The following is a 144,179-nucleotide window of genomic DNA, read 5'->3' as shown; positions in this document are numbered from 1 at the left end:
CGATAGTATTGATAGTCGCCAGAAATCTCACTATCGATAGTAAAAAAAACTATCGATAGTACTATCGATAGTCGACTATTAAAAAATTATAAATAGTGCTATCGATAGTCGACTATAAAAAAACTACAGATAGTACTATCGATAGTCAACTATCGATAGTTCTGCGCCACTATCGATAGCTTTGGAAAAAAACTATCGATAGTATCTATAGTCAATTTATCGATAGTTTTGTATCACTCGCACGACGTCCTATCTCACCGGATCAAAACAGGCGCGGCTGGCGCCCTCCTTCGGCAAAATCAGGGGGCCCTCCTCCGCTCTCTCCGGCAATCAGTGCGCGCTCGGGACCTCGTAGAGAACGGAACACGGTGCTCCGTTCCAAGTCACATTGGGCTCGGATGCACCGGACGCTCCCGTGCACGAGCAAACCTACAAGCCGGAAGTAACTTCCGTTTCCGCGTTCGCGGTATCTGACAGGTGCCCCGTTCGGTCAGTTGGCTTCGCCCCCGTACCGCGACTTGAAACAGCAAGCTCTGTTATTCGGAAGCATATAAATTTCACTTTTTCGCTAGACGCGGCTCGTTGTGTGTATTAACGGGCGGGAGCTGTTTTTGAATAGATGCCGGTGTCTCTTCTTTCATTGAACGTTGATGATTAATAAATAAAAATCCTTTCTAATTGCTTTCTTTTTAAATTTACTACTGATAAAATGTAAGAATTAACCCTGAAGTCTGTGTTATTGAGACTGGAGAGAAACCGACATGCGCCGAATTGGGGCTGTGTTTGACTAAAACAAGCCAAGCTTACAGAAATAACTCTCTAACTGCAGCTTCTTATTGTGTTGACCCGAAACCTACCCTGAACTGTCTAAGCGCTAAACAGTTTTCGGCAACCACGCCCCTTATTTTGTTTCTTGCTTTCATCGGTACTGGGACGATTTTCTAAGTAAAGTAGGTAATCATAAGCCCCCACGAACGTCGATTTTGTTACCGACACCAAAAATTATCACCCAAAAACACCGAATGTATGTGGAAAATTAAACCCTGAGAAAACACGCCCCCGAATTGGAAGAAAAACAAACTCAGCGACCGTTTAACATTATTTATAAGACAACGTTGCATCTAAACGGGAATGAAAAGCAAAAAAAACAAAAAAGGAAGTAGCACCTGATATTGCCATCGAAAAACGGACGTCTTTCAGGCCTGATGCATTCATCCATACGAAGCAAGAACGTCGAAGTTGTCTGTGGTTGTTGAAATTATCACACTTGTAAACTAATGCATGTAGTCAAATTTTATTTCAGGTACTAAAATTACGTGAAATCAAACTCGCGAATCAACAACGTGTAGTTAACATAGCAAATACTTGAAAGTATAGAGGGCTATGCGGGCATTAGAGAAATGGTTAAGGGGGGATGGTACCCCGACATGTGACTTCGAGATGTTCTGCCATTATCTCAGCTCCTTCTAGATAAAAACGGCTTAAACTTTCCAGGCATATTTCGCTGTCCTTCTAGTTGTATCAAGCAAAATATTATTTGAAACTTTTGAGGTATATTGAACTTATAAAAATTTGAAATAATAGTTTTCTTAACTAAGTTAAGGAACATTTAAAATATAACTAATGCTAATAAAACGATGAAACTTCTTTCACACTTTCTATGCAATATTGGCACTTGACTGAACTAAAATAATAAATTTGAAATGCTTAGTTCGTTCAAAATAATTTTTTGAACTTTGGTACTTCAACTTAGGTGCTTTCTGCCTTGAGGAACTTGTAAATAAAAAAAAAAGTTTTCATGCAAATGTTATTTTTTTAGTTCAGTAAATGCACAAGTTATGCAGCAAGAAATGAGAAAAATATTACAAGAAAAGGATCATTTGTTGCAGAGAAAATGTTCCTTATACAAGCGAAAACAGTGTTTTTCACAAATCCCTTTTGAAAGTTTAGTTGTTCAATGCTCAGCCTAAAATGCACCTGGTGCGTAGTCTTCAGCGTCATTTTCCTCAGATCTCTTCGCGAAACCTTTCCTGGCACTTGCCTTGGCCTTCCTTCTTCGCTTGCTCTGAGCAGAGATCCGAAAGTCACTTTTGACTATTCTGGCATTGTCCATCCTGTTGAGGGCCACATTACAAAACACTCCAGGTGTGACGCCTAGAGCCTCAAGCACTTGCTTCCTTGCTTGGTTGCCAATGTTGTAGAAGCTAACTGCGTCATACACAGCAGCTTTTACTGTGCATGCGCCCACAAATGTTGTCTTTGGGCACCTGCACCAGATCAGGTTATTCAGGGACTCGTTAGCATTCTGGGTTCGCCCATGAAGGCACTTTCGTAGAAGCTCCGGTGCTGCAAGCGCTTGAAAAGCTGGCTTGATGCTGGTCATCACGGCTTCCGGGAGAGAGTTCTTGTGTTGGTAGGGTTCCGCAGAGCCCAGGGCGAGACTGCGGTTGTAGCCACACCACGATGTTTCCCCTGGTGGGCACAGGCCGTGATTGGGATCTTCATCAGTGGACAGCTTGTGGAAATAAATAGCCCACACCGCTTTTTTCATCGCTTCAAGACTATGGGTATTCTCTCGTATGGCTTTTCCATAGTAGTACTGGAGTGAATCTATGTCTTTCTCAGTCAGACGTCGCTTGCCACTAAGAGCCTTACCATCAGCCAGAGTCTCACCCTTCAGGCACTTCTTGATGTTGCGAAGCCTTGTCCCCATTCTTTTCTGCACATGACCGATACATTCATGTTTCTCTACCTCCCTGTCGTAGGGCTCCGCGTCCCTAACAGCCAAGAAAGCTTTACTGTCACCGTCTCCAATGTATGACGTGTACTTCAGCCCACGGGTCTCAAAAGAGCGAGTGAAAATCTTCACTGCGCCACTGGCTTCCATAGCTCCACTGGAACCAGTGTGCGTGATGTTGCAGAGGTGCCTGTTTTCATCAGTGTGCTGGCTCCTGGCACAAAGAAGACAAAACTTGCTCTCAGTTTCACAGTCCAAAACTTTCCCTGTGTCAGCAGAAATAGCTGTTACAACACCATAAAGTGACGAATGCCCTCTCTTCATCCAGGTACCGTCAACAGTCACAGCAATGCTCTCATCCCCCCCTAACGCCTTCGCTTCTGCTGCCGCGGCCTGCATGTTATTTTCTGCAGTCTTTTTCGTGGCCTCCAAAAGTTTCTTGTTGAAGTTCATCATCTTTGTTGATGGAGGAGGCATGTTCATCAAAGCACAAAGCAGTGCACCACTTTCTCTGCCTTTCCCAATAGAGCGCAGCGCATAAGAAAACCTTACATTCACTTCATGCGCACCTCCAACAAGGGCCGAGGTTCGCAGCACGCTCTCCTTGCCGCAAAAGTCACAGGTTGCAGTGATGACTGATGCAAGACCACTGCGCTTTCCCAAGTCCTCTACAAGTTGAAGGCTGCCCTTTTCACATTCCCTGCAGGCTGCAACTTGTGTGAGGAACTCTTCAAGAAGAGTAAGGTCTATCAAGTGGTAGCCGGTAGATTCAGCACCAGCAACGTCAAAGGAAATATCGTGCACAATGCCCCCTATTTTCACGGAGCTTGCACTTCCAATCGCGGGCTGACGACATTGCTGGTTCTTTTTCACATACCGATTTCCGCAAAACTTGCGCTTCTTTTTCGGATTTGTAGAAAAGCGGGGCATTGCTGTCCACTCAACGTAGTCGACGAGCACATAAACTAGTCTAAATTCTTCAAAATCAAAAGTTGACACAACTTGCAAACACAATGTCCAAAATGGCTGAACAGAGTTGATAGAAAAATTAATTTTTTTCCGTGTACCGCTAGCAGTGCCATTTGCGGGAATAATCCGAACTACTGAAAAAGAAAAACTAATTTTTCACAATGTCTTGTCAATATTGTCAATTAAAAGCAACTTTTCTTTCCAATTGCACCGTTTTTTTCAATGAGAGCTGCAATGTTAAAAAGTTTTCTAGAGCCACGCCCACGTTTAAACGCGGATAGTATATTGATGACACCATTTTTAAATTACTTCTGGTGCTGCTACGAGCGCGCCGTTTGGAGAATATGTTCTGTATGAACCGTAGTATTTTTGGGTTCTAATATTAAAAAAACTATTTTTGGGTTGTTTTTACCTACCATCCCCCCTTAAGGATTCTAACTTAATTTGTATGTGTTCTTGTTTGTTATAAATGTGATATAAAACTTTTTTTTTAGAATTTAGTTAAGTTTTTTTTTTCTATAGTGGGTGATGTAAATGTGTGATGGCCGAAGATTGCCGTACGGTCACTAACAAGAGTGTTACGCTTGAACTGCAAAACGAAGACACAACTGATAAATCTAATTCAAGCAACAAATTGATAAAACAATATAGAATGTAATTGTTGAATCGCTTCTTTTGAAATAAAAACAAATAAGAATTCTAGCTATGCCATGTCCTGAAAACTAAAAATAAAGCAAAGCTGGTTTTATCAACACAAACTCGGCAAAGTAAAAACAATTTAATCCCTTTCGGCAAAGGCTTGTTTTTAATTTTTGTATCCACATTGTTTTAATTTATGCAAAGTAAAAACGCAACTAATTGAGCGTATCAAAAAAGTAACGTGTAAGTAAAAAAATGAGTACAAATAGGCAAAAAAATGTGAGCAGGTTGTTTGCGCGTAACTGTCGATGGCACAGTGATTGACAAATGTATCTCCAAGGTTTCCAAAAAGTGGCGACGCCAAGTCTCGGGGCAGAGATTGGTATTCAAATGAAAATGGTACTGTACTGAAATATATAACATTTACACACAGAAGACTTGCATCGGTGGGCATTCACTCACATTTAGCGCAGCGCGGCTATGTTGCAATGTGCGAATTATTACAAAAAAGGAGTTATTGACGTGATAAAGAGATTTAAAAAATGAAAACTTATTTGCACCGTTTTGATGATCTCGACGCTCAGATTGTCGTTCTGGTTCGTCGCAGACTGTTAGCACGATACTTCAGTTTGCCAAGCTCAACTGAATCTGAATGCAAGGAGTTGCGTTCGACGAAGAAACTTGGCGGCTTTATGAAAGGTCTATTGAGATTAAATTTTGTATATGTTGGCTCTTTCGGTTTAAGTCATTTCAATGTGTTTCCTGGCTTGAACGACTGGAGCAGGGATGTCGAAGGAACACTTTGCTTTAGTACTTTTTTGAGTGACGATATGAATCAAAAACAAGTAGAAAGAAACCAGAATATGTAGAGTGTTTAATGTTTATGTTTGTATGTACAGATGAAGTGCGATTCCGAAATGAGATTGCGTTTTTGTTTTATCTACTTTTTCGTTTGCAGTTTTCAGAATTATGACATTTTTGTTCTTCTGGTTGTAGGCGAAATGGAATTTCGAAATTCGCAACTAAGTTCATGGCATTTTGGACGGATTCCAAATAGATGCGCATAATAACTAAACAAAAAATACTTTATAAAAATAGTTTATTGCAAAAGGCGCTGTGGGATTTGTGTTAGATTGACCTACTTTTTATAACAATCTGAACGTTGAGACAAAAAGGAATAAAATAACGGACAAAACGATTAATTTTTCTCTCGTCTTGTTCTTTATTTTACTTATTGTTTCAGGGTTTAGATTATTATCGCCTAGTTATTTGCATAAATGGAGTAATCGATTTCTTGACCTCACATCATGTAATCATATTCATGTTTCGAGTCGATTTCTGCGGATTTCTCTGACATTTAATGCTAATCAAATCATCCAAAGCTGTCCCATGACCCATATTCAACACTTTATAATACCCTCGGCATAGCAGATATTGATGTTTTTAATCCGACTTTTATGATGTTTGTAACTGACCCGTGATAATTCTGTTGTTCATCGTTATCAAGGCGTCAAGCTGCTCATGATCATAAAAAATAAACAAATGAGTGCTTGAAAGAAGGAATGATGTTTCCCAACAAGTTCATCTGCATATTTTAGCACATTGCAATTCTACTCATATGCGTTCTTTTTTTTTAAACAAAGTCGAGGACAGCTATTGTAGTCTCATGTGGTTTGGGTGTTAATTGGAATGGTGATTAGTTATAAGAGCGGGTATTGAGATACCGAGGTACGATAGTTTTGAATTGGATTTAAAGAGTGGACTGCCACCAAAGTTATTTTTATAAAAAAAAAAACGTTTAGTTGAGAGAACTTCGTTATTAACTACTCAAAATTATGCCAAGAATTTGCATTAGGTCGAGAATTCAGACGCCACATTAATTATTGCTTGCTGAAAAAGAAGTAAAGCAAGATAATATCAATATGCGAAAATACATATTTATTTAAAATTATGTATTTTCAGAAATTAGCTCGTATGTCCTGAAAGTTCCGGTTCGCTCCCGCCTTACACAAACGTTAATTATTCTATTATAAAATCACGTCAAAACCGACACTGTTCATTACAGAAATTTGTGATTGGGAAACAACTCATTAAAACAAATACAGACTTGTACGCTTCTCTGTAAGTCGAAATTAGTTGCTCCTGATTTCGTGAAGCTGCATCTCATAAAGTCGTGACCTGTGACATCATATGACGTCACAGGCTGCCCGCTCAATTTAGCTGGGAAATTGACGCCACGTGACCTCAACACAAAATCAGTTTCCCCTCAAAATGTAGAGGGGAAAATGGCGTCACATGACTTCGTGTAACGTCTCCTATGAACAAAGTTAGTTTCCCCGCTAGATTTAGCGAAAAATTTGACGTCACGTGACCTCAACATTATTTCAATTTCCTTGTTAAATTTAGCGGGAAAGATGTCACATGGCTTTGTGTCAGGTGACATATACAGAAAGTTGGTTTCTTCTGGAAATTTATCGGTAAAACTGACGCCACATCACCTCAACACCATTTCAATTCCCCGCTAAATTTAGTGATGAAACCGAATGTGCAGTGTTGCATTATGGGACATCCCAAATCTACACACCGATTTAGTGTCTTCCTTAAATTTAGCGGGGAATTGAATGGGCGTATAAGTTTTGGCGTCCAACAATACAACGCGCGCGGGTAAGCCGACGGCGACGCCGACGCCGCTATGCGCGAAAAAGGCGCCTAAAAGCTGCACTTTAAAAAAACTGCGCCAGGGGGTGTTCTCATAGTAATTAAGATATTATCAATATTATTTACTTATCGATTCGCTGGGCTCAATATTAAAATTCACATGGCGCGTGTATCGTAAACTATGATTCTAACCAATAAATCAATTTTGTGGACCACTGTGTTTAACTTTAGATGATAGATGGAGGGTAGCTTGATGGGGCTTATTTGCGTGCCTGCAAACAGCCAAGTGGCCTGAGCAGCAGTGCGCTGTCCTATACAAAGATACATAAAAGTATGGGATAAAAACAGAATCAGGCGAACATCTCTGTTTCAACAAAAAAGGCATCGTGGGTCTGTTATTGACGGGTCATTGGGCAAGTTGCCCGCATATAGGGATAAAACGGATCTCTGCATTTTGATGTCTTCCTTGATGACTTCCCGGAGCAACATCAGCAGCTGGGTACAATCAAGAGAACCATGCACAATTTGACGCAGGAAATGCATGTCTCTCGCAATTCGTCTATCGTGCAGAGGCACTAGACCAAGGTTAGTGTGCAGGGAATCGTAATTTAAGAAACGGCGGTGGCCAATATATCGATAGTATAAAATTCGGATAAACTTACGCTGAACGTTTTCAATAATATTACCATGTAACATCGTTACAGTGTTCCGAAGCACAGACGCGAACTCGAGACTTGATCTAACCAATGCACAGTACAGACATAAAGGACCCTTAGAGCGCCAAAATATTTTTGTCAGCTGCGAAATTACATCCAGTTTGTGAAGTCCTTGTCCAACAATGTGAGAGACGTGGAGGCGAAAATTCAATCTCGAGTCCACAAAGACACTAAGATCCCGTAGATAGACAACCCGCTGCACTTGCTCTTCAAATATAGTGTAGTCGAACAGTATGCTCCTCTTCTTCGTGGTAAGGGACATTACTACAGTCTTTTTAGATTCAGCATATTTTTTAACTACGAATTTTCAATGGAGCGGATATCCTTTTTTTTCTGAATACAGTCATTCACATTGTCAACCACTCGGAATTTCTTTTGTTTTCGTAGCTGTGAAAGCTCCTTCCTCAGTTATGTAATTCGTTTCGACACAGAATATTTGCCACTGGAATAGCAATAATCTCAGATTGATGCCTTCATGTTCATTTTTTAGTTAAAATTTTCAATTCCAAGGTGTTTACCGCGCGGTCGCGTATTGAAGCAATCGCGAAAACGCTCCTGGGATACCTTATTCGATTTGCGTCAGATTTAGAAAGAAAGAAGCGCGATGCGCAAAAATAAAAGAAGCCGTACGTGGCTGTTGATCCTGGCATCAGCGTAAATCCGAACGTTCTTCAAAAGCCTAAACACATTTGCATCGGCCAAAGAAAAAAAAACAACAAATTTACGGAAGAGCGGTTTGAAGAAAACAAAACCATTCTTCAAACAAAAAAACAAGAACAGCAACAACAAGGAAAAAACAATTTGATTTGATTTTTCTGAGTCGAATCCCAAATGCCGACAAGTAAAGCGACGGAAATAAAGAAAGCAGGATAGAGTAAACCGAGTATTTTTCTGGTTGAGATCGAAACACGAATCACGTGTAGTGTATAAACCACTTCGGTAAACGTGTATTTTCAGGGAGGCTTCAGCTCGGAAATTCGGTAGTCAAATGTTATGCGTGCGACGAACATCAGCTGTTGTTTTAGTGTTACTCCTATCATTTTTTCATGGCTTCATTTTTCTTTGATTTTTGTTTTGTCTAGTGTAAAAAACAAACAACAAAAACGATAGTATGGAAAAAAAACTGGGACTAGGTTTTTGCGACCAAACTGAAAGGAACGCGGGTGTCGTTGAGTCTTTCTAAATCCACTGACAGACAGGTTAAGAAATGGAGGGTCTACTTATGTTCACGCTGCTAGCCTCGCGATTTGTCTTTTCATGTTTTCTTATCGACTAATACCTCATTCTCATTGGCTGCGGGATGATAATGAGTTACTCAGGGCCCGCCACACCCTGCGGTTTTTAAATTTCGACAATAATCCGGAGCGCTACTTCGTCTGCTTCTTGCACAAGCGTTGCGATGATATCAGAAAGCGTATTTTTTATTTTATTTGCAATGAAACCTGCATCGCCTTTCGGCACTATAGCAGGGGGGAGTGCATGAAATACATTAAATTCTAACAAAAACATCGTTTAACTGTTAAAAAAAAACTAGCGAGTAGATCTTAGGTCATCTAGCATTGAGGTTTACCCACAATCCTTTCAATCAAAGCCAGTCAGATCTCGCCGTCGTTATGACATGCAACTCCCGCACAAGAACAGACGACTTGCTCTCGGCATTGGTTTAGTTGTTTTTTTTGCGAGCTATGGGCGTTATGTTAATTAACGTTAATACTGATATCATTATTCTCCGATAATGAGTCATTAAAGACGAGCCTGAAGGTGTTATATGTAAGCCTTACGACTTATCTTCGTCCGGTTTCGTTAATCTGGGTGTCGCATATCCTAGCAATGGTTCAAACGAGTTGTGATGACACTGTAAGAGATGTGTGGACAATATGAACACTTTGAGCACACAAAACAAAAATTAGATTAACGGAGCGTGTTACGCCAAAATGGCTAACTTTCCGCCAACAAATGTACGTCGGAACGCAAGACGACTCGCGCTAGTGTGAACGGTCGGACAAATTAACTTGTAGTTATAGCAATGCTGCTGAGTCATGGTGAATCAGTTTGGGTAAATGTGATGAACGAAAAGGTAAGCAACATATGTCAAATATACGTTAAATTAACTAGTGAACAAACGCAGAAACAAGGAGTGTAAAATACAAAATGACCTCCAACGTGTTTAGAGTACTTTGAGGGAGGTTCTACGTTAATTGTTTGTTTTGACAACCGAAGTCGGAATATTATAGCAGTATATATATATATATAGATATATAGATATATATATGCTTGGTTTGTTAGTGATAAATAGCTTGTGGTATTGGTCAATGTCTGATGGATTCAAGACAATTAAAAATGGTCACAAAAATAAGCCAATGATACATTTAGCAGAATTTAGTGTTAAAAATCAGGTTTCCTAAACTGTGCGAAAAACAAACTCTGTTAGGTATAGCTTTCTAAATTTAGCATGTTTGACTTTCGCGTTACCTTTTCTGTAGCACGTATTTTTGTATTATAGCCTTAAACAAATTTGTTTAAAAAATATTGGTGATCAAAACGAGCAGCAAGAAGACTCAATTCTTTCTTTGAAAATTAACACTTGAAAGCCCACTAAAGATAAATTAATACATGCGCGATTTTGTTTCGAAACGTTCAAGGAAAAAACGTGTGGTGATTAAAATATATATTTTAAGGTAACTGTATATGGTGGGTTAACTCTTGAAGAGAACAGAATTGAAGATTATTTCTCCGAAAATGTTTAATTATCAAGTTTCTTTATCCGAAGGGACCAAGACAAATTTTGAAATTTTAGCGTGCCTTAAAGGTAGCGCATTTGGGTGTTTCAGCAGTTTACAATACATTTTGCACTACAAGAAAAATTGTCATATTTGTTTAACTTTTAAAAAAAGCAAAGTGGCAATACAAATCTGTTTTTATTTCAGATATGATTTCTATTTGAAGTCAGAACCAAGCCTTTTTGACAATAGTTAACCGGTATTTGGATGATGATATCATTTGCAACGGTCAACGTAATGTCAGAATCTATGTAGCAATGCCAAATTTAAAGGTATACATATAAAACCAGCTCAAAGTTGTCATAATTACTTGAAGTTATTTTAGATGAAAATAGTTGACTGCAAGAGAAAACCTTTAAATGCTATGTCTAGAGGATGCCTTTTTAAGTTTTTGTGGTGGTTTGTGTATTTAAAGAATGTATTTCTGATTGAAATTGTACTAAACAAATTGGTCGGTAAGATGGCTGCAACGCCACACCTTCTTCTAGTTTTTACGTAATAAATTTATTGCGGGTACTCCCAAATGGTAATCAGAACCTGGAAAAAAAAAGTATGGAACACAACGTTATTAGGCAGACGAGTTGGTTGTTAATCTACACACTAAAACACGAGACGGAGTAAAAAAGAAACAACGAAAAAACACAATACCTCTATTCAGACTTTTTTTGTCTCGGGTTTTATTATGTCGATAAAAACAAATGCGTTAAAAATTGTTTTATAAACAGGTGCATATGCACCTAACGAGTAGAGCTGCATAAATCTAAATGCAAAGAAAAAATAGTAAAATTATTTCAGATCTCTGGCACCTTAAGCAAAAAATGGAACATCGCAGAAAAAACGTGGGCCTAAAGTAAACGACGTCTATAGCAAAAAAAAAGGAAAAAGAAAAAGAAACACTTGCTGGTGGTATTAAGCAAAATGACTGGCTAAATCCCCGGATTTCCACGGAAAAATAAAATTCTACCTAAAAAAAAAAAAGTCTGAACGAGAATCAGCCCGATCTATAACGAAGATAAGGATGAACGACTTGTCAAAACAAGAGACGCTGCGAAGCCTCATGAATATTTCAGTCAGGTTGGATGTCCCATTAAGTAGCTTTCGGTGTCTGCGGCCGTTTAGGGCATCACCGTTGGATGAAGGACGGAACACGTGGTTTACGGGAACGGAAAGTAAAAGAAGTGATGAAGTACGTGATCCAGAATTGAGTGCCGTCCAATTAGGGAAAAGCAATGAACCATTCGTCTTGTTGCGGAACTAAACCGCTTACTGCTTCCGTCAATAAAGGTTCCAACTGTGCTGCGTGTTCTCTGTTTTAGTTGAATTCGTACCTGTATTGATCATTGCAGGAGCTTCCACGATGAGCACATATAACAGTTTTCGTACTTGAAAGTATGATGCAGGAACGCCAGAGTTTTCGTTTAGCGTGTTGAATGATATAACGAATAAAAGTTTGTCAACAAAACAATTATATACTACTTTTTTACTTTTTTTTTTTGTTTAACTTCGAAGATTTGGTAATTGTTCACTCACAGCAGTTCTGAATTACAACAGATGAGTCAACCTATTTAAAATATTGTTTTTGCGTCAGCGCAGAAAGTAGTGATTAATCGTTCATATGAAACACTCCGTACCCTTATGTTTGCGTATATAGTGTACATGAAATGATGACCAAACCCTAAATACTAAGCTTAATTTTCATGGCTTTGTATCAAAAAGACAATGAAAAATATCGCGCTCTTTATCTTTGAGTCTGGACAAATTTACCAAACGGTTTGCGTTCTTTTGGAATAGTTTACGCACCAAGTTACTTTTACAGTTCGAACACTATTTGTGGTCGGAGCTATGTCCAAATAAAAATAAAACGTAACTCGTGAATTATTTCTAAAATTTAGCGTAGGGCTTGACATTTCTATATGTAGCATATGGTCGCTCCATATTTACCATTTTTAACGTACTAGGAGAACTCACAAAAAAAAACGTAAATATTTACGCCATTATCACACATACTGAAGCATCTGTCTATCGAGTTCGCTATGCCTGCTGTCAGATTAATAATGACCATTCTATTTTTTCCGCTTCCACCAGTAAACTCCCTAAACCTTATATTACAACATAAGCTGGATGCTTGCCAACTTATTTCATTCTAAAGACAGTGTCCCAAAAGGACAGGACAGTCACTTTTCATCCTCCTTCCAAAACGTTATTTTGTTATCTATAAACCAAGGACATTCTAAAGGAATGCATTAAACACTGCCACCATAAAATGCTATACACTGATACGGTGAAAAGTTCTAAGCCGTTGTTCGCGAAAATGACAAAGCGTATCTGCAAATTACTTTCTGATTACACACGGTAATGGATTCAGGCCATATAATAATGTAGATAGTTGCGATCAAAACAAAGAAATGGTGGGGTAACGTATTACTAAATAAAATAAAATAAAATAATCATAAATGGATAAAACCTTTTACCATTTCGGAACGCTCGAATGTCATTCGAAAAACGGTTTTCTCTAACAAAATATACTTTTTTTATTGAAAACAGTCATCTCTTTTGCGCGCGTTCTTTTTCGCTTCTTATTTGTGCCCGACTCATGTGTGGTCCTTGCATTCAATAAATAACAAACATTATTTGTTCTTATTTTAAATAACCGGGGCTTGAATTTGCTTACGCAGCCTTTGGAATTCGATTAATGATTCGCGGGAATGAAATCACAAAACACTAAGGAAAGCTTGAAGTTCAGTAACAGCCGAGACTCCTATTCTTTCCAAGAATGTTCAAGAACTTCACGTTTTTGTGTTGTTTCTTTTGCCACCAAGGTAATTAAAATCGTGCTCGCTTTATTGGGTTGTCACTTCATTTTCTTTGTTTAAAGAGGTATAGCTCTAGAGGTTCTTGATGGCAGCCGCAATTAACAGTTGCTCAGTTAAGGCTCTTTTTCCGTACGAATTTTTCCACCAATCAATAGTTAAAACAACGCTAACGACCACTCAAACTGTGCCGCTATTCACAGTGGCAGCGGTTGCGTTCTTGAAGGATGTGCTTCAGGAGGTTTGTCTAGTGTCGACGTGCTTTAGGAGGTTTGTCTAGTGCCGACGTGCTTTAGGATATGTAATTCGGAGCTTTGCTTTGGTTAAAAAATTGTAAGGGATGCGATTCCTTGGAAGTGCGAAAGGTGCTTACGCTGCCCTCCGTCTACTTTGCTCAGCGTCGCGCGCTTGCCGCTCCCGCTCCTCGGAGGCAGGGCGTCATCGACATGCTACGGTCGACGTGGTTGTACGGGGGGCGAAGATGATGGAGAGGTAGTGATAGTCCGGCGGCACTATCACTTTCCTTCCGCGGTGACAAGGTTTTTTTTTTTTTGCGTTCTAACAACATCGTAATTCCCCGGTATACAGATGTTAAATGACTGGCTACCGATGGTAATTGACTGGGTCCGAACATTGGATTTTACCACCTCCAATTTTCCCAGTCTCCCCCCGTATCCCCGTAAAGAATGCATTCCCTCATTTACACTCTTGATGTAAGGAAGCCAACTTAAGAGAACCTTCTGACGAGAAATCGCGCCATGGTGTCAACGGCATCGAATTCTTCCAGCTACCTTTACTTTTTTTCTTTCGTTGACTTCACATGAACACTCCAGCGCATTCTAGTGCGTTGCCATTAGTTCTAGTCTAAAATATTCACGAAGCTAGTGTGTGCAGGTGCGCACAAAAATAACTTTCGGTCTTGACGGAGGATTGTTTTGGGTTAGCGGGCGATCCGGTCAGTCAGTCATGGTTAAGGTCTGCCTTGTTCCGTGGAGAATGGGTGTTCCTCTAGTGAAGATCATTTTTTTATTTATTTTTATTTATTTTATTATTTTTTTATATATTTATTTAGGAATAATTCAGGCCAATTGCGGCCCAAGCAGGATTGGGGGTTACAAAAGTGGAGTCAAAAAAGCGCAACACCATAGCATAGAATGTAGATAATCACGTCGGTTTTAAGGGTGTTTAAAAAAGGGCTTTTGTAGAGGAGAAAGAGTTTTGGCAATCTGTCGAAAGGCTGCCGAAAGCACCTTTTCAAGCTATGCAGATCTACACACGAGCCTTTGCATTGGTGTGTGTTCGTACTTCACTACTGCGTCACGCATCTTAGAGACTGGCCAAATCTGTGACGTACGACGCGTAATGAGTTGGTATAAATTAAAGGCAAATTGACCTTACACTTCACTAACACGAACGACTAGTACCTTTCTCGTGCCATCTCCTCTCCGCTTTTAGATTTTTTCTCTCTTATATTGTTCTTATCCCAAGAGCATTACACGGCAGGAGAACACAAAATGAACCCAAGTTTTTTTTTGTAAGAGTTTTTTTTGTGTTCTTGTTGTTTGGGGGGGGGGGGGGGGGGGCACTCGGTGAGATGGTTTACCTTAGAAAGCCTGGGCGAGGTAGGCTCATCCGGCAATAATTTACCATTTCATATATGTTGTTGCAGGCGCTGCATCGAGTGAGTGGGCTTTCGTTTTTAATTTTGCCTGCCTCTCACGTGAAAACAAATCGAGTACTTGTTCACGTAATTACGTTTGAATTTAGAAACTAAAAGAAATACAGAAAGAAACAACCCTTCCAAAAAACCCACTACAAATTTAACTGGAAACCTATTTCTAGAAACCTGAAGTCCAGGTTACAGATAAAGCAATATAATTCCTTTTTAAATACCCGAAATTTAGATCTAATTTAGATAGATTTCCATTTACATATTCAAGTTATCGAAAATTTCTTCTGGGTTTTTCAGTAGCGTATGTTGTATTCACATAACATTTCTATTCCCCGGACAGTGTTTCGCCTCTGGAACTTTGGCGAGTGAAGGTGCCAGTATTAGGCAGTTCAAGTGGAACAATTACGAATTGAATTATCTGCCATGTTTTTTTTTTGCATTTTTTGGGGCCGACGGAGCAACAATACCCCCTCATAAAGACGTCAGAAGTTGCATGGATCATATTGTACTTCGTGGTGGGCACCCGACCTTCACCGCACGGTCCACAGGTGTAGGTGGCGCCGCGGAACGTCAAGCAACCGATTTCTTCCCGCGACTACTTCCGCTTTCTTCTTTCCCCGCGCTACTCCTTATTTCCGGTTGACGCCCTTTCAGCGAGCTGGAAGAGAACGCTACTTCCGATGTTTGCGAAACTGGTGGCTCGACTAGCGGTCGTATAAACGGCTCCACGTCCACAGCGCCGTTTACGTTCGGTGATCAAGGAAACAGGAGGAAGCACGTAGTATGTCGCACAGTATACACCGAACGTGAGATTGCATTATTCATTATGGCACTTATGCCGATCGGTGTCCCCACTATTCGTGTCATGGACTAAATTAGTCTTTTTGAAAATTATATCTGGCCACGGGCGTTTCTGAAAAAGGGGGCCAATTTCACGGCCACTAACAATAACACGCCTCAAATATACGGGTTAACTCTTGAGTCATGCTTGGGGGGGGGGGGGGGGGGAGGGGAGGATAGAAGAAACATTTAATATCACGGGCAATACTTTTCCCAGATTTAGTTTCTTGACGCAGAATTCGACATTCCCCCGAAACAAGGCATTTCTTGAGACAAAGTCGCTGGTGTATGCTTTTTTTTTTGTAGTAAAAAGCTTGGTCTCGGAGTGCTTAAAGGAAGGACACCCCCTTCTCGCTCTCATCCCCCTTTCGACCCGTACTTGATAATAATGCAACGTTTTTTTTTATATTTTAAGTTCAAATTCGAGTTAATATCAAAGTGCGTACTTTTCCCCGGCCTGAACCGTTCCTAGAAAGCTTTTCTTTTTGTGAGGGCGACCTTTTGCTACGTTGCCCAACGTTAGAAATTTCTGCCCTTTGAAGTGAATAATTACGGGGCTGTACATCCGTCACTTTTATTCTATTACTGAAATAAAAATGCGTACTCCAATATTTTAATAGTAGATAGCAGATTTAAAAATACGCTTTTTACCCGTTCTAACTGCGATGAGAGTAAGAGCGTTTTAACAATTAAAAATTCAAAGAAACCGTATGAAAGTAAAATAAAACACCTTGCAATACAATTTTGTATAGTGCTATTATGTTCGGTTAGAGCACAAGACATGTGTGAACAATAACTCGTAGTTAAAGCTTTTTCTTTAGAACAATTGGCGACAGAAAGTAAACTCAGAAACTGGATTATTATTTTAATGAAATAAGTAGAGCCTTTGTCGTGAGAGTAAATCTTCTACAACTTAGAAGAAAGAGGGTGGCTGGGATAGCTAATTAGATCGGGTGTAATCTTTCTATCTCAACATCGTTGATTCTTGGTTAGTTTAAAAGCGAGTCAACGCACTATTTTTTGCATATTGGCGTCGTAACTGTAGTTTTACCTTTTCTTCAATACCAACAAAAACATAACGTTATAATATCTAAAATTGAAGAAAAATACATTGTCCCGAAATATAGTTTAGATTAGAGGATCAAAATATATTACCCGCCACCCTCCATTTCAAAAAGTTCGCTTCAGTGGTTAAATTTAAGTTCTCTAGTTATTCGGTGCCGCAAGCTAATATTTGATCATGTGTCTGCGATTTGACGCTGCCTAGGCAATATTCTTTTTTTAATTGTCAGCCACTAACTTGGTAGATTATTTATGTCTTAAAACGCATTGCATCTGCTGAACAATGGTTCCCGACCTGCAGTGTATTAGTATATTTTGTATGAAATACATATTTGTCCTAATTGTTTTTTTTTAATAATAAACACCACCCTGAAGATATTACAACCGTGCAGTTATTAGAACGTTTTTTTAACGACTGAGTCTACATGCGTTTCACATACTATATATTTCTATTTTTTTGAAATGTAGAAAAACTCTGGCTAAATTTCCTAGAGTAGACTCCCACAAGTGGCGACATTCTTTGAAGCTCCGACTGCGTGACGGTGAAGGTTTTAGGGAAGCGAATGGCGGCGCGCACCAGACGACAGTGCACTGAACGACGCCATTGTGTTCCAGTGGTATGTGCTTTGTCATTCGTATTGGTCGTCGTTAGTCGTAAAAAGAAGTATGAAGGGACTTTTCCTCTACCGGCTCGAAAAGTGACGCTATACGTGCTCCATTTCATATTAAGTCCTACCGCACCCAACGCCATGATCTGACTGTCCCATTCGAGCAACACTAGACTTGCATTGTCATGGAGCTTGTGGTCCTCTTGCGTTGGCCGTCGCAGGCTACATCACTCACGCGTAGAGAAAAAAGCGCTCGATCACAGGGGTTGCGACGATGTCAGACGCCGAGTTCTTATTGGCTGGTTAAAAATATTGTGGGTAGACCTCGAGGCACCTAGCATTAAGGTCTACCTTCTATCCTTACAATCAAAGCCAATCAGAGCTTGACGTCACTATGACGTCACCGCCACTCCTGCCCAAGAAGCAGGCGACTTGCTCTCCTCATGGGTTTTGTAGATACTTTTGCAAACGGACAAATACGACGGGTGCCGTAACGACACATTTTTTGGAGCCGCTTAATTCGATCCTTCGGATTTTAGCATCGACTTTGTTCAGATTTGAAGTGAAACAGCGTACACTTTCCTCGACCCTGTCAAACTAATTAAATTATTATATAAGAAAAGCGTGGATACGTAAGTCCCCGGTTCAATAACAGCCAAACTCTTTTTTTTAACGTGGCACGTTTTGTTTAGGTGTGGCTCGGGATTTTGAAAAGCCGTGGCCCGAGACTTCCCGTGATGCAACGCGCGCAGTGTCGCATGATGGGACGTCAAAGACCCGCACACCAATTCACTTTCTTCGCTAAATTTAGTGGGGAATTTAAATTTGTGTCTAGACCACCTGACATCGGGTCACGTGACGTCAAAATCCCCGCTAAATTGAGCGGGATAATTAACGGGCCGTTACCTACGCACCAAGTTAGTTTTCCCGCTAAACTTGGCGCAATAGAAAGCAAAAATAAAAATCGCGAGCGACACTTTTCCCAGATTCAGTTTGTTGACACAGAATTCGACATTTCACTAAAATCTAGACATTTCTTGGAGCAAAGTCGCTGATGAATATCATTTTTTTTTTTTCATAAGAAAGTTTTGTTTTGGGGCGTTTAAGGGGAGGGGCGTCCTCTTCTCGCCCCCCTTCCCCTTGAAATCTGCACCTGCGAGAAATGGACAATTCTATTTTTACTTATTTGAGATCAAATTTGAGCTAATTTTAAAGTGCGTACTTATCCCCGGCAAGATTCCTTCCTAGAAAGTTTTTTTTGTTCCTGTGAGGGCAACATTTTGGTACTTTGAGCAACGTTATAAAACCTGTACCCTTTAAAGTGATTAATTGCACGACTTTACATCCATAAGTATTATTTTATTACTGAAATAGAAATATTCACTCTACTATTTTGATAGTAGATAGTACATTTATAACTACTTTTTTACGTGTTCCAACGGCGATGAGGGTAAGAGCGTTTTATCAATTAAAAATACAAAGAAAGCACATGGAAGTAAACTTAAAAATCTTGTTTTATCACATTTTTAATGTGTTATTATATTTTGTTGGAGCACATGAGATTTGTGGAAAATAACTCGTAGTTAAAACATTGTGATTTTTTTAAAGAAAAATAGAGGGGAAAAAAACTATTGTTATGTTAATGGATAAGTTGATCGTTCATCGAACGAGTAAATGTTCTACGACTAAGAACAACAATATAGCCAGGGATAGCTAATTAGATGGGGTATAATGTATATATTTCAACATCTTTGATTTTCTGTTTCTATAAAAGCGAGTTAACGTTCTATCCTTTGTTCATTTAGGCGTTGTAACTGTAGTTAAGAAAAATACATTTTCCGGAAAGATAGTTTAGATTAAAGGATCAAAAGGTATTACCTACCACCCTCTATTTTAAAAACAGTTTGCTTCAGTGATCACATTTAAGCTCCCGTGTTATTCGGTGCAGCTAGCATATATTTGATCAGGTGTATGCATTTTGACGCAACCTAGACACTACACTTTGTTTTTAATAGCTTATTTACTTGGTAGATCATTCATATCTCAAAAAGCATTTTATTTGCAGAAAAATCATTCCCTAACTACGGTATTTTTAGTATAGTTTGTATAGAATACATTTTTGTATTAAATCTTTTTTTAGTGAAAAACACCGCCCTAAAAAATTACAAACGTACAGGTGTTATATATATATATATATTTTTAATGAGTGCGTCATATGCGTGTGGCATACTCAATTTTCTTCACTTGTTTTTAAAAGTAGAAGTAATCTACCTAAGGTTCCCAGATTACAGACTCCCACAAGCCGCGACATACTTTGAAGCTCCGACTGCATGACGGTGCAGGTTTTAGGAAAGCGAATGGGGGCGCACCAGACAAGAGTGAACTGAACGACGCCATTTTGTTCCTGCTGAATGTACTTGGTTGTTTGTATTCGTCGTCGTTAGTCGTAAAAAAAGTATTAAGGGGCTTTACCCCTACCGGCTTGAAGATGACGCTATACGTGCTCCGTTTCACATGCAACCGTATTCACAAGTCGTGACTAACTACCGCTTTTTGAAAGGTAGTGTCGCGTCTTAGTAGTGTCGAACTAATAGAAAAAAAAAATCAGCGACTAAGGATCGAATACTTTGCGGTATTCACGAGCGCAAAGCGAGCGGGTGACTATCTAGTCAGAACTAGCAAGCGGAAGTGACTTAAAAAGATAGGTCACGCATTCGCCTACTTTATTGCCGCTGCGTAAATGGGTATTTATCGCATAAAAACTAAGATTTAAACGTTTATCAGGATAAAAAAAAGTTTCAATGAGAGTCTAATTGTCCGAGACAGAGTTTTATAAAGAAAGAGTTAAAAGCGAAACGCACAGGAAAAACACAAAGGCCGCATCGCCAGCGACATAAACAAATATGGAAGCGCCCGTAAGTGCGTATTTTTTTATCGTCGTCTAGCGCCCTGCTGAGCTCTCTTCAGCGGTATCTGTGACCATGGAACGTGGCTATTTACACAATATTTGCTGCTCCAATTCTTTTTACAGGTGTCCCCCAGCGTTCCGAGACAGTAAGTGTTTCGTTGGTGCTGGCGGTCAGTGGTGATACGATACGGCCATGGCGCTGAACCTCTAGTCACCCGGTAAACCCCGGCTAAACTAGCCCTACCCCATAACCAACATTTGTTAGACAAGGCGACTGGGCCCCAAACATGACTGGTGAATACCAAGCGCTCACTTAGCGGTGACTGTCGCTCGCCACGTGATCATTTTAGTTGATCACGTCGCTAACCAGTAGTTAAACAGGCGCTACTCCCGCTTAGAAAATGCGGGTGATTAAGTTCTACCGCACCAACGCCACAATCCGATGCTGCCTATAGAGCAGCGCTAAAAGTTCAGTGTCATGAAGCTTGTTCTCTTCTTGCGTTGGCCGTCACTAACTACACCGATCACGCGTAGAAAAAAAAAAAAAAGATCGCACGATTATTGCGTATTTCCAAGAGTGCAAGTTCGTCCGCTTCTGGCACAGAGGTTCTGACGATGTCAGAACGCCGAGCTCTCATTGGCTGCTTAAAAAAAAAATAGTGGGTAGACCTCGAGGCATCTAGCATTGAGGTCCACCCACTATCCTTTCAATCAAAGCCAATCATAGCTCGGCGTCGCTCTGACGTCATCGCCGCTCCTGCCCAAGAAGCAGACAAGTTGCTTACCTCATTGTTTTGTGGGTAATTTTGCAAACGTACAAATACTACGGGTGCCGTGACGATTCGCGTTTTTGGAACCGCCTGATTGCATCCGTCAGAGTGGAACATTGACTTCGGTTGGACTGAAAGCGAAACGGTGTACACTTTCCTCAGCCGTGGCAAACTAATTCAATGATTATAAAAGAAAGCGGTGTACGAAAGTCCCCGGTTTAATGGCAGCCAAACCTTTTTTTAGCGTAACATGTTCTTTGGCTAGTTGCTCGAGATTTCGCGAAGCCGTGGCCTGTAACTTCCCCTGATGCAACGCGCGCAGTGTTGCACCATGGGACGTCACAGACATACTCACCGATTCGGTTTCTCCGCTATATTTAGCGCGAAAGCTGAATTCATGTTTAGGTTTGTGTCGTCCCATCATGCAACGCGCTCAGCGTTGCAATATGGGACGTCACAGGCCAGGACACCGATTCGGTTCTTTCGCTAACATTAGCGGGGAAGTTAGATTGGTGTGGTATAGGTCACCTGTCATAGGGTCACTTGACGTCAATTTCCCAGCTAAATTGAGCGGGATAATGAATGTCCCGAGATCTGCGCAACAATTGAGTTTGCCCGCTGAATTTACATAGAAAATCGACGTCACGTTACCTGGTGTCACGTGACCTATGCGATAAGTGAATTTTTCCTCTAAATTTAACGGGAAAATTAGCGTCATGTGTCCTACACACCAACTCGGTTTCCTCATTAAATATATCGCAGAATTTGACGTCACGTGACCTGACATCACGTGCGGCTAGAACGTTGACGTATGCCACACAATTGCGAAGCAATTTTCCATACAATATTTTGTTTAGTTTTAAACAGACAAGGCGGAACACTAAAAAAATACCTTGAGTTTGCCATTTTCATCGCTTTTACCTCCCCATATTATTAATAAAAAAAATTCACGAATATTTTTTTTCTTCAGAAGATACCACAAGAGGCAGTTTTTAATGTCTAATATCGGGGCTTCACACGACACTGGAGTTTTTGATACAAGTCTACACAAAACAATGTAAATGCCCTCCAGCAGTAAAAGAGCCCCGTCTCGAGTAAGGTCCTTTTGTTTGGCCCTCACCACCTTACTTCGACCCTTGTTTCTTTGTTTGAAGAATGGCTTCTTACACTAGGAAAACTTCATAATATTTGACGACGGCACCTGTTTTATTATGATAAATCTTAACGTACAAATAGGAGCAAGTTTAGAGTTGATTTGCCAGAAGCTGCTTCGTAACTTTAAAGACGTCAGGGTAGTCAGGAGAACGCATCTTCATTCTTCATTGAGATATTTTTAAGGCAAACAAGGAATTACATTATCAAGCACATTCCTCTGCAGGGCTGTGGTCATCCCTTTTCCTGGCAAATCGGCCACTCTTATAGGCAGTCAGCATTTGAACCGTTTCATTCCTACTCAATGAGCGCAAGCGTCCGTGATTACTTCACTCGGCCTCACAAAGAAGCGGTGATAAACAGGTAAGAATCAGACAAGCCCCCTCGCGGTGATTAATATTCACGCTCCAAATTATATCGGTACAGCGTAGCTAAACAGCAAAAAGGTAGTGCAGGAAGAAACGTGCCTCGGGCAACGGTCAATTGTGCTCGCCTTCATAATTACTTCTTTATGGGCCCTAAATTTGGGCAAATCTTTTCATACGGGTATTCGAAGTATCTTTTATTACCTACTCCATACTTTGTTTCAGCATAAGGCCGGACGCGGCCGTCGCTACGAGTTAATTGGACCAATGGAGCAACGCCAAAAGTGCAAGTCACTGAGGCCTCTCTCATTGTGATTGGTTCAGCGATGATAGGACACGTACAAAAACATGACGAACACCATGGAGGTACGCTTTTTACGCCGCCTAATTGGTCCGATCAACTCGTAGCATCGGCTGTGTTTGGGCGTGAGGTGATACAAACTGTGGCAGAGTCACTGTTAACCTTAGAAACGTAGTGTTTGGCGATTCTCATGCAATTCACAATCCCTCCGCAGCCAATGAGACTGTTGCATTAGCCGAAGACAGCCGAAGAGCGAATCAAAGAGCAAAAGGCGTAAACGTACTGAGCCGTACTCTGCTCTTGTTAAGTTGTCACCGACTTTGTAAAGTCAGCGTTCGTGCATTCGAATCGTATCCGTGTAGATTTAGGCAAATTATCCCCTACTAATGCGAGTGCGATTTTAGGTGTCGCAGACCGCCAACGACGCGAACGAGACGAAGCGAGGGTTTCAAATGGTAAGTTAAAAAAACACTGCCGCTTATGAGACGATAGTGATAAAAACATTTTCTTCAATTACCACGTCGCTACAGGTCTGCGCAGCGCGTTCCCGACTTTGACGTCAGTTTGCGCCGTTGCATAGTTTATATTGTCTCATGTGCTTTCCGTGAGCCTTTCCACGTCGTATGGTTTTAGCGGTATCCGTAAAGAGGAAGCATTATTCACAGCCACAGAAAACTTAAGAATTCAGGGTATGGCATATTGCCGCGTGCGTGACAGAGAAGAAGCGCTTTTTCGTAAATCTAGAAGATTCGCGTTTCTTCTGACGCCGCCTGTAAAAGACAACCAGGCACGAATGACCATGTGTTGTCGGTCTCGCCATAGCTCACTTCAAAACATTTTAGGTCGCATTTTCGAGATACCTACTGTATTGGATAGGGAATCGAACGCGGTCTTGCCAATTCATTCTCCATCCCGCTAGCAAGTTGTCATGCCGACGCACCGTCGCTTGTTGCTGGTTTCTTGGCGTTTATTCTTTCTTTTGTTTCTGCCCTATTGAAAATTCCATCAAGGTACGTAATTTGGGACACTGACTGCCAGTCAGCAGCCCTGGTGGAACGTGCCCTGATGGTCCATCAGACGACGTCTGACTGCCACTGATGGAATGTCCCAAATTACGTATGTGGTGGTCTTTGATGGAACGTATTGTGGTGGTCTTTGATGGAACGTATTGTGCTGGTCTTTGATGGAACGTATTGTGGTGGTCTTTGATGGAATGTATTTGATGGAAGGTGTGATTGTGATCACTTCTGAGCTGATAGGATAGGCTAACCAGATTGCAGCGTTGCCAGACAAGCTATTACATACTTTCGACTGCCATAGGATCACTGCAAGTTAACTTCAAGGAGAACAGCCAATAAAATGACAAGTAAAATGCAAAATCAAACCTGTTGTAGCTTTATTAGGTCACAGAAAACGCCTGCCTTGAGCGATGCTCGATCTGAAAAGGTAAAACAAACAGCACAGTTAGAATAAATTAAGTTAAAGCAAGAGGTAACTGCAATGGTGGAACTGACAAATGGTGATTTGGAGCTCTTGTAGCAGGCAAAAACTGGTTTTGGGGCAGACATTCTCACTTTTGGAGCAAACATTTTACCAATGTTATTGCGTCCTTTCCAATGCAGAAGTTCAAAAATGCTATAACAACTTGGAACCTAATGCCGGTGCTGAGGGTTTCTCAGCAATGGTGACAGCTGCTCATATTGAATTCGAACAAGGGAATAAGTGTGTACCCGTCCTTATTTCTTGTTTTTTCTTTCACTTTTGAAATTTGCGTTTTTTAGGCAACAGGGACATCCTTCACAAACGGGCCCACGTGCACCCAAAGCATGTTTCAGAGAAACGCCCTCGATGTCTGAACCTTTCGGGACGACCGTATACTTTAATTCACAAAACGTATGCGACTCAGCTGAAGCTAGAGAGCAAGCATGCATGCTACGACAGGCAGCCCTGGCTTCCACGGATGAACACGAGCAGCAGACATATTTGAACTACGCTCGCGGATGCTTTTTGTCTGCGCTCTTCATGAAACAATAATAATGAGCTGCGATATAGCGGTAATGCCAATAGCCCATCTGTAAAAAAATTTGCCCTTTTTTATGGAGAAATTCTCTGGCACCTATGCTGCCGGAAAGGTCTTCCGTAATTCTAATAACGGAAAAATCCTCTTAAACACGTACACAATCCGTAAATAAAAGGACATTCCGCAAAACTGATTACGGGAAGTGCTCTACTATCCGTAACGCTATTCAAGAGCTGTCCGTAAAACAACGGACTGGAATACGCATTCCGTAATACCTATTACGGAAATCGCTCTAGTATCCGTAAAAGTGCTTAAAAGTTGTCGGTAAAAGGGCAAACACAGCAGGCTTTCCGTAACTTATATTACGGAAAGCACTCTTGAGTATCCGTAATCCTATGTGGAGCACAAGTTTGTCTGCTTCTTGCACAGGGGTTACGGTGATGTCAGAAGGCTAAGCTCTTATTGTCTGATTGAACAAAAAAAATAGGGGGTAGACCTCATGGTGTTTAGCATTGTGGTCTACCCACTATATCCTTCCAATCAAAGCCAATGAGAGCTCGTCACCGTTCTGACATCACCGTAATGTCTGTGCAAGAAGCAGACGACTTGCTTTCCGCATAGGGCGGTGTCGATAGAAAGGTGAGCTGTAAAATGAGCTAGAAGAATTAATGCCTTCATCTAGCAAGCTGAACTTATCAAAGGTTTTCTTTTTGTGACACAGATTCCCATGAAAACTTTTAAGGTGCAACTCCAGTCTGTGAAAAATAGAACTACATTATTTAAATTTGACAATGGGCACCAATGTATACAATCGAGAGCTGCCACAACCTGTTGTGGAAAGCAGGCAACACAGCTGAGCAATGCATCTGCAGCAAGTTTCCTCAATGTCAGTTGTTTTTTCTTCTGTCAGTTCTGGCATTCAGACCAATGTGCACAATTATAGAAGGTAGTGGGATTACAAAACATTATCTGCAGTCTGAACGACCACCGCAGTCATTGCATTTTTAAACAGCGATATAAAGCACCTTCTTGACAACACCAAACGTCACTCTCACTCATCTGCGTCGGCACTCATGCTTGAAAATAAAGAGAATGCTATTTTCACATTCCACAGAGACGGAGCTGTGCCTTTACATGTCACAATGGTGTTCACTGCTAAAATAGACCTTTGGTAAGAATATGAGCTCAATGCTTGTAGGTGCAGATTTCTCCAGTTCATTTAACAGGCAGTCGCTTAGTGATGCTGCCCTATACATAAAAGAATGTTCATTATGACGCGGATACAACCAGGTTTTCTATAAAAAAAAGTTACAGAATTTTGAAATGGAAAAGGATCTCTTTAAACGAATATTGAGTACTCTTTCCTATGCTGCTTGCAGCAATCATGCAATGTCACCTGAATAATTAATGAGAAAATAAGAAAAGTACCTTCGAACACTTTATTTGGGTCCTTGAAGAGCCAAAGTAGAGCCCCCTGTGGTGTTTGGCCTTTGTTTTCAGATGCTGCATGTAGCATGATGTGCTAAAGAGAAAACAGAGAAAAAATAATTAAATATCTATATCAGATGCAAATTGAGCTTGTGCATAAAACACAGCCCCCCTCAGTCCATTTAATTATTAGCCATGAATCTTATACAAAAGTCAAATGGACATTGCCTCTAATTGTTCATCCTGTGACCCGATATCTAAAACCAACGTTTGACTTGAGGGTCTTGTTCTCCTGTTCCTTAGTCAAAACCGATACACTTCAAGCCTAAATTCGTTCGAAACTTAGAAAAAAATGCAAGGCCGGAATTGCAATAGTGATTTGGTTTATAATGTGAAGCATTTCTTGAGAACTGATGAACCAACCGGAAAACTCGATTCAGTTTGAGTAAGGCTTTATTTCTAAGGTTCATGAGATGTTGCAAAAGAGTCTATGTAAAACTGGCTAAGCTCATATCCCAGACTTTCATAAGTTTGGGCAGCCACTCAAAATCTCCCATGAGAACGAAGGGCTAGTTGCACTTTCTCGTTGTCGAATCAGGTGGTCAGCCTCGAGTGCTTAGAGTGTGTGAACATAGAAACTTGATTTTCTCTTTACATATCCCTGAAGGTTTTCACAGAACTGAGCGGGTGAAAAAGTGCATGTGTACTAAAACTGCTATCAAAAACTGGGGACTAAGCAGTAGCTTAGTCCATAGTCCCCAATCTTACAATTTGGGAGCTCCATCCTACCCACGTTTGAGCACACCTGTGCACACGCTTTTGAGTTGAGCGAGTGGTAAAAATTTACAGAGTATTTATATATGGCATGCAAGTCTGTTTGCAAGTTCCACACTTAGTGCACCTGATTACCCCCAAAATGTTATCTAGCCATTCCCTTTACCCCAAGTGCCTACCACTCAAGGAGCTTGCTTGGCCACCTCGTCAGCGCATTCTGGCTGCGCATTTCTTTTATTGGCCGTTGAAAGGCAGACCCTTCTTCATAATTTTCTCTGAGAGACTGTTCCGATGTGTGCGAACGATGCATTTTGGTGTACCTGCATGCCATATACTCCAATTTACAAGTTGGATTTGGAGCTGACAAAAGCATAGGGTCAGACGCACGATTTTAAAAAGCTTTCTCTCTGCGTGAGCGCTCATACAAACCAAGCTGTCATCATGTGCCTCTGCCATTGCCTGTGCTAGAGTCAAATCGGTCACACAAACCATAAAACAGACCAACTGACTGGTGAAAAGTGACAAAAATGTTCGCCCATAAATGCTGTCGAATTTAAAGTGAAAATAGGGCAAGCCGAGACGAGCAACCCATTAAAAAAAGGTACCATGAAACTTTCATTACACCAGTTGTTTTATATCTACAAGAAATAAATATGTGAAGCCAACCGCATAAAATTAATTTATAGAGACCATATCGGATCTGCACAGATGAGGAAAAAGCCAATCTTGTGGAAGGCCTTCTTAATAACTGTGGCCTTTGATCTAGTGAAGCTGTACAAGTTAGGATAGAATAAATGCTAGACACAGATTTTTCTCCATACATTGTGGACAAATAGGCATCCGACTATGACTGTGGAGGGGAGGGGGACACAGGCAGCAGCTGCATCTTTCTTCTGCGTGCACCTCGACCAAGTCGTATTAATTTGGGTTGTGGGGACCTGTACCTGCATGTCTTGGCACAGAAGTCCACCGAGCACAGCGATTTCTGTGCCAAGACATGAAGGCCACAAGACATTTTTCAAAGAATTGGGCAGCTAGCAGGACTAGTGGGCAGAGAAACCACTGCCACCCACTGTGAGAAAAACCCTGGTTAGATGTGATCAATATTGTTTAAACAGTTTTCAGAAGGGTGCTGTCAGTCACATCAAGTTTGCTTTTCTCTCAGACCATGCTAGATTTTAAAAACTGAACTATTTACTTGCCAGCAAAAAACACGAGCAGCCAACTCCACAAAATGACTTTTTCAAAGTGACCAATCGTCAAAAACTGCTCCACGTTGTACAATTCCAAATGTAGTTCCTGAAAAAAAAAAGACAAACACGAATGACAATCTATACAAATGAGTTGCTTAAATCGTAGCTGGCTATAACTATCCAAGGTAATCCTGCAGTACAACGGCCACAGGAGACTGCCAGAAATCAGCTGACTTGTGCTCCAAGAAATTCCTACAAACAAGACTTAAGAACCATGCAGTTCCCTTTACTTAAAGGTTACCTTATAATGTGTTAGAATATACAAGAAAACAGATTTCAAATCTTAGAGCAAGACCTTGTAGGCATCGACATAAACTAAGCGAAAAAATTATGCGATTAGAGGACCCTTACAATATTTGTCGCCTTGGGCAAGATACTTTATATAAAAAGACTACCTAATTAAGCTAGTTAAGAAAAACGTAGCCTATATTGGTTACTCCTAAGAGGTAATTCCATTATCTTACTTTACTTCTTTTATTAAACAAATAAACAAGGAAAACTAGGAACCGGCTATGCTCAGGTTTTTTGCACAAAGTGCCTGTATCAGTGTTATTACATCTTATACTGAAGCAGCAGTTGCTTTTCTAAATTTTCATCCAAAAGTTTTACATTACTGAAGGCAAGCACATCCATTTCCATCGCTGAACAAGCTTTCAACTGGCACACTCGGTGGAATGGCTTGCATGCACAAGGATTTGTTCCTGGTTAAAACCTCAACAATATACAAAGCCATTGCCACTGAGGTTACCTTTCTCCACCACTGCTCCTCACTGTAAGCACAACTTTTGGAGGGAGTTGAGAAAAAATATTCTCCTTGTTTATCTGTTGTCAGTGTTTTCTCTGCATTGCCAGCTGCGCTTTGTCATTGGCACTTGTCATCCATAATTTGAAGTGCATAATCTTTTTGGTCATTGTCTATCCATGACAATCTAGAGATAAGGTATGCATCACATCATGCTCCTCAATGTAACTGTAATTAGAAAATTAACTCCAAAAGAACATTGCTACTTTTTTATTCAGTAAAAATAACGTGATACAGAACTTACTTCCCACAAACTTAGCGTGTGACAGTTAGTGTTACCAAGAAAACAATTGTTACATCAATATGTTGCTTGCAACGTGTCACTACTTAATACTACCTGCGATTCAAACGTGGCAAGTTCATCGGCTACAAAAAGCCAGCAGCAGGTGACCTAGAATGTTTGAATTTAGCTATAGTAACTAGATTCAAATGAATTTAGCATATTAGGTTTGAATCTAGCTATAGTGAATAGTAGCACCAGTTGGGGTCAAAACAATGTTACATGCGACGGACACTACTACAAAACTTGTCGGAAGTGACACCAGCTGGATCAGCGTTGTCTCCCTCTCAGAGTCGTGCTCGATCTGTAATAACTCACTTTTTACTTACCATGAAAATACACCAGCGAAGTTGACTCCGTAACTCGACTTGTTCAAATAGTTAAATCATAAAACGTTGCTCGACATTTCATATCTTCTGAAAAACAAGACATACACAAGACTGTCAGAATGCCAGTTAAAGCAAGTGAGAGTAGCTTAAACCGCAGTTGGCACTGGACATGCAAAGTAACCCTGCAGTCCAAGCATGGCTGCAGGAGGCTGCAAGAGATCAGCCAACTTGTGCCCTGAAAAACCTCTACAAAACAAGAATAAACCATGCAGTTCCATTTTGATGTTAACTCATAATCTGCTAAAATATGCATTAGAAAAAGGCTTGATACATGTTCAAACTGGGGCTTTAGGGGCAACATGTTAGATGTGGCTGATATTGCTACAACAGTTGTCGAAAAAGTGACATCAGCTACATCAGCGTTGCCTCCCCCTCAGGGACATGCTCATTCTGTAAGAACTCAGACTGGAGACTTACCATAAAAAAAATACAAAAGCGAAGTTGACTCCGTAATTCAACTGGTTCAAATGGTTAAATCGTCAAACATAGCTCGACGTCTTGAGGTGCACACTGTATTTTCTGAAAAACAAGACACAAGATTGTCAGACTGTCAATTTAATCAGGTTAGAGCAGCTTAAATAGCAGTTGGCACTGGACATGCTAAGTAATCATGCAGTGCAAGCATGGCTGCAGGTGGCTGGCAGACCGGCCGACTTGTGCTTTGAAAAACTTCTATAAAACAAAAAGAAAGAACCATGAGGCTTCACTTAGTTCAAAGCTTAAAAGTTACTATTTAAAGGGGGGTGCAACGATTTCCGGACTTCGGTCAAAAATTTGTGGAGGTTGCTCTCCGACACTTCTGAAGTAAAGAACAGGAAACCGATTTTGCCTGCGCGTCCTAGTTGTTGCGTAAAAAAAAAAGACAGCTATTGGCATTTCGGGCACCCCTCAACTCACTCCCAGTCTTCAGGGTCACACCTGGTCGCACTCCTAGTGACGTCATTCGGAGTGCCGTGTAGGTTCCCGTGTGCTATCTCTGAGGACGCTTCCTCTCCCTCTCTCTGCTGACATTAGCGGGCGTTATGCTGCAGCTTGGAGCCGAGCGAGGGCACGTAATCTTCTAGCCGTAGTTCCTTCGGCTGCCACTTGCGGCTGCAAGTGGGGGAAAAAGCTTGGCTTTTGTTTTGCGATTATGCAGCGGAATCGCAACATTCTTAATGAAGGAGATGTTTTCTGTATCCTCCGGGACGTGATAAACAACATAAAAATGACGAGATGCAAATTTTCTTAATCATAAAATCGTTGCATCCCCCTCTAATAATAATACATTTAAATATCAAATGAATAATTATTTTGTGCGAGAGCAAGGGGCAAAAAAGTTGCAATGAGATAATTTGTAAAGTGGCAGGATGCCGGTTGCTGTAATTAAACAGACGCAGACTCCTAATAACACGGGATATGAATACCATATCATGTCGCCCACATCTGCCTTTACACTGTAGCACTCGCACTGCGTGCATGCGTCACCGGTTCACAGCAGCATACCGCAGAAAATCATGTATTGGCTCTGGGGGCTCAAACATTTTACAGATCAACCATCTGTGATTACAATTACAGGATGCCTTCCCGTTTTAAATAAACGAGTTGAAATAAGTTTTATTTGCATACAGTTCCCAGACTTCTGTGTGGGCTTTTGTGAGTCGTTTCAGTTGCTTTTTTACGATGGTGTGTCCTGGAGCATTCTCAGATTGAAAATTCGTACAACTGCCGAACCGTCCTATCCGATGAAAGTATAAAAAAAATATGACATCATTCGCTTCAATATTTGAAAGTTCTGAATACTCACAAAGCCCTTTGTTACGCTTCTCAAAAGATTGGCATCAGTCACATTAGAGTTGTCTTCCTCTTAGGTACATGCTAGATGTCTAGGAATTCAAATTTGCACTTACCATAAAAAAACATACAGGTTCAAGGGATTTCTGTGAAGACTTCATTTGAAGCCCTTCAGCATCGCTAAAATCTTGAGCTGGGCCGTCGTTCGCTTCACTGCTCCCATTCTCTTCAAGCCCTTCTCCAGGTTGATTTGGAAGATAGGTCTAGGAGGATATATTGCATCATCTAACATTAATGCCATGCCTGCTTCAAGCATACTCAGCCTGGTGAAAGTGAAGCCATTTATTTTCTACTATCAAGTCAGACTATGGTAGTGTTGGAACATGTTAAACCTGAATGACTGCTGAAAAAGCACACATTCTATAGACCGACACCCTGTTTATAAGCAAGCCCGCGTTGGCCAGACCAGGTGTGAGCACTGTGCGTGCGCAAAAACCAAATTCGCGTAAAGTGAAGCGTCTGCGCTGTGCCGCCGACAGCGCCACCGCAGCTGTGCGACGTCAGTGCTGCGTGCTGGTCTATACAAGATAACCATGCTTCCCTGCCTTGAAAGTTACAGCCTAATGACAACCAGTGTTCCCACGTTATCAATTCATTATAAATATGCAGCAGCGTAATTCTTTGTAAAATTAGTACAGCTCAAATGTTTGTGAGAGTTGTGAAAAAGGGCGCTACGGCACAATAAATGATAGGGTAGTCTAGATTATGTCATTCTATGACACATCCTGTGGACTTGACGCATTTCAAGATTTTCTCACATTTGCATAAACTCGAGAGTGGCCAAGGCTTCCATTGAATAGGTAAATTCAACACGTAAAAAGCTCCAAACAAGACGCATACCGCCTTCAAGAACGGCATAGGCTCTTTAAAAATTGGCCGATGCTCAGTGACAAGGAAGCAATTGTCGTTGAAGACGCCTCCTGAAAAAAATATGAGCTTGCATCTCAGACAATTTGAAACTGCAGGAACGGTGGCTATGTTCCTTACAAACAGTCTGACTGAGGAGCCAAGATTAACGCATACAATTTTGCAGTCCGTGGAACAGTGGTATTACGTGCCTTCCTGAGTGGCGCCGTGCAAGTATTGAGCGGAGGTATATTGCTTTAATATACACATAGAATATTATGAGCATAAAAATTAATATCAATACGATGGTCTTAGACCATCTGGTTGGGGGGAATCAGCGTACGGTGACGCAAGTGCGTTCTGTGAAATGAGAAATTCATCGGCTGCATTATGACTGCTAACCGACCAGTGAACGGGAAATATGCAGTGGTGATACACCAATGGGAATCAGTTCATCTAACGACGTTTTCTCGACAGATCGTTTCATCGACAGCTCAAATTAACCATTTTTTTTTTTTTTTTTGGGGGGGGGGGGGGGGTAAGCTGCATGAGACTGTCGCCGCGAAGCGACCTGTACGGGTCGGTTAGGTGGGTTAACATTTTTGTAACGAGCAGCCGCAGACTGTCGCCGCGAAGTGGTGTGAACGCAGGCGGGGGTGTGGGTTTACGCGCACTTCAGTGATACACGAGTGGCGGAACGTCACTGCAGCATGAAATTCGCGTAACGAGTGTCGATGAAACGTTCGTGTCGACGAAACGTGTCCATAAAAAGTTGTCCACGAAACGTACTGCCGCGAAACGAATTTCGACGAAACGATATGGACCCCTCGGCGAAATGAGAAGGCTACAGGAAGCGCGAACAACGATGCGAAACTCGTAAAGCGCACTCACGCACTCAGACGATGGGTTGTCACGTGCTTTACTGCAACTCTTGCGAGCCAGCACGCGCGAATAGCCTCCCAATCGCTACAAACGACGAACCGCGCGTCCCAGCGAGCTCACGACATGACACAAGGTTCAAACGAGCACCCGACTTGAGCTTTCAACTCTGAGAAGAACGTCAAACACGAACTGAGATAGCAGCGACAGTCATTGAACCCGAAAGTTTCAAGCGACGCAAATCCGTGGTTTCGTTTCTTTCGAGGAAAGAAGTGTCAAAAATACGAACGTATATATGACAGTTCCCAATCAATGTTAATAAAAAGAGCAGAACAAACTCACCGTTTTGATAACAAGGAAAGCTCGCACAAAAACCACCAAGCACCTCTACCCCTCGACAAAACAAGCGCGGCAGTAACGGCCGTAACGGCAGCAAAACGACCGAGCGGAGATGGGTAGATGAAGAGATAGCGGCAGTGTGATTATACTAGACAAAAATCTCACCTCGTGCTTTTCAATTGAGCGGTAACTAGCGCCACCTCGTTTCGGAACGTTTATCATTAGTTGATTGACAGTGCAATAAATGATTCTTTAAAATGTGAGAACCGTTGTCTATTAGTCTAAACCAAATAAAACAACTTTCAGCTTGTCGCAAACAATTTTAGTTGTTTAAAGAATCGTAACTTTAGGTTTACGGACAAGTCAATCGTATTTCAGATTACGGATGCTTCTCCGTAGCTTTTAATGAGAAGCTCTACGTTTTTTTACGGAACGTTTTTACCGTGCACACTTGTTAGAAGGATATAAACTTTCTTTCCTAAACCTTTCGGACCGAGTCAAGAGCATTTCAGTATTGCAGCGAGAGGTTCCGACAATGAGTGCATCGCTCTAAAAAGTGCTCGGCTGCATATGCAGTTAAACCAAGCAATCGTACATCAATCGCCGTACTTCAGTTCTACTCACCTGCCATGCACAGTAGTTTCGCGTCGTAGAATCCTCCTTTCGTTGGAGCGTCTCCGGCCCAGTAGTACACCTTGTCGTCTTCAACTACACCGCTAAAGTGCCTTACATTGTCGGAACTCACAACAGGCTGGGTCTTGTCGAGTAGAAATTCTACTAAAACGTAAGACATTGCAGAGCCCGGGCAGGATCGACAGGTTGGAGCAAGCGGGCCAACAAAACGAGTCGAGAGCGATCGTTCATGGAAGCTCGGCGAAGCCCCCATGGGCGAAGCGAAGTGCGAAGTGTCGTGTTCGACGGTTCGACGCTTCGGCGGTTTCGGCGGGCTTCTGATCAAGGTTGCCGGTCGGTTGCGTGTCACATCTCTAACGTCAGCGGTTTTATGGGCTCACGTCCCGAAATCGTTTTCTCGTGCATAGATTACTTTTCGTATTCATAGATTTGACGAAATAGTGGTATCCGAACGAACTTTACGTCCTTTGACCGTACTTCTGTCTGCACGTCAAAGCTTTCTGACGTACAGTCAGAGACAATCGATGTACAGTCAGAATCACCACCAGGACATCCTGATGGCATTTCGCGGCGGCCGACTGCCACCAGGAAACCATCAGAAAGCCGACAAGCGGGGTCTGACTGGAGTTTGACTGTCGGTCAGAGTAACTTGTTGTCCAATCAGACATGCTTGACGTACAGTCAGGCACAGTCAGCGGCCCACTAGAAAACATTGACTGCCAAACAGCGTTACATTGATGGATTTTTCCTTCGGGTGGCAAAAGCTAGCCGATTAAACTTTTATTTTCAGTTAATTATTTATCGTCTATTCGCCTTCATCCGTGACATTTCTGCTTGGGGGGGAGGTCTCTTTCTAAATCCGTCCCTCGTACGCAGGCTTGAGAAGTAATCCGTTACAAGTTACGGATTATTTGTTATCCGTAACTTTTTTAAGTAAGTTTATAATCGCCACGTTACTTTTCTGAGGCAGTAATTTGTAATGTAATTTTGTTACGATTCTTGGTAACAAAATACTTCAATTACTCGTTATTTTTTTTTATATGAATATAATATAGAAAATGGAGCAGGCAGTTCAGGAACATAGGACCTAGCAACTAAAGAATAAACATCGTGAAGAGGAATACAACTCAATATAAAACACAACTTTTCGTGTGACCGGTCACTAGAGCCATTCGAAAAACGTGCTGGGCCTATACAAATACTCGAAAAACTAAGATTAAGAAGAAAACGCCGAGACGCTCTGCCCCTTTTTATCGACTTTCATCTTGTTTGTCTTCTCCTCAGAATGACAAATGGAAAGTAATATTGCAGAACATAAAAAAACCCATAAAGATTGCTCCCATTGTTTTCTTGATGAGTGTACGGGAAAAGTAACGTGAAAGTAATTTGTAACGTAACGAGTAAAATAATCTGTTACTTTTCAGCGAAAGTAATTTCTAACGGCATTCTATTATAATTGAGGCTCGGTAATTTGTAATTGTAATCCATTAAATTTTTCAAGTAACTGGCACAAGTCTGCTCGTACGCCCCCAAGGATTTTCCGGACCAGATCGATTTCAAGCCCAGGAGGGCTTCCTTCTGTGAAGCCAGACTAAGCTCGAGCAAGTCCTTGCTCCAAAGACCAACTCTTAGAATTTGGAGTTCTGCTGGACAAGCCCAAGGGGGACAAGACGATGACGCCACCTGCTTTAACCACCCCTTCTGCCCTCGTTATGCCCGTCGCACACAGGACGTTTGCTTCCTTCCACGTCGACGTCTATTAAACACGAGCCTCGCAATACCAGCGACTACCTAGCGTCGCTGTATCCACATGGTCAAGCTGCTACGTTGGCTCCAATTGATCAGACCATCGCGAGAACATCCGGGACGTCGTCCGAAAGCTGCTCCATGGTGGTGAGCACTCGGCCTTGCCTTCAGTACCCGAAATTGTACGCGACAAGATCCAGCGGGACTTGAAGCCGGAAGAGCCCGTCCACGTGACCGCCCTAGAAGAGCCGATGCTAATCTACGCCGGCACAACCCGACGACCACCACCGGCCGCTCGCAAGTATCCGGCACCTTCTGGACTCGACACTCTTCTACCCCAGTATGCTCGAGGCCAGGAGGACGACCTCCGTACATCCGTCAAGAACAGTCGGTGCCATGAAAGATTAACGCCTGGAGAACGGATGACTGACGCCCGCTACGCTACGACTGCAGGGAAGCTGATCGTGTTTATCGTAGATGCCCGTACAGGCAACTTAGGCTACGCGGGTTCCACCCGAGCGACCCGCGCCCACGGTACGGCAAGCACCCACGAAAGATCGACGAGTATCTTCGCCGTCCATCGTCTCCAGCATCCGCTTCGTTCTGAGGAGCTTTCTTTCCTTCATCGCGATGCTCTGCATCGTCTCTTCTTAGGTCCCGCCGGGAAAGCCTGTCTCCCCTGCATCGCCGGGAAAACTAAGCGCGGCGATAGCACGAGGTGGTATTGCCGAGGACAGCCACACTAGCGACGGACAGCCACACTAGCGACGAGACGCATCGAAACGACGCTTCTGCGACGATGTCGAATAACCTCTAGCGTTACCATCGAGGGCCACGACACGACGACACTCATCGACACCGGGGACGATTATTTCTTTTTCAGTGTGGAGCTCTCTTGCCGCCTTCGGAAAGTGATGATGCCGTGGGATGGCCCTACAAGGTTATTCGGCACCTTGGGGACCTGTACTACAATGTGCTCCTCGACGGAACCTGACCATCAGGCCGTCGCCAGATGCGACTCAAAGTTGTGCACGTCGTTTGCCCCAAGCCGTACTATGCTCAATACGATTGACTACTAGTTATGGCTTGGAGGACCCTGCAGTTTACTGATTGATGTTATTTGCTGTAGTTTTGTTTTTATTTATTTTAGGTGGCATCGGGACGATGCACCTTTAAAAACGTGGAGTAATGCAGCGTGCATGACCAAGAAAAAACACTTCTCCGTAAATCTAGAAGATTCGCGTCAATTCTTACCTTGCGTGTAAAATATACGTAGGGCAGAAAGGCCTTCCGTAGTCAGTCTCGCCGTAGCTCACTCCCGAACATTCTAGGTCGAATCTTTGAGATACGAAGTGTAGAGTAGATAAGGACTCGAGCGCGGTATTTTTAATTTATTCACTATCGCCCTTGCCAGCTCTCACGCTGGCTCGCCGTCGCTCGTTGCTGCCGCCGTCGACGCTCGCTGCTGCTTTCTCGACGCGTGTCCTTCCTTTTTGTTTCTGGCACAAATTCGCCGAATAAATCATTATATTTAGTTCAATGTTCATAGTCTCTTCGCCCTAATCCGTTATATGATGACCATGCTCTTTGAAACGTGAGTCGTTCGTCACCGTCTTTATCAGCCAACACCGCAATATGATTTAACCAATTTGTCGACAGTACAAACTTACGAAGAAAGCAAAGAGCCGACGAACTTTCACGTGAAATAGACACGGCTCCAATACGGGCAGATTGCTGCAGTTGGAATAGAGCTTTGACTGAAAGTGGCGCGAGCGAAGTTCTTTGACAGAGATGAACTGAAAATAAATGGAGAGGGGAACTCGAGTGAGAGGGGGCAAGGAGGGAGGGAGTAAATCATCGGAGCAGAGACACCACGGACGCCGCATCCAGCTACGAAACTTTCTGCCGGCTGTCGCCTCGAGCTTCGCGCATAATTAATGACGGCCAGTTTTTGTCGAGCACGCGCATCTTCTCGCGGATAATAGTTCCGAGCCGAAAGCTGGAAAAGCTGAGCGGAGTAAAAGGATTCATCCTTCCGGCCTGATAACATTCGGGAGAATAATTAACGGGAAATCACGCCCAGTGTTAAGAGCCAGAAGCCATTCGCGCAGACCGCAATCGTGGAGTCGCTCTGCGGATTCAAACGAGCAGACGGCGCATACCACGCGACGCCATGTTTTGGTGGTTTTTGTCGTCTGCCAAATGTTTCGGCGGTTGAAAATTCGTTCTCCCTGTATCCTAGTGAGTTGGGCGGGGGAGAATATCTTGACAAAACTTGAAGGTCTGTAAATTCCTTTGTTGGTGATTTTGGTCGAAAAGTTGAAGGTTTAGGTTGTTGGTTAGCCCTTTGTCTTTGGTTACATTACCGGTATGTATGCTGTTTGTCTTTATTGTATGATATGCTCTCTGACAGCTTTCAAAATCAAGGGGTGGCTGATGATGTTGCAGCTTCTTGCTTCGAAATCTATATATAGTGGTTTTAACGACTATTGTAAAAATTTAATTTGTTTCAGAGGGATGCTCAGGTGCTCAAGATTTTCTACTCTGTGTGTTTTTTTAAGTTTTCTTTGACAAAATTAGCATTCGCGCCTCGTCAGGTGTCAACGTTTCCTGCACACTGTTTGCCGCTCTATTTTTTATTTGGCAGGGTTTGTCCTGTGCTGACTTCTATGGTTAGGGTCACACCGCGTATAAGTTATAAACAAAAGTCTCTTAACATCAGTCACCGGAATATCCATGGTTCGAATGTCGCATGTCTTGTGCCATGTTTTTCGTAGAACTCGTTGCCATGTGGAATTCGAAGGAAGGATCTCGTTCTGACATGTGTTCCAATCTGAACATGATACAAAATCGCGTACGAAGAGACATGGACTAACGAGGAAGGAACACAGAACACAGACAGGCGGACAGACTGGACGGTGTCTGAATGACCCGCTGCGAGAGCACATTCTTTCTTTAACATCAACTGTAGGAGGTCACCTTTCGGTGCATTGTAAGACCTTTAGGGGGTATTCACACGAGGGAGAAATCCCGGAGATTTCTCCCCGGCACGCGCGCATCACGAGATGAAAACGCGAGGCTTTTGCACATGGCAAAGCCTGACGTTTTCGTCGTTGGATGCGCGTGCCGGGGAGAAATCTCCGGGATTTCTCCCTCGTGTGAATACCCCTGTGCGCACCATCTTTGGGAACAACCTCAGTCATTGGTCGCTTTAAAGAAAAACAAACGCGTTCATCAAGATGATGAACGCTCTAAGCGTTCACCATCTTGAGTTTGGCCGATTGCTGCGTTAGTCAGCCGTCGGTTGCTTTGAGCGAAAAAGAAGTTGTAGTTTTGCGAACATTTGACTATGATTGAACTGTTTACTCCCTAGTGCTGATGTCCCCTGTCATGAATCGTGCTTCAGTTTTCCTTTCTTCACTTAATATACCAGAGTTGTGAGTATGCGTCTGTTTGTGTTGTGCGTTCCTTCCTCGTTGGTCCTTGTATCTTTGTGCGCGACTTTTTACAATGTTTAACGTTTACCAACTCGGCCAGCTTACTACATTACTAAAGTGTTCCAATATATTTTCGGACTGTATTTTGTATAAAGTGTAAGCATTATGACCCATGACTAAGTTGTTTCCACATCTGCTTGTTTGTTTATTCTAGGTTAGGGGAAAAGGAACCGGCTTTCCTGGTAACACTTTATTTTCTTTCGTCAAGTTACCGTTCAATCCGAAATATCTATGGATATTGCAAAGGATATCCATGATATCCTTTGCAAGCGCCACCAGGTGGTTCTCTAGTGTTTGATTTCCCAACAAACTTCCGGTTCTTAAAAAAAATAAACAAAAACCACCTTAAAGCTGCTCCTTGAGGCGGCAATAAAATTTAACCACTAATTCTCAGGCGAACCCCCAAAGAACCAAGAAGCGCGATGACCTGTTCAAATTTATCGCATATTCTTGCAAACCAACTTGTCTCCTCCAAGACATTCAATCGTACGTACAGTTCGTCCTCGCTAAATGTCCAGCTTTGTTGTCTCTGTAGTATTTATGTTTTCTCGCATTCGTCGCATACATAAGGTAGGCGGGCTTGCAAAAACGGACTGACCGGAAGTCGCTTGGGACGCAAGCAGCGGTTCATGTTTGTCCACAGTAAAACGGTTTATAGGCCTGTGTATGCTCTCTCCCATGAGCGCCGCCATGTTTGTTTATTTATGCTGACACCAAGACACCGTAGGTGGGCTGTGCGTTTTACAACTCTGACTAAAAAAAAAAGCTTTTGTACATATTGTATTGCAAGAATTCGAGAAATGCATATTCCCGAAGCTCGCAAAACAACAGCGATATTAAGAGTGTCGTAAAAAGGAAACATGTTGTTTTATGCTCAGCCCCTCTCTTCACAAGTGTCCGCGTTCGTGATTATCATTTTCCATTTTTATACCTGGAGGGAAGGAGTTCAGACACTGGTCTATACCGCGTTTCGCCTTAGGTCCTGTCGCAGCCGCACTCTTAGAAAAAAGGGTCAGTATAGTCCTCCCTAAAGGGAGGAACGCTCTTGACACATATGTTCCTTCAGAAAGGGAGAAACTTTCGTCCCTTAAGCAGGGGAGGAAAAGTTCCTCCGTCGACTGCATCTCATTATGGCGGCCACGAATCGAGCAAATCGAGCTCGGTAAGGCTTAACGAGAACACTAAGTCTATTGCACGAAGCGAGAGGAGCAGGAAATAAAAACGTAACACGAGCTTTCCGCGAACTGTATTTATTTCCAAAGTTTCTTTACCCCTGCAGGTAAAGAAACTTACGTTTCGAAAGCATGCAGTCACTCAGTCTTCCCATCGTCAGCACTGTGATGTTCAACGGAGACAACCGGCACTCAGTTCGCGCACTTTATGTCCTACCTTTGCTATTCCTCGAGCCACAATTCCTTCGTCAACCGTAGCGTCAACCGCACATCACGGAGGAGTGAAAATCATTCGCCCGCAAAACCAAAAGCCGCTCTCAAAAAAAAGCAAATCCGAAGCAACCTCTTCGCTTATCTCAGCACGGTAACACGAAATTATGGCCTAGCGGCCTAGCCGCGTAGCGTAAAAGGATGTTAAATCGCTTGCCACCAGATGGCAGGGTCAAGCAGAGTAATCGCACGTAGCTAGGCTAGGTGGCGCTAGGTACCGCCCAATTCATGTTTTACAAAAAAATATTTTTATTTTTTTACGCCACAATTGCGTTTCCTTTTCTTCGGAACCTCTAACACATGTAGACACGTTGCGCACACTACAAACATCAGGTCAACATATTGAACGCATACACAGGCATCGCACATACAAACATCAATACAACAGCACACTACCCCGATCACTACTACCGAGCCCTGCGTTTCCGTCTTTTATAGTGGTCGTTTTGAACGTACGGAATTTTTCGGTGACTCCCTAAGCAAAAAAAAATATTCCGAACATGTTCATTTTTTCCCAGCAATGTCATACATGTGAGGCTATTTTTAATGGCTCAGGGGATGAATCTCTTATTAAAAAGAAGACGCTCGATCATGCCATAATTATTTGAAAGCCAATATATCGAGCCGCTCCAATGTGGTTCCAAGCCATGAGTTTGTTTTCCCGCATGGCCCTTCGTAGCCAGTATTTATATTGTAGAGTTCGTTTTTCTATTTGTGCTGTTCGCGCAAAACTGCAATTGCCGTCTTGAATTAATCTCTGTAGAGCGGATATCCACTCAGCTGGAAGTGATGCTTCACGGGCACAGAAATCGCTTTTCGATCAACTTGAATGCAGTCAAAGCCGCGACTTCCGACAACTGTTAAGTGTACGGAGCTGCGCCGTTGCGAGCTCGAAAACTTCTAGCGCTCATCCCAGCGCATCACTTAGAGGGCAGTTTCTACAGGAACCGTAATATATTTAAACAGTAAAATAAAGGATAGCGTTTTTTGTTTTTTTTTCGATTTTGCCTGTCTTTTCTTTTTTATGCTAAACTTCCATTATAAATATACGTACTTAACGTCATACTTTCGTAGGTCTTTTCCCCAGAGCGCAATCGCTCTCGGGGACCGACAGTCACATTGGCCACTGTACGATAGGAGCTTACCGTTCAGACCAGCGTTCCAACATGACTATCCACACGTCGATAGACTGCACCTAATCCCTCAAGTGGTTTTAAACTCTTTAATGTAAAGCGGAATGTCATCCTGCGACACCCCGGCCCCTCCGATAACGGCCCGACCAGCGGCATCAATGCCCGACAGTTTACGTCACCTCATCTTGTTGTTACACCACTGATACGCGAACACACGGTCACATCGGCGATAATTCCAGTCTTCTGTTCACAACCCACAACACTGCCATCACGATGTCGCTGACACGAAGAAATACAGAACCACGTTGACGATGTTGCTGACACGCAGAAGAATCACGTTGAACGCCGGTTGGCACTCGGCACGGGACAACGGAACCGAACTCAGCACGGAAGGCACCCAGGCAGCCGGCTGGAAAACCTGCCTTCCTTGGACGCAGTTCCCGCGATTTCCATAACGTCGAAAACGTCGACACAGTTCCTCGTGGTTTCGCTGCTGTAGTTCCGCGTGTGTCCCGCAAATTGGAGACGGCCGTCTTACCCAGTGTATGTAGCGCTGCTGGCATTGCTCCGGAACTTCGCTGTTTCTAGCGGCTTCGTTAGCTCCTTGATAAAATTAGTGGTAAAAACGTCAATGCAACCGAAATGTTCTGCACGTTTGGACTAGAAGACGGAATTACAGGCGGCCTTCGCTGCCGCTGAAGCTCAATCAACTCAACATTAATTTATTAAACAACGTGCGCGATGTGCTCGAAAAACGAAACCGAAAGAAGATGGGTCGGGAGGGCGAAAGCTGTCTCCGGTCTGCCTGGAGGAGGAAAACGTCTCGGAGAATAATAAGGACTTTAATTTTCCTTTCATCGGTCTGGGTTTGTTTATGTGTGTTTTGGTAAACAAAAAACAAAAAACAAAAAAAAAAAACTTTACAAAAAAAAAAAAAGCCCACTTTTCCGGGGATCGAACCGTTGACCACTTGGTCGGTAGCGCGATGTTCTACCCCTGCGCCAACTGAACAAGGAGGAACTCGCCCTCCTCCTTTCATCTGAACTGCCGTTCCTCCCTTCTCTGGACAACTTGTCCGCAACAAGGAGGAACAGTCGCTTTTGCTGCCTTTCTCCTCCCTTTTTTCTTAGAGTGCGGAGGCACGAGCATTTGGGACCAGTCATACACTGCCAAAAACGCACCATCATGGTATTCGTCATGTTTCTGTACATGTTCTATCATCACTGAACCAATCATAAACAGAAGAGGCCCAGTGACGTGTGCTTTTGAGGCTGCTTGGTTGGTCCCTTTACCTCGCAGCGTCTGCTGTTTTTAGACTTAAGCTAAAAGGAAGTATAGAAGAAAAAAATAATGCGAATATACATATGCGAAGCGGTTTGACAGCGTTGCAAGAGTTAGGTGACGAAAGCAGACGGTTAGATTATTAAAGCGAAAGCCTTATATGTCTCATCGTTCAGTCGACCTTTAACGTCCTTGAGCAAAAACACGTCGGCGACGCGAAAAGTACCAAAACGTTTAAGTGACCACTCAGGCGAATTAGAGGCAATGAAATTAAGAATAATGACAAAGCGAACTAAGAGGAACCAAAGTGAATTAAGAGGAACCAAAGACACGAGTAATGAATGTGAATTAAGAAGTATAAAGCAAATTAAGAGCAATAAAAATGAATTAGGAGGAATCAAAGTGATTTAAGGGGAATTATAGTGAATTAAGAGGAATTGAAGTACGAATAATCGAAGCTTATTAAGAAGAACGACAAAGCTAATTAAGAGGAATTGAAGTGAATAAGGGGGAATTAAAGTGAAATACGAGGACTTAAAGCGAATTAAGTGGATGACTAAGCGAAGAAAGTAGATGATTAAGCGAATTAAGATGATGACTCAGCACATTAAAAATGATGACTCAGCACATTGAGAAGAATGAATCAGCACATTAGGAATGATGACTCAGTACATTAAGAGGGATGAATCAGCGAACTAAGCTGGCTAATTCAATCGGCTATGTGGAAAAAAAAGAACGTGAAACAAAGTAAATCATGCGTCTGTCTTCAATGCATGGGCGCTTTGGATTTCGCCTTCAAGTCCTTTTAGGGATAATATTAGAGACCATGTGAATTTTTTTTTTAATGGAATGCTCATAAGCTACTTAGTATATATTGCAAGGGTGGGAAATGGGATAATATAAGAGGCAGCGAGGGAGTGACAGATATTGCGAACCGTTCGTAAGCACACACAGCGCGGACCCTCGAGCTGCTCAGACGTTCCCCCGTACCCAACCGTTCCTCGTCTTTATCTTCCTAACACTTCCCGCCGGTCGGGTAAAGGCGGGAACACATTTGCGAAAAAACGAACCGAAAATCGGAGAGAAATCGGAGGCTGCGAAAATCGTAGCTTGCGATTTTCGGAAGACGAGCCAGACGAGGTGGAATGCGCGGCGCGGAAATCGCAATGCACTGCGCGGTTTTCGTGCTCCGACTTCAGGAGGCTGTGCGGTAGTCTGGCGAACTGGCGTCCGATATTTCGCGCCTCTTAAAAACTTCAGCTATTAAAACCTCGTTGAATGCCACGCGAGCCTTTGTACCACCACCCTTTGATAAAGAAAGAAGGGGTTTTCTACGAAGTTTGAGACGAGAACGCAGGAATGGCATACGATGTTGCCTGCGCTGCTTCCGAAGCTGCGTGAGCCGCCACGTTGCGAGCCGATCGTATCGTTTCGTTCCGTCCTGTTCCGGGCTTTCGCTCACCGAGCTCCTCCGCCCCGAATTCGGAGGCGCCGTGCGAAAATATCTGGCGCTGCAGATCTTTCGAACCGCTCCCGATTTTCGGAAAAGGGGAGGAGCCTAGCTGCCGTGCGATTTTCGTGTTCGGTTTTCGCACAAAATTCGGCTTTTTTTCGCAAATGTGTTCCCGGCTTAAGAGCTGACATGGGTCAGATCAATGGGGGTAGTCCGGAATGCAGAATGGCTTCATCCTGGCAATGTGAACAATGTCTGTGGTCTTCGAGCGATGATCCTGTGGAGTTGACAGCGGTGACACTTCATAATTCGTGGGGGAAAGGCGACGAACAACACGATAGGGTCCAATGTACTTAGAGAGAAGTTTTTGAGATAGTCCCGGTTGACGCAGCGGTGTGGCTAGGAGAACTATGTCCCCAATCTCGTAAGTGACGGAAGAGTGACCCTCGGCGTGGCGAAGCTGCTGTTGCTGCTGCGACTTGAAGGTGTGGAGGCGGGCAAGGTGACGAGCATCTTGGGCTCGGCAGACGATGTCGGCGGCAAAGCCACTGACTGGGGGGTGGTTGATAAAGGGCAAAACTGTGTCAAGAGTTGTGAGAGGTTCGCGGGCGTATAAAAGGTAGTAAGGGGAGAAGCCCGTGGTGGCCTGGTGTGCTGTGTTGTATGCGTAAGTCACATACGGGATGACGGTGTCCCAATTGGTATGATGGTCGTCGACATACATAGATATCATTTGTGATAATGTCTTGTTAAGGCGTTCGGTCAGTCCGTTAGTCTGTGGGTGGTACGCGCTCGTCCACTTGTGAACTGTGTTGAAGAGGCGTAAAATCTCCTCAAGAAGCTGAGCGATGAACGGAGTGCCTCGATCACTGATGATGACTTGTGGTGCTCCATGACGCGGTAGGATCTTATGGAGAAAGAAATCCGCTACTTCTTGGGCAGTGGCCTTTGGTACAGATGTCTCAGCGTACCGCGTCAGGTAGTCGACGGCCACAATAACCCATCGGTTGTTGTTGGCAGAAAGCGGAAAAGGACCCAAAAAATCGATACCAATTTTTTTAAAGGGAGTGTCCGGTGGAGTAATAGATTGAAGAGGACCGGGTGTCCTGGTCGTACGGCTTTTCCTCGTTTGGCAAAGGCGACATGTTCGGATGTATCTGTTAATGGTGCGTACATGCCGTTCCAAAAATGGCCAGCACGGATGCGGAAGTATGTCTTGCTAAATCCAAGGTGACCACCAGTCGGGTCGTCATGATGCGCGTGTATGATATCTCTTTGGAGTATTCGGGGTACAACAAGCAGCCACGGACGCCCATGTGGTTCGTAGTTTTTTCTATAAAGAACACCCTCGTGAAGCGTGAAAAGGGTAGCCTGTCGTTGCAGTTGGCGCGTGGAACGTGTGGCGGTTCCCAATAGGTAATGTATGATAGGTTTTAAGTGTTGGTCCGATAGTTGAGCGTCGGATACATCAATTGTGTCCAAAGCTGCAGAGAGCAGAGGGGAGCCCTGGGGTTCCTGTCCAGAAGGCTCACTAGGCAGTGGACACCGAGACAAGCCGTCAGCATCGAGGTGTAGCTTTCCAGACTTGTAGACGATGCTGAAGTCGTAGTCCTGAATCTTGAGGGACCAACGTGCAAGGCGTCCAGATGGGTCTTTAAGATTCGTAAGCCAGCAAAAGGCGTGGTGATCTGTGACGACTCCAAAGTGGGTTCCATAAAGATATGGACGAAATTTGGTAATGGCCCATACGACAGCCAAGCACTCACGTTCGGTGATTGCATAGTTACGTTCGCATTTTGTAAGAGTTCGGCTTGCGTATGCAATCACTCGCTTTGTGTTACCAACGTTTTGCGCCAGGACAGCACCTAATCCGTGACTGCTCGCGTCGGTGCGTAATTCTGTGTCGGCGCCTTCTAAGAAATGTCCAAGAATCGGGTCAGAGATGAGGGCCCGTTTAAGAGAGTTGAAGGCGTGTTCTTGGGGTTGATCCCAGTGGAAGGTTCGGCCCATTCGAAGTAGCTCATTCAGCGTTTCGGCAATGTTGGAAAACGCCGGTATAAATTTTCGAAAATAGGTGCAGAGGCCAAGAAAACCGCGAACGTCTTTCAAGTTCTTAGGCACAGGAAATTCGGAGACGGCTTGAATCTTGTCTGGGTCAGGGCGAATGCCGTCGACACTGACCAGGTGGCCAAGTACTTTGATTTGCCGCGCTCCGAACCTGCACTTTTTGGAGTTTAGCTGTAGTTTAGCTGCACGGAAACAATCGAGAACTTGGCGCAGTCGGCGTATATGCTCGTCAAACGTCGCTGAAAAGACAACAACGTCGTCCAGATAGCATAAACAAATGTTCCACGGAAAGCCCCTAAGCAAATTGTCCATAATTCGTTCAAATGTCGCGGGGGCATTGCATAGTCCAAACGGCATTACGTTGAATTGGTAAAGGCCATCAGGAGTGATAAATGCTGTTTTTGGTTTGGCGTCATCGGAGAGAGGTATTTGCCAGTAGCCGCTGCGTAGGTCCATAGAAGAGAAAAAGGATGAGCCCTGAAGCGTGTCTAAGGTGTCGTCAATTTGGGGTAACGGGTAGGCGTCTTTTTTGGTGACTTCGTTTAAGCGGCGCTAGTCAACGCAAAATCGCCATGAACCATCCTTTTTTTTTCACGAGTACTACAGGCGACGACCAAGGGCTGGATGAAGGTTCGATTACGTTTTTCTTGAGCATGTCAGCGGCGTTTTTTTGTATCGTTCGGCGCTCCGCTGGTGAAACTCTGTAAGCTCGACTTTTCACTGGAGTTGCCGTACCGGTGTCAATGCTGTGGTTCACAGTCGTTATCTTCGTGAGGGCACGTCGGTCAAAATCAAATAAATCACTGTACGCGGCTAGCAGAGTGGAGAGAGCCTGATGCTCTGTGGTGGTCAGGGAAGGGTCGATCATCTGAACAGACACGCAGCTTGAAGGAGTGGCAGAAGGTGACCGCGGAGAGGTGTTGAGAGCTCCCGGAGATAAAGCGGCAAGTGTATGCTCGTCATACGTTTGAATGGTGGCGACACGAAATCCCCGAGGTAGCATTAACACTTCCGCTGAAGGGTTTGTAATGTACAACTGGACTCGTCTTGCTTTCTGTACGGCAATTGAGTAGGGTACAAGAGCGGCTTTTTTTTCAAAGCTGGTGCGAATGGGCTCGACAAGGCCGCTGGAACCGCTAAAGGGTGCCTCGGGCACGAGCTCGACAAACACTGCGGTCAAAGGAGGCAAGGATACGTCCTCTTCGACACGAAGGACAACCGGAGTCGAATCCAAAGAGGTGGCATCTTTGTTGTAAGTATTCAGGTGTAGCTCGCGACTTCCGCAGTCGATAAAAACATCGGTTGCTGTCAGAAAGTCACACCCAAGGATTACGTCAGCAACACAGTTCGCCAACACTGTGAAGATGACTGTGTCCCCAAGACACAGTCATCTTCACAGTTCGGCTACCCCCAAGAAGCACTGAAAGGGTTGAGTAGCCAAGGGGTCGGACCAGTTCCCCGTTACCCATCCGTAGCAACCGTCCGTCAGCAGGCGTGAGCACTTTTCGTAGACGACGACGAATATTTTCGGCAATACATGACTTGGCGGCGCCTGTATCCACTAGGGCTGTAAACGTCTTTCCGTCAATTTTAACTTGAACAGTCGTTGGGCTGTCAGAAGGAGATTTTTTGTCGAGATTGGAGAGTGCAGTCTGACCTCCGGTGTTCGCACAGACTGCTGGCTTTAGTTTGACGTCTCGGTGAATTCGGCAACGGCGTTAAGGGGCGACACAGAGCGTGGGCGGCGAGGGTAGGGTGATGGTGATCGGCCACGGCGATTGGTGATGGGCGAAGAAGTACGTGGGTCGTGTCGATCGTCAGAAGGGTGCGCCTCATTCCGGAAGGCGCGGGAAGTTCCTGTCGGTAAGGGTCGGTACATCGTAGTGTCCACTAGATGGCGGCAGTAGCGTGCGATATGGCCCGGTGTGTGGCAATGGTAACAGATGGGGCGGTTATCTTCGGTTCGCCAGATTTCAGTTCGACGACGGGGCCCATAAGGCCGGGAAGATTGGGGCGTCTGTTGAACCGCAGGATTACAATAGCGGGGGTATGAGTCTTGAAGCATTGAACAAATGAGTGGAGGCGCCGATGGCGCTGGCGGGCAAGCGGCAGTTGGTAGGGCAAGGTGACCTAATGCAGCGCGGATTTCTTGTTGGACAACTTGCTGCATAGATTTCGCCTGTGGTATTTCTTGGGCAAGAGCAGCGGCTGGTGTTAAATGAGCGAGGTAAGGACGTAGTTCATCGCGGATGATTGTCCTGATCAATGTAGCTATGTCGGTACTGGAGGCGGTGGCAAGACACACCTCGGGAAGACGCTCGAAAGGTGCCTTAGCGATTTGGGCACTCTGCAGCTCTTCATACTTTTTGCATTCGTCAGTGAGCTGCTGTACTGTTGGTGGAGATTTAGGCGCAACGATGGTGAACAGTTCCTGCGAAAGTCCTTTAAAAAGGTGGCGAATGCGGTCATCTTCTGGCATTTCAGGATCAACGCGGGAGCATAGCCGCAGTACATCCTCAATGTAAGAAGTGGATGACTCGGTGTTTGCCTGATAGCGGCTAGCCAACTTGACCTTTGCTTGCTGCTTACGCTGCTCTGGCTTGCCGAAGGTGTTTGCAAAAGTGGCCTTGAAGGCGTCCCACGAGTTAATTTCTTCTTCGTGATTCTCAAACCATTTCAGAGCGGTGTCTTTGAGGAAGAAAAAAACGTTGGCGAGCTTGAAAGAGTCATCCCAACGGTTGTGGAGACTTGCCCGTCCGTAGGTCTTCAGCCAGTCGTGGACATCGGAATCTGGTGTGCCCGCAAAAAGTGGCGGGTCCCGCTGCCGGTTCTTGACGGTTGGTGTTGTGGTGGCTGGAGCGGCAGGCGTGCGAGGATGGTGACGCCGGTTTGGGCTTCTTCAGCCATAGTGGTGATCTTGCGACCGCTACGGAGTTCCAGACCGATGTGGTGGGAGAGTTGGAGGGCAGCGAGAGGTTGGGGAGCTAGAGCACCTCCACCACTTGCAAGGGTGAGAAATGGGATAAATTAAGAGGCAGCGAGGGAGCGACAGATATTGCGAACCGTTCGTAAGCACACACAGCGCGGCCTCTCGAGCTGCTCACACGTTCCCCCGTACCCAACCGTTCCTCGTCTTTATCTTCCTAACAACATATACAAAGTTTCGGAAATATTAGTGCTTTTGTAATCGTAGTAATCAATTAACGGATGTTGCAAATTTTTGTCTGGCGACCAGGCCACACCGTTCAAGACGGTTGCACCATGGGGCCCGATAAACCACGTAAAAATCATATTTAGTATGATGCTCTCCCACTCTGGGCTCCCCGCATGCTCGGTCAAGCTCGCCTTGGTACAATGGCACACTCTTACGCTACTTGGCTGCTTCAAAGTGCAATCTTGCTCTCGTTTCCTTGTCTCCTGAGCTTCCAACCTGCATGCACGCGTAAGATCGTCGTGGACGACGGCGAGTTCGTCCTTGATGATCTTGTCGCCATCGGTGGAACTGGTCGCAAGCGGGTCAAAGTCAAAAGGACCAACTTTCAATGTCTTTTGATGACAACCATTCTCAACGTTTGCTGCGGTAAGCGTCGGAGACTCCGACAAAGCGAGCGACGCCTTGGACGTTATCCTCTCGAAACCACCTTCTGGAAACGCCGAACGTAAACCTGGAATATGAAGCGCGAGACGCCGGGAAAATCAAGTCTGTGAGTGCTTGCAAGGCGACGCCGTCAGTTGGGCAAATGATGTCACCGTGACAAACATGGCGGAATTTTTTTATAGGGTGGAGCATAGGTCCCGGATATAAATGGATCTATGCAAGAAACTGCCAAGCCATTTTCAGAACAAATTTAGCAGAAATAAAGAAACGTGCAAGGAGTCCTAGCAGTATAGCTACATTATATTTGATTTGCGGCGTGTGCAAACCCCTTTAAGTAGCGTAAAAATAAAGGGAAATAATTTCTCGTGAACTTTGCGTTTTAATGGTAATAAAGTTTTTTTAAGAAGGATTGTTGAGATCATTGCCTTCTTGAGATTACGACTAATTAAAGGTGCCACAGGAGCTTTCTTCTATTTATTACCCAAAATTGATCATCCTGGATTTTATGTGTCATGGTACAGTGAGACCCTAACTACTAAACCAAGCATACAACTGCGTGGTAACAATAAAAAAAAAAAAATATATTTCTATTTTGTTTTTCTATATATGTTTGTAAATGCACTTATACTCAGAAATAGAAGACATTTTATTTTGCTGTTCATTCATTTTCGGGCGCAAAAATTGAGAAATTTTCATGATGTGCCGTTGAACCCTTTATTTGAAGGCTGTTTAATAAATAATGGCAGGCAGACAATGGTATTACTGCAACAGCGAATAAGAACGCCGATTCAAAAATTAATATATAACAATGCCAACCTAACAAGCCAGGCACCGCAATTGTTCTTTAAACTCTTAATCAGTATAGTCGGGCCATCTCAAGAATTACAACTAGAAAATAAAAGTGTAACTTGCATTATATACAAAAGAAAAACAACTTCACGCACATTCTGTATGCCTAAGTTAGGAAATCAAAATGTTACAGGAACCACTACGCTGGTTGTCGACGATACTCGAAGCATCGTGTATGAAGACTCACAACGTCACCTACAAGAATAGGCCGGATTTTGTTTTCGATGCCAGATGGCCACATCGCAACTCACGAAGCAGCTCACCACGAATTCAACGACGCAACTTTTGAGTAACCATTTTATTGATCCCATGCTGTCGACGTTGTTGTAGTCTTCACGGTAGATTACCAGTTGCAAGACTAGCGGTCTATGCAAAGTGAAGCACGAGACGTGCTTGGAAATGTATGCGTAGACTCCCCTGGTAAGCACGTGGTTAATGACACTCTCATGCCGTATTTTATTGATTCTACGTCCTCATCGTCCGCCTTCCTTGCGCATCAGTGAGGCTCGGCGGCTTCACTACGCCGTTTCCTCTTGAGGAGATCCTCTTGTGTTGGTGGTGGTCGCTTGCGAGGTCTCTTTTCTTCTGTAACTACGAGTGCCTCAAGATCGGGTTTTATAAAAGGTTTACGAAGCAATCATTGGCTTAACCAGAACAGCCGCGAGCCTCTTTGAAAACTTTTCTTTTGTGATTGATTCATAGCCTTTATGCGATTCTGAAGGAGTGCGTATTGCCACTCTGTACACGCGCACTCTTAGAAAAAAGGGTACGGATAGTCCTCCCTTACGGGAGGAACGATCTTGTAACCTATGTTCCTTTAGAAAGGGAGAAACCTTCGTCCCTGAAGCAGGTGAGCAAAGTTCCTCCGTCGCTTGCATCTCAATATGGCGGCCCCGAATCGAGCAAATCGAGCCCAATAAGGCTGAACGAGGACGCTACGTCTCTTGTACGGGACGAGAGCAGCAGCAAATGAAAGCGTAACACGATCTTTCCGAAAACTGTGTTTATTTCCGAAGCCAGATTCCCCCCACAGGTACAGAAACCTGCGTTTCGAAAGCAGTTACTCAGTCTTCTCGTCGACAGCACTGCGATGTTAAACGGAGACAACCGATACCGAGTTACTTCGTGCACTTTGCGTCTTACCTTTGGTGTTCCTCGAGTCACAATTCCTTCGCCAACCGCACATCACGGAGAAGGGCAAACTCACTCCGCGAAACCAAAAGCCGTTCTCGAAAGAACAAACTCGAAGCCGCTGTTTATCGCGTAGCGTGAAAGAAGGTTAAATCGCTAGCCACCAGATGGCGGGGTCAAGCAGAGTAATTGCAAGTAGCTAGGCTAGGTGGCGCTAGATACCGCCCAATTCATGTTCTACAAAAAATAATTTGCTTCTCTCAGGCCACTACTGCGCTTGAGGATCCTCTGCTATACACACATGGCACCCATTACACTTATTACAAGCATCAGGTGAACATACATTAAGCACATGCACTGCACACACAAATATCAATACAACAGAACACCACACAAACCGGAACACTACACCCGTGTTCTACGTTTCCGTCTTTTATACTGGTCGTTTTGAACGTGCGGAACTTTTCGGTGACTCCCTAAGCAATAAAAAACATTCCCAGCATGTTGATTTTTTCCCAGCAATGTCATACCTCTGAGAGTATTTTGAATGGCTCAGGGGATGAATCTCTTATTAAAAAGTAAACGCTCGATCACGCCGTAATTATTTGAAAGCAATAAATCAAACCGCTCCAATGCGGTTCGAAGATATGAGTTTGTTTCCCCGCACGGCGCGTCGTAGCCTGTATTTCTATTGTAGTGTTTGTTTTTCTATTTCTGCTGTTCGCGCAAAGCTGCAATTGCCGTCTTGAATTAATCTCTGTAGAGCGGATATTCACTCAGCTGGAAGTGATGCTTCACGGGCTGAGAAATCGCTTTTCGATCAACTTGAATGCAGTCAAAGCCGCGACTTGTGGCAGGTGTTAAGTGTACGGAGCTACGCCGTGGAGAGCCCGAAAACTTCTAGCGCTCATCCTAGCGTGCCACTTGGAGGGCAGTTTCTCCAGGAACCGTAGTATATATTTAAACAGCAAAATAAATGGTAGCTTTTTTTTTTTCGATTTTACCTACTATTGTTTTTTAATGCTAAAATTCCACACTGTAAATATACGTACTTTCCGTCACAATTTCGTACTGTTGTCCTTGCCCCAGAGCGCAATCGCTCTCGGGGACAATACAACCAACAGTCACATTGGCCACTGTACGATAGGAGCTTATACTGCTCAGACCAGCGTTCCAACATGACTATCCGCACGTTGATCGATTGCACGTAATCCCTCAAGCGGTATTAAACTTTTTAATGTAAAGCAGAATGTCAAACTGCGACAACCCGCCCCCTCCGATCACGGCCCGACCAGCGGCATCAATGCCCGACCGTTTACGATCTCCTCTTGTTGTTACACCACTGATACGCGAACACACGGTCACATCGGCGATAATTCCAGTCTTCCGTTCACAACCCACAACACTGCCATCACGATGTTGCAGCTATGTTGCTGACACGCACAAACACAGAACCACGTTGAACGCCGGTTGCACTCGGCATCGGAAAACAGAACCGAACTCAGGGGGGAAGGCACCCAGGCAGCCGGCAGCAAAACCTGCCTTTCTTGGACACAGCGGACACAGTTCCTGCGGTTTCCATAACGTCGAAAACGTCGACACAGTTCCGCGTGCTTTCGCTACTGTAGTCTGTAGTGCTGCAGTGGCTGTAGCGGCTGTAGGCTGTAGTTCCGTGCCGCGCGAGTCAAACAATCCGGAGACGGCCATCCCCCAGTGTACGTGGCACTGCTGGCACTGTTCCGGAACTTCGCTGTTTCTAGCGGCTTCGTTTGCTCGTTTGATAAAATTAGTGATAAAAACGTCAATGCAACCGAAATGTTCTGCACGTTTAGACTAGAAGACGGAATTACAGGCGGCCTTCGCTGCTGCTGAAGCTCAATCAACTCAACAGGTATTTATTAAACAACGTGCGCGACCTGCTCGAAAAACGAAACCGAAAGACGATGAGTCGGGAGGGCGAAAGCTTTCACCCGTCTGCCTGGAGAAGGAGAAAAAAGTTTCGTTCCTCCCCTTTTCTCGTGTCCGCTTGGGGGCGCGTCGGTAGAAGGGAGGAAGGCGCGCCGTTGCTACTTTTTTCCTCCATTTTTTCTTAGAGTGCGTGGCGCGGGTTTAGCTCCTTTTGTTTACGAAGTCAGATGCATCGTGATAGAAGTAGCTAAAAAATATTTTCGCAATAAAAAAAAAAAAGAAAAGAAACTGTTCACAATAGCGCTTCGAGAATTCTTGAAATGCCCAGACATTCAACAACATGAAACCCAGAAATAAGACTGGGTGAAGCAAGATGGCTGCTGTGCATGTGGGGGTGAGGGCGAGGAAAGTCGCGCAAACAATCCGGTGGATGTCTTCTGTTTCTCGTTCTTGCGCGTGAACCAAACCTCATGAGATTACCCGTCGCAGAAAGGGTAATCTTTACGTGGCTGTCAGATTTTCCTTTCTTTCTCCGCGGAAAAGCGGAGAAGAATAAATCATGGCGAAACCTCCCGTCTTCTTTTCTCTCCACGAGACGCGTAATTTTTCTCTTCATTCACCGCGCACCGACGCGGTAATCACGTTAGAAGCCGCGGGACGAAAACACCACACTCTCCATGCATACCGCGCGGAAAAGACTAACGCGAAGATCTCGGTAAAATATAAATAAATAAATAAATAACTGCCAAATCATGCAGTGTCTCATCGAGGAAAATTGCAATACCGGGAAGTCTCGGCGAATAACGGAGAAAGTTATTCACGGAATTCCCCCGGGGGATGGCGCTAGGCGGCGGAATCCATCGCGCTGATTGGTGGGTCCGCCCGTCTCGGTTAGCAGACGACGGTGCATTTACAACTGGATGGATGGGATGCGGCGGAGCCATGGTTGACGGACGTACTGTAGCCAGTCGTGAATGGCTATAGATTACAGTTTCGGTCTTGTGCGATGAAGCCGCCTGGCGGCGCGTTTCGTTGTAAGTAACTGTCGCGGCGCTGTTCATTCAGATGCGTAAATACCTAACATCAAAACATAATTATTATTTTGATTTTATATGAACTTCAGTTGCTGGCAAGTTACACGTTATATGAACAAAACTTTATGCATTGATTGCTTGACCTTTGTTTTGTGGTATCGCCATTAAAGTTAAGGACGTTTACGTAACGTATCTGTAAGGCTTCCACATGCAAAAACTTTGGCGTGGAAAGTCAACATTGTTCTAAACCAACAGTGTATAAATTTATGTCTGTATACTAGAAGGCAATAAAAAGTTCTCCGCCTAAATATAAAAAAAAAAACACTTCCTGACGTCAATAGGTTTGAATTCTCGGTAAGGCCTTTGCAGAGAGCATACATGTTGAGTGCTAAATGAAAAAGGCTCATCCTAACCTTCGAAGAACGAGAGATATACAGGCGTCCGCTTACCGGTTTTTACTTGTCGGCCCCTTTTTGTGACATGGGCGTGTTTTTTATATATTAAGTAATTTAAAAAGTGTACTTAGCACAGAGAAGGAGGAGTGTTAGAAAAATGAAAGCATTAAAGGATTTTAACGCGAAAGTGACTGCACAGAATGTTATCCTGTATTGGCTTCGAATATTGCACCGTTGAACAAACAAGTGGATCTTCCAAATGCAAGATAATGCTTGATTTGACTGCATTAAAGCCCACTGGCATGCTAATTGGTTACGTATAATGCAAAAACAAAAAGACACAATGGTAAACCCAGGGTGTGAGTTTTGGTGTATGCTTGCGAACATAACCTGTCCAGAATGCCTCCGAGCCATTCGCTACTTGCCTCAGTGTTGTATGCTCAGCATTATGCTATTCGTTTGCTTTTCATCCATGAGCTGTCTACTGGAATTTGCCTTTTTGTTGACTGCTTAAAATCTCCGCTGTGACAAGTCTCAGGATTTATATATCCTGAGACTATATATATATACATATATATATATATATATATATATATATATATATATATATATATATATATATATATATATATTTAATTTAATTTTTCGAGCCGGCAAGGTCAAGTTTCGGCGGTTGAGAAAGTGTCGGCACAAAAATACAAAAATCATTGATCGAAAATATTTGTTTTGTTTAAATTGCGTATTTTAAAAAAATATGACTTTTCTGTTCGTTTTTTTTTTTTAATTTTGTTAGACATATTTCCCGATGAATTTATTACAACGTACATTAGTTTGTTTTAGAAGCTCTCACTATAAAATCACAACGAGGTAAAAAAACAAAAAAAACTTCAACCATCTTTAAAAAAAAGTTTGAAGTTCAATTTCTATACATCGATTAAACCCGCTATATGTACAATTGCGTTTTACGAGGAACGCAGTGGCAGCTCGCACTTTGTCTTCTGCTTCCTGGAATTCGAGCGCCGCGTCTTTTCAAAGTGCCACCTCGTCCTTCTTTCCTACCACTTTTGTTTTCTTGTTTTGGATTTTTCATTCGTGGGTTGGTCAACTTTGGCACGTTCGCCGTGATATGTCAAAAACCCAGGCAAGTACGTGGCTTCCAAGACCTCCAGTGCTATCCAGCAAAATTAATTCGAGCACTCATCGAGACTATTGTGAGCACGAGTGAATTTCAGCGGCTGCTAAATGTTTTTTGGTACTCCCCACTTGGTCGGCAAACCTATGCCGAGTCAACACTAATTTCAGCACTGTATTGAGATCACACTTGTGGCATTTCAATACAAAAGGCGAGACTTTGACAAATAGTACTGGTCGGTGAAATAAAATAAAAACCACGTATCGTCTTTTTTCCCGAGATCTTAATATGAAACGTCCGAAAACTAATAATTGTACTTGCGTACCTGGAGGCTTCAGCCTCGCTTGACGTCGCCTTTCGTTCCGAAAATATTCTAAGATTGGCATTAAAATCAGCTTTAACTCAAATAGAGGGGTCAAGCGGGGAGTGATAACAAAATGTTTAAGAGCCACTAAAGACTCGGTAATAGTTTAGCGTTATTCTGATAAATAATGCCGTAAACCTTCTAAGCCATGCGCTTGCTTTTTTTTATCGTACGCGACAATACCTTTTACTAGAGCCTGCATTCTACTGTGCACAATTTTTGAATCTTCCCTTCGTTTTCTACCAAGTTTACTTTTCGTATTTTTTTTTTACCCCGATTGTTCTTAGCAGCTGGCTAACTGTGCTACCTTCCACTGTGCCACGCGACGCGAGCCTAATACGGTAGCGAAATTTCAGTTAGCTTCCCCTAGAATGAAATTCTGCATGAAATAGCTCATGCACTATTTTTCTAATTCCAGCAGAGGATGGGAGTCGCAGTCACCGGCATAGGTTTGCGAAGTGAATAGCCCATACTGTACTCTGTAAAGCGTTAGAATTAGGAAAATTTCCGTCGCCGACTTGATTAGTAATAAAGAAGCCTGCATAATCGTTGACATATTGATTGTTATCAAGCTCAACCCGACTGGTGAGGCAATGCTTTCTTCCAATCAGTAAGTCGCATTCTGCCGTGAAACGAATGGTATCCTTAGTGATGCTTTCTTAATATTTTTCATTATAGTAAAAATGAGCATTATCCTAACATTCTAGTTTTGTAGTGCACAACACGCGATATTTATTGATTTTAAGATAAGCAGTTTTATTTATTTATTTTATTTATTTGACTATACGTATACACCAAATCATGTTTACAAACAAACCGGAGCGCCCGGAGCGCCCCTAGCGGACGCCACCGGCGCCGCGCATGCGCGATGGGGGTGTGGGCAAGAAGCTCACCGTCGCCCGTAAACAAACCATTGAAATGCGATGTTGTCGGCGTCGGTGTGAGTCCCCGCGCTCTTTTTGGCGTTGGAATTGTTGATTCTACGTCCTCCTAGCGATGTCTGACTACTTGAGCGGCGTCAGCGAAATTACTGAGGCTGGTTACACCTCAAAACTTGGAGTGAATCATCTGACATGCGGCGATTCATTCCGCGTGGACGCCGCAGAATGTACGCTAAAGCCTGATTCACACGATGAGATTTCGCTCGCAATTTTCAGTAGCGACGTCGCTCGGACTGCAAAAGCGTGAACCGTAGCTGAGATGTCGACGTCGATACTGAAAATCCCAAGCAGAATCTAACCAACTGAATCAGGCATAAAAAGTCGGTGACGGCCACTGGTAACAATGATCAACATCTCCTTGTACCTACTGTTTACGTCCAGCCTGCTTACCAACATTCAATCTTAAGTCTTTTGAGCCCTGCACTTACTTCTTATCGCAAGTACCGGGCCCACGTTTGGTCTACGGGCCGGTGTCCTCTAAAAGAGCAGACGACAAGCAGAAACGTTTGAAACAGCAGACGACAGCTCGAACGATTAGGCGGCCGTTTGAACTTGAAGACGCACTAAACGTAGTCCACAGGTGGTCCGTAGAACTTGACGGTTTTCCGGCGTTCATTTTGGAACAAAACAAATAAATTTGATGACCAGAAGTATCCGTGAATTCAACCAAAAATGCTTCCCGCCCAAGCAATCGTGGTCCGACGGCGTCAAGTTTTCCCTTTTCACGGCACATATCCACGTTCTCGGACGAACCGAGCGCATGAAAACTGACCTTCATATCTTTCTCGACACTTTTGGTACAGCCCCAGTACAGCAGCATTTTGACGAGAAGGCAGGTTTTCGTCTGTCTCCTTTCAAAACAACGCAGGAATACACGTCTCCCATGGGCACTTCTGCCCACGGCCCCGAACCGGAAGTGCGTCCGACGGGCCACCACCGCGGCGTGACGTAACAGAGGTGAGTTCGTGTATAGTGAATTTTGAACTTCATACAATTTCTTGGTTGATCTGGTGTAGAGTAGCGAACGATACAGACTGGTTCCAAATCGCTGAACCACACAGCGTGGAGATGATAGAACTTATATTTGGTACTTTCCTCCAGTAATAGCAGATATTACTTCACACCAGACTGCCGACGCAAGAGTGTAATTCAAAAATCGAATGAAAATTGATTGAAAAATAGCTCCATAGGTACTGAGGCATCATTCGAAGTAACAAATAAAAGAAACAAAGCTATATGACACCTGTCATTAAATTATTAAAAAAAGAACTGCACTTAAACACTAAAATACGTTACTGCAGATGAAGGATAAAAAAAAAACAAGAAAATGCGGTTGTATAGGTTTGACTTTAGGTTTTATGTTAAGAATATAAAATAGACGAAAAACCAAAAATATGACAGACGACGCGGAAGAAAAAGTAAGAGGGACGGACGATGTGACAGGCGACTCGTCCATCAAGGCGCAACCCACTGAACAACTTTTCAGCAAAAATAAAGCGGATCATCAAATTTAGATTTTTTATATACAAATCAACCAGATGTCTGTGTCAGATGACGTCTAAGGCCATTTTTATTGTTGTACTTTTGTTGGTATTTTACAACGAGGTAGAGGGCCTTAGAGTGATAAACTAGTATACCGTTCATCAGGCAAAAGTGACCCCCGATTGGCCGCCGCCATGTTGTACAATTTTGACCACTAGACACGTGACCAGGCCAAATCTATGACGTAACCAGACAAAATCTCTGGCGTCAACGATAAGATGGCAGCGCCCAGTGCGTGTCGGAAGCGTTGTGGGCGTTGATCGGAGTGTGTGGATTTCGTGAGCGGAATTCGGTTTTTGAGGGTTTTGTGTGCTCTCCCGCGTAGGAATAACGTGAAGTACGAGGGAATGAGGCTTTTCTTTTTTATTTAATTCAGAGTAAGCCAGATTCGGTCCCGTGCTTCTCGTACGGGCTCGGATCACTACCTCGGACATCGCTCGGTCGTTCGAGTTTAATTAAAATATCCGCAATCGTTAACCACGGGAGCTCCTCCATAATCGCTGAGTCGAAGGATACGTCGAACCCATCCGGAACGCGGAGTCTAAAGGTATGTAGGACGTAACCAGAACGCGGAGTTCTAACGGTACGGCGGACGTGCCCGGGCAATTTTCTTAGCTCGACCGTCAAGATTCGCATTTGAAGCAGCGAGTGAAGTGTTGAAATCTCCGAACTGCTCGGTGCTGAGCTAACTACGGACCACTTCACTATGTGATCCGTAGCGACGTGAAAAAGACCGACGGCGGTCACTCCGGGCGGACGGCGGCTCCCGGCCGCCTGCCGGGTGCCTTCTGTGAAGGGGCGACAGTCGTGTGCAGTACTGTACCAGCTTCTCTTATAGTTATGTTGTTCTCGAGCAGCTTCCCGATCACTAAACCCCGCAAACGCGTGCCGAAATTTCAAAAGGTGTCTGCCAACCTGGAAAGCCTTGAACTCCCAGGGAATTTCGGATCATCTGGGAAAGTCAGGGAATCATTCAAAAAGTGGGCTAAATAAGGGAAGACGACTAGTGAAAGCGGCATGGCGGTTGCTCGTCGGCACGGCCATGCTGAATGACATTGCCGAAATGTCATCCTTCGACTCAAAAACTCAAGGAATTTGATCAAAATAGTCAGGGAAAAACTTGAAAAAGTCGGGGAATTTGAAATTAGTAGTTTGTTAGACACAATGTTTGATTTTCTTGGCACTCCGCGCGTTTTTACACACGACAGGCACACGCCCGTGTATCACACGGCAGCCAGGCCAAGCGGCTGCCAGCCACTTATGCAAGGTCGATAAGACGCAAGCGTGGGACGCTTTCGGACTGCTGTAAATACACCAGCGGGAGCGTCCGGCCGCAGTCCGACTGCCCACGCTAGGACACCCGACACAGACTCCGCGTCCTGGGTACGTCTGACGTATCTTTAGATTTTGCATCCTAGGTACGTCAGACCTATCTTTAGACGCAGTGCCTGATAATAGTAGTGAATAGGGTCACGTTCAGTGCGCAAGTCACTTTATTACACTCGGAGAGTGGAATTCCATTCCCGTTGTGCAGGTAGTTCCCGAGCTAGGCATGCACTTGAAGACTATGTTTCACTCTTTCATAAAGCAAGCCTTGCGGGACCCCTCCGCCCTTGTGCACCCATTCGCAGGTCGTGTCGCCTTTCCTCACGTAACTCCCGCAGGTTCAGTGAGTTGCCAAGCCACTGCAGCCCTGGTGTCGCTCGGTACATACAAGAGGCGGCTCACGTCGGTCGTCCAGCAGCGTACTAGAGGGACGCAAAGCTAGCAGCCTCCTTGGTGCACGCAAGACGAGGCTGAGCAGAGCTCAAGCTTTTCTGACGCACATGTGCACTCCAAGGAGACCGGTGTCGCACCCCGATTCCTAGAGATGTGGTCGCACTGGCAGTCTTGTCGGTCCCTGGGGGCCGTCGAGGAGTGCCAGAAAGCAAAATTCCATCCTTCTTGCGCAGGTAGTTCCCCAGCTGGTCACTTCCTTGACGACGTCGCACCCTCTCTGGAAGCAAGCTTCGGGATGCTCTTGTGCACCCATTTGCAGGTCGTGTCGCCTTTGCTCACGTAACTCCCGCAGTTCCAGCGAGTTGCCGAGCCGCTGTAGCCCCGGCGTCGCTGGTCGTGCATCCTGGTCCTGGTCGTGCATCAACCACCGCTGCCCATTTCCGCTGAGTGCTTGGGTGTGGTAGCTTGACGTGCTTTCGCAGAAAGCTGTATGCCTTTGCCGAGTAAAAATGGAGCGTGAGGGCAAACTTGCACACATCCTCTGTACATGCGTTTTTGTTGCGCCTGACTCTTTTTAAGACGAGGTTGGGCATTGTGTTGGTGAATGCATTGTCAAGTATGTCAACTGCTGGCTTAGGAAGTCGTTTCCTCAGTTCACTGAGCAGCATGTTCAGCTTCCTAATCCTGGCCGTCTTCCGATTGATCTTCTTCTTTGCCTGTTTCAACAGTTTCCTCGCCTTCTGCAGCTTTTGCCTACTCGTGGCCAGGACCCTGTGCAGTCGTGGTGACACAGCTGCGTACGAGTGGTCACCGAAGGAAGTGTTGCGTCGCTTGAACACAGCTTCAGGGGGAGTCTCTGACGTCGTAGCCTGAGAGGGGGAAGTAACCAGCTTTACATTGCTTCCAGAACCAGCAGCAGCTTGGGCCTCTCCTGGGGTTGGCTGATCAGTCGTCGATCCAGGCTGCCTCTCTGGAGGGTGAGACCTGTCAGCAGAACAACGAGCGGTGACATTCAAGACTGCCTGTATTCCACAAGACTGTGTGCCAGGGCATGCATTCTTGGCAGGTTATACTGTGCAGTGTGATATGTGACCACACCTTTTATGCATTGGCCAGAACTGGCACTGACCCACAAAAAGGGGGTGCTGGGAGTTCTGGCTTATGAATAGGGTTCCATGTTTTGGGTGTTTTTTAATTTGTGAGTATTACCTGGCTCAGTGAGCAAAAGAAGAGCCGTGATCAAAGGGTGCAGCCAAAAGCCATAACCAAAAGTTGTGTCCAAATGCCGTGACCAATGCGACGCAATCTAAGGAAAAAGAAAATAAGAGAAAAACAAACAGCTGTGCTCACGTTATCATTTTCGTCATGTGACTTAATTATTAATCACGTGATCGAACAAAAAATAAACCTAGAAATAAGTTAGCCCCTGCCCGGTTTCGAACCCAGGCTCTCATGATCGCAAAACTAGTGTGCTATTCATTGGGTCAACCTTGCTCATTGACGTCAATATAACTCGGCCAAAGGTAATGCTCACGCATTCTCACATCATGAAAGAAAGCTGAGGTGCTCTCGTAGTTTTATTTTTTTAAAAATGGGGGTGATTTTTTGGTGCTTATTTGTTCTCTCGAATTTTGAGCTTATCAGCGTCTTTTTTTGATATCGACTAAAACTCTGAGTGTCACGGTACTTATGTGGTAAAAGCAAATGCATATCTGTGGCGTTTCTAGGAGACACAACATGATATGCACTACTCATTGCTAAATGGAGCACATAAAAACAATTTCCAAAGAAAAAGAGCAGCCTCGCAGACAGTTTAGTGCGGTCGGTGTTGTGGTTCAACAAAAGTACAGACGTTTATCAAGGTTCCCTGCCGTGGAAAGTGCAATTTCTCTTCAAAGCAAGCTCAATTCGGGTTCTTTCGGTTTTTGCAGATTTCAAGAAAAATCGTTTGGAGGTCATATTTTTATGTATATCAGTATATACTGAAAACACGTAACCCACTTATGATTGAATGATTGTAAAAAGCATACAGCATGCCATGGAATTATTATAATGGTTGTGGTTGAAAGTGTTGCAAAGAACCTGAATGTTTTACTCGAACCTATCAACTTGATCCCAAAGATGCCACTTTTCTAGTGATTCGTTGACCACTATTTTCAGATACAAGAGACACACCTTTGCAAGTTGTGCAACTAGTCGCCCGAAGTATCTGAAAACTGGAGCTTGTTACTTCCCCCTCTCAGGCTACGACGTCAGAGACTCCCCCTGAATCTGTGTTCAAGCGACACAACACTTCCTTCGGTGACCACTCGTACGCAGCTGTGTCACCACGACTGCACAGGGTCCTGGCCACGAGTAGGCAAAACCTGCAGAAGGCGAGGAAACTGTTGAAACAGGCAAAGAAGAAGATCAATCGGAAGACGGCCAGGATTAGGAAGCTGAACACGCTGCTCCGTGAACTGAGGAAACGACTTCCTAAGCCAGCAGTTGACATACTTGACAATGCATTCACCAACACAATGCGCAACCTCGTCTTAAAAAGAGTCAGGCGCAACAAAAACGCATGTACAGAGGATGTGCGCAAGTTTGCCCTCACGCTCCATTTTTACTCGGCAAAGGCATACAGCTTTCTGCGAAAGCACGTCAAGCTACCACACCCAAGCACTCAGCGGAAATGGGCAGCGGTGGTTGATGCACGACCAGGACCAGGATGCACGACCAGCGACGCCGGGGCTACAGCGGCTCGGCAACTCGCTGGACCTGCGGGAGTTACGTGAGCAAAGGCGACACGACCTGCAAATGGGTGCACAAGAGCATTCCGAAGCTTGCTTCCAGAGAGGGTGCGACGTCGTCAAGGAAGTGACTAGCTGGGGAACTACCTGCGCAAGAAGGATGGAATTTTGCTTTCTGGCACTCCTCGACGGCCCCCAGGGACCGACAAGACAGCCAGTGCGACCACATCTCTAGGAATCGGGGTGCGACACCGGTCTCCTTGGAGTGCACATGTGCGTCAGAAGAGCTTGGAGCTCTGCTCAGCCTCGTCTTGCGTGCACCAAGGAGGCTGCTAGCTTTGCGTCCCTCCAGTACGCTGCTGGACGACCGACGTGAGCCGCCTCTTGTATGTACCGAGCGACGCCAGGGCTGCAGTGGCTTGGCAACTCACTGGACCTGCGGGAGTTACGTGAGGAAAGGTGACACGACCTGCGAATGGGTGCGCAAGGGCGGAGGGGTCCCGCAAGGCTTGCTTTATGAAAGAGCGAAACATAGTCTTCAAGTGCATGCCTAGCTCGGGAACTACCTGCGCAACGGGAATGGAATTCCGCTCTCCGAGTGTAATAAAGTGACTTGCGCACTGAACGTGACCCTATTCACTACTATTATCAGGCGCTGTGTCTAAAGATAGGTCTGACGTACCTTGGAGGCAAAATCTAAAGATACGTCAGACGTACCCAGGACGCGGAGTCTGTGTCGGGTGTCCTAGCATGGGCAGTCGGACTGCGGCCGGACGCTCCCGCTGGTGTATTTACAGCAGTCCGAAAGCGTCCCACGCTTGCGTCTTATCGACCTTGCATAAGTGGCTGGCAGCCGCTTGGCCTGGCTGCCGTGTGATACACGGGCGTGTGCCTGTCGTGTGTAAAAACGCGTGGAGTGCCAAGAAAATCAAACATTGTGTCTAACAAACTACTGATTTCAAATTCCCCGACTTTTTCAAGTTTTTCCCTGACTATTTTGATCAAATTCCTTGAGTTTTTGAGTCGAAGGATGACATTTCGGCAATGTCATTCAGCATGGCCGTGCCGACGAGCAACCGCCATGCCGCTTTCACTAGTCGTCTTCCCTTATTTAGCCCACTTTTTGAATGATTCCCTGACTTTCCCAGATGATCCGAAATTCCCTGGGAGTTCAAGGCTTTCCAGGTTGGCAGACACCTTTTGAAATTTCGGCACGCGTTTGCGGGGTTTAGTGATCGGGAAGCTGCTCGAAAACAACATAACTATAAGAGAAGCTGGTACAGTACTGCTTACACGACTGTCGCCCCTTCACAGAAGGCACCCGGCAGGCAGCCGGGAGCCGCCGTCCGCCCGGAGTGACCGCCGTCGGTCTTTTTCACGTCACTACGGATCACATAGTGAAGTGGTCCGTAGTTAGCTCAGCACCGAGCAGTTCAGAGATTTCAACACTTCACTCGCTGCTTCAAATGCGAATCTTGACGGTCGAGCTAAGAAAATTGCCCGGGCACGTCCCTATTGAAAATCGCTCTGATGGGACTTCAGGATTTTTTTAAAGGGTGTGAAAGGGACTTCAGGAATTTCTGAGATGTTTGACAGGGGCACCGATATTTCCTGGTGGGTTCACTGGCCCCGTCAGAGGCTCTCCTGAAATGTCTAAAGTCCCCTTTACGATGCCTTGAAACGTCTGAAAGCCTGTCAAGAACTTTTCTAATGGGGTCGGGAAAACCTTCAGGCCTCTTGATATGTCTGTGCGGGCAACGGCCCAGGTGGAAAAAACACATTTCGCAGAATTAATGAACATAGCTGCTTATTGTACGCTACGGGGAAAAAAATAAGTATTTGGAGAATGCCGATCGTGTGTGAGTACGGTCAGATTTTTATTACTGCTCTTCTATCAAATACGAGTGGGCTCCTGGACCCGTCTGTCACTGCCCGGGTGTTCGGTCGCGGAAGAGGCTAGTGAGGGCGACCGCCCATGTGGAGAATTGACGAGCCGCGGGCCGAGTGGTGTTGGCCGAGCGGCGTTTTGAGGCGAACACAATCCTGTCCGCTCAAGGCGAAATACGTGCAACCATGTATAAAAAAAAAAAAAAAAAAAAAAAAAAAAAAGAACAAGCCGAGAGCAGTGCGCGCTTTCGAGGAACAGGGACGCACGCGGGAGCGACTCGTTCCGGGAACCGGTTCCCCCACGGGGGACTGTCCCCAAAAAGCAATCGCCTCTCTCCGCCCGGCGATGGGGAGAGGGTGCAGGGCTGCCAGGCCAGCGGTCGGGGGGAGGAGGGTGGTGTGTGCAAGCGGGGGAGGCCATAGCCATTTTCTCTCTGCTCGTGTGCGGTTCCGGTTATCCCACGAGCCGGGATGTTTGGAGCGGACCAATTTCCTCCAGGAAGGTGAGCATGCATGGTTTTGAGGGCTCGCCCCTTGGTCTGTTTTGATCCGTGCAGTTTCTTTCTTGGTACCGCAGGTGAATCATAGTTCGGCGCAGGCCGCCTTCAGCACCGCTCGAGCGCCATTGTGTTCAGCGCATTCAAGGAGACGGTGGCCGGTGTCGGCTTACTCGCTGCAAAGCCTGGCAGTCGGGGTCAGCGTCCCACCGCATGTTGTGCCTGCGCACCGGGATTATGGCACTGTGGGGGTTGAGACAGTGGATGACGGCCGCTGTCCGGACCTGTTCCTTGCGCCTCTTCGTCCGTCCAACTTCAGACCAGCGAGCGAAAAATACGCCGAAGACGCCGGCGCGATGTCATCATGGACGAAACGGTGACTGTGCTCGGGATTTCTCAACGGCGGCGGGTGCTTCTTACGAGTTCGTGGTTTTCGCTAAACGTGCTTACTGAGACTGTGTATGTGTCCGTGAGGTGCACTTGCTCTGTTTTATTAGCTGAACCACCGTACATCAGGAATATACCCAGCGGCATTGTGAGTACTTTGAAAGGTATTTTTCGTTGTGATAAGGATGTCAGTTGTCCCTGTTTGATGTGATCCCTTTCGTCTACAGCTCCTTGCGCCGGGTTTGAACAAGCGTTGCTTTTTGAGTTATAATATGCATGTAAAACTAAATGTCGGCAATAAATTTTCACCGTTTTGACCTGCATTTTTGTCTATGTTTCACAGTCATTTGGGCGTCTAAAGGGTTGATGGGCTAAAGGGCCTGACGGGTTGAAGGGCTGTGGGGCTAAAGGGTTTTTCTATGGGGTATCCTTGAAGGGTTTTTCTGTAGGGTATTTTTGAAGGGTTTTGAAGCCCTGTGAGGTCCCATAATCCTTCAAGGCTGACGGGCCCTTTAGAAATATTTTCAATAGGGGTCCGCCGTACCGTTAGAACTCCGCGTTCTGGTTACGTCCTACATACCTTTAGACTCCGCGTTCCGGATGGGTTCGACGTATCCTTCGACTCAGCGATTATGGAGGAGCTCCCGTGGTTAACGATTGCGGATATTTTAATTAAACTCGAACGACCGAGCGATGTCCGAGCCTGTACGAGAAGCACGGGACCGAATCTGGCTTACTCTGAATTAAATAAAAAAGAAAAGCCTCATTCCCTCGTACTTCACGTTATTCCTACGCGGGAGAGCACACAAAACCCTCAAAAACCGAATTCCGCTCACGAAATCCACACACTCCGATCAACGCCCACAACGCTTCCGACACGCACTGGGCGCTGCCATCTTATCGTTGACGCCAGAGATTTTGTCTGGTTACGTCATAGATTTGGCCTGGTCACGTGTCTAGTGGTCAAAATTGTACAACATGGCGGCGGTCAATTGGGGGTCACTTTCAGCTGCCAGTTTATCACTCTAATGCCCTATACCTCTTTGGTATTTTAGTTTGTTCACTGTAAATGCACATTCATCAAATATATCGAAAAGAAATTTGAAAATATTTTTAACGCGCCTGGAATTCAGGCACCTTTTTTTTTTTTTGAAGCTAAACTGACAGGGACAGGTGTTTAATTGAAACAAAAAAAAAAAAAAGAATCTGTAAAATCCTGGCTGACAGACTATGGGTCTCAAAACAGCGGATACGAAACGCATGAAAGTTGTGGCTGCAAAGGTGGCTATTCAGGACGACAGTATTAGGGGCGCGGCTTTAGTGTAAACTTTTAATAAAAATTTACCTTTAGTTCTGTTTTTATTTTTCGTGACAACAATGACTTATTACAAATAGCGAGTGTACTGTCACCAAGAGTCCTGAGTGCTTACGATTCAGCAGAACATACGACATGTCTGTAGTTATACAGCGAAACTGTTTATAACTAGGTTTCCGTGGATTTTTTGTGTGCGTCAACAAAAACTCTACTTTCCCTGCTAAATTAGCGGAAACATATCCCCAACAAATTTAGCGGAAAAAATTTCCCCGTTAAATTTAGTCGTAAAGTTTACCCACCAAATTTAGCCGAAAAATTTATCCGCCAAATTTAGCGGAAAGCTTTCCCCGCTAAATTAAGCGGGAAAATTAGCGGGAAGGAGGACGAGGAGGAGGAAAGCGCACCGCCCTCTCTTTGTCGTCGTTCCAAGCGCTTTCGTGCCTAGTGTCCTCTCCTTCCCCCGGGTGGCGGTACCGTCGCGCGTGTCTAGTTTCCTCCGGCTTCTCGGGGCGGCAATAGTCCTCGACATGTGTGTGCGTACCCATCGTCAAGATGGCCTCCGATCTAGACAATAAATATGTTCGTACCTTTGTTCAAAATTCTGTGTCACGTCTGTATCGTGTGCTAAACAGCTTCGCTGGTCATTCACCTTCACAAGGTGGAATGGCTCATGATTTTCTTTTCTTTCGTTTCTATCAGATCCGCAGCGCGGCATTGTGGAAGATGAATTCAACCACAGTAGAATCTCGTTAATTCATACTATCTTCATTCAAACTCCCGGATAATATGAACTAACATGCAGGTCCCGCTCGATGTTTTTGTAGGAAGAAAACTTCCGGTAATTCAAACTTTGCATTATTAAAAAAAAGTGAAAGCTGCTTACAACTCCCTGTAACGCCGAATTAGAGCGCGGCTCTTGAGGAGGAGGAGGGAAGGGCACTGGGGGAGGGGGGGTTAAACTAACCAGGGGGGGTCACGTGACCCCCAAGGTCACGTGACCTTGGGGACGTGACCTTGGGGACGTGACCTTGGGGACGTGACCTTGACATTGGGGTCACGTGACCTTGGGGGTCACGTGATCCCCAATGCCGATGATGTCATCACTGACGTCACTGATGACGTCATCAGTGACGATGACGATGCGGGTACCGATGACGTGATTAGTGACGTCACTGATGACTTCACCAGTGATGATGACGATGACGATGCGGATGTCGGTAACGTCATCAGTGATGATGACGATGACGATGCGGATGCCGGTGACGTCATCAGTGATGATGACGATGACGATGCGGATGCCGGTGACGTCATCAGTGACGATGACGATGACGATGTGGATGCCGTTGACGACATCAGTGACGGCACTGATGACGTCATCAGTGATGATGACGATGACGATGCGGATGTCGGTAACGTCATCAGTGATGATGACGATGACGATGCGGATGCCGGTGACGTCATCAGTGATGATGACGATGAAGATGTGGATGCCGGTGACGTCATCAGTGATGATGACGATGACGATGTGGATGCCGGTGACGTCATCAGTGATGATGACGTCATCAGTGATAATGACGATGACGATGTGGATGCCGGTGACGTCATCAGTGACGATGACGTCATTGGGGGTCACGCGACATCGGCGGGGGTCACGTGACCTCAGGGGAGTCACGTGACTTCGGGGGATCACGTGACCTCGGGGGGTCACGTGCCCCCCCCCCCCCGAGGTCACGTGACCCCGGTGGGGGCTCGCGCGGTGCATTATGGGACATTTCCCATGATGCACCGCGCGGTTACGCCGACGCCGACGCCGACGGCGACGCCGACGCCGCTCAAGCCGGAAACGGGCCCCTAAGAGCTGCGCTCTAAAAAATGTTGTTCCCCCTCGGGTTCAAGTTAACGAGATTCCACCTATAGGAAAAAAATACATTTCCACTAAGGGGTGTGCAAATACCACTACAAATCAATGACTGCAGCGTCATACCTGTACTCACGTCCACACCAAGTCCGACGACCCTAGCCGACGCTACAATTCGATATATTCAATCGAGCAGCGCCGAAAGTGCATAATCGCGGCACGCGCCATCTTTGTGCGTTTACAATCATCGGCTAAACCAATCACAGAGAAACGCACAAAAAAGCGCATTAGTTTCTACGAACAGCTAGGAACGAATCTGAAAGCAGGAGCGTCAACATCGTATCAGCCGCGCCCACAGCTTCGTAAGTCGTGTGCGACTCTACCTACGAAGCGTACAGACCAACTCAACCCTCTGCCGTCGTGTCACTGAGGTGGCGCTGCTGTTGGCACTGCGCATGATCAATGCCCATGCCAGGTGTGGAAAAAGGAGAACTTTGTTTCTAAACGCTTTGTCGGTGGATACAAAATACTGCTTGCTGCGCTAAACGCATGCACGTGGAGGATGGTATTAATCATATTAATATTTTCCCATTTTTCGGGGGTGAAGAGGGGGCTGGGGGTCGGGGGAGGACTATCGCTGTTTAAAACATAGTGATCGTAAATGATAAATTAAATGTTGGTTTTCGTTGCTAGCAACACGTGTGGGTTTTAGGCGAATAATCCGTCGTTCTGCTGTATTTATTTTGACCGACTGTCATTGACCACGGAAATCTATATATATATATATATATATGAGTGTGTGTGTGTGTGTGTGTGTGCGTGTGCGTGCGTGCGTGCGTGTGTGTGCGTTTGTGTGTGTGTTGCTCTAACAGTCGTATTTTCAAGTCACGCAACGCGATCCATCCCGGTTGCTTTTCAGCAAATGATAATTGGAAAAATAACATTGTGCCATTATGGTCTGATGTGCCATTCGCGAAAGGAAAGAGACATGAGAAAAACTGTCATTAGCACAGCTTTTTATGTTGTAAGCTTCTTCGGTTTGTGAGCTCTGGCTCTCAATTTTTGGTCGCAAGAATTTCTATGAATCCATGGTCCAACTGCGCTGCTAAGGTTTAACTTTAGCTCTATTCAACGAATGCTTAATAAACACTCGATGTGGTTTATAATTATTATAGGCTTCTATCTTTGCAATTAGTTTTTCGGTGTTCGCGTCGCGTAATATCACAATCTCTTCGGCTCCTAAGCTATGTAAAAATGCTTGGAACTTGCCACGCCAGGTGTTTCAATTACGCTGCTCGTGACCATAGTTGGTTGGACAAAGAATGATATACTAACTATGTCAATTTCAAGGACTGTTGAATCTTTAAGAATTTCTTTACCCGGAAACTCAGCGCGGTCGGAAGTCAAACTAATTATTTCTTAAATTAAGACCTAAATTACTTCCATCTCAGCTCCACCCGTCCGCGGCACAAGAATAGGAGGTTACGGTCAAACCTATATCAATTTGATTTAACGAAGGCGAACTTTTTTCGATTAGACGTATGACCATTTTCTCGCCAACTTTAATGAGGCGAATTCGTGTTCGCGGCTAGTACAAAAGAATCGACATTGAACTCGGAGCGTTTGGGCCGTCCTGACTTTTCTTAATCAGGACATTCGTTAGGGAGACGAAGCTTCAACTTCGAGTGCTCTTATTTACATTGCTGTCAAGTTGATCTTTTCCTTCTGCAATGGGACTTTATTTCACATCTCGCTCTCTGGGAAGACCCGTATTTCGCCCCAGGGAGTAACCTGCACTTCTAACAGTTCTTGGGGAAAGATCAAATATGAGACGGTTGAATCACAAGCGGGCGGCCTTTGAGTTAGCCGGTAGAAAGTGGATCTATTTGTCTGCGGGCCATGGTTTGTACGTTTGCGTGTTTTGTTTTGCCCATACTTGTTTTTTATGTTGAACGTGAAATGAAAGTAGAGAGGGGGGGACCAAAAATCACTTGAGATTTATTCTCGGTATTTTGAATTGCATAAAACAACCGAGTTTTAATATTTATTAAAGGTGAGGGATGTTTTAAGAGTGCAAGTAGGGCTAGTTAGCTCTGATTCACGCAAAAAAAAAAAACACAGGGACAAAAAGACTGCGTTGCTTCTCACTTTTTGACCCCTCGTTTTTTTTTGTTTTTTTTTTTTGCGGAAAGCTCCAGTTTTAATTACATTTCCCTGTTTTTTTTTTAGAAAATTGTGTTGTGATATAAAAAAAGTGACACCTAAAATTAAGATGGGAGATTTGTTTTGCGCAACTGATCACGTAAAATACCTCACGTCAAACATAAATTGGTTGAGAAAAAAAATCACAAGCGAGTTCCGCACCTTGCTATATGAGGTAACTTTTAATAATCAAGCCACGCACGCTATTTTCTCCTAGGTAAACCGCTGAAAACTAGAATATGAAAGTATCACATATCATTAAAATCAAAATTTTTTTTTATATATTAGAATCAGTTTAAAGTAAAGGAGCCCGGTTCATATCAAACGACCTTTCACCTCAAACTAGTGTCTCAGCTTTAGAAACAAATTTGGGTCTCACTTCATTGTCGACCCGGCGCAAAATTAACCTTATATGTTTCTTTCATGACTTATACTACAGCAACGCGTGCTCTAAAAACACCTGGTGTCATTCCACACATTATATTTCTCCTCGAATCGATAATTCCTGTAGGGTACATCAATACCAGTCACAGACTAATTGCTTTCTGTTCTCACCCTTAATATTATCGATTACAGAATGGAATAACTTGCCAGACGAGATGGTTAATGACAGAAATCACATTGAATTTAAAGCAATATGCGAGCGCCTATAGTATGAATAGTACACGTACATGCTTATTTGTTGTTTTGTAGTTGCTTTCTGTTCCCCCACATTGAAATTATTGTTTTATGCATAGTTACGTCCAGTTGAAACTTGATATTGTGTACATACGATGTCACTTCTCTTTTGTTAACTGTGTTGGGCAGATCGCGATTATTTTGTTTTGTCATTGACTGTGTTTGGAAATTTGTGTGAGTATGTTGTTACAAATGCGAGCACCGCCTACCCCCCTCATGTAATGCGTGCTCAAAGTCGACTTTTAGGTAAATAAAGGAAATGAAAATGAAAAGAAATATAGGCAATTCCGCACAACGCCGGTGAGGCACTCCGACTCAGTCATAGCATGCATTGTGATTATCGATGGTTCGTCCTCCTAGTTCAACAAACTTGATGTTTGGAGGCTGTCATGTATTTATCTCAACCAGGCGTTTCTTATTGAGATCATTACGAATAATTTGCTTTTCAAAGCCTCAAGAGGAGATCAATAGTTTTGTATCAATTTTCTCCTGAAAAGGTTTATTTTTCCCACATAAAAAAATGTGTGTTCGTGTTTTGTGTTAGCAATCATTTTTGTGTTCAAGTGCATTTCTCATGCCTATAGTTTGCCTGTCCCTATTCTATTTTAGTGACCTAATGTAAGTTTTGAGAATCTTTTTTTTTATTACCTGCAGAATTACTACCCATTCCTGGAACGCTTGATAATTTATACAATTGATTACATTTCTCTAGTCACAATGCAAGGATGACCAGATATATACTTATTAATACAAAGCTAGAGACAGACAAATGTATAACGCGTAGTAAATGCAGCATTCAATTAGATAAAAAAATAAACGGATGGACTGAGCAGAGGTAAACGGCAAACGACGTCTGCTTTCTCAGAACTCTCTATTGATCGTACCGGAACCGGAAGTAATAGCCAGCCAGCCTGAAGATACATACAGTTCGCACAATGAATACTACCCACACGCAGCCGAGACATAAAACCAGAACGACAAAAACAATACACACAAAATGCAGCAAGAGCCAAATTAGGCTGCAACTATTAAAAAAAAAAAAACACTGGAGGCGAATGGTATAAAAAAAAAAAAATTCAATTCACGCGAACGGTACGGACATATCCTTTGGATATAGAAGTCTGTGTTTATGCTAGCCAATGAACGTTATAATAAAAGAAAAAAAAAACACGTTTATGTTCTTACTGCAAACACCGTGCAATGAATAAGTTGCTCGCCAGTAGAATAGCTCTTGCAAATTCGCCTTAGATTGAGATTAATTTTCTTTTTTTTTACAGCGGAGCTGTTAAGGGCTGGGTTCCGCAGGATCGTGTCCGGTACGCTAAAAATGTCCGTCGCTAAAAATGTACTGTCGTGTTTTGTTGCATGCTAGTCTTATCAGTTGAGCATGTTTTACAGCTATGCAATTTTTTCACTGTGACACATTGTAGACCTTTGTTGGTTCTTGATCGGCACAAATAAAGACATTATGATAATGATGATGATGATGATGATGATTATGTACCGAACAAATGTCGACGCAAAACTCTGGACAGCTACCGCCATCTATGAGCGACGGCGGCAGCCAGACAACCGGTTTGCCGGCCTCGCTCATAGATGTCTGAATTTCTCTAGGCGTCGTCCTAGATGTCGTCCTAGAAGACGTCCTTGAGGTCGTACTTGATGTTGTCCGAGAGGTTGTCCACGAGGTCGTCCTTGAGGTCGTTCTAGAGGTCGCCCTAGAGGTCGTCCTCGAGGTCGTCCTAGAAGACGTCCTCGAGGTCGTCCTAGACGTTGTCCCTGAGATTGTCCTAGACGTCGTCCTAGAGGACGTTCTCAACGTCGTCCCTGAGGTCGTCCTATAAGTCGTCCTTGAGGTCCTCCTAGACGTCGTCCTTAAGGTCGTAAAAGAAGTCGTTCTTGAGGTCGTCCAAGAAGTCATCCTTGAGGTCGTCCACCACAGTACAGTTTCGCTGGTCCTCTTTCTTCACCAGAGTGGAAAGGCTGAACGTTTTTATAAATCTCAGTTTTTGTTATGGAACTCTAGAATCACGTGCTTTGTTGGTTATAATATTCTGTAACACTTTAGCGGAAACATTAAAATGAAGGGAGGTATTAAGCTGTAATTGTCTTTATTTAACCGTGTTAGGTCGTTGTGAGCAAACATCATTAACACCATAACGGTGAAATCGATGTGTTTACTATGTTGTGTCACTTGAAAAAAACAAAAAAAAACAGCGTTAGTAGGACCATATTGAGGCAATCCAAAAAATTATTTTCCCTATCAGGATGATACGAGTTATGATTAGTGTTGCCGTAATAAATCAGATAATTTAGGTGAGTCTGCAGATAGGGGCTAATGTCTATCAGTACTGTTATGAAGTGTTTTAGGACTGGACAGGTAAGCTAACGAGATTGAAGACAAGACAAAAAAAAAAAAAGAAAGCACTGCCCATTGGTGCAGACTAATTGCATTTGCATCACATCACGGTAGTGAATAGCCGAAGATGGTCTGAGTGTTTTGAGTGGATTTGAAGTCCACTCAGTGTTCGAGGGGTAGACAATGCCGATTTTGATGTATTTATATTTTTAGGTTGGTTCAGAAAAACTTTCTGCTTCTCACAACAGGCGTTTGCCCTCTCGCATTCATGTGCCTTCTTGTTTACAGTTGACATTCCGTTTGGGATACCGTGGAACTCCTACTTCTGCGGGGATTGTGGCATCTGATATGACTTGATAAACGTCATTTGTGAATCAAACATACAGCTTGTTACTGTAACAAAAACACGAGTAGTTTTTTTTTCAATAGGCTATTAATTTATTTAAATTAAGAAAGAAAAAGACCCAATTATATTTGTTTTTCTTGAGACGTCACGCATATTTCTGCTATAAATTGAATGACCAAATTTTCCGTTTTGTCGAATACACGTTTTTTATTTGCTTTGCAGTAAGTTTTATACATTTCGGTTTATATCCGACGAAGGTGAAACGGCTGAAATTAAACACACGACTAAGACCTTGAAAAATTGCGGCCATCGCCAAAAGTCAGCGAGGAAAATAACTATTTATAAAAATAAACGATATGATAACAAGCTCACCGAGATTCTATTGAACAACAAGTTTTCCTTACAGTTTTGTTTTCTTGATGCGTTGCTCCCTTTTTATAAAATTACAAGGCGTATACGTAAAACATAGGCGCGATTTCATTTCGCGGAAAACTAAAATATATGCATTGTTATAAGCTCACTTTCCGCCTATAACCTGGGGCAAGTGGTACAAATCACTCATAAAGCTTGCCGTCATCAAATTTAATTTTATAAGTTATTTGTTTGGAAATATGCAATCATAAAATGGCAGCCGACGAATCTCAGATTAAAATGAAGATGAATGCCGTCGGCTACATGGAACGAACGCCATTTTGTCAGTCAGATACTTGAAAAATTATAATTGTTTATAACTTTTTTTTAATATCAATATGGCTAACTCCGAAACTTAGGCATCTCGTCCGGACCACTTCCTCTTGTGGAGGTGAATATACCGTATTGCATAGCTTGCTTTTAGCGATAATAAAAACACTATTGTTTTTCAGAGACACACTTTAGGTCAAAGTAGCTTCACTGCATGCAGATGTACATATATGTCGTGCTGCCTACGTTCAACTGTCTCGTTTACGACGTAACCTATTAGCAAATTTATTTTTGCGTCACCCACGTTTTCTGTTTTCTTCGGTTCCAGACACAAGCTTCGTGTTTCGACACGACACATCTTCAATTTTGTCCCGAGCTGTGTTTCTGAGGTTTCTAGGGCTACACGCACCGTTTTCTTGTCGTTTCCTATTTCTTTTTTTTCGCCTGTGGAAGGTTTTATCGGCTTGCGACATCTTGCTAATCGAAAACATGCTCACTTGGTTAATCAACGGCGCGTTTTTTTTTTTTTTTTTTTTTTTTTTTTGTGGGGGGGGGGGGGGGTTATGCATCTGCACTGCTTAATCACTTGTGCTGTTGGGATTTGCCCCCGTTCGTTCTTGCGTCATGTTGTACAATGATTGCTGTTGCTAGCGCAGCGTCTCCCCGCGTTAATTTTGTTGTCTGTTTCGCGACTAAACTCTAGTGTTTATTAGTTTTACATATCGGTTAGTATCCTATTGACAGTCTAGCATTCCTTCGAAATACTTTACAAGGCTTGTATTTAGAGTGTGTGGGTTTATCTTAAAGTGTAGAAGTGTTGCAAAAAACACCAACAAGTAAAAAAAAAGCAGAGACAAGGGAGAACATACAATACAGTGCATTGTTGTTTGTGTTGATTTTTGTTTAATCTTTTTATGTTTGTATTTTTTGTAGGCGCCTCTGATTTTTTTCTTCATTATATTGCCGCGGGCAGACTTGCAGAAGGTTCTCGTTTATTTTTGCTGGGAACGTAACTTCTATCGTTTATCCCTGCTTTTGTTGTTCTAGAAAGTACGTGTTCATTCTCGCCCCAAGCGCGCTACGCTCGAACCTTCCCCGCCGAATCTTCGAGATAGTGACTCACTCTAGATAAGAGGCCGCCCGCGACCTTGTCGAGTCAGTTTCGCCCCAGCGTTCGACTCTGCTGTCACGCCGACTTCGACGCCCGCGACGCTCTGTTATTATCTTTTGTACCCTTTTATTTTTGGGCACAAGTTCGGCCCCATTAAACGTTTAGTTTCTTCAGTCTTTATCGCCTCATCACTTCAAAGTAGCGCTGCTGTAGGCTGCGAGCTTGCCTACAGTATCCCGGGCATCCGCGAGGTCATTCGAGACGTTGTCCGGGAGGAGCTTCGGAAGCTGCTGTCCGCGGCCAACCAGCCGGTTTCGCTGTCGATAGCCGAAGTGGTGCGCGGAGACGTTCAGCGCGCAATTCAACCGGAGGCTCCTGCCAGCGTAGCTGCACCCGAGGAGCCCACCTTGACTTACGCCGCAGTGGCTCGACGGCCACCGCCTCCTCCTCGCTCCTTTGTCGCGCCGCCCCGACGTCAGTCTCCTGCGCCGCAACACGACAAACGCCACGACGACCCGGTGTAGTACGCCCGCCCGGAGCCTCGCGCACCCCGGAAAACCGACGTGTGGCGAACGCCCGACCGACGCTATCTGTGCTTCCATTGCGGGGAAGCAGACCACGCCTACCGCCGATGCCCATACCGACGACTTGGGCCTCGCGGGTTCCACCCGAACAACCCGCGCCCCGTTATGGTGAACGACCTCGGGAGATCGACGAGTACCTGCGACGACCTCAGTCCCCCGAGCTTGCGTCCCGCCGAGAGTTCCGATCGCCGTCGCCACGACGTCCAGCTTCGCCGATGCACCGACCCCGACGTGGAAGCCTGTCACCCCTCGCTCCTCGCCGGGGAAACTAGGCGCGGCAACCCCTGGAGGTGGAGTTGCCGAAGACGACCGACGCCAATATCCTCCACGAACGTTGGAGGGCCCCCACTCGAACGCTACCAGAGGTCGAAACGACGCCCCTGCAACGGTGGCCAATAACCTAAACGTCGTCATCAACGGCCTCGACGCATCAGCGCTCGTGGACACCGGAGCAGACTACTCAGCCTTGACTTGAGTGGGAGGCTCTCCCGCCGCCTTCGAAAAGTCACGACGCCGTGGGATGGACCTCAGATACGAACCGCCGGAGGGCACCTCATCACACCGGTCGGGAGATGCACTGCTCGCGTCGAGATCCATGGTGAGACGTGCACTGTCAAGTTCGTCGTTCTGCAAGACTGTGCGAGGGACGTTATCCTCGGAATGAACTTTCTCTGCGAGTATGGCGCCGTCATCGACCTCGGAGAAAACCGGCTGACGCTTCGAAAACCTGCTCCACCACAGGAGGACCCCAAAGTGACGTCATCCGCGGTACGAGTCCTCGCAAACCACGTGAACCTACCGCCGCGGTCAAGTGTTTTCGTACCCGTGGGGGTCAATGAGACTTTTTGCGACGTCGTTTTGCTCAAAGGAAGGCGTCGATTGCTTGTAGGAAGAGGGATCGGCATCGCAAGAGGCATCACGGAGCTCCAAGGCGGACGCACTGTCGCACTCGTAACGAACGTCCGACGAAGGGCACCGCCGTGGGTCACGCCGAGGAACTCCCGGACGCAGCCGCAACCGCCGGAATATCAGAAGACCTCTCTTCGTGGCCACCTAAGACAACGCCACCTTCGCAGTTTGACATCGACCCAACCCTGCCTACCCCACAACGACGACAACTCAGTGACCTTCTCGCCGAGTTCAAGGAGTGCTTCTCCACATCGTCAAAGGTGCGCCAAACGACTGTTGCGAAACATCGAATTGTCACTGAAGACAACGCGCTTCCTGTTCATCGGTCGCCGTACCGTGTTTCCGTGAAAGAGAGAGAAGTCATCCAGAAGCAGGTCCAAGAAATGCTCGATGACGACATTGTCCAGCCCTCAAGCAGCCCGTGGGCTTCACCAGTAGTTCTGGTGAAAAAGAAAGACGGGACTCTTCGGTTCTGCGTGGACTATCGCCGACTAAACACCGTAACGAAAAAGGACGTCTACCCGCTGCCACGCATCGACGACACTATGGACCGGCTGCGCCATGCCCGATACTTTTCGTCGATGGACCTGAAGAGTGGGTACTGGCAGATCGAGGTCGATGAACGCGATCGTGAGGAGACCGCCTTCGTCACGCCGGACGAACTGTACGAATTTAAAGTTATGCCGTTCGGACTGTGCACAGCACCGGTGACGTTCCAGCGTGTAATGGACACCGTTCTTTCCGGCTTGAAATGGCAAAGCTGCCTCGTCTATCTCGACGACGTCGTGGTTTTCGCAAGCGACTTCAACGAGCACCTGAGACGTTTGGTAGCCGTGCTACAGGCTATCCAGAACGCTGGACTGACACTAAAGCCGTAAAATGTCGGTTCGCTTACGGCGAGCTGAAATTCCTGGGCCATGTCGTGAGTGCTCATGGTGCAAGCCCTGATCCTGCCAAGACATCCGCTGTTGCCGAATTTCCGAAGCCATCAGACAAAAAAGCCGTAAGATTTCTTGGACTGTGCGCTTACTACCGACGTTTCTTTCGCGATTTTGCCAAGATTTCTGCACCGCTCACGCATCTGACCAAGAACGACGTGAACTTCCTTCGGGGGGAGGAACAAGAACAATCGTTCAGCGAACTGAAGGAAAGACTCCAGTCGCCCCCTGCCCTCGGACACCTTGATCCATCAGCGGAAACGGAAGTTTACACGGACGCCAGCAACGCCGGGCTCGGCGCGGTACTTGTCCAAAGACAAGACGGAGCAGAGAGGGTGATCGCTTACTCAAGCTGCGCACTGTCCAAGGCAGAGAAAAATTACTCGACGACCGACAAGGAACGTCTCGCAGTCATCTGGGCGTTAATCAAGTTCCGCCCGTACCTGTACGGGATCCCGTTTTGTGTTGTCACGGACCACCACGCTCTCTGTTGGCTCGTCAACCTCAAGGACCCGTCAGGACGCCTCGCTCGCTGGAGTCTGCGACTGCAAGAATTCGACGCGACCATTGTGCATAAGTCTGGCCGCAAGCATAACGACGCCGACTCTTTGTCTAGGGCCCCAGTCGAATCTCCTCCCGAAAGCACTGACGACGACGATGACGCCCGTTTTCTCGGCGCAGTGACAGATGCCGACATGGGAGCACTTCAACGAGACGACCCGGAACTTCGCGCCGTGATCGAACACCTCGAAGGTCAAGGAAGTTCAGTTCCGCGAGTCTTGGCCCGAGACTTGTCAAGCTTCATTCTGCGGCGTGGCGTTCTCTTCAAGAAGAACTTTGGAACGAGCAACCCTGCCTGGCTGCTGGTTCTTCCGGCCAGCCTGCGAGAAGAAATCTTTCAAGCATGCCACTACGACCCGACGGCTGGACACCTTGGCTACAGCAGGACGCTCGCCCGGATTCGTGACAAGTACTACTCGCCGAGACTTCCGAAAACCGTCCATATTTACCCACGGTCGTGCCATGAGTGCGAACGACGTAAGAAGCCTCCGACAAAGTCAGCAGAACTCCTGCATCCGATCTCTGCCCCGACTACGCCCTTCCAGCAGGTCGGAATGAATTTGCTTGGGCCGTTTCCAACATCCACGCAAGGAAACCGGTGGATTATTGTCGCGACCGATTATCTTACACGATACGCCGAGACGAAAGCCCTTCCATCGAAAACAGCGGTGGAAGTCGCCAAGTTTTTCGTCGAGTCCATTCTCCTTCGACACGGCGCACCTGAAGTGCTGATCACAAATCGAGGGTCATCTTTCCTGGCACAGCTGACTCAAGAGGTACTTCGGCTCAATCACACCAACCATCGATGAACCACCGCTTATCACCCGCAGACCAACGGACTAACAGAGCGGCTGAACAAGACCATCGCCGACATGGTCTCCATGTACGTCGACGTGGAGCACAAGACGTGGGACGAGGTGTTGCCGTATGTTACATTTGCGTACAACACAGCGGTACAAGAAACCACAGGAATGACGCCGTTCCAGCTGGCACACGGCCGGACGGTTACCACGATGCTGGACGCCATGCTGCCGCACGTGCCAACCGAGGATGGCAACGACGACGCTCAACTGATCTCTCAACGCGCGGAGGAAGCTCGTCAACTGGCAAGAATCAAGATTCAAGAGCAACAGCGAGTCGACGCACGCCGGTATAACCTTCGTCGCCGGGACGTCCATTTTCAACCCGGAGACCGGGTGTTGGTGTGGACACCGATCCGCCGCCGTGGTCTCAGCGAGAAACTACTGAAGCGCTACTTTGAACCCTACAAAGTGCTTCGTCGACTCGGGGATCTGAACTACGAGGTGATGGCCGACGGAACACGGACTTCATCACGCCGCCTTCCACGACCAGAAGTCGTCCACGTCGTGCGCATGAAGCCGTATTACGCTCGATAGGACAGTGGACCTTATGTGTTCCAAATGACTCTTTAGTTTACCATTATTTCTGTTCGCTTTGTTTTCGGTTTGTGCTGCATCGGGACGATGCGCTTTTAAAGGGGTGGATAATGCCGCGCGCAGACTTTCAGAAGGTTCTCGTTTATCCTTGCTGCGAACATAACTTCTATCGTTTATCCCTACTTTTGTTGTTCTAGAAAGTGCGTGTTCATTTTTGCCCCAAGCGCGTTACGCTCGAACCTTCTCTGCCGAATCTTCGAGATAGTGACTCACTCTAGATAAGAGGCCGCCCGCGACCTTGTCGAGTCAGTTTCGCCCCAGCGTTCGACTGTGCTGTCACGCCGACTTCGACGCCCGCGACGCTCTGTTATTATCTTTTGTACCCTTTTATTTTTGGGCCATTAAACATTTAGTTTCTTCAGTCTTTATCGCCTCATCACTTGTCATTCGTGACAATATGTATAATGTTTTTGTTTCATACTTTATGTTCTTATTTTATTCCTTGCTTCGCTTTGTGTTTAGAGCAGAGCTGATACCAATTCGTTGCACTCCGGTTCGTAAAAAAAAAGTGAAGGTCATGAAAGTGACTCCCAACGCAATAGGACACTTTCCCCATTGGTGTGCTTGTCGAAACTTAGTTATATGTGTGGTTATTGGTCTTTGTTGAAGTGTAGAATAATGGCGCGTGGATCCGTCAATGACAGAATTCACTTCAACTACTGGGGACATATCAAGTTCGCATAAACCCGGGCTTACTTTGTTTTATTTTATTTTTTTCGGAGTCGCCCCCGGCGGAATGCAGTGGGGTCATGTTGGCCATTGATTGGTCTACCTTTCACAATCGCCGGCCCGTCTCAATAAAAATAAAAACTATTTAAACAAAAAAAAACCATGCCCCAGCCGATGTTTTTTTTTTTTTTTTTATTTCCTTTACTACTTTGGGCTGTCGGGGACTACTCAAAAGAACTCGAGCGAGCCGGAAAAGACCGCCTCCGCTCATAGAAAGACTTGGTGCAGAAAGCTCGTCAACGTGGAGTCCGGCGAGATTTGGTGCCGGAAGTACGTCTCGTGAAACCACACCGTGCACACTTCACATGTTTCACACAACTGTGTTCCAAGAATGCGACTCGTGTTTTTTTTTGTTTTATTTGTCCAATTCTCAATTTAAGTAGACATTAAAATATCGGAGCCAAATTCGCGAGGCAATTTTAACCGTCAATATTATTAGTACTCAGTTCCAACGAGAATGTTGTATTAACCGATAGTAGCGCCTATGAACAAATCACGTTAAAAAATTGTAACCAAAATAAGCCACTAGAGCATTTCCCTTCACTTGTAATCCGGCTATTAGTGATAGTAAGTTTTAGAATTGAGAGCCCTAACGTTTGGGTGCCCCTAAGAAATTAGGGGACTCAAACGCAACAAGATGGGCGCCGCGGGCTTAGCGAATTGGTTTCTTATCAACGCAGCGCGGCGCACGTACGTTTCCCACTTGCAGCGCCAATGTGGCTAAGAAACGTGATATAAAAATATTAATAATAAAAAAAACACGTAAGACATTTGCCATAAACAAGTACTTTTTGCTAAAAAAATGATAGTTAAGGTAAAATGAAATAAACCAGGCTTAAACAACGAGAATCTAAAATCAGCATAAAATTGGTTTGCTGCTTTCAGCCCGAACAGTCCATTCCGTAGCGCTCTAATCTGGCGCTAGTTCTCGGCTTCTTGTTGGAGTTGGTGTGCCACGTTGACCGTCTGTCGCGAAGATTTAGTTTTTTAACAAGGCCGAAACTGAGACGAATGCGGGCGAATGTACTCTGCGAGAAGCTGCGTAATTTAGATCTACGCTGTGACGACTGGGAAGCTTTGGAAGACTTGTTTGTAAGCTATACAGGTAACGTACCACGAACGCTCGGCCGTCGGCCGACCGAGCCAAGAAAATCTACTCAGAGTCTCTGGGTTGCGGGACGTTGCCATGTCAACGGTTACCGCGTCTGGTTAGTTTTAGGAACGGGCGGAATCAGAAGAGGATCTATGAAATGGGGCGAGCTCACAGCTTTGGGATATTAGCGAGATAAAGCCAAGCGAAAGCCATCTTCACCGTTCGCTCGCAATGAACGTGGCTAATACGGCAGCGACCGTGACGAATTTACTCCGAAGCGAGCGGAAAGGGGTTGCGCCATGTTTTGATGCAACCCAGTCCTAGGCAAACAGGGGCACCCACGGTTTTTCTCAAATTTTGCGTTTGGCGCGAGCGTTAACCCAAAACTGCAGTTTGTGTTCGGCGAAGGCGCAGGGGTGAATCCCTATTTATCGAGAGCCCCCAACGTTTGGGGATCCCTATTCTAAAAGTCTCAAATTATTCAATTTGACCTCTTGTTGGCTAATGTTCTCGTTGGCGCATGATAAAAAGCGTCTATAGTTCATGGCTATCAATAAAAAGAAAAAACAAAAACGAAGCCAGCGTATATTTACACGTTAGTCTAACCGGTGACGAGGGAAGCCAAAGGAGACAATTGGAAAACCACACACGTTTCAATTTGAGATCTGTGTGTTTGTCCTATGTTTCCTGTGTCGTCTGTGCTCCCGGGTTATAACCATGTTTAATAATAAACGCAAGTTTTTTTTAGCTGCTTTTTCAGACTCCAATTAGTGATACTGCGTTCTAAAGTTGTTGCTGAAAAAGTAAAAAAAAAAAAAAAAAAAAAGCGCGGCGGCTACTTCCAGGAGCGAGAATCGCTTAGTAAATCTTCGTTAATTATGAAACATTATTCGTTAAAGGTTAATCTCCCAAGCCCTCTTCTTTTTATTAAAATAAGCGGTGTAAAACGAATGGTTAGAAAAAATCTTTATCTTAATTCAAAATTGAGTAAAGGGGCTCCTTTGAGCAGGTTGGGTTAGATTGAAAAATATTTTGCTGGAAAAGTTTAGCAAAACAATTATCAAGTGTTAAATAGCTTTTTCATTAATTACCTAATCTATTTATTGCATGCAAAAAACTCGCACGAAATAGGCTTTTCAAAGCCTCATTTATCTTAACAGGCATTTTGGCACCCATCCAAATGAGCATAACGCAAAACACGTAATGTAATAATCCTAAAAAAAAGATAAAGATAACTACGGAAGTGAAACTACCATCCGATATTCTGACGGCTTTTTGAGCTTATACTTTGTTGTTCGATTATGCGCACTTCAAATTCAAGAAAGTTTGCTTTAAAACTGTTGTTTTTTTATGGAAAAGAAATATACCTCATAAAGTAACGTTGCGAAAGCCTAGTCACCCCAAATCAATAAAACCGCCTTATTATCAAAATGACAAAATAAAACCGGTTCGTATGGCTTGTAATGTTTGCATCTCTAAAAGTACAACACGAAATTCTAATGTAATATTTGACGCCCGAATCAGAATGAAACATAGTATAACTTAAAAGCTAACCTTTATTATAAATGTATTTCTAAATATTATTTTCGAATAACGTAAACTTCAGGAGACACACATATGGTATTCCCGTCTTCGGAAACAAACATGAAAGTTACTTCTCTAATGTTCAGATTTTTCAAACATGTGTTACATTGGGTACAAAATTTGAAGGGGCTTGTTTTATTGAAAAAGACATTACCAAATCTCAGGTAAACTTGGTGCCTGATAATACAAGAGGAGAGCTACAACACAACGTTGGAGAAGTGGTGTGTGTCGGATCACAACAGATAAGAGCGATGAAACTTGAACAACTTCTTAAGTATAGGGGCGGCTTGAGTGATAGGCAATTTCAAGATGCTTCAAGAAAGGGATCCCACATGGATCTAAAGCTAAATTAAAAAGCAACATCACTTTCCCGCCCCCATAAAAACGACACAAAATGAAAATGAAGATATCAGTATCTCCGACGTCTTGATTGCTTAACCTTTCTCTTGAATGGGTATCAAGAATGGAGGTTGTAAAGGAGTCGTTGGGAGCAAGGAAGGAGACTTACCACCAAGATTGATCGCTCTGTATGACGGATAAGTAGAAATTGCAACATTACTTCTAACAAAAGCTTCTAACAAGCAGCCGTCTCTTTCTGACTGATCCTCCCAGGCAGTTGAGCCAACGCGTAAGTCCCGAGTTTCCAGTTCAATGTCCAATAAGGTTTCTTCGAGACACTGACTTTTTGATAGTGTTGGAGCCATTTAGAATTTTGCTTCCTTATATTCACGAGTTGCATATTTTATATGGACATAAAAGGCCGATGTCTTTCTATGCGTGTTATAATTAAACAAAATAAACTAAAATGTAATAACTGACACGAACTAGGTGTTTCTCATAAGTCACTATTTAATGTTTATTACTTTGTTTTTAGGCCTAAATATTCAAATTTTGATCTTGCACTATTGTAAAGTAGCACCAACTATAACAAAAATAAGCAGAATGTAAGGACAATACAGAAAAGTATATTCATGTGGAAACACTTTACGGTGATTACATTCCAGTTTAGTGTTTTATCTTTTCAGTTGTTTGCACATTTCTGAGGTTCATACTTCAAACAAAATTGCCAGTTACCTTTATGTCCAAAGTCGTATAAGGCTTGGAGTGCGTTGTTCAAGGAGCGAAGGTAATATTTGATTGGAATGGAATAAATAATCGTATCAAAAAGTGAGAAAAAAAATGTCACATAACTCCGCGGGACGTTACGTCCTCAAATCGTTGCGTCACGTGGCGTCAATTGGTTACAGTGCAGCCAATAATATTTTCAGCTAAAATTTAGCGTGGTAACGCTTTCCGAGCGACCAATATCCTGTGGCGCGGGCTAGATTCCAGTATAAAGTATGCGCACATACAATTTTCCCGCCAAATATATCGGGAAACGCACGTTAGAACAGAACATTTTCTGGAAGTAGAAAGTTTGTTTAAAATCACTCTCATGATTTGATAAAAAAAAAAATATGTGCTCAAGTTTGTTCGGCAACATAATAAACCGGAGACGCGGAAACAAAAAGGACGTACGCCGTCTCTGGTACAGCTGTGTCAGGGACTGCGTTGTGTGCGTCCTTTTTGTTTCCGGTTCTACGGTTTGTTATGTTGCCTAGTATTCAGCCAGCTCACCTCCCCCTCAACCTTCTTTCAGTCATGTTTATTATTTCATTTCCTGCGGTTTGAGGATCAAATTTGCGTAACTTTAATACGTATGAGCAACAATGATGACGAAGAGTGTCTTCACATTCACGAGCAATCTTATACACTTTTTACCATTACAACAAACATGAGAAAGATGGGTACTCTTTGTGATATTTCTCGGTATATTATTTTCCCGCAGTGGTAAACCTTTAACGCAATAGAGTACAAACCATTAATTTTCATATGAAATAAAAGGGTGCACCCGAAGAACTAAACAAAAACATCGACACAATACTAGCTCTAAAAACGCTCGCGGGCGAGTGAACACGAAACAAAAAGAATTAATAAGTTCGCACACAATCGTACCAAAACATTTAAACATAAAAAAATAAAGGAAATGACGCGGTACGTAATATGGCGCGCATGGGAAGCAATATCCTCTCTGAGGAGTCGTTCTATGCGAAGAGCAAGCCGTCTGCTTCTTGCGTAGTAGTCGCGGTGACGTCACAACAACGCCGAGTTCTGATTGGCTCTGGTTAGAAGGATAGTGGGTCGACCTCAATGCTAGATACCTCAAGGTCTAGCCGCTATTTTTTTTTTCAATCAGCCAATGAGAGCCCTGCGTTCTGACATCATCCCAACCCCTGTGCAAGAAGCAGACGACATTTACGCTCCGCATAGCCACTGAATCCCCTGCATCTCATTATCGCACTTCAGCCAATGAAATTACGGCATTAGCCGATAAGAATGCCCACGAACCAATCGCAAGGCAAGGAACGTGAATTAAGGTAATGAGCCCCGCCCCGCTTTTCTTACGCTGCGGGTAACCATGGTTATAAATAGCAAGATAGAAATAATAACAAACAAAAACAACTGTATTGAAATACGTCAGTCGTGGGGTGACGTGCCAGTTTTTGAGAATATCTTAAAAGACCTTGAACAACGGTGGTAGCTGATCACTGAGAGCTGCCGAACGACGCGAGCAAACGAAACTTGCTATAGAATTTACACCTGAAAAGAAAATGTGTTTATAAAGGCAATCACGAATTAAAGCGTCCTGCTTGTTGTTCCTTCGCATATCGTTTTTTTTTTATAGGGACGTGAATGGCTAATTTTTTTTTGTACCGTACAACTCCATTACACGTCCCTTATGCTGGCCTGTACGTGCCGACTGCAATTTAGGTTCCGTCGCCTGCCCTCAGAAAAAAATTTTTGGCTTCCACCTTGACAAGAATCGCAGCGTATCTGACATTCTTATCGCCGATGTTCCTACTTTTTTCTGTTTTATATATAGGCGCGTGCACACACAATTTTTTTTTTCTGATATCGTTTTTCGCCGCACTTCCTGGTCGTTTTATTCCGCTCAAGCCAATCGTGAAAGCAAACAAGATGGCGATACATTGATCGTAGAATAAACATGGCAGGCAATATAGAGCTAAAAGAAAAAGAAGACCAACTTATGATACCAGGTCGAAAGCCCGACCGGCAAATTGCCAGAAGGCGGAAGTTCCCGATTCATCAAGATTCATGTCGACAGCAAACATCGATGTCATATCGTTTCCTTATTTTTGTGTTACTACCCTCCAGTCCTCCCGTCTATTCAAAGGAATGCCTCTAAGGATGGCGCCCCTGGGTCTGATCGGCATTGCTTTTCATGAAGGTCAAAACAGGCACACAAATCAGGGTATGGGTGTCGTTAAGAGAGAAAAAACTAATTTTTTAAGGAGTCGTTAAAATACTTTTAACAAAACAAATATGAAAATAGCAATTTTTTATATTGTTATTTTTTTTGTGCTAGAGTAGTGTTTCATTGTATAGAAGTTTTCCCTTTTTATTATGTCCTGTACTATGCATTATACGTCCACCCCTGCCGGGGCCCTAGCGGGGCCTGCAGTAATCTTAAATAAATATGCCTTCTTGTTTCCATGAAACCTGAATAGTACAAGTCAATAATTAGTACGAGTTCAAACGATCGCGGCTGCGTTGCTATATAATTATATATATTCCCAAGTGTTAGAGCTTCGACATAGAGTACGGGAACCGGTAAAGTACTAAAAGGGGTGTTTAATATACATCTGGCCAGTACGCCTGCCCAGCAATAAGGAACGGTGCGACACGCGAGCGATGGCTCTATCATGGGGTTAATCATCTATTCCGACAAACCTAAAGAAAAAAATATTTTTTTTTCTTTTTCTTGTTGCACAGAGCTTTTTGGTTGCTATGTGTTTTGGGACGCGAATTTCGATAAGAGCTGCTGTAGTATCTTTAGGCGTTTGTTATGCGATAGTTCGAAGTAGATGTATCTACGAACCTTCAACAATACGGATATACATGTGGTATCAGGTATTGCGTGACTGTCTGCTAACGCACTTCTAATCTTTCAACAAAAAGTCACATTTCTGATTCCTAGTTAAAATGTTATTGTTTTGTCATTTTAGTATTTGTAGGTACTATTGGTATCTATATACTCCACAAGAGAGCATCTCATTTTATACCTTCAACTGTTTTTTTTAAGAATGAAGTAGCTATTCCTTTTGGAATGAAAATTACAAGATTCTTCGAAAGATGTTCGCGCCTTACGCTGTCAAAGGCTGCTCATGCAACTGGTACATCGACAATGGTCTAAAATGTTGCAGATGTCCTCTCTCTTATCTTTCTAATGCGCTTTTTTCTGTGGTTTTGTTATTGAACTAATGAAAAGTTCAATCGTAAAAACATACTAGCTCGAAAAAAAAATATATATATATGATAAGAGAAAGGAGGCCTACAGTTTTTAAAAGCAGTATCGTATTTGGCCATGTAGCTTGTATGGGTTAAAGCGCATGAACATGTTATAATATTTCTTGTGATTACAATTAGAATAAATTTTTTAAAATTTACTTGTACATCGCTTTTCACGGGCATATATTTTTTGCACATTTTTAGTGTAACTGGATAAATATGAAGTATTCAGCGGCTCGCTTAAGGTAACCTTAGTGGTTACAACATTATTGAATACAAATAAAAGGAATTTCATGTTGACGCGATTTTCGACACAATAAAAGTTTTAAATTCAGTGATATTATTATAACAATGTTCTATTCGCCTTTTAACGTCAAAATAATGAATCAATACATGTATTGATCTGAAGTCTTAGGGAGGAATTAACTTGAGAAAATAATTTTTAAGCCAGTTGATCACGGAATAAACATTTACGTGGCGTGTGAGTTGCAGAATGTGCCTACTTAAGCAGGTGCAATGAATTGAGACAGAGTAAACACACTACCAATATATATATATATATATATATATATATATATATATATATATATATATATAGTGTTTGGCAACGTTTAGCAATGTTTAAAATAGCTTGGTGCATACTACAAAGGCAATACAAAATGAACAAGCTTGTTCAATATTTAAAGCAAATCAGGATATTTTGTATTTTGTCCAATTATCTCATTAATTCATAATACTTTATGGACATTTTGAAATATTTAATTTTGAGCAAAAGTTAAAATCACAAAGTTGTAAAGCGCCCTCAGAAACATCCCATTTAGCGGTTTTGTATCAAGAAACCTCTAAGATGGGTAAAAAAAGCGCGAATTAATAAAAGAAAAAAACGCGAATTTTTCAACAGTGTTTTGTTAGCAGCGCTCCATTCAGAATGCGGGTCTAGTTTATGCAAGCCACGGTTGAGAGCGCTGCAATACAAGGCACACAACCGTGAAGTCAGTTTTTATTTTTTATAAATAATTTGCCTGCTTTCTTGAAAGCCCACAAAAGAGAAAAGAAAAACGCTTAAATGTTTTTTTGATGAGATCCACTTTAATTAGATGTTTCTGAAGACGCTCTACAACTTGTTCTTCTTAATTTAGCTCTAAATTAAAAATTTTAAAAGTTAATTATTTATCTTAATTAATCAGTTAATTCATCAAAATGCAAAAAAAGTCTCACTGGCTTCAAACAAGAAACAAACATATTTCTTTGGTTTTTTCTCCCGAAAGGTCCCCAAATATCTTTAAAATTTAGATAAAGTTACGTGGACCACCCAGATGTATATAAGTATTTGCTCCATTATCAGACAACGTTGCGGTCTATACCTTGTCTCACCCTACGAAGGACTAAAGGCCACAGCCACGGACCGCCAGGTCCAATCACGGTCCACGCTAAACCATGGCATGCTTAGCATTGGCTAGGGGCGCGCAAATAATGCTCCGAACCCAAAAGCGCTGCGTCATTTATATAGTTACGACACTGCAAACAGCCTGTATATCATGAATTTTTTCGCAATGTAAAATTGTTGAGTCATTCGGTGCCATTCGATTCGAACCACTGTCCGCCCACCCCCATCAGTGATCCGAGACGCGGGCACCGATACGTGCATCGAAGCGAAATACCGCACAATTTCTAAGCGGCTTGGGATTGGATGTGGCGGTCTCTATCCTTTGCCTTTCGTCCATTGTTGCGTGAGACGATGTATAATACGTGTAGTTGATGTCACGTCAGTTTTTATTTTACGCCAACGAACATATATCAATATTACATTAAACTAAGCGTCCGCGAGGGTTGGTGTCAAGCTGTGAATCCTGACATACTCTAGCTATGCAGTCTAATATATAGTTTCGTTCCTTTTAGTGAAACATGAAAAACAAGATAAAGATGACAAACTTCTTTATGCTTATGATGTTGCTTGGCAACAGCGCGATCAATGCGTTCAAACATTCCGTTTTACTTGCACAACAACCTGCAAAATTTGAAGCCTCAAAATCTTGCACCAAACAGCCAGGCAGAAATATCTACTTCGCTTGTACCAATGCATATAGCTTACAGGCTACATTGTTTCGTAGCTTTCGTAAAGCGCTTTTTGTGGGATTCTGAGACACTTTAAAGTGGCGTCTCATGTACGTTCTGGTTTGTTAGTGTTTTTTTTATTTTTCTTCCAGATTTTATTCACTTATTTAAGGACTTGCCGGCCGCCTGTATAGAAGCCAAGACAACACGAAACATTCAACTAACAGGGAAGGAACAAAATTGAACAAAAATAGATATATACCTTACATAGCAATATAGAATAGAAGTACATAACTTCAATAAAAAAACTATAAACTTTTCGAAATAATGTAAATGCGGGACACTCGTTCTATTATAAGATTTACGCTTTGAATTACGGCGTACTTTATTTGGCGCTCAAGTTTTGTTTTGATCTGATGATCATTTTTTTTTTGCTGCTCAAATGTTTTGCGTAATCTTAGCAAGGGTAGCCCTGTAATCTAGATCGCGTCTGTTTTATGTAAAAAGACATGAGCTGAGGACCTGCAAGACATGCTTATTTCGAGCAATGTAATAAAATGTACAAGGAAATGGCTTAAGCTATTTCCTAATTTAATTCTGCGGATTTTCCAGTCAGGAATCTTGCTATTGTGGCGAGCACGCAACACATTTGTATACTGTCAAGAGTTTTTATTAGGGAAAACATTTGCAGCAGCAATTTAGCCGTCGTGGCGCTTGCTTTGAATGGGCTTGCGTCGAGCCGTGACTTTTTATTCTGGAACCGTGCATTCCGGAGTTCCGAAGGATTACCCCAAACAAATGTTTGGAAGGTGAAAGAGCCGTGTTTTTATTAAAAGGGGATTTCTTACCGCGGTAACCCATGTTGTTTTACATGCAAAACGATGTTATGACTAGCAACAGAAACTAAAGTGTACCTAAAACTCTAGCGACCTTAAGCTTTGCTGTGTTATTGGAGTGTGACAATAAGCTTGTTTTCTTATTATATTTTAATGTTATTTTTAGTGGCCGATTTTCGTGATGAAACTTGCTTTTTTCATGTCATGTGTCTTAAACTGTACATTCTCGGCAATTCATTTTGGTATATAGAGCCTCCCCGAGGGAGACTTAGAAAAGGCGCAAAACACGTTACCAAACTCGGGCTTTTTGTGTTACTTGATCATGACCCGTGAGTCTTAAACGTCGAAATATGTCTCGTTATTTCACTCGTCAAATTGACTAATCTGTTCGTTTATAAAACACATTATTTATATGGTTGATGTGGTTTTTATAATCCAAATACTGTAAAATCTATTTCAAGCTTTCAATACATCTAAAAGAAAGTGATAAAAATAAACAACCACGGGCCATTTTTTTTATGTTAGATGATTTTTTTTTTATTCACACAGCCTCGTGCATTCAGAAACACGTGTGCTTGTGTCTTGGATTACTCTCACATATGGTTCTTCACTGCCCTATATGGGGCGGACTCTGCGAAGGTTACATTTACACCACACAATCGGGTACCTAATCTGGCTTATCCAGGAAGCACCGCAAACGGGGCCGCCCCATTTGGCCCCCATGGCGTTTTCTCTTTTAGGTGTCTACGTACTTTGTTGGTGTAGGCTTAGTGCATCTGTGGTACTGTGGGCAGGGGCACCGTCTTTTTAGCATGCTTCGCGTAGGCAGGGTGTTGTAAATGTGCCTGCAAATAGGGACGGCGGGACAGTTTTTTGAGTGGCCCTCACTGGCTTTCACTACTCCGGGTGTTTGGCGCCGTCTCAAGACGTTTGTCATAAATGTAAGTGAACCCCCAACTATACATGAACATGCCCCTCAAAACTCCAATCAAATACCGTTTCGCGTTACTCACTCAAAAAACTCACTAGGTATATTACTCGTTACTGCAATTTAAAAGGGGCGTGTTACCAAGCTTAGATGTAACGCGGTCTTTTCTCGTTGCTCTGAATATGTCGTTTCTTATTAAACGGTAACCGCGTCCAATGTTTCTTCCCTTTGATATTTTCTTTTTTTCTTACCGAGTTCACTCAAGAGCAACTGTGGCTAGACTGACAAACCTTGTGCACATTTGTTTATGATATATCCACCCTTTTCTCGTGGTGCAAACTACAAGCGTGAGCTGGGGTGAGAATTACGATGGGCACTTGTGCTGTATAGTTCCACTCCAGAAGTAAGTGATTACCGTTTTCGTTACGTTTTCAATAAAGAACAAAAAAACATTAGCCTTTTCTCTTAAAAACACCTAGGTCGTTGCATCGTTACCAATAAAAGTAACTAAGTACGAACAGCCTGTTACTTCGAACGAGTTATGTACAAGTCTGTCTTCTCAGGACTACCTTCGTAATGAGGTGGTGCCGTTCCCACAGTTCTCTCTTATTACACCCTTCATCAGATAATGTAAGAGACCACAAACTGAGGAAGGTTACAGTAAAGGACGGACTCAAATAAACTGTCCGCCTTTTTTTATTACATTCCTCCATATTCCTATGCAAACACGCCTGTTATGAACTTGTGGTAAGCTTTTTTTTTAATTTAATTTCAACAGGCAGTGTTCAATAAGTGTCAGACGGCAGAAGAGTCAGCTAGACGCGCATTGAACGCGCATTTCGCAAAAAAAAAACTATTAAAAAAGAAATGGCAAAGCCTCAAATGAAACATACCATTCGGCAAACTTTGGCTCCAAAGTCGTACGCTCGCCTTCAGTCAACCATTTGCAGTCGACACACCCACGTGAACAAATATTAGCTAGTTTTTATACCAAGCCTGCCTTAGGGTGCCTCGATGTCCCTCTCTTCAGGGTGATGCCATCATTTGTAGTACCCAGTGCCGACTGCACGCGCTCACAGGAAAAATGCAAAGAAATCTCGGAAAACAAAATATCACTGTAGCACAGTCAGCAGCACGAGCTCGTGCAGAAACGCGCTCTTTCACGCGCTTCAAAGAAAAAAGCGTTCGGCACAAAATGGCCTGTTGTCATCAACTTGAGCTAAGCGCACATGAAAACACCCTAGCCTGCCTCAACGTCATAAGCACTAACAAGAACAGAGGGAAACAAGCAACGGGTTTCTCCCGCCCGCCCTTGATGGGAAGAGAAATCAATACGCGTCAGGGCTTCGATTCCCTTCCCGCAACAAGGCTGCTGGTCCGAAGTCATGTTCAGGCGTATATTTGTCCTATGGGGTCTTATTAACCCGACCTGAAGGCTGCAAGCAACGCCTGCGTTTGACACGTGATTCTAGTCTCGCACCCCAAGACCTTTACCTTATCCTCCACGCTTCATTCCGTTCTACCAGGCCGCTAGGGGTCGTCCTGTTCCTCTGCGGCTGACAGCTCTAACTAACGTCTCGAAATAATCTAACCACAAAAATCGCATCTGGGGCTTGTGCTGATCTTTGAACATGCTGCATGCCTTCATCGCGTATAGTGATGGGCTCGCACTTTTTCATCTAAACTTGTTTGCAGTAGAAGTTTGTTCGGTCAACCCTCAAGGTGAAGCAGATATAAAGAAACAGGTCTACAGAGTAGATGGAATGATGGAAAAGCCAAATGGCAAGAAAAAAGCAGAGCGAGCACATGAATGCCCTTGCAGACACCGTCTAAAACAACTATAAAATAAAGAAAATCAGAAGAGTAAGTGCCACATTTTAGAGTTTAATTATGGCGTTTATCATGTATACAAATCATCCTAATGCCTTGCGACGTGAGGCTGAAAAGAGAGAAAAATAAACCTGGACGTAAGTCGGCCGATTTCAAGAGGCAGAAAAAACAATATGGCCGACGATTCTCCGGTTACTTGGCAGCTTATGCCACAAGGAGTACCGTCAAAACAGTTTTTGTTTTGCTTTTTTTTTTGTCCCACATTGCTTTGAGGATATTTTTTAGATATTGGACTATATATATGAGGTAAGGTATAAAATGTCCTACATTTCTGGAAACTTTACAGGTAGTAGAAATGTGAGGTTTGATGCATGCTACAATGTTTCGGACAACAATTTGTCCAAATCTACAGCACTGGATTTATTTGTCGTTTATATTCACAGGCGGGCTGTGTAATATTCTAATTGCGTAATAATTAGACGCTTTTGATACTGTCGAAATTAAATTAAATGTATATTTAAAAAGCTCGAGGTTCACCTCAGCATTTCTTATGAGTTGTGAATGCGGAAGCATGCAAGCCGCTCGTCCGCTCCCTTTGTCGTCTGCTCGTCTGTTCCCTTTGTCGACTGATGCGTACTGAAGAAACTCAGTCTTCGTCTTTCTTGTACATTTATCGCACATTACGCCATCCCAATAAACATCGTCATCTTCTTGCTTGGCTGTTGTTCGAACATGGCGTTCGGCTCGTTCCTCGCGGCGGAGTTCTATCACGAACTAGCGCGCGCGCGCTTCGGGATCTGGAGGCCATGGCGCAGCGGCCAATGGAAGCCCCGTCGACGCGCGCCAGCCAATGGAACCGAAGGCGAATCGCTCCTTTTGGAATCGCGGCGGTAACTAGGAGCCGTTTTCGCGCTTCAGTCAGCTCGCTCCATGAGACAGTTAATGCTCTCGTATTATAAAATCGTACTAAGGCTATTGAGGAAGCATTCGATGTATTTGTTTAAGTGTATAGATTTATTTAAAGGGCTCATAAGGCAAAGTTCTTAATACATGTCATGCTAAACGAAAAAAAAAATGTTACCTACACCGAACAATTCGCCTGTGTGACTGAGGTATTGATGAATATTTACTATACTTCGTTTCAGCTTAGCTCCGAGCGTGGCGAAGGCTACGGGTAGCCGGGGCCAATCAAATGCAGGCAATAGGACACGGCTTCGCCCGCACTTATATCACTCCGCGCGGAATCTGCACAGAGGTGCAGAGTAGTCGAAGAAAGACATGTCGTCTGCTACGGGAGTATCGACGGCATCGTCTGCTACGTAATCAAAAATGTCATTTCGCGCCTCGAAATAAAGCTCCGGCTCAGTGCGGTAGCTGCCGGGCATCGCGGAGGGTCGTCACACTGCCGGCAGATGATGGTTCGGGGATGGAATACGGAAGTTGGTAACGTTCAGTGCCCAGACGGGTCTTTCTCTCTGCAGCGGTCTCGTCCGGAGCCCACGGAAAAAAGCGGGTTGAGGGAGCGCTCTGGGTAGACTGCCGCCCTGTCTCTAATTTCGAACAAAGCAGCGCGCTCTCTCCGCAAACACATAACAGCAACAAAAGCGTCCTTCCGGTCGCTCTGGATTAGGTGTTTTCTCGGCGCTCGACCGACACCACATGGTTTTGCCTCTGATCGCCGCCTCGACATCCAATTTTAAACCGTTTTCCACCAGAGAGTGTTTTTTTGCCGTCGCGGATAAACATTTTTTTAGTCGTTCTCGCAATGTCTGTTAGCTCCGATGTTCGTTGAACAACTTCGCGGTACGATGAGGTTTGAGACTCCTGAAAAAGTAGAGTATACGTTCATCGCGATCTCGCGCCTGTGGTCCAAACGTGCCTTTATTTTTATCATGCGTTGTCGGTGGAAATTTGGAAAACAGAAAGCCAAAGCACGTCCAGCAACTTGGCGAGGAAAGCGCCGAACTTGAAGCCTACGTTTCGGCCCTTGGTAACATAAAAAAGCCGGAAAAAAACGTGTCGTAGTCGCATCAGTGTTGCCAGCAGGTAAGCGTTTTTCGCCGAAGCATATTCATTACTATATTATATACAACGTGGAACGTCATTTATTTTATTTATTTTTTTTTGATAATTAGTTCTTAGCAGGACACAACTGGAAAATTGTGCAATGTTTGCACACTCATAAAGTTTGTCTATACTTTTACTTTTGCGAACTACTTCGTGATGCGTACGAACGCTCTTTTCCAAATGGTGAACCGCCTGTCAGCCTTTAGCTGCGCTTGAAGCTAAGTTGAAACGAAGCATCAAATAAAAATTAGAGGATAGACCAAACCGCAATTTAAAAATAAATATGGGGTGAGCTAGGGCTTCTAGGTTTTCCAGAAGACACTGTGAAAATATTGCGATATCTGTGCTGCCTTCTCGGATTTTAACACTGATCCTATTTACGTCTTGTCCTACTCCGTGCTTCAGGTCTAGAACCTGTGCAAACGTCGTAGTCACAGTCATATTTTTATGTTGTCTCAGGAGATCCGCGGCAAAGCAGAACGTGAGGTTTTCCACACCATGAAGGCATGCGCTGCCGCGTTCATTGGTGATAGAATGGCATTATGCAGAGGAGAAAAACAAATGTGTCAAAACAAGCACGTTGACATAATTTTCACTGATCTAGTCATCCAATGTTTTTTTGGCTTTATCCCTAAATTATTTTCCTTCCTTTTACGGACCCTTTGCACATTTTTAGACTACCGTTCAAATTTCTTGATAGCATTATACTCAAAAACCTCAGCAGTGAAAAGAAAAAAAAAATACGTATACGTTTGAAGCATGATATAAAACGTGGTAATATTTTATTTTCTCTTTCCTGTGAAACAAACGATCAGTGTGAAATTTGCAAAAAAATGAAGGATCCATTCGTTTCTTGACTTTCAGAATGAACTTTTACCTCGCGTTGCTTTAGATTACAAAACTTCTCCCTAATTAACGTCTCTCCTAATTGCAAAAGTTTCGAGTGGGTGCGCTAAGGAAAAAGGAGAACTGCATCGCGATAATGAAAGGCACGTTCAACTTGGGAAGAAAACTTCTAGGGTTATAATTTTTTTCTATTAAATATCTCCGGCCCCATATTCCGGTTTTTAATTTTTACATTTCCACAGTCCCGAATGAATTGGTGCGTAGGGCCTGAACAATTTCGAGCTTTCTAGTTTGGCTCCGGATATTAAATGACCTTTCAGATTATCCCAGCGGGTATATCAGGAAGGCAAGAAAACAGAAAATTTCAAAAACAAATATTATTCCGGTTTAAAATTAAGAAGCTCATGAAAAACTAGAAAGCATTTGTCGAGATTTGAAAATGTTTCACATTGATGTTTCCAACTTCCGCAGTAGAGCTGATCCGGTGTATTTGTATTTGCAAGAACCGTAACGGAAGTTTAGTTTCCTTTCATTGAAGACTAATGGGCCCTATTGGGTCATATTACGTTTTCCTGATATCATACCATCTTTAAAATGTCTGAAGTTTAAAGGATGGCTTACGTCTTTTGATACGTGTCTATCAAAAAAGAGAAGACATTCATACCTGTTTCTACATTTATTCTAAAACAAAATAAGAATGGTGGACATCTGCAAGACGTGTAATTGTTTCCATCAATTACCCTAATATATACTTGCCCTCTAATCTGTCAAAGTTTTTTTGAGGACGAATAAAACAAATTACTTGTTGTGTGCATGTTTAGACAGCGAGAAGTTAGTGAGCCCCCATTATTGTCTGTGTCTCATCCATAGTTGAGAAATTTAATCAATGGAGTACCTTTGTCAGCCTAGCATCTTTAACGTTCTCCACGCAGTATATTAATACAAAGTGAAATATATAAAAAACAAAAAAATGGTCACATATTTAAAGAGATATGCAAAGATGTACTTTTCATCCAGGCACACATAATATAAGTTTGCTCGCGCCTCTTCTCGATAAGATTTGGGTGTTCGGTGTTGATGCGAACATTCCCACTAAACCTTTAAAAGAAAGCCTAGAAAAACTTGGAGGTGCTCATCTGTCATTCGCAAGATGAGCGTTTGGCTCAGATCTCTCCATTTTGAAAAGTACGGTCGGAAATATGTTTACCTGCTGAACGAAACACTTAGATGAAGGCCACTTTGAGACTTTGTAGATTTGAAAGCTTTCATTCAGGAAGGCCAGCGGAGAACTTAACGAAGGCATTCGCTGCAAATGCCGTTTCTAATCATGATGTGTAAACCCCGAGACAAGGAAGAAAACTTGAAGATATATTAGAAGAAACTGAAGAAAGGCGACAGACAAGCGTTTCAACAAGACGCTTGTCTGTCTCCTTTTTTCTGCACAGCGCCGGGCACACAGCACGAAATTTAAAAAAAAGCGATTTACAGAACTCACCACAGAAAGTTCCATAGATATCACAAACAACGACTAGTAAGTGCAACTTGTAATCATAAGCATCTACAGAAAACAATGATCGAATTTTTTTATTGACATTCGGTTCAAATTCATATATTTAAATACATAAACATTGAGTAAAGTCGGGAAATTGCAGTTTAGCTTTTGTGTGCCATGGTTTGTTCTTTGCATGACCACCTACCAACAACTGGCGCCACGTATAAGATATATATGAATATTTTTTTAGAGACGACCAAGGGTTATTAGAAAGTTTGTACTTCCAGTGACCGCTATATTTAGTGTAGTACTAAGTCTACAGTAGTACAAATTGTGAACGCTGATGATGCGGAACGTTTTAAGTAGGCCAGATGAATGAGATTGACTTGGAATATTGCCTATGGTTCTTACTGCTTTTTTTGCAACAGTTTTACCAGTTCAATATTTGTTAAATTGGTTGTGCCCCAAACTAAATTGCACTAATTTAGGTTGGATAGAACAAGACATTTTTAAACCATTAACTTAATGTTTATCGGTGAAGTATAACGATCGCGCTATAACTGGGGAACAACATGTGACAACGTTTTATAATGTGGTTAATGTGATTATCTCATGACATATAATAAAAAAATGAAGCCTAGAATCATAAAATAGTTTATAATATCAATATTGTTTCTAATATCATAGTTTACAGTATAAATAATTGTTGAATTTATGCTCAGGTCCTTAGTAAGTTTGACTACCTTATTTTTGGGACGAAAGAGCACGACTCTTGATTTCTCAAAATTTATCTTAAGTAAATTAGATCTAGCCTGCATTTTGAACCCAGATAACGTCAAACTTGCTTTGTCAGGAAAGCAAAAAACGAGAAATAAATCGGAATTTTTTGCAGATAAAGATATACTAGTGTCGTCGGCATAATTTATGAATTTTGCTTGTGAGGTAACATTGATAATATAATTTACATGTAAATTGAAAAGAAAAGGACCCAATTTTTTCTTGCGGTACACAGGAGGAGATGGTCTTTGTAAGTGAGGAGCTTTTATTAATTGAGACGTATTGTAATCAATACTCCAGATACGATTTTATCAGCTGCAAAGCATGCGCTCGGAAACCGTAAGTATCTAATTATGATAAAATAATCTTTTTGATTGAGGCAATCAAATGCCTTTGATAAGTCAATAAACACACCAAGAACCAGTTCTTTTCTTTTAAAAGTTTGAAGGATAAAATCTTTTTGGGCTAACAAGGCCGCCTCGGTGGACCAGTGTTTGACGCCATTTTTACGCTCTTCAGCCTATGCTTTTGATTGGGGACCACCTGATCAGAAAAAAAACTATCGGGCAAATCTCTTGACCTCGTTCAGAGTGAAAACGTCTGATTATACCGGGTTTGCAACCACATAGACCTTGTCCTGGAGTGTGTTTCGGGAGAGCAGGGGGGGCGCGGTCGTTTTTGGTGTCGTTCCGGGGTTCGTATAACTCTACATTACAGGCCGGATGCGTACCGCGGGCCACCTGTAGTCGATTTTTGATTTAGAGTTGTTCAGGCGCGTGCATGCTCGCATCCATCCGCCCATCGGACGCATCGGCATGTTCGAGTTTCATGCGCCCGCGGCCGTGCCGAATAAATTATAATCTGTTTTAAATTAGTTCAAGCTTCCTACGCGTATTGAATTGGCTAGATAAAACGCTCGTTATACCGACTTGTTTTAAGGGAGGTGGCGCCATCTGTCGAAGCACACAGTATTTTTTTTTATTGAGAGGAGGCAAGAGAGTTTTTCTTTCACTCCCCGATGAGTCCTATTGTCCCGTTTGGTTTATGGAGGCATCGATGCTCATTCGTTCAAGTGCATGTGGGGAGAAAGGTCATTTCGGCGGAGCCCCAATTACTTGAAGTGCGTCTTTTCTGTATCCCATCCCATCCTCTCGTGTCCTTTCCTTATCTGCAAATGTTTTTTTGTTTGTTTTTGTTTCTTTTTGACTGAAGAGAAAGCGAAAAGCCTTTGGATTGTTTATGCATCGTATGCTTTTCCCGAAGAGTTTGTGTAGATCTTTTTGTGCACGCGTTATCTTCAGTGGAATATTTTCATTTTATATGTTGACCGCCTCGGCATGCTGCTGCAAACTCCACGAATACCACGAGGTCAGTATTTTGTGCTTTCAGGGTATTTGATAGGAGCATAACTTACTCGAATCGTGGCAAAAATCGATACGCGTGCGACCACTTATAAAGACCTCTTCAGTCAATACATTAAATCTGATTCGACATGTTAAAACAATTTGTTTAAGTACAAGCCGATTTACGCTTGTTTTGAGGAGAACGGGAAACACTGACATTTTAGTAGTTCAGAAAAAAAAAAGAATTTCATTAGAATCACGTCATCGAGTATGCGGTTTGGGGAAGAACAGGCAAACGGCGCCCGCTGTGAACTAACTGACAGTTCAATGCCGGAATGGGCCAAGTCAAGTTGAGCTGAGGTTGAGGTTATTGCGTTTGTTTTCTAGCTTTACAACATATTTGATTTGCTCAAAACATAGCACTCTTCTGCTACTAGATTTACGCACGTTGTATCACCGCGTTGCGTTACACAGCGGGCTCTAAATTTACCCCTAGTGATGCGCCAGACACCCAGCGTTTTGCGCACTGATTATCACCTGACTTAGTCCACAGCGCTCTCGCAGCAAGAGTCTTGTTTTTCTATTAAATTCCAGCCTCTGCACTTAATAAGGCCTTCTAGATTAGGTTTTGTTTGGGAGCTCTAGTTTCATAAATTAATGAGTTATAAACATCAACATTAGTACTTCTGGGCAAAAAGAAAGAAAAACAAAACATTTCTTTATATTTTTATTGTAGAGACTCGATCTGTTCAGAAACCAAAGCTCTAGTCACCAAGCGCTTCCGCACTACGAAACGGAAAACCCCCGTTTGGTATAAAGAAGAGAGGAGAAAGGGGGGTACTGAAAGGACTACTGATGCATCAATTATCGTCAGGGATAAAATTTCATACGGAGTTTTTTTTTATTACTTAATCACCCAAAATAGTAAATTTAGAAGACTACATTTGAAGTATATTTTGTTTCTTACTCTGAGGCAGACATTAATAGTACGATTAACGTAAGCCCCAAATATATATAGAGCGCGAAGGCGATAAGCCTGTCAACAATCGACCCTCTGCTCATACGTGTTTATGCACTGTTCTCTTGATATTTTTTTTAAGAATTTGTTTGCCCACATTTTTACATACCTTTGAATACATACAGAAAACATGTACGGCCCGTATTTTTGAGCCTATTAATCTCTAATATTTATTGTATCTGCGTATATGCATGCGCGTTTAGGCTAGTTTTAATAACAATTCTATTTGACGTGTATCTTTTGTGCGCTTGTATTTTTTTTTTACTTCAATGCCACGGATAGGCACCCTTCCGTTTGCTACTTTCAGTGCCGCCGTCGAAAATTGTGTTCAGTGGACTCGCAAGGACTGGTGATGACAGGCTCGACTTTTGTACGCCTTTCGGAACGTGAGGTATGAGTGAATGAAAAATATTGGAACCTCAAAGACAGAAATATTTCATAAGAAAATCTAACTTGACAGGTAGAGATTAGGGTTCATGGCATAAAATCCCACGGCATATCTTTTATTTATTTTTTCGCGGTAGACGAGACTGGAAATGGGGATGCAATTGTCGGCGAGGTCTGCAATATATGATTTATACAATTTTCTCTTTCCATAGTTTTTTCGGGGTTTTATTTTTATATTTGCGTACCAGCGTGCGCTGGCATGCACGTATATTATATGGCGATAGAGGTATAATAGTCTCGTCCTTTAATTGCTTCTTGCGTTGATGCTGCTCTTCTACATTGCCCTATGTTTGAGCGCATTTTGATACCTCACTCGTCCACAGGATTATGTGCATGTCTGTTTGCGTACATGTATTTGAAAGCACAGAAGGGAATTTTAGGGGTTTGGGTTTGAGGGGTGCGGTGCAAAGCAAAAGGTCTAATGTATTTCCGAAACAAAGCCTTTTTTCTCCCATACGTTTGTGCCCATTTTCTTTGCTCTTCTGATATTTTATACTTCTGAGCCTCGTTTTTTATGTACTTGCCGCAGGATTAAATATTCAATCTAAAGTTCTTGTTTTTTTATATGGACATATCAGCTGACGCTAGGGCGCATTTACCATAGAGTTCTTTCTTATCGGGTGGTCTTTAGTAATGTGGTAATCTTACGCTGCGTCTTTGAATTGTACTATGACGATATATTCTTATATTCTAATATTATAGAATTTCATCTGAAGTTATTTAAACATAAAAACTACATTGATCGAGACGACGTTTAGTTGTGAGTTTGGGCAATTAAAGCTGTTCCTGAGATAGAGTTGCGGTTCAAATATTCAACGTATACCTTAATTTATTTGAAAATAAAGATGAAAGTCATAAATGTGCAGCCAAACATACCTTATTAGATGCCAATAAACACAATATAGGACACATTCACAGCTGCACCAGAACTGCTTCAACATTGACTTCAACATGTTTCAGCGCGTGAGAATGTTTGGAAGATTCTCTCAAATATTGGCATAGGTAATGCATGTCAGTTATTAATTTTCGTAGCCGCGCTCGTATTTGGTATCCAGAAGGTAACTCAAGTCCTCTACTGGATTCCAATATGTTGTTTTGTTGTTACACTTCACATTTGTTTTCGAAGTCAATATGAAGAATATGTTCTCACTCCAGTCTGTTCAGCTAACTTTAGCACTTCTATCTCTTTATTTTTGTCTGCCTATTTCTATTACGTCGTCTGGTCACTCAAGGATTTTGGCGGGCCTGTTTCTGTAAATCAATTGCCTGCTAATTTAATATTTGTTTGCTTGCCGGGGAGTCGCCGCGTGATACTTTAACAAACTCCCCACACCACACCCATGTTACTCTCTTATCCTCCAAGCGCCAACAGGAATACCAGCCCTCGTGATGACGTCACTTGGTGAACGTGACGTGATTGGCTGATATATTCGCCAGTTCCATTGGCCCCGAAAAACAAAAGTCGGCGCTTCAGCTATGTTCCGGTGGGGAAACGGCCATCGTCTGGAAAAAGGAAAACGATTCGAAACGGAAGTAGTTGGGATTTCTTATACACCGACATAGAAAGAAGGAATCCTTAACAAATAACGACAGGAGTGAACCAAGCGAAAGCTAAACACCCACACGAAAAGCGTCCATGGCATTGACATCAGACGTGATTGGAGTACGATGGTCGTTCTTTTACTTTTGCGTGCCATCTACAGTGTTTATACGATCGCATAAACCTGAAGCGCCTAGCGTGATACGGCTCACGTACCCACGGAACATAAGTAAAGATTTGGCGCGTTAAGAAAGAACTGCAGGGGCGCCGTTGAGTTCACTGGGGGGTTCTTAAGGCGGCAGCTGCCATCTTTCTCTCAATGCTTGCTGGGCGGTTTCGCATTTGTGGTACTATTTTGTTTTTATTGGGTACTTCCAGGTGCGATTTTTTTTATTATTCTAGCTTTGACTGCCTGGTGTAGGTCAACCATTGTCTGACGATATTTAGGTTTTTCTTATTTTTATGCTTCCACTAGTTTGTTTTGTGTTGTCACTCAAAGGTTTTCAGTGGAAGTTTGTGAAGGAGACTGCGGCCATTCTGAAAACATAGTGAATGTTATTTCAAATTATTCAAATTGCAGTGCCTTCGGGGAAAGGGAGATTTTGTTGTGCTCCCGTCTGCATCATCTTTCCGATCATGGTATTTATAGAGATGTGTCTTTCTACGAACAAACAAACATAGCTGGGCACTCACGAAACTTACCCGTGTTATGGTGACTTCAGACGCGTTCAATATTAGTGCCGCAGAAACTGACTTGTCGGTTTTTGACACACGGGTATAAACATAATACAGGTAACGAGATGCCTTTAGTGTGTTCAATTGCGGAATTTTTTTTTTCCCTGATTGATTTTAAAACATTAACGCATTCCGCGAATAAGTTTAAAAGTGGCGGTATTCTTGTGTTTCTGAAAGAGTTTTGACTGTGTGAAAGATTAATTGATTTTAGTGTACGTGGTATGGAGTGCTAGGATATTTGCATTGCCTTATTTTTGATGCCGAGACTTTCGTTAATCTTACGCGGTGAGGCGCGTTTTGCCTTCTTATTGGCGATCGGCCGGATGCTTGGTTTATATTTCTTGCTTTATTCTCATTGTGTCCATATTGAGGGCATAATTTTGTCTTGCTTAAAGTAATACTAGCGTGCACATAGTATGTTAACTTTTAGATAAGCACCTGTCTCAGTCCCTGTCCGTCAGGTTATGCTAGCACATCCGCTTATTTCCGAAGGGAACAGGATTAAATAAAGCTAACATTTTGTGCCACCTGGTGCCTTCAATATATCTGGCCGCAATAAAAAAAATGCATACACTTTTGTTGTCATAAAAAATTAAAATAATATAAAATAGCACGTTTTAAAAAGAGGGGGAAAAGGGAAACGGTATCAAAAATTGCCTTTGATGTTTGATTCTAAGTTGAGTTGAAATTAAACCCTTTAACTTTTTACTTATTACAGCTGGCTGTTGGATTAAGTACAATTTTCAGTCTTGTTGGCCTGAATATACCGAAAGAAGGTTCTAGAAAACATGAAGGGAATGCCCCAAAATTGCGAGTAATTAATATATGCTTTTTTTATTTATGCTTGTATAAATTGATTTAATAAAAAGCAATTCCAAGTTATGTTCTACTCATATAGGAATTAGCAGATTTAATAATTCATTGAACAAAATTACATCGTAAGCCATGCAAAAATATAATTGTATTCATTGCGATTTGAAACCACATGAAATCAATAGGGAACAATTAACTTGCCTGCAATTTTAAGAATAAAAAATCAACAGAGTAAAGGCGCGCACAAAGTCTATCTATCAGCGGTGAGTCAAGACTTGGCTCAGGTTCAAAGCAGATTTGTTTTTTGTATAAAATGGTAATGCTCACCGGAATTTTTTTTTTTATTATTTTTCTCGTATTTCTTGTGGCACTTGTTGCATTTTATTTTTTTGTAACATGTTTTTGACGTTTCTCTCATCTATCAGCCGCGTGATCTTAATATAGATTTGAAGAATAGCGCCGAAAGCGAAGCCTGAGGATCTGCAAATTTTAATTTTTCTTTTCTTCCCATTTTATCGTCGGGACCCTAAAAATAGAAAGCGTCAGCAGCTTTCTAAAAATAGAAAGCTGCTGAAGTTCATAGCTCTAGCGTAGAATACATATTACTATAAATTTTAAAAAATTGGCATTGTAAAAACGATTCAGTACAAAATGTTACACACATAGAATATGATTGTTTAATGGGTTGACTGGTAATATTGCCACACGCGTCGGCGAGCGAGCGAGCGCGTGCGTGGCAGATTGGTTACCGCGCTTGACTCTCGGGCGAAGCCCCAGGGTTCGATTCCTGGGAGTCGAGAGTTTTTTATTTATTGTTTCATTTGAGTGTTCTGGTAAATGCGAGAACCCTCTTGCTTGTTCGAGGTCCGAATGTTCTAGTCGCCGAACATTCTGCGCCTAATATTCCAGAAACCCACGCGTGTATATAACGGACTCCGCATGGCGAGCCGAAGTCAGTTTCTCTCCAGCGCTCGATACTGCTGTTTCGCCGACATCGACACCTGCGACGCTAACTTACTTCCATTTTGTTTTGGGCATGAGTTTGCCCATTAAACTTTTTAGTTACCTCAATTATTCCTCGTTGGTAACCTTGTCATTCGTGACAATATGCAGTAACACCAGAGCCAATAAAGGCCTCTAAGAATAGATCGCGAAGCAAGACACGTGAATATAATAAACCCCGCACTGTGTTTCTTAAGCTATCAACGACCAGAGACATCGACACCTTATGAAAAAAAGAGCTGCAAGAATAAACAAAAATAATAAAAACCCTTAGGGACAAGTGTTTTTACCCCTGTTCCCAAGTCCTTGTCCCTGTCCCCAGTTCCTTATACACGTACTTGTGCTTGTCCTTGTTCCTAAGTCCCTATCCTTTCCTTGTCCTTGTCTCTAATGGGTTTTATTATTTATTTGATTCATGTATGTTCACCAATCCCCACAGCGTTTTTTGTTAAAAAAAATGCAACCGGGATTGTAGGAAGTTTGAGTATTTTATTACATCTCTTCAGCCATGGAAAATGCGGCGTTATCTGATAATATTGCCGAAGAAAAAAATAAAGAAGCAACAAGCATGAACATAAAGAGCCAGACACTGCGTTTATTTAATTGTCAGTGATTATAGGGAGGTTCTGCGAAACTCATTTTTCCTTCCGTTAACCAGCGTTCCGCCATGTTGATGACCAGCGTCCACTATTTTTGTCGGTTTCTTACACGCACACGCTTAGTTATCGGCGTCGTTCTTGGTGTTGGGAAAACGCCGAGGCACGCTGAGTGCTTTCGTCAGTGACAGGACTAATAATAATAATAAACTTTATTCAGACTCAGTGGTCTTGGCTGGTGGGGCAAAAGGCGATCTAACGCCGCCTGACAAGGCTCCACCAGCCGTGTACATCGTTCAGCAGCAGAGGGAAATAATAAAAAAAAAACACTTAAAAAAAATAAGAAAAAAAATTCAACAGCATTTAGACAATGATAGGACAAAGTCTAAAATGTTAGCGCTAGAAGTAATATAAATACACATATCACTCGGGTACAATTCAAGTCAAAAGTAATAATACATTCACATGAACACACGTCATACCGTCCACGTCATAACCGTACAATCAACAATAGTAGAAAAAAACACTAGTCAGAATTCAACAAGTAAGCTTTCACACTCTTTTTAAAGCTATACGACGATACAGCATCTTTAACCATTTCTTCAATTTCCAAATACTTATTTAAAAATTCAGGAACTTGATGTGCTAATCTTTGTAAACCGTAATTAGTTCGAGATTTCGGTGTCATATAATTTTGGCCCCTGAGATTATAAGGTGTACTTTTACGTTGATAGAGCTCGTAGAATGCCACCTGGTCAATACTAATTTGTTTATATATTTCTACCGCAAGCTTGACATTGAAAAGCTGATCGATACGCAGTATATGATATTTCAAAAAATAAGGGGCTGTATGCTCTTTAGATGATAAACTTTCAATGCTGCGTACAGCTTTTTTTTGAATGGTAATGGTTTTATCAAGGTTGGTTTTCGTGGTTGAACCCCACACTAAAAGACAGTAATTAAGATGTGAGTTTATAAGGCTGTAATAAAGTTGGCACATAAGCCAGCTGGGAAGAAGAAACTTGACTCTATTCAGAATGCCAACTGAACTAGATATTTTAGAGCGCACATGATTTACATGGCGCGTCCAATTTACTGTTTCGTCAAACCAAACCCCCAAAAGCTTGTGCGAAGGTACTTGCTCTATTATTGAATTTAGAAATTTTATAGTCACAGTGCTGGTCATCTCCTTCTTTCTAGGCTTGAAGATGATGTATTTTGTTTTACCTATGTTAAGCTCTATTTGATTTAATTGTAGCCATAATGACAATTGGTGCAGCCAAGCGTTCGCCGAGTTTTCAAGTTTTTCTAGGCTTTTGTCGGTGAAAAAAACGTTAGTGTCATCGGCATATAGAATAATATTTGGAGTTGCTGGTATGTTGATTAGGTCATTTATGTACAAGATAAAAAGCAATGTCCCTAAAATTGACCTTTGAGGAACACCGTAATATATTTGCTTCAGCTCTGATTGAAAACCATTAATGAGTGTATACTGTAAACGATTAGATAAATAATTACGGATCAAGTCTAGTGAGATGCCTCTTATACCATATAATGGTAGTTTTTCAAGAAGAACATCGTGTTTAATAGAATCAAAAGCCTTTCTAAAATCCAAGAAAATTCCAATTGTATATAACTTGTTTTCAAAAGCATCAATTAATTTATTTTTTATGTTTAATAAGGCCATTTCGGTAGACTTGCCTTTTTGAAAGCCATACTGCTGTTTTGCAATTAAATTTTTCTCCTCTAGGTAACAAATCAGTTTGCTATTTATTACTTGTTCTAAGATTTTTGAAAAAAAGCGGTAGCACCGATATTGGCCTATAATTGTTCATATCATGCTTTGGCCCACCTTTATGTAAAACACAAACTCTAGCGATTTTCATCCTATCAGGAAACATTCCTGTAGATAAAGAAATATTGCAAATGTGTGCCAGAGGAGCTCTTATGAGGTACGAGATTGCCTTAATTGGTGCTGCTTTAAGATCATCCTGACCAGCTGAGGTGTTATTCTTTAATGCTAGTAATAAGGTAGTAACCTGTTCTTCACCAATTGGCGAGAGAAAAATTGAGTTTGATATCACGTTTGGAACATAAGAGCTGATAGTGTCATTCACAACCGGAAAAGAGGAAGACCCGCCGCAGCGCAGGAAGTGCGAATTAAATAGGTTTGATAGTGATACACCGGCGTATGAAACACCATCACTAGTTATTTCAATGGGGTGTCTACTAGTTGGTCGCGATATAAGACATGCCACTTCTTTCCATATTTTTTTGGGGTCATTAGAGATAACTGAAAACTTGTTTTGATGATAATGCAATTTGGATTTCTTAATATCTGAGGCTAATTTATTTCTAAATTTTTTGTACTCGGCCAATATTTTTTCATCTCTCAGTTTGATGAATTTATGGTACATACGATTACGAACATTAATTCTTTTAAAAAGATCCGGTGTTATCCAAGGTTTTCTCGATTTCTTGTGCTTCCGGACTTTGGTCAATGGAAATGCTAGATCATAGCAATATTTTAACTTATTAAAAAATAAATCGTAAGCTCTATTAGGATCACCTTCATTGCAAACATCATCCCAGTTCAAATATGACACCATATCATAATAACAGTTGATGCTACTGGTATTAATATATCTCTTTAAAACTGGAGCATCTAAAATTGGATCATTTACCTTTCCATTTCTTGCAGATGGTAGAAAACAGAATAGTGGTAGGTGGTCGCTTAGATCACATGCCAAGATACCAGCAATTATATCGTCAGACGGATAGCTGGTAATACATAAGTCAATTAGTGTTTGCGACTCTGTCGTAACTCGTGTTGGTGAATCAATTACATTCTTACATCCATGTGTTTGAATAACATCAAGAAATATCCTATGTATAGGGCTTGAGGACAGTAAATCTATGTTAAAATCACCAATCAAAATGTAACTGGTAAATTTAACGGTTCGACATTTTCAAGAAATTCGTCTATATAAGCCACAAATTCACATACCGATCCAGAGGCTCGGTATGTGAATACGAGACTTGATGTGCATTCGAGACTTGATGTGCATTCCGTACACTCGTTCAGCAGCAGTGGCGGCGATTACATCGCTCTGTACCTAATATATCTTCAAATCCTGCAGTTCGAAGCCACCGATTTCGCTGCCTGTGAACGCTGACATCATCGCACCGAGGTCTTTCTTCTGCGATTGGCTCACTCGCCTGGCCTGGAGACACGTCATCAAGGAACTACGACTACAAGAAGGAACTTGATGTGCATTCCGTACACTCGTTCAGCAGCAGTGGCGGCGATTACATCGCTCTGTACCTAATATATCTTCAAATCCTGCAGTTTAGTACCAAAACACAATTCTTTTATAGCAAATTGTGTCTTTCTTTGCCGCTACTGCTGCTGCTGTGTGGAGTTATTCGTGCCTTTCATTGCGATGCGTGAAGTGTGTGTGTCCTGTAATGAATTGCTTCCATCGGAAGGATTCTTTTCAAAATGCTCGGAGTGTGGTAATGGTTATCATTTCGATTCATGTTCCGATGTAGATCAAGGAGCGTACGAGGCGGAAAAAAAGATGTGGAAATGTCTGACTTGCTCCGCCTCAAGAACACGAAGTGGAAAACTCAATGTTGAAACCAAGCGTGATAATGAAACCGATGTTGGAAAGGCTCTAGTTGGCATAAGCAAAAAACTGTCTGAACTGTTGGCAATGAAAGAAATTGTTGACAGCCTGATGTCTGTAAAGGAAAAAGTTGACAGCCTCATGACGGTCAAGGAAACAGTAGACAACATCGAAGCATCGGTCCAGCATATGTCAGATGCTTATGACGAAGTACTGAAAGTGATGAAGCAGCAATCCACCGAGATTACCAAGCTTAAAAATCGGGTCGAGAAGATGGAGGCTGCCAACAGTGGCGAAGAAGTTAGTAAGCTAAAGCAGGAAGTAAACAAGCTCGAACAGTACAGTAGACGTCAGAACCTGGAGATACACGGACTTCCACGAAGCAGTAATGAAGATCTGCTTAAAAAAATAAATGATGTGGCAAAAGAACTGAATCTAAGGGAACTGACTGAGAGTGACATCGATGGTTTTCACCGGCTCCCCTCAAAAGACGGCAAAACTCCAGCCGTGCTAGTTCGCTTTGTATCGCGAGTGACACGTGATCAATGGCTGCAGAGGAAGGGGCGTCTACGAGATAACCAATCTGATGTGCGCCTTTTTGATAACCTAACTGCCCAAAACAAAAATCTTCTGTGGATGATGAGAGCAAAGGCCGAGGAAAAACACTATCAGTTCGCGTGGCAGAAAGATGGCAGAATGTTTATGCGGAAGAAGCAGGGCGACAGCGCAGTTAAGATTGAATGCATACAGGATCTAGAAAGGATAGTGTGAGCGGCTGTGTACTATCGCTGGGTTATCGTGTTTTTTTTTCCTTCCAATGAATAGTACGCCAAGTAAAATAGACTATCATGACCGGAGTTCGTTCAATAGGCTTACTCACGACAGCGTTACTTTCCGAAAAAACATGGTTTCTTTTTTTCATTTAAACGCTAGAAGTTTGAAGAATAAGTATGATGATGTCGAGATTTTTTTAGATTCTTTCAACCACAGGTTTGATGTGCTGGCGTTCACAGAAACGTGGTATACAGATAGTAGTGATGTTATTCCCTTTGCAGGTTATACGTGTGAGGGAATGTATCGTGTTAATCGAACAGGCGGAGGCGTTTCTCTTTACTTTCGCGATGGTATTTCTTATGAAGTTCTTTCTGAATATAGCAATGTTAACGATTGCTGTGAATCTATTGTCGTGAAGTGTGCCGGATCCATTGTATCTCTCATTTACGCCGGTAGTACTCAGTAAGTACTACCGACGGCGCATTTGGGTAGCATAAATTTGAGTTTATTCCGATCTGCTTTCTTCGGAGGTCGCCTGGCGAAATTTACTGGGGTCTTTACGGGCACCGGTGAATCGACCTCTCTAACGCCGGCTCGTGTGAGGTCCTAATGAACACCTGCAGGGGTAAATACCGAGTAGCATATGATGCTCACTGGCATCAATAACTACTATGGCACACGCAATTGATGATGATACAGTAAACTCGACCGATCTCGAAAGCGCTGCATCCAGGTGTAGACAAACATATGGCGAAAGTTCGTCAACATGGCGTCAGGCAAGATATGTATCCGAAAGAACGACACGTGAAAGCGCACCTTAGAACATGATAACGGGTCATGTGAATAGGTGTGCACTGAGCGGGTATTTGCTGAAACTTTATCTTTGACTCGAGGAGTCGGTCTTGAAATCTGTGAAAGTGCAAAGTTGCAGGGAGGAGTTTTCTCATAGGGTTCAGTTTTTTGTCAGTGCAAGGGCTAGACCTAATTAGCGTCTTGCGGAGCCAGCAACAACAACGTTCACAGGCGGTTTGTTTGCTACGAAGCGTCATTCGAAGACGAAAATAAAACAAGCGAACAGCATACGTCTTATTTTAACAGAAAGAGAGAGAGAAAAAAAGTCAATCGTCTGCTATTAATCGAGCGCCTTGGACAAGCCAGATCGGACGCAGCCTGAAATTGTGATCGTCTGCTATTTCACGTTCAAAGCCACCGACAAGCTGCACTTTATTTGCAGATCTCAAGTTGTTCTGCTGCCGTGGACAAGCTGAGATTGACTGGTCGGTGAAGGAGTACTAAGGACAAGCGTAGAAGAGAACGTGATACAACTTCCGCAACTTTTACGACACATTCTCATCAAAATATTGCACGATTATAAACCGGCGAACGGGTCACAATTGTCTTATTGGTTGATTAGGCGTAAACTGTGGCGCACATCCAATCAACAGCTGAAGGCGCTGTTGCTCTTATCCTATTCAAAATAAGACCCCTGAAGTTAGAACAAGTGAGAGCGGCAGAAACGCTTCCTTCAAAACTTCTCTGAGTGTGACTTCTTTTTACAGTAAATGAATTTTCTCTATACGCTTCAAGTGGTTCAGAACTAATTGGATTCCGGCTGAGATCGCCAATTCCCTTGCTTTTTTTTTTTTTGCTACTCTTCAATTTTCAGTTCATAATTAATGATGGTGAGCTATTACTGACGTCGCACTTGAGTTAATTGCTTATTCAATAACATTATAAAATCTGCAGAATTACAAGGACTCAAACAAAGAAGAAATAAAACTAGCTAATCTCAAAACTAGAGATTAATTCTAGAGAGTAAGTGTTCGGCGTGTATAAGCTTATTATTAATTGCGTTTTGTATTGGTTTAAAAATGAATACCAAATTAAGTTACCTACTAAACTTGGCGGTTGTGCGTTTCTTTTAATTTAGCGGAAAACATCAACGAATGAATAATTATATATTCCTTTAATTTTCTTCCTAAATTTAGCGGAAAAGTTGTTGTTCCTTTTCCGTAAATACTCTCATTACTAACTTTCCTTGGACATCTCTTTTACACTTTTCTAAGATCTTTGTTTCAATGAGACAGTAGCCGTATATATGTTCCGTATGAAACATTGGTTCAAAAATTGCACCGTATCCTTCAAGCTTATATTGGGTATAATTTTGGAAATTAAAGTTTTTTTTCTTAAATAGACAGATAAGCTATATTATAACTTTCAATAAATACTCCTTTGGGTTAATCATCGACGTTCACTACCTACATAACACACGTTCAAATTTTTTCTACACGCAACGGCAGTCGCACAAGAAAAAAGTATAGAAAAAGGGGCAGCGTTTATCCCTTCAACTCGTAGCAAGAAAAAGCGGTCAGTTGATTTTGGTGCCAAGCTTTATCATAGCCACACGCAGGGTGGTTGACAAAGCACAGGGCACGGGCTCACCTTGGGGACATTACTATTGTTTTGCTATTCCCTGTCATCATTGCAGCCAACGGACGCGAGCCACGCTCCGAATGCTCGTAGAGGCATTGATTTGTTACGAGCCCAAGTCAAGCGTTCACGCATGCTCGGGTCCAATCTAAGAACTGCATTTTAATCTCGTCACCACGGGTGCCCCACGTCAACGATGCAACTCACGACTACGTCATCAAGTTTAGTAAAATAAGAGACTGAAGAAGGAAGTTTCACTTTAACTTGCTAATTACACCACGACCGAAAAACGTTTATGAATAAAGAGTGTCGCGTGCTAGCATACTTGATTCCCACAAGTACCAGTAAAATAGTTTAACATGAGAAACATTCCAACGAAATATCGTTGCATGGTGCCTTTTGTATTTAATCCTGCTAACGCGACAAGCACCGAATATGCACGCTCCGTCAAACCGACATATAGTCAAAATATTTGCACTCATTACCGTTTTTTATTTAGGAACATGCTTATTTATTAAGCTAGACGTAATCACCGACAAACTAAGAAACAAACGGAGTGGTGCTATATGCTCTCGCTTCCGTACTGTGCTTCAGTTTTCGCGGGGAAAGTCACAGTATAATTGGCACCGGTGCAATACCTTTAGATTAAACAAAAAACTTATACGTATAAGAAGTGATTTGATAGCGCATAATATATAACAACCTTATAAGTTATAAGAAATTATATTTATAAGTTATAAACATTATACTTTTAAGAAATATCTCATCAGTTTTTTTATTACTTACTTTATACTCTTGAATGGTTTCGATATGTTCTTACTTCTTATATGGCCACACGCAGTTATTGATCTTAGAAATATCTCATAGAAATAAGACTTTTCACAAAGGAATAAGAGGCTAATGACACACCGCTCTTGGAAGTTTCTTAAGTTTTCGGCGACTGTGTAGACTACGAAAAGTGAATACGCCGACATTTTTTAAAACTTTTTTTTCTTGCTTTTACATGATAAAGTTCACTTTCAAAAGGGTTCAGTATACACCGGACAAACGTGCACCCCAAACACCATATTAGGAATTCTGAGAATTAGATTTTCGATATTTGAGGTACTACGACCGGCCCTGAGACCCTTCCGAATTTCAGGAAGCATCAACAAAATTTGCGATTCGAGGACTCGACTTCTGCGCAAAAAAGAAAAATTTGAATTTGTTTGAGAGAAATAGCTTAGAGTAAAGCTGGATTTACAATACAGAAAATAATTTTTACCGGCCGCCAAGATAGGCTTATGAATTTTTAATGATTCAGAAAGTTTGCTAGTCTTAAACGATATACCCGATAAACATTGCACCCCCTCTTCCCGAGGACGTGTCACTTAATTTTCAGATTTACGGCAAGCTCATACTGTCGTTGAACCTCGAGTAGTTTGTTCCTAATATCCAATGAGAATAAACCGAAGTACTAATCCATGCTTGTACCACACAGATATACCATTATTTGAATAAGTTGTTTCAATGAACCTAAATATATAAACAAATAAAAACCGCTAATGATCTTTTTTGCCTTTATATTTACTTTATAAAATAATAGTTTTAGCCTCTTATTTTGTCCCTGAGAGAGGGAAAGAGAGAAAAGCTGGGGAGCGTACTCGTGACGCCGTGTTTAATGACCGAGTTTGGAGTATGCAAATTAGGTTAAATGAAAGAAGGGCGAGTCAAAATGAAAGACAAAACGACGCAGTAAAATATTAAAAAGCAGTGATCCGGGACCGTCGCCCATTTGCGAAAACAGCGCTTCATTAGCTGAAGTCCCAAATCGGACGTAATTGTTTCTTTTAGCTTTTTGTTTTGATCATATTTTCGGTAATTTATTCCTGAAACACAGAACGTGCTTTGTGCCCATATATTTATGTATTACTATTTTTACTTTTTTATTTTATTATAAAAACTGTTTACAAAAGGGGAAAACATGGAAGTGCTCGTTAATCTTCTTCAGATATCTTAGTTGAATGGTGCTTCTTAATTTCTAGTAGCTTTAAATTGATGTTAAAGTGCATGATTGTTAAGGCAGTGCTGTATTTTGCATAATGTACAGTGCTAATCACACTTGTCTATAACGCGCGAGCGTGCGGCTTTCTCCGGGGAGCGCTAGACTGGTGCCATTCGCGGTAACTAAGCTAGTCACGTGGCGCAACATGGAACGGCCCGCTCGAGGGGTGTCGTCCTGCCCACTCTATCAGCTGGCGGCGAACGCATAAGGCTGCTCGCACGCTTTTTACAAACATCATTGCTCGAACAATGCACAGAGTAAAGCATGAAGGCGTATCAACGATGTCGTCATCAAAAAACAAAAATATATCATAAAGCACTTTATTTTTATCGCTTATCAAGCTGATAGAGTGGGCAGGACACCCCTCGAGCGGGCCGTTCCATGTTGTGCCACGTGACTAGCTTAGTTTCCGCGAATGCCACCAGTCCAGCGCTCCCCGGAGAAAGCCGCTCGCTCGCGCGTTATAGACAAGTGTGATTAGGACTGTACATTCAGTTACTAAGTCACAAAAGGAATTAGGCTCAAAATAAAAAAAAATATATATTTGGACCATTACGAAGTGCGTGTCATTGTAAACACATTTCTACTTGGTGCATAAACATTTGTCACAATTTATACTGTCTCTCTTTAGAAAATCCGGTAATTATTTTGTACATAAAAAATGATCTCCCAAAAAAAGAACAACATTAGGCAGCAGCTGAGAAGGCTGTAATTGCTTTCAGATGTCAAAATTGGACATGTCATCTGCTATGAAACAGATTGTCGTGGATGAAAAGGATCGACAATCGTAAAAATGATATCAAAGGTTAAACCGCAGTGATTGTCGGAGGTGGCAGCAGCGAGCGTCGACGTGTCGGTGTGACAACTGGCTGGCGCGAGATAGCAAAAGTGAGCCGGCGAGGACACGCTGCTCTACTGATGTACTGCACTCGTTATGTAGAACATTCGACATAGAATGTTCGAGTGTCTGAAAATTCGAACGACTCCCTGGGCAAGGACATCTTGGCCTCCATATTTATTGCACTTGGTATATCGAGCATTAAAATCGGACGTCGAATATTTTAGGCTAAGAGTACACCCGAATATTCCGGAAATGTTGAGTAGCGTTCACTTGTGCACTTGGCAATACAACTCTTGGTGGTTGCTGCTTTATCAAACCTGTCGTTACAAGACTTCAAGCTTGAATTGTTGCAGACGATTCGTCCTATAACTCGTATCTTGTTTTCCCGAACTGTCTGCCCTCGAAAGAAGTTTCTTTTGAAAATAAGTTTTAAAAATGTTGACACTAGGTCCACACTCGATGCACAGTAAGCATCTAATACATATTTCGAACGTGAACGACTTTTTATACAAGGTATACCTTCAAAATGCCGCTTTATTAGCGCACTTAATAGCCTGTATCACACAGATCACTTCATCAACACGATTCACGAAAGTTGTCACCTCTCGTTACAATGAACAATCTTGAAAGAACGAATTCTTGTATACTCCGCATTTGTAGATAGATGGCTCCTCTAAACATTTCTGCTTTCGAATACATAGAATCCACGGACTGTACTTCGGAAAATACGGTAATTTCAAAATATCAATATCGTTTCTTTTTTCTAGCTATCAATTTGTAACGTTGAAATCCTTTATTTAAAATGGGATCTTCGACAATGTTTTTGAATATCAGAACTCAATCCCCTAGATTTTTCGAACGTCACGCTCTTTCTCCTGAAAACGTAGACGCATATCCTTCTAGAATCCGCCGTATCTTTGCTACGCAAATCCTATTCTGATCCCGTGTTCTTTTTTTAAATTTGTTTTCATTTTTACGGTTTTATGGGATGTTTGTTTTCGAATCGTTGTGCTTGTCACAGTGCTTGTCCCCAAGAGAGTTTCCCAATTTCCCCGACGTGCGCTGGGAAGGGCAATATAAATCCTTAATCCGTCGCCCTTCATACCTCTTCTTTCGAACGCTTCTCTTTCACTCCCTTGATCCCTGGGAATAACGGGGTGCGATTTGCAAAGTAAACACTTTTTACCGTAGTTCTTTCCTAGCATACGTACGTCCCAAACGCAAAAAAACAACATCCAGATTGAAAGAGGGTTGGATGTGTAAGATAGAGTGGTGTTTGGCTCCCCATGACAGATCTATACAATGTTTCTTCTCGAAAAAAGAAACAAACAAACGTTGTCTGCTTTCTCCTTCTTCTACACCGTCTAATTTGAATGAACGTGATTTTTTTTTCTTCGTTGGAATGCACATACTCATGAGGCAAGGAAAATAGTTCGAAAACCTCAGTTACTACGGCGATATATTGTCTGTGCTTAATTTGATTGGGTTTTAAGGTGAACTGCAAAATACCACGAAATTATTGTTACGCGATTTCGAGTAACCATTACATGTTCTTTTATTTAAAGACGCGCACCTTTTGCGTGTATTATGTAATCTGTGTTCTTTATTTTATGTTTTAATAAATACAAAAACACCACTTCAATTAATATTCTCCAGACTGATGTTTTTTTACCATTAAACGTGTGGCGATATAAAAAAGGAACTTGAAACATGAAGGCAGCCTCAAATGCCTGCCTCGTTGGACCTGTCAACTTTCTCAGGATGTCGAGAAGTATACGTCGAGATAAAAATAGAAACTTGCACAAAGTAAATTTACGAAGCACGTATAAAACGAGAATGAAAACAAACAAACAGTGTTTTAGCTTGTATTATATTTTATTATTTCGTCATCGTTATTATTCGCACCATGTTTACCATAAAACAAGCCACCTCCCTACTTTCCATTATGACGAGAAACTTGCGAAATGAATTGACCGATCCTTGATAATGAAGTGATTAAGTATATAAATAACCTTTGTTAGACCGCATATCCTTCCTTTTGAAATTGTGCTTTTGCGTCCACCTTACGTTTTGCGCAACATATCTTTCACAGATATCCTTCGCAAGGGACGCGCTATTGAGCATATCACTATTACGACATGCAGCGTATCTGACCTTCTTTACGATTAAAATATACTTTTGTCCGCAAATAGTCCTTGAGCGTGATCGTAAAACGGAACTCACAGGCTTAATAATGTTCTTTACTGTTGACTATTTGCTATTTGAGATGTCTTCTGATGGGTTTGAAATAAATGCATGAGAGTCGTTTTATGCAATAGCTTATTAAAACAACGCGTAACTATTACTCTGAAAAGTGTTTGACTGCCAAATTCAACTTGAGTGAAACACAGCTTTCGAGAATTTACTAACACAAGAAACATAAGTTTAGCGAAATAATCGGTACGATATCTCAAGTCAGCAAAGAACAAATTAGACAACAGCCTAATAAAGAGCAAAATGTTCAAGGAATGAGCCTCAAAATGATGTTCAATAGAAACCTTAAAGTTTATACTTCGTATTGTATTAACATCTGTAAGTACGCGAAGTAGAGCTCCTGGTTAAGATAGGAAAAAATGTACGACTGTTGTTAATTTAAAAAAAAATGAGGGAAACCTTGTGTCACAGGAAGCCTCTGATCGTCTTTTTGTCACATTGACATAACTTTGACATAACTTTGTAATTTCACATCTGATTTCCTTCCCCGTAGTCGTTGAACTTGTAAACACACCTTGGCCTATTGTTCTGGACGAGCGAGGACAGTCGAAACAGGCTGGGAAAGCCTGTGCACTGGAAGTCTGACGTCATCACATTACGGCTGATTCTGTGCACGAAGAGGGCACGAGTGCTGCAGCAGCACTCGGCTGGATCTTGTACACGAAGATTGCGACGACTGACGCTCAGCGTAAGGATTTGGGTCCCACCGCTGAGTTTCGGGCCGCCGTAGTGTGATGACGTTTCACAAAGAACGAGCGGGCAGTCTACAAGCTTAGTTTTTCGTGGATTGTGCTAGAGTAAATGACCTTGTTTTTTATAACTCAAAGGTACAAAACAAAACTTTTCAACAAAAAGTTTAAATGAAAAACCCGGCAGCTTACTAAATCATGCGAATGACTGGGCGTTATTCAAAGGCCTCTCGTTGTTAACGTCAACAGCATCTGCTGGCATGAAATCCTTCTTTGAGTGATGTTCGCATGCCTTGAATATTTCAGTGGACGTCGTCGCAGTAAACGCAGGGAGAATACCTTTGAATAAAAATAAACGATAAAAAAGAAGAAAGTCAGATAGAGCGATTGGTCAACCGAAGCAAGGAACGTGTACCAAGAACGAGTCACAAAATAATAAACCGCAGCTGCATTATAAACTTAAGGCATTTGTTTTGCAAATTCGGAGAGGAAATACAAATACGCGTAAAGTTTGTGTGATGTTTGCAGAGTTGTGTGGGACCGACTGATCGGATTTTGAGAGGTCCACGTTATTTCGGCGTTCGCATGCATATGCCAGCAATCTCTCAGGGTAGTTGGCATTGTCTGGTTTGGAATTTAGTATTAGAAGTTTTGTTTTCTTTTCGAATACACATTTTGTTTTTGGTTCCTTGAATTTTGGCATGAGAAAAAGATATAAAGTGAATTGTCCCTAAATAAAACTTCCTGATAACCGGGGTAAATTAAGAGAAACATGTGAAATCACCCACGAAAAGAGTTTTTGGCTTGACATGTTGCTCAAAGAAAGGTGAGCGACATATGATCTGCCAAACAAGAAATATTGAACAAGTAATCTGGCACTTACATATCTTTCCAGATGACTTTGATTACGATTGACACTAAAAAATGACGGTTTGGGCTCAAGAAAATGCAAATGCGGCAAAAAGATACCCCAAATTTAAAAAGCGTTACTGAACACTAAAGAAGAGAGAGGAAACATTTATAAAACAAAGTTGAATCTAAATCAGCGGGCTCCGCTTAGAGCTAATGAAGCGTGCCGCCAGTTGTTCAAGGTGTTCTACTTTAGTTTATTTCTATTTTTACATTTAAATTCGTTTCTCCTGCCATCGTTTAAAGAAATTTGCATACTGGCAACTCTCTCAGTGTAAACGTAAAGTTTTATTTCTCTTTTTAACTTTGAAAATGAACAAAAATACAGAGCCACCAGAGTGCCTCTAGGGTGAATTAAAGAATGAAAAAGAAAATATTAACGGAAGGTAAATTGCTTTTTTTTTTGCGACCGAATTTTTTGTAGCAAGGATCAACAGAGGAATTAGTCTAAGACAGTTTTGGTGTGTTAATTTTTAAGCTTATTTTTGTTTTAAGTGCCGCTAAATCAATGATTCACAACAATGTGCTCTTTGAATGGCATGATTTTGCATTAATGACATATCCGCGACAATCAATGCGTTTTTTTTTAATTTATGCCATTATAACATTTGCAAAAATTTTAAAAGACCGTGGGTGCCGCGCGACGAATGGAGGAAGTCCTCGGTACCCCCTCCTATCGTATTTCCTGCCGCTACCACGTAGTGCCACGCGGAATACGCGAGGAGGAGCGGGTAACCATGGCAATAACGTTCGAGCAGCCGAGAGTTTAGCCCACGGGAATGGGAGAGAGGGTATCGCGTTGGGCTTCGCTGCGAGGCTGCCCCTGTCTCATTTCCCTTTTTACCGGCTGAGTCGCCTGTTGCACGTACGCTTTGTCGAACCTAGTCCAACCCTGCCACGGTTGCGGCGTAAAATAAGTGGATTCGGTGGCAGTGCAAGATGTGAACGTAAGTTACGACCAATAATGTATTCAAATAGGGTGATTCCACGTCAGTTCATGCAATGATGGTCCGGGTCATAATTTAGATATTTTTGTTAAAAATATATATGAAAGCCATGTTCTTGGGTGGAACATTCAGCTAGATATGAAAGCCGTATCAATTTTTTTCGCTGAGAAATAAAATAGAGAAGCTTGAGGCGTGGAAATTAAAAAGATTTCACAATGCTACTTTGCACAGTCGTCATTTCCTTATCGAACCTTTCACGGCACCATAACTTTTTTAATAGGTTTTACAAAGGTTATACAACACATACATAAAAAATTAAAAATATCCATAAAATATTTCAATGCAAACAAAAATATCAAACATGGCACAAAAACGCGTTTTAGAGACATATTCACAATTTTTTTGCAAATAAACCATCTTTCATAATACTTCACAAAACATATCAAAATGCGCGTATTTAAATATTCTTTACGAATATATAAAGATAATATGCCCACCCTTAAACATATTTTTGTTATCAACGCGGAAATTCGGCTGATTTCTCAAAATGTGGCAAGATTGGGCGTCGATATTTAAAAAACTCCATCTTTTATTTTCTTTAAACTCCCCTTGGCACTTTGCAGTGACTTGAACTAACCTGTGATGGCAAAAGATTGAGTAACTTATGACCTCCAAGCGGGAAAAGCTACGACAAACCTCCACTCGGAGCGAGCCGACGTCTTCGTCATAGCGGCTTTGCCGCACAGCACCAAACGTTTGGGCGTTAGTTATGGCATGTATTTTATAATATTAAAATTCTTTTTTTATACGCGGTGAGTATTAGTGACGTGAAAAGGAGCTTTGAGCTGGAATGCCATTAATTAGCTTACAATTCACAGGAATAAAACGGCCCCACTCTGCAAATTCGCTACATATGCATCATATATAAGCTTAAAACTCTCAGTTGCGCGAATGGCCATGTATACATCTGGCCTCTCGGCATATGATGACTTTCACAGATGAGTTTCCTGGATTTCTTTGACAGGTTTTACGGTGGTCCACTTTGCTTGCTTCACCGCACGAAACTCTCGAACTCGAAGACAGTTGTGAGCACTGCGCAAAGTGGTTTGACGCGTTTTGCGAAGTGCTGAAGGCATGTAGTTCCCACCAGGAACGCAAGCGATTGTACGTGCTTCTGCCACCAATCATCCTGAAGAAAACAATATTGCGTCTGGTGTCGGGTGCGACTGCCTACATGATTGATCAACATGAAAACTGCAGCGCAAAGGTGGTGTTTGGGCAACCCCTGATCCCTACATGGGGAAAAAGGCGAATGCCGAAGACGTGGGGGTTGCAGTTGAGTACTACACACGCGACGACCTCGCATGCTCTGTTCAAAGCCCCGACAAAAAGTACGTCGTCAAAGTCATGATCAACGACATGTTCAAAGTCGTAAAAAGGTTTATGACCCGCTCTATTAAGGAAGCTTACCAGCTGTTTAGGAAGGACCATCCCCAACCCGAACTAGGCATCTCCAAATTTTATTCCCTACGACCAAAATGGGTAAAAAAAAAGTCCTGAGCACGAGGTGTGCGCATGCATATATTGCGTCAATTTTCAGTTGCTTTTAACGGCAATAACAAATGCCCCAAAGAAGACATTTACTGAAGACGACCTCAAGCGCAACTACCTCTTCTGCGCTCCACAGAACAATTGCTTTCTGCGCCGTTGCGAAAAGTGCCCAAAAACGCAGAGCATCTCGCTGCAGTCGCTTCATCTCGACGAAGACCAAGAGATCTGTTTCGCGTTATGGGACGCTGGCGAACTCGTCAAAAAGGTTATAGACACTTCTGCCTTCCTGTGGCAATAGGAGAGCGAAAAGTATATGAGGCATTCTTACATCCTTGACCTTGAACGAAGCCTGATACATGACACAAGAACCGCCTTACCACCCAAGACAGTGATGTTCCACTTCGATTTTGCGGAAAAATGGAGAGTACTCTTTCCAACCGAAGTGCAGAGTTTTCATTGAAAAAAAACTCAAGTGTCTCTCTCCACAAGTGTGGTTACGTCCACGCAAGGCACGCAAAGCTTTGCCGTTGTCACCGATGGTACACGAAACATGACACAGCTCACGCTCTTCTAGCCACATAGGCCATAAAAGAGTATGTTAATGTTCATTTCCCAGTCTTTTTTGAAATAATTTTTGTATCAGACGGAGCGGCGGCGCATTTCAAGAATCGCTTCCAATTCCACGAATTGTCTCGGAAGCCGCACTCTTCGGCAAGATGGATCTTTTCAGCCACTGGACACGGAGAAAGCGCTTGTGATGAAGTAGGTGGAAGAACCAACGCTCACCAAGTTGAGATCTTCGCTCAACTCAACGATTGCCACCGCTAAAGACTTTGTGGAAGTGCTACGTAAAAAAGTAACAAATGTCTGCATGTTCCACCTGTCTGTGGAACGGGTTCGAGAGTTTCGTGCGGTAAAGCAAGCAGAGTGGACCACCATAAAACCTGTGAGAGGAATCCAGGCTTCTCATCTGTGGAAGTCATCATATGCCGAGAGGCCGGATGTATACATGGCCACTCGCATAACTGAGAGTTTTAAGCTTATCTATGCATAGTTAGCGAATTCGCACAGTGGGGCCGTTTTGTTCCTGTGAATTGTAAGCTAATTAATGGTATTCCAGCTCAAAGTTCATTTTCGCGTCACTAATACTCAGCCCTTATGAAAAAAAAATTTAATAAAATAAAATACATGCCACAATTAACGCTCAAAACGTTTGGTGCTGTGCGGCAAAGCCGCTATGACGAAGACGTCGGCTCGCTCCGAGTGAAGGTTTGTCGTAGCTTTTCCCGCTTGGAGGTCATATGTTACTCAATCTTTTGCCAACACAGGTTAGTTCAAGTCACTGCAAAGTGCCAAGGGGAGTTTAAAGAAAATAAAAGATGGAGTGTTTTAAATATCGACGCCCAATCTTGCCACATTTTGAGAAATCAGCCGAATTTCCGCGTTGATAACAAAAATATGTTTAAGGGTGGGCATATTATATTTATATATTCGTAAAGAATATTTAAATACGCGCATTTTGATATGTTTTGTGAAGTATTATGAAAGATGCTTTATTTGCAAAAAAATTGTGAATATGTCTCTAAAACGCGTTTTTGTGCCATGTTTGATATTTTTGTTTGCATTGAAATATTTTATGGATATTTTTAATTTTTTATGTATGTGTTGTATAACCTTTGTAAAACCTATTAAAAAAGTTATGGTGCCGTGAAAGGTTCGATAAGGAAATGACGACTGTGCAAAGTAGCATTGTGAAATCTTTTTAATTTCCACGCCTCAAGCTTCTCTATTTTATTTCTCAGCGAAAAAAATTGATACGGCTTTCATATATAGCTGAATGTTCCTCCCAAAAACATGGCTTTCATATATATTTTTAACAAAAATATCTAAAATATGACCCGGATCATCATTGCATGAATTGACGTGGAATCACCCATAGGTGAATAGCTTCACCCGTCACGATGCGCTTACGCTGCACAGATGCGGTGCGCCGCCAACGACGTACAGGCTTCCGGCGGACGGGTGAATGGCCTTCACGGCTGCTGTCGTTCCCAGCTGCGACTCTCGCGCAGTTGCGGAGGCGCAGCGAGAGAGCGCGTGATCTCTACCGAAGAAAGAAAAGCGAAGTTGACTCTGTAAGGCCTATTTAGCCTTAACTATCGTACCCGTCTTAATATTGACACACACCGCGTCCATACGCTATGAAGATTCGTCCGACTTTTCCTTATATAAGCGTATGAAATATTGGATAACCTTTTATATCCTGCGTGATATCGAATGAGCACGACTGGAGCTTAAACAAAAATGGGATCGGGAATTAAATATCAATTCATTAACTGACGCGCCCTTTCGTCAGGAAAGTCGGTATATAATGCAATTCGCTTGATTCGTTGGACAATGTAGCGTAGCGAGACTGTCATGAAATGGCGTAGAATGTCTCACCCTATGATTTTTATGCGGAGTGCAAGTTCATCTGCTTCTTTTGCGTGGGTTGTTTTGACATCAGAACGCCGAGCTGTGATTGGCCCTAATTCGGTAGACCTCAAGGCTGCTAGCTTTGAGGTCTACCCACTATCCTTCAATCAGCGCCAATCAGAGCCCGGCGTTTTGATATCAGCAGAACCCCTGCAACAGATGCAGACTAACTTTCGCTCCGCATTGGGAACTTGCGAAACTTGAAAAAAAGGGGGTGGGGCGCTTTTCCTTGGAAGCTGGTTGGCAGTGACGTCCAAGTTGCATCGCACGGTGAAGCTTTAACCACTCGGACATTTTATAATGCGCCCGCAACGTTTTGTCCGCGTCTGCGCCTTCTCACGGCCGTGTTTCTCGATCTCACTCAAGAATAGATGTATATTGAACCTCGAAATTCGAAAACCTACCCGCGTCCAGTGCTGCTCTGTATGTTTGTTTACGCCATTTGACCCATAGAGTTATTAGAATGTACGCTATGGGCTCAACTGGAGCAATCGTGCTGCGCCAAACTGAAGCAGACAGTAACCAATCGGAAATTAATTTCCGGTAATGCATTTCTATGGGAAAATGCGATTGCATTTTCTACCTGCGCTGGATTATAAGAGCCAATATCATGAATGATTCCTGCGTCCTAGGTAGATTGGAACATTTCTCAGTTTACGCAGATGAAAAAATTGGTCACTTACAGCGTTTTTATTTCAAGTTTGTGGCATGAAAATTGGTGCTAAAATCGCTTCGTACATGTATTTATGTGCATTGCCGGACACTGTTAGCGCAAACACGGCGTCGGCGCTTATAAGCATGGGGAATATGCGTGTCAAACGAACGAAGGACATGCGAAAAACCAAGAGAGACGACAAGAACTACGCAGTAACACTGAATAAGTAACTCCTTGTGCATGCCTACTATCAAAATAAACTGAAAGTCACTTAATACAGTCCAGTTTGCAATAGAAACGTACGGCTTTATTCGTTCTGCTCTAGAACATGTGCGAAGATGCTTGTTCGTTCCAAACATCACCCAGACGCTCGAAATCTTTGGAAATAAGGAAAACCCAGAGAACAGGTGCCCGATAAAACCTGCCTGACACAGGAAATAATAAAAAGGCACATTTTTACTAGCCCACGCACTTTATTTTTTTAAAGTTTTGAATGTTTTTTGTTTTGTTTTTAATGGCTCGTAAAAATGCACGACGGAATCATTTTCATATAGTGACATAAAGTGCAATATATAAGCACCACCGGAATGCTGGGGAACCTTGAACACATTCAACATTCCTTTCGATTGCAACTTTGCATAGAATCGTCGCTCGTTTTTACACACTTGCCATGGAACAGAGGTTTAGGCCTGAAACATACCGAAGTTTAACATTGTTCAGTGGTAAAAACAAATCTTGTAACTAAAGAAATTACACTTTTACAATGTTAATAAAGGTACACATCCGGTACAATCCAAATAACAAAAGTTACCTGCGCTATTTCTTGTCGAAGAGACAAAATGCCTTAGCGTTTTTCCATAGGAATGCACAGGATGACCGCAAAAACACACAGGTCGATGTCAGCTTCAATTTGCCTCCCGGAAGTCGTGCCCGCTGAACCTCTAGCCTACATCATAAGAACTATGATTTGACCAGCAGGAGTTGCTCGGTTCTAGGTTCAATCGTGTATCCCGCATTTGTGAGAGGCTTCGACGAAAACACTCCGCCCCCCCCCCCCCCCCCCCCCCTTTTTTTTTTCTTTCTCGTTCATCTGCGTTGAAAAGTGCCTCTGCAAAGTGTTTGTTTGCCTGGCGTTCGGGAGATAACTACTGGACGATATTCATCGGTACCGGAAATTAATAAAATCTACGTACAAAGTTTTTTTCGCCCATCTTATCAGATTGCGTTTGACTCAGCTGAGAATCGAGCCGACGTACTGGGATTAAGATGATCCCTACAATTTTTGCCACCGCATAGGGAATCTGTGTTCTTCATTACAATGACTCAGTGTTAAAAAAACAAATTAACGCCAAGTGTGGGCCCGAATGTATCGTACAACGCTTTGCCCGCGTAAGCTGACGTTCATTAGAAGCAACGATTGGCTGCTTCACAACTTGTCTATGCCTGTCTGATTTGTGGTGTTCAATTCCAAATGCTTCTGCGAGGTGCCACACCGTGGCGCCACTGCATTTTGCACGCTTCCAATGAAGAATCACTCAAGACGTATACAAGAACGAATTTATTTTAGTCAAAACCGCCATCTCATTTCGGTTCGCAGGGTTGTCTACGTGAAGCCTCTAATCGTGACTACTTTTAAGCTAAAAAAATACTTAACACATTGTCTCTAAATGGAATTTATGTAGAAAGTACGCTTTTAATTTTAATGTAGCAAGTACGCTTATTTATTATCCGCCAGGACTGATTTGACTGCAGCAGAAAACGCTTTTCACGTATCACTGCATAAATACGCATAAATGCATATGCATAAATACATCTATATATATTAAATCCACTACTCTGAATGTTACTACGTTGTGTTGATGTCGCATGCAAAACTCCTGATTATTATCTGAAGTCACGATGGAAGATTAAAAAATTGCGTCAACATGCTCACAATGACTTGTACTTGATTTGAAATTTATGAATAAACTGTAGAGACCTCATTTAGACTTTAAAAAAGTAGAAAAAAAAACACACAAAGAGTTGATATAAGTAGTTAAAAAAATAAACATATCGCGTGTATGCTAGAAGTAAAAGGGATATGTGGCATCGAGTGCAGTAAAGATGGATCAAACGAAAGCGATTTTTAGAATAAAAAAATCTGACACGAATTCTTTCCCTCAAACTGAATGAGGGCTCTTTATTTTGATGAAGATGTGTCGTTTTTCTCATGTTGAAAAATAAATAGCTCATTCGAAAGAACGGAAGGTCTGCTGTTTTATTGAGTAAGCCTGGGTATCCGCTTTTGATCTATTGAATGCCGGGAGCGGCGCCCGATAACGTGGTGCCAAATACTTGAACAAAACAAGTTTAATATAAAATAAAAAAAAATGGGAAATAGAAGATCATTTTTACTATTCGAGGCGCACCCTTCCTTCTTCTTCCACAACTACGGCACAATGATTTCATTTTCTTCAGTGGTCTTTACCGGTTTTTTTTACCTCATTTCTCGACGTCGCTGGCGCACTTTTGACAAGCACTCTACGCCTCCACACGCGTCGCATGCATTCCATCTGCAATATTTGTATTTTTTCTCGAATCTAAGGTGCCTCTCGCAATTTACGAACACTATTTTCGCGTCAAGCCTGTGAGGTGTGCAGAATGCATACCTTAGCATGTACCAGTACGTGAGCGTGACTATTTTATTGGTGCTAAAGGGGGGGGGGGGGGGGGGGTGTTCAGAAACGCCGATGGCATTCGAAGAAGCATGTTGCTTAGAATTTCAGTTCAGCAAAGCATCTCGTGTAACATTCGAGGAAAACAAAGTGTCCAGCACTATAATACATCGATAATTTTGAAGAAGGGCTTCAGACCATGTCAAGCATTTTTATTGAAACATTGTTTTTTTTCTCATTTGGTTCCTAAAAAGCCAATATATGCAATACAGGCGTGGAATGTAGAGATAAATGGGTAGTACCTGAGTCGCTCGTTTCAAGGATTTCTTTTTTTAAATAATATTTTCTTGTACAGCACGACTCACAATATGTACAAAACGTATTTATTGTTTTTTTTAAACCTAACAGTAATTTTATGAGCCACTCTTTTAACGATTCTTAAGGCATTGTGAAGACAGCCACAATAGAATCTCCAAGTCACAGAAACACTAAGGTAAAAGACATTATATTAGAATTAAAAGTACTTTGTACAGACTGATAATTTTTTAAACGCCGCCCCTCAAGTATATTTTACTGGTGTCATCCAAAATGCCATTGTTATATCGAGCTTCTGGATACACGAGCCTACGACAACACGTACGCATTATCGTTCTAATTATTTACATAACATATTGATGGAGCTTCATTACTTGCTAAAATAAAACCCAGCACGGGAGCTCTTAAAAATAGGTTTTTATCTAGCGGTGTTCTTCTTAGGTTCAAAGCCCGCGATCCCTTTTGATTCTATTTTGTCAATTTCGTTGCCTACTGACGAACTTTGTTTGGTGCATCAACCTATCAAAACCATAATCACCAAAGAGTTATTGCTAGCATTTTAATGGGTAAAAAAATAACTGCACGAAATTATGTTGTCTACACCATGCTTCACGTCGAGTGTAGTGTTCCGTGTTGTTGGATGGATGGCGGTGAACGGCTGGTAATCGAATTTTTGTTTTGTTAGTCTTTAGACTTTATGCAATCGACTGTCCGTGCTGGGCCAACGCCCTCATACAAGTACTTATGTAGTTTTGCCAGCCACTCGTTGCATTGAATGAGGCACGATGAGCACTTTCACATCTTGCTAGTCCCGGAAAGTAGCGAAATGTTATTCGAGATTGCGCCAAGCGTGTGCGTGATGAGTTGTATGCATTTTTTGCGAGTTCGGCTTCTGAAAATAGCCCTTTTCTAATTTTGTTTGCGTTTGTGTGTGCCTGTGTATATGTTTTTTTTTTGTGTGTGTGTCGGTCGCCTGCACTGTAAATGCTTCCCAGGACGTGCACTCCGTTGCCAGACTGGTGGGAGTTGTGTGCGTTTGCTCATTCAAGGGGGACAGACTCGCTTCACAAATGTGGTGGCTTGCAACCATTCATAGAACCGACTACCCAAACACGCTTTAACTATATTGTGTGTACCCACCTGATGTCAGTTTTACATTCTGGAGTTTTACGTGAACATAATTTAAAAAAAAGCGAACTTTTATTATTTGAGTTTAAGTTTAACCTACGTTCGACCCCCTTACGTGCTGCGACCCATCAGAGCGAGTATGGGGCCTAAACCGTATAGGAGATTTAGTAGATTGTTTCGATACCTTCGATACCTCCGATACCCTCCAAACGATACCCGATAACGATACAATACATGGTGCAAAGGCGGCGGCAGAGCATCGGATATCCTTATCAGAATCATCAGAACGCTCTACTAGAACTATTATTTCACGCAACATGGCAATTCACTTGTCGATATACAGCCAGACTCTGAGCAGCTCCTTATCGTATACTTCTCCGCAGTGCTCACAGATTACGTATCATTGCCAGTTTTTAATTCCGATGAGTGGGGAAATGGAAGTACAGGACAACAGAAATCGCCACATACAGCTGATGTTTATTTCACAAAACACGACATTAAATAGACGACCAAGACAAAAAAAATATAAAGACAGGGATGACAGCCTTGACGTCACACGTACCCAACCAGGATACACGTATCTAAAGAGGGTACACATCAACCCCCAACCGAAGGCTCCGAAACAAGGAGACAGTAGATTGCACCGTTATACGGATAAGAACAACTGAGAATGGATTCAAGGTGAAAACCTCAACCACAAAAGGAATAAGGTTAAGCAACTACTAACAGAAAAAAGGCTATAGATTAAGAAACGGCTTGACGCTATTTCCTGGAAAAAGCACACGCTGCTAAAACAATTAGCGTAGCTGTCAATTATCAACGATCTTTCACTAAACGTTTCTAACAATCCCTCTTCGTGTCGAACACTTAAATATTTTCCTAAATTTGCGAAACAATTGGTACAGGAAGAAGAGATGATTAGCTCATTTGGAACCTTCGTAATTGTTTTTCACCGCTCGTTTGTATTCAGTTAAGCTGCAATTAAGACACCTAACCTTCGGACAAAGATAGCAAGGACCCCATTTCACGGGAATCTTTTGCAATAAACCCAGATCGCAATCCACCATAAGGTCTCCATGCTTTTTTTTGTTACAATCAACCTTCTGCGACGAGAAAGGTGTAACCCGGTTGAGCCGGAAATGTCAATTTTTATAAAGTTCACCTGCATCCTAGCATTAACTTCACCAATCATTGGTCTTTCTTCAATCAGAACAGCCAATCAGAGGGCTAGCGAGAGTTATTGAGGCCATCGATCGTCTTGACTTGAACGTAGAACGGATCCCCTTTCGCCCTTTGATCTACATGACCACTGGAGCCTGATGATAACGACCTTTTTTTCTGGTTTAACATATCACAAAGCACAGGTCTCTCGCCACACTTGAGCCATAAGTTAAGGTCCGCTGTAAAGTAACCATATTTCAGCCATCTTGGTGTTCAAATTCCGGGTTGCCAGTTATCTGAGAATGTATACCGAAATCGCAGATAAAACTTTCTTTTCTTTTCTAGAACCGATAAAACAACCCGCAACAGCGCAAGACCGTATCGCCCGAGCTCCAGGACGCGGTCTACAAAAGTACTGGAAGTCGCAGTTTTGAATCGTCACGATTGCCAGTTGTACCGGGTCTGCCCTGAGAACAAAATATGGCGGCGTCCGCAAGAAAAACTGGGAACAGGGTGCCCATAACCTAAGCGTAGCTTAATAATGGTGACTCTAGTTCCTTGGTGACAAAATTGTCGTGCGCATAATACGTATGTTTTGTGCCCGTCTGGGTTATGTGGTTAGTGCTTCTCTAGGTACGCGTTCATGTGAACACGGGACCGCGTGACATGCAGTCAGTTCACGTGACATCAGGGTATAACGTGAAATGATATAGCGCAAAATTGAACGGGACGTGTGCCCGATAAACTTGGGAGGTTATTTTATTCTTTATTAGACTTTTGCCGAAAGAAGTCGGGGAGTGCCGGAAAACGTTTTCTACGTTAAGAGTATTGATTTGCGCTGATACGGGCAAATCATGGTTAACGATAGACTTAGGTAGTTCTCAGCGTGTATTCGTGGAGCATTGCACTATCGTGAGACTTTACTGAAAGCTCTAGTAATTTGCCACGCTCCACGTACTTAATGATCACGCGTAAAATAAAACGTTGGTGCCTCATTTTCAATAAAGTTATCTTGACCTATAAAAAAGGCAACGTTCCCTCGGTATTGTCAAAAAAAAAAAAAAAGGCGTGTCCTATTTTTCTAAAGCTTACCAACAAGACGACAAATAAAATCCAATCTGGTCGCGCTGGGATAACGCCAAACGAGAAGTAATACGGCCTCTTTCCCTGCCCATGCTTATGTGCTCGACCAAGCGATGTTATGGCCGTCCTTATCCCCAGACTCCGCTCATAAAGATCCGCGCCAAACAGTAAAAATTTAACGAACTACCCGGAAAGAGAATTTGCTGCAGCCGATTGAGCCGTGCAATATTCACGAGGGAGGCGTCGTAGTGACCGTCCCGTCCGCGCCTCAGCCACCCAATGCAGGCAGAAAATGAAGGACACGAGAAAAGGCCGTAAACGTCAGAAGGGCGCTGAAATGAGTTGCACACTTTGACTGCGTAGCATTTTTATAGTATTAGTAGGGGTTGGGTGGGGCATAGTCGTTCAAGTGGAATAGCGCTGCCGCAACCATAGCCTTTCCAGTGCCAAAACAAAAAAACGGCTTTTTTTTGTGTATTTATACATAAGCTCAGCTCCGTGATGTCACGCCATTTTGGTACCGCTGCTGTTGGCTTCTGCGCACACGCAGTACTCTCATCTGGTGTGGATAGACGAGGGCTTGTTCACGTGACCCCCGATGTCACGTGACCCCCCCCCCGAGGTCACGTGACCCCCCCCCCCCCGAAATCACGTGACCCCCCGAGGTCACGTGACCCCCCTCAAGGTCACGTGACCCCCCGGGGTCACGTGACTACCCTCAGGTGACGTGACCCCCCTCAGTACCCTTCCCTACTCCTCCTCAAGAGCTGCGCTCCAATTTGGCGTTACAGGGATTTGTAAACGGCTTTCATTTTTTTTCCCTAAAAAATCAGGGGACCCGAACGTAACAAGGTTGTTGCCGACGGCTTATAGAAGAGGGTTTTCGCAACGCAGCGCGGCGCGCTTGCGTTTACCGCTTGCATCGCTAAAATACGGCTAACAAATGTGATATTATTAAAAAAAAGTGAGACATGTGCGATAACAAGTACTTTTTGTTTACAAATAATAGTTAGGGTAAAGCCAAGTCAGCCCGACTAACGGAAAAGCCAATTTAAATCGGTATACACATTGCTAGCGCTTTTCAGTCCAAACCATCCAATCAAAGCGCTCTAATTAGGCACTCGTTTGCGGATTGTCCTTGACATGTTGCAGATTAACCCGAGACTGGGGTATGAACTAGGAACAAACATAGAAGGGGCGGAGAAAAAGGAAGAAGAGAACGTGGCTCTTCTTCCCCCCACCATTTTTCTTTCTTTTTTTCTCCCTTCTATGCCTTCTACGTTTAGTGAAGAAAGGTAAAAAACGGAGGCGAGCTGATGAATGACATCTATAGTAAACCTGAGATGTAGGGGAAAAAAAACGGACAGAAGAACAAAGACTTTGATGTTCTGTCCGTTTTTTTTGTTTTTCTATTTTTTCTATGTCCCAGGTTTCCTATGGATGTTTACGTTTAAGATTCTATTTCCTACCCCAGTCTCGGGTTAAGTTGCAAATGGTAAAAATCCGCCAGCTCGCCTGTACTCTGTCTTTTGCACTGTTATTGGCGTTTGTGTGCCGCGGTAGGCGTCTCTCGCCAACAATTTAAGCTTTTAACTAAAACAAAACTCAGACGAACAAAAGCGAGCATACTTTGCTAGCAGCTGCTTTATTTAGATCTGAGCTAGATCGAATTAAAAGTATTGGAAGACTTGTCTTCAAGCTGCAAATGACTGAGAGAAGAAAATCCACACGGAGTCGTGGAGCAGCAAGACGTGGCCATGACATCTGTTACCGCGTCTATTTAGGCTTAGCAAACGGCCAGAATCGGAAGACGAAATCTAAAATGGGGCGAGCTCACCGCTCATTCTTTGCAATTTGCGTGATATAAAGCGAAGCGAAAGCCGCCATGTACACCATTTATTGGTAGTGAACTTCGCTAATACGGCAGCGCGCCCATGACGAATTTGCCTAAAGCCAGTGGAAAGGGCGCCGCCACGTTTGCCGCGGTGCATCCCGGTCCAAAGCAAATAAGGGCCCCCGCTATTTCTCGAATTTTTGCTTTAGGGCATAGGCTCCTCTATACTCACAAAGCTTGCTAGTGCGACAACGAAGACATAGAGTTTCCGGTCGCAGATTTCGAGCGCGAGGATCTGGTGGCACAGACCATCAAAGAGCCATTTCTCGGAAGACCTGGACGCCAGCGCACAGCTTTTGCAGCGGCGAGGACCCGAAACACACTTGTTCGCTCGGGAGAAGTGTGTTTCGGCGTCTCGCCGTAGCGAGGCGCCAGTCACGTGGCTCTCTTCTCATCCGTTGTCTGCCGCTCCATATTTTCCATTTCGGCGGCCGCTTCTCTTGGCGATCTGCCAGGCGTTCTGACTATATAGGAGGCTATAGTTAGGGGTGAGCACAAATCCGAAAACTCCAAAACGCTAATTGAGTTCGGCGCACACGCAGTGTTGAGCCCCTATGCGGAGCGCAATTGCGTCTGCTTTTTTACAGGGGGCTGTGTTGACGTCAGAACGCCGAGCTCATTATTGGTCATGATTGAAGGATAGTGGGTAGAGCTCGAGGCAGCTTGCTTTAAGGTCTACCCACTATCCTTCAATCAGAGCCAATCAGAGCTCTGCGTTCTGACGTCACCGGAACCCCCTGCAAAATAGCAGACGAGCTTGCGCTCTGCATACGCTAGCGACCCCCTAAAACGTTCTAAATATACTAAAACTCTCCATTTTGTTCATACTTCTTTGCGCCCTTGATTTTGCAATTTCGCGTTCTTATCGGCGAATGTCGTAATCTCATTGACTGCGAAGCAAAAATGAGATGCACGGGAATTGCCATGCCGAGCGGTACTGAAGTAGTCAATAACTACAGTGGGCGAAGCTGTATGATTTGATTCGAAGCAATATTCACACACCCCTAGACAACGGCGAGTTTTAGCAGAGTATATACCTAATATCTTTGTGCACGCTGAGAAATAGAATCGTGGGAAAAGCGCTTGCGCCGAGCCCAAACAAAACGTTTTGGGTAGGCGCATGGCGTCGATGATTTCCACTCCGAACGCGGAGTCACAACGAATGTAACTGCAGGGTTACACTCCAAGAAAATGGTCGTAAAATACCTTTTAGGGGTTCTTTGGCTTGTCCATATTTTGCACACTCTAAAAAAACTCGGATAGTAAAAGAACTGTTTAGGGTTCTTTGGCTTCTCCATATTTTGCTCCCTGAAAAGTTTTTTTAAGTACCGGCTGAAAGGGTTCTTCGTGAAAAACCTACAAAGGGTTCTTTTACGGTTATTTGTTTATGCGAAATAGTTCTTCATCGCCCAGTTGGCTGTCTAGTGCGCCAGGGGGCGATAGTGCATGAGGCGAAACTCTTCTTTACGAGCTACAAGAGTTTTTGAGACGTTGAGGAACCTTTGAAGAACACATTTTTTTTAGAGTAGATTAAAGAATTAAAACCCGTTTTTTTTTATCCACATGAGTAAACTATGCATCGCGGAATGCTGAAATTTGGTAAGCATGCCACGCTAGTGGTGATGATAGAATGCGCAACTGTGAGTGCATGGCGCTACCTGGATAAAAAATAAATTTAAAAATTCTTTGTCAGCCGGCGTTTTCCTAAGCCTAATTATAATCAAATCGAAATTTGAGATTGTTTGTACCTGTAGCATTCTTTTCAGGGAAAAGTGTTTTCAGATAGAATGAGGATATTTTTTTTCTTTCTTGCTGACAAGTGTTTCCACTGAAATGAATGCTGCAGCCACTGGCAATGTCAAACTCCGGTTTAATCAATATTGGGCATACGCTCCGCAAAAATCTGGTCGTAAAAAAACTTCTAGCGGCCATAGAAACACCGAGGAGACTTACTCTAGCATGAGCTAGGGCCTCAGAGAAAAACCGTACAGGAGCCGTATGTAGGACCCAAGACTGTCAAGCTTGCACAAAATTAGGGATTCCTCTGGTGTACTACCTGGGAATAACATACGGAGAGAGCACTTTCCCCATTTGGAGTTGCCGCAAAATTATTTTTCTTCCCTAGAACGCTTCTCATCGCAATCAGCATCAATGCCTTGCCACAGCAAAACACGGGCAAGTACAAGAAGGCCATGTTGATATTGGAAAATAATGTTTTTTTCTTTTTTTTCAGCCTGCCGGTAAACATTTATACCGAATCTATTCATCAAATTAGAGTACATACTCATTTAGGGCATTTTATGGTGTTAGGAAACCGAATTTATTAAACTACTATTTTGTTTAGTCTGGAATATGCACTGGTTTTGAGCATTCCTCAAGCATTGCAGAGCGGTCGAGATTTGTGTTGTCGGTCAAAACAAACAATATACGCCAAATGACTAACCAAAAAAATTTTTTTTTCTTTTTGTTACAACAATAAATTATTCTCTCAGAAATCTTGACCGTTTAGATTCTCGCAAAGCTCTTCGGGGAGTCAACCTCTGCGATATGTGTAGATACGTCTTCGAATGCGACGAGGATTAACATATGTTTAGGCCTCAAAGATAGACTGTGTTGTTACACTCAGAATTGTGAAAATATACGCTCGAATTCACGGCGCAGCTTGCAGTTTTCTTTTTTGAGTTAAGAACAAACTTTTAGTCTCGCCCTTCGCCTAGAACCCTGCGATGACTGCATCGATTGGTAGTCTTTCCTATTTCTTTGCAGGATTGTGGGCGTTCCATATTTCTTAAGAGTGTATAGGGTTAGCAGTGCGGACTAGATGTCAAACATTCAAAACATGTTTTTAGAGCGTAGTTCTTATGCGCCCGTTTCCGGCTCGAGCGGCGTCACCGTAGGCGTCACCGTCGACGTCGGCGTCGGCGTAACCGCGTGTTGCATTACGGGACGTTTCCCATAATGACGTCACACGTGACGACACGTGTGACTTCAGGAGGGTCACGAGTGACGTGACTCGTGACGTCACCGCGCGTTTCGTTATAGGAAATTCCCGGTGAATTTAGGGGGAAAATTTCCCCCTTAATTTACGTATAAATTCCCCACTAAATCTAGCAAAACAATTTCCCCGCTAAATTAAGCCAAGAATTTCTCCGCTAAATTTAGTGGACAAAATTCCTTGCGATATTTAGCGGAAATATTTCCAGGCTAAAATTAGGGGGGAAATTCTCCGCTAAATTTGGCGGGATAATTTCCCGTTAAATTTGGCGAAAAAAGTTCGCCGCTAAATTTAGCGGGAAAAGTTTCCTGTTAAATTTAGCGGAAAAAATTACCCGCTAAATTTAGCGAAAAGATTCCCCGCTAAATTTACCAAATATTTCCCGCTAAATGGGAGGGGAGCTGGAGTGGAGGAGGGGCGGCTACGGATGCGGAAGAAGGGCATACCCTCCCCTCCGTACCTTGCCCTCCTCCTCCTCAAGAGCTGCGCTCTAGTTCGGCGTTACAAAGGATTGTAAACTCCTTTCATTTTTTTTATTCAAACGTTATTCAAGCGCTTTTCGAAAGGGAAACGTTACTGCTGACGAAGCCCACGTTAGTGATTTCCACGTGCATATATATGGCGTCGGTTTCCGGGATCTGGCCACATATCCATTAAGTAAGGAATTCAAAATCACTTGTGATTTTTCAGTCAGATAAAAGCGATTCCTGAAACTTTGGCATCTGGTTCAAACGGCTAGTGCCGCAATTCGGCTGAAGCTGAGCGCTCGGCGATTCGTAGTTATTTTCAAGTGAAATTAAAAAAAAAAAACAGAACAACAAAATCACTGTAAAGGTTTTATTAGGTACCCGGTAAGCTACTTAAATATATTTGGTGAAGCTTCGTGTATGTAATTAAAAACGGCCAACATGAATTCTGCTTAGTATATAGGGATACTGTAGAAACCATATAATTTTTATACGTGTTGTATTTTTGCATTCTTGGTTTTATGTGCCAGCAAACTCAATGCACGCAGCAGGCATTTTTCGATGCGCGTGTGCTGTACCCGTATTCCCTTCCAAAAGCTGGCTTGAACGTCAATTCTATTTTCCCTTGTTGCGCTTGAAAAAAAAAAAAAAATAAAACAGCTTAAAATAACGAGAATTTGTGTATTTTTGTTGAGTATGAGGAAGAAGTTGCCGCATTCTTCAAAATGGCACTTTTGGGTACAAGGTTACAAGCAGATGCCACTTTCCCAAGCTTCCCCTCTATGAAAACAAAAAATCACCAACCACTCCGAGAATAGTTCAAAGTAAAACATATCTAGGGGGTGCTTGGTGGCCCGTAAAGCGAGTACAGGGCTGCGAAATTATGCATGAAATCTCTTAAAAGCGTTTTATATTTTATGTGTTTGTTTGCGCTTCCTGTTGTTATCTTAAGCGAGATTTTTTTTCACTTTGAGAAAAGGGTATCTAAGCCTAAAAGCGGAAACGTGGAGTTTCAAAAATTGGGGAACGAGGCCGGTTAGGAAACAAAGGAATAAGCGATGGGGCAATAAAAGGAAACGGCTTAGACTTTCGCCTCGAAAGATTTATGTCTTATGACATGAACTTTTACTCCTCTTCGCCTCGTACCGTTTTCTTTTTTTTTTTCACTTTTCACTTTTCTTTTTTGTGTGTGGAACAGTTATATGTAACTTGAATGTAATTTTGTTTTCCTATTGACACGGTTCGATAGAATACAGATGGAGACTCCAAATAAAAAATGTATTGTATACACTTGCCGAAATAAGCCGTTTTTGTTACGTTATTTTATAAGAATGACAATAAGAATTTAGTGATTCGAAAAAACAATGGCAATGCATTTGGGATTTTGTTAAAATATATTTTCTCACACTCCAAAGTTTGAGAAGCATTTTGTTGAGGAATCAATTTTAGCGCATGACTTAAATAAGAGTTTGGTTACAGTTTTCTTCTTTTTTTTATGGCATCGCTTTTTAACTGATCATTCAGCACAGGTTTGTTGCACTTACTGAACGAATATAGCTTGTTAACCACAACACATATAAGTATATAGAGCAAATTATAACTGTTTCTAAGCCGCTACTCAGTGCACGTAAAGCAAACTGGAAAACAAGTGGCCCTTGTTTCCCCACTCACCATGATTAAAAATACAAGTTCTTAACCAGCTCGCTTGCATCGTTGCACTAACTTCAATAATGTACACGTGTATAATATGGGTCATGAAATTTCGTAGAAACCAGGCCTGGACCAAAGATATAAAATTATGCACATGTCGACTTAGCTGAATAATGACAGTGCCTCATGATAATTAGTCTGAGAAGCAATATCTACTCTTGTCCTGATTTATGAAAAGGAAGTTTATCGTGAGTTTTATTTATTGAAATGTAATAAAAAATGTCTACATAATATTGAGCATAATTGAAAAGCACAAAATCTTCGAACAATAATGTTGTCGGGAATCCAAATAGGAAGTTATGTTCATTACTCGTATTGCTATCACTATCAGAGCTATTGTTAAGTGTATTAAACTACGGTTTTCAGACACACGTAATCATGAATTCAATACATCCACTATTTCCTAAAGTATCAATGCCTGTAAATCGAGGACATTTAATAACTGGCCTGCTTTTCTCAAACCTAGAAGCATTTAAGTTCATTTTTTGCCTTTTTATAAATAAACAACATATTGTGAGATAGCGAGTTCTAAGGCAATTTGCTGAATTAAGACGCCAAGCACTTGGTAAATGTTCCTAGTATGCGAAATGTTAAACTTTATTCAGCTTGTGTGGCTGGAGCACACGACTCTACCAACAGCCGACCAGGTGTGTGTGTGTGTCTGTGTGTGTGTGTGTGTCTGTGTGTGTGGGTGTGCGTGTGCGTTTGCGTGTGCGTGTACGTGTGCGTGTGCGTGTGTGTATGTAGCGTGAGGGGTGGATCTAGCAGACGACACTGAAACTAACTCTACTATTGGTAATTTTTATCCGGGTTGAAAGTGGTTCCAGGGCAAAAGACATTAAAACTCACAATACTGAGTAAACCAGGTATCCGCGGATAAGGCACACGATAGGGGTGAAATGGAGATGTGAATAAGACCCCGCTCATGTTGGATCTTAACATTTTTTTTTGTTTTGCTAGTAAAGTGGCGAAAGCAGGAATATCCAGTAATGAGCAGGCGGTGGCTGATTGAGACCAGACGATCGCAGAGCATTGCACACGACTTGTCGACTCGAACAACTACCGATAAAACAACAAAAACAAATATTCCTGTGCTTTTGCGCCGCTTCTCTTTACTGTCCTCAAGTGTAGCATCCGGCTGTGCTCCTGACGAAACCAATGGCGGATTAAAGCAAAACTCTTTTGATAGATCACGATGTGGTACACAGATCTTGCTTGGGTGCAGAGGAGGTATGCGCACAATCGTACGAAATAGCTTCGATAAGTATTTTTATCAACCCTTGACGAAAGATTAAACACACCATTCTAGTTACAAAAAGTCGAGACTATTCAGGAGAAATACGATTTAAACATTTACAGAACAAGCTGAGAAAAAAGTAGATTGGTTGAATATTAGGTCATTTCTAGAACTGGAGTTGCAAGGTTTTACCCTTTTCGTCTCAATTTAAGACATCAACTTATACGTATCTATAAAAAACGCATTAAACCTGTGATTATAAAACACTAACCCTGGCTTGTTTCTGGGAGTTTCGTGAGATGACTATTATAATACATTTGGAACAGTTTCCATAGCTCATAGTAGATGTATAAGGTGCATGACCGATAGGTTCTTTCACGCTGGGAAACATTTTCTAAAAAAAAAAACCCGCCTATCCAGCTCGTTCTAAGCCTGTGCTCACATTTCCCTCTTTTGCTTGATTATATATAACGGGGCCTTTTTGAACAAAGAGTTTTCGATTTCCGGGACTTCCTTCGCAAATTTCACGTGCTTAAATCAGTCCTCGTTGGATAAGCCCTTCGACGCTTCTTCTCAAAGAGCCACATTTCACAGCAGACGATGCTAAGCGTCACTCTAAATTTCGGGCCTCTACTAAACGAGGGAGGCGATTCTATGGAGAGGTGAGACATTTCCTGCACCGACTCGCTGAGCCAATAGAGCTAAGTCGCCCTTGTCCATTCGAAAACTTCCGGCGGCCTTTTAATCCAATCAGAGCTCCGGCGCACCTTCGGCAACGTCCAGCTCTAATTAGAGCCGATGGTCCTTAGACTACACGAGCGCTCTTTCCGATCAACCTGATCCCGTTAAAAGGCCCTTCTAGTCTACCAGTAGTTTCCGTCGACGCTTTCAGGAATAACGTCTCCACTCCAGTTGGAAGTCCAACCTGCACTTCGTCTGTTTTTAGAGGACACCATTGGAATTGGACGGCCAATCTCAATATAGAACAAATGGATCGTCAGAATGACTCAGCGTTTCCTCTAATCACGCTAACAGGCCCTCCTTTCAATTTGCAAAGTGGACTACCAAATGACGCGACACAAAGTAAGGCTAACTCGAAAACGTCAAAAAGCGCCTCGACAATAAACGCGACTCTTAAAAAGCTTGCGTTTTCTGCGTAAATTCTGAATTTCAAGTTAAACCGTTTTTTTAAACCTAGTCATTGGCTCAAACGATGGGTCTCAAGTCTGCACTGCGGGGAAGTAGCTTTGTAGGAATTTTGACATGGACTGTGGCGCCAACTGTCTTATATATGCCCTATTCACAATTTAACCCTGCAGACAATGTTGTATATCTCTGTTATTAAATGTTTATATGACGCTTAAAAAAATTCTGATAAGTTCCGAACAATGCTTTCGTTGCCCTATCTAGTGGTGCATTTTCTTCCTCAAGCAGTTGAAATCTCGTTTTTAATGCTTGTCTAAGGAAAATGGAGTAATCATTTCCTCGTGAATGGATCAGAATATCTAGAACATATACAGTGGTGTTTTAATTTAATGTGAACGCTTCCGTTCCTCCCTAAAATGTGCGTTACGTAAGTTGCCCGTAGTAACGGGCCCAAACACATGCATTTACCCCGCTATTCCCCCCAAAAATTCTTTATATAGCGAGGTATTCATACTAACGGGTCCGCAATAAAGAGGCATGAATGCATAACGGACAGCTCAGCATCTTTAAAATTTTTCAGCAAATTAAGCATGCAGAAAAATCTAATATAGTTTGTTGATTTTTTAAAACTCTCAGCCGCTTTGAACGCCATACATATTTCAAAACAAGCGCGTGAATCGTTGAATCCTTGAATCGACGCCTCTCAAAAGATCCGGCGTCAAACGATGTTTTTAACAGGAAAGCGTCAAAAAAATTATTGAGAAAGAAAAAGCAGCCGAGTGGTGGCGTCCATCGCTTTTCAGCTTTACATCTAATAAAAAAAAGTATCTCAATTTCGGCTTTCGGTTTACTAAGTCGTTTCTTTCTTTCCTTTGTGTTCCCACACGTCTTTTCCACACGTCTTTTCAACAAAA

The sequence above is a fragment of the Ixodes scapularis genome, unplaced genomic scaffold (assembly GCF_016920785.2).
Source record: "Ixodes scapularis isolate PalLabHiFi unplaced genomic scaffold, ASM1692078v2 PGA_scaffold6__148_contigs__length_123643588, whole genome shotgun sequence".
NCBI classification, from domain to species: domain Eukaryota; kingdom Metazoa; phylum Arthropoda; class Arachnida; order Ixodida; family Ixodidae; genus Ixodes; species Ixodes scapularis.
The sequence above is the reverse complement of the archived record's forward strand: the minus strand, read 5'-3'. Positions refer to the sequence as shown.